The sequence below is a fragment of the Candoia aspera genome, chromosome 5 (genome assembly GCF_035149785.1).
Source record: "Candoia aspera isolate rCanAsp1 chromosome 5, rCanAsp1.hap2, whole genome shotgun sequence".
Taxonomy (NCBI): Eukaryota; Metazoa; Chordata; class Lepidosauria; order Squamata; family Boidae; genus Candoia; species Candoia aspera.
The window spans coordinates 98,902,179-99,046,357 of record NC_086157.1 but is presented as its reverse complement, the minus strand read 5'-3'; the positions used below and the strand labels follow the sequence as shown (position 1 = coordinate 99,046,357).

At 41.6% G+C, this 144,179-nt stretch overlaps 5 protein-coding genes across 5 annotated transcripts; all 5 read right to left on the bottom strand.

Annotated features, from left to right (window-relative positions):
• Nucleotides 1-11,213: 11,213 nt before the first annotated feature.
• LOC134498575 (vitelline membrane outer layer protein 1-like) lies at nt 11,214-16,106 on the bottom strand. Its single transcript, XM_063304731.1, has 3 exons — nt 15,936-16,106; nt 12,927-13,033; nt 11,214-11,517 (listed from the first exon to the last, which is right to left on the bottom strand). Exons 1-3 carry the CDS (start codon nt 16,104-16,106, stop codon nt 11,214-11,216), a joined length of 582 nt encoding a protein of 193 aa, XP_063160801.1.
• An 8,989-nt stretch (nt 16,107-25,095) lies between these two features.
• Nucleotides 25,096-47,147, bottom strand: LOC134498574 (vitelline membrane outer layer protein 1-like). The gene is made up of 3 exons (XM_063304730.1): nt 46,977-47,147; nt 46,152-46,249; nt 25,096-25,393 (listed from the first exon to the last, which is right to left on the bottom strand). The coding sequence occupies exons 1-3, from the start codon at nt 47,145-47,147 to the stop codon at nt 25,096-25,098; spliced, it is 567 nt and encodes a 188-aa protein (XP_063160800.1).
• Nucleotides 47,148-52,254: 5,107 nt separating this feature from the next.
• Nucleotides 52,255-60,335, bottom strand: LOC134498397 (vitelline membrane outer layer protein 1-like). Its single transcript, XM_063304474.1, has 3 exons — nt 60,165-60,335; nt 58,349-58,443; nt 52,255-52,558 (listed from the first exon to the last, which is right to left on the bottom strand). Exons 1-3 carry the CDS (start codon nt 60,333-60,335, stop codon nt 52,255-52,257), a joined length of 570 nt encoding a protein of 189 aa, XP_063160544.1.
• Nucleotides 60,336-65,733: 5,398 nt separating this feature from the next.
• LOC134498396 (vitelline membrane outer layer protein 1-like) lies at nt 65,734-70,660 on the bottom strand. Its single transcript, XM_063304473.1, has 3 exons — nt 70,280-70,660; nt 69,455-69,552; nt 65,734-66,130 (listed from the first exon to the last, which is right to left on the bottom strand). Exons 1-3 carry the CDS (start codon nt 70,448-70,450, stop codon nt 65,836-65,838), a joined length of 564 nt encoding a protein of 187 aa, XP_063160543.1. The 5' UTR covers nt 70,451-70,660; the 3' UTR covers nt 65,734-65,835.
• Nucleotides 70,661-115,194: 44,534 nt separating this feature from the next.
• LOC134499206 (vitelline membrane outer layer protein 1-like) lies at nt 115,195-121,964 on the bottom strand. Its single transcript, XM_063305830.1, has 3 exons — nt 121,720-121,964; nt 120,960-121,054; nt 115,195-119,130 (listed from the first exon to the last, which is right to left on the bottom strand). The coding sequence occupies exons 1-3, from the start codon at nt 121,888-121,890 to the stop codon at nt 118,839-118,841; spliced, it is 558 nt and encodes a 185-aa protein (XP_063161900.1). The 5' UTR covers nt 121,891-121,964; the 3' UTR covers nt 115,195-118,838.
• Between the last annotated feature and the right edge of the window lie 22,215 nt (nt 121,965-144,179).

The following is a 144,179-nucleotide window of genomic DNA, read 5'->3' as shown; positions in this document are numbered from 1 at the left end:
TAGAGAACAGGGAAATTGCAGAAAAAGTGAGTGAATTCTTTTTATCTTCCCTATGAAGAATGTAAAACCAATGGCCATGACTGAACTGGGGTTGTCAGAAGAGGAATCAGACAAACTGAGACAAGAAGAGATAACAAGAGATGAATATTTAAGGCTGTCAAATTAAACATGAAATTTTTTAAAACTGTTTCAAATAGTCTTTAGCTAAGGGATTTTCGTACATGCGTACACCCGTACATATATACTCAATAACATGCTATTCTCTTTTGGAGTAAGCAAGTGTATTCAGAAAAGGAGTAAGCCAAAGAATTAAAGCATGAGCTAAGAAAAAGGGAAGGAAATACAGCTAAATCGATTTACACCAAACAATTTGCTATACCTCTCCATTTCTGCCTTTGCACACCATCCTTGCTTTCACTGCTTCATAACTGATTTTGGTTTTTTAAATTTCTCCATCTCTCTCTTTGAGGATCTCATCAGCCCCATCCAACCACAACATTCTTAAGCCTTCCCCTTCACCTCAACCTAGTCACTCTTGCTTCATATATTTGTTTCCATTTTGATCGTCATTCAGTCTCTCTATATGACCAAACCACCTCAATGTACTTTTTTCATACTTCACTCACTTCTGTATTCTATCCACATTCATTTATCCATTCATTTTTGACCTTATCTCTTCTTTGTTACTGCACATACTGCATCCCAACTGCGTTCAACTTATTTTTACATTTATCCTGATATACCCAGTTCTCGCTTTCATATAATAAAGTGAGAAGCATATTCATATGCGCAGCAATTTTCATGTTGTATGTTTTGACAAATATTTTTTGTTTGCAATAGACCACATGCTACCCACTCTCTTTCCACCATCTTTTGCACATCCTAGCATTTTTCCATTAATTTTCCAGTTTTACACTTTACTAAGGTACACAAATTAGAAATAATGCGGTTTTATGCACACTGCATTGGTTCCCAATAGCCTTCCAAGTGCTGGTATTAGCTATAGAGGATTGGGGGATGGTAGTGGAGAAGGTGGAGGGGCTGCAACTCCAGAAAGCTCCAGAGGAACTAGGTTATCTGAATGCTTTTCAGTTGCATTTTAGGCTTGGGTATTATGCAGAGATGGCTGTTGGTATTTGTCTGTTCTGCTTGGCAGCAAGTCACAGAGATGCCAGGTATTCAGGTATCCATGGTAACAAATCGTTTTCTTAAGTGTTTGGCAGGGTGAAAAGGTCAGGCCTCAAGTGGTCAACAAGGTTTAAGTGTTCAATGATCTTATATGGGAAACTGAAACCATCCTCCACTTCCTTGCTTAATTTGTATTTAAATAAGCTAGCTCTGCCAGCTCCTTGCTTCTCTCTTGCTTGCCTTTTAAAAAACTTTGCAGCCTCTCTTTCTGCTCAGCACACTTGCCTGTGTGTGAGTGTACTTGTAAATATGCTCTTTTGTATTTAAGAAGCTTTTGAGCCCATCCAGAGCTCTGGATGAGGAAACTGTTTATGTTCTATGCTTTGTTTGAATACAATTATTTTTGTTGAAATGCCTGGTGTCTTCTTTCTGATCTCTTGGGCCAAATGCTTTCCAGCACTCTGCACAAACTCCAACAATGGCATTGTCATGCTTGTGGATCAATGGCAAGACCAGCATATAGTTGATGTCCTGATCCTGTTTTGTCTTTCAGTGCCTTTGATTATGGTATCCTTTTAGACCAATTCTTGAGAATTCATGTGTTGCAGTTGTTCTCCATCCTCTGAGATCACTTTCAGTTGGTGTTTGACGTGAGTGAAAAATTGAGCCTGAGGTCCCTGCTTTGCCTGTTCACACAGGACTCAACACTCTTATTTCACATCTGTATGAAGCCAATAGGTGAGGCCATCCATCAGCATGGTGTTAGATATCATTAATATGCATATAATACCCAGCTTTACATCTCAACCTCTGGCAATACAGGCAATTCCATGTAGGACCAGTGTCTAGAGGCTATGAAGGTCTGGATGAGGAGTAACAGGCTTAGGCCCTGCTCTAGCAGACTGGATTCAAGGATCTTCTGTTTCCAGGGACTTACCATTTTTACTTCTTGATATAACCTCCCAAGCAGAACCGCTGGCAATTTGGGATCCTCTTTGATTCTCAACTCCTACTTAAAGTTCTCTTTGGTGGTAGGCATCGCCAGGAAAGCCTTTGCACAGAACCCTTTTGTGTGTCAACTGCAGATTTTCCTGTCTTTGGAAGCCCTTCTCTTGGTAACTGACTTGACTATTTTCACTCTAGGGTTGTTTTTTCCCAGTTCTTTCATGCCCATTTTCCCCCAAGATCCACTAACAAATAATTACCTGTTCCATATGGTAAGACATGACTGCTAAGATGTGACCGGTAATGCTCTGTTAAATGTGAACATATGTTAGACAACAGATGCAGTATATTGTCCCTTAATATTTCCTTTAAATATCAGTGTGTGTTAGTTAATAGCCGTAGTATTATTTTCCTTCATTTTTTTCTTTCTTGATTGTATAGTATTAGTAAATAACATTATTACTTTACTATTGTTTATTTTTTCATGTTATGTAAATATATTGAGAGCTCTTGCACCGAAGTCAAATTCCTTGTATGTCTAATCATACTTGGCCAATAAAGTATTCTATTCTGTTCTGTTCTGTTCTGTTCTGTTCTGTTTTGTTCATATCACTGTTCTATCCTTCACTATTTCTCTTAAATTCAGATCCATCTTTTTTTATTCATTCCTTTTCTGAGTACATGTATGAATAGACTTATCCTTAAGCCACATATTTGAACAAACAGACCTTTCCTAAACAAACAGACGCTAAACAGCCACCATTTTCATTCATTCTTGAGTCTCTGAATGACCCAATCACTTCTTCCATGCCTTCTCTCATGTCATTTCTATTCATCCATTATGTCTCTCTCTCTTGCTCTATCTAACCTCTGGTTTGTTTTTATTCAGAATGTTGCTCAATTTTTCCCAATCTCTTTTCCTTTTTCTTCCATTTTCACTATTCATAAGAGCATAACATGAAACTATCACTGATTAATAAGGTGCAACATTTATACATGCATGCAAATCTATTGCATTTTCCCCTTTCTCTTAGCTTCATAATGCACACACAAAATGTATCTGTTTTTCTTCCATTTACCATTTATTCTTCTTACATTCCAAGATATCTGCCATACACCACAGTCATCATAGTAATCCCTTTGGTCAATCAAGTCTTTTTAGCAAGGTAGAGAAGGTGTAGTCTAGGTTATAGCTTTTGTAGCACTTGTGCACACACAGCATTCCCTGCTAATGGTAACAGCAGTACCATCCAATATGTCAATGGTGCAAGCAAAATTTCATTCTATTCTAAGAATTTTAAAGAATTAAAATGTGAAAAGGCTGAGCTGCTGATATGCACTTTCTCTTTAGGTTGGCATCTGATCCCAAAGAGTGGGAAATAACCAATGTAATTTTTAAGAATGGATTGAGGGAGGATACAGGAAATTATAGATATTCATTCTGAATCCATTCTGAGTAAATGACGGAATGTATTATTGAAACATATAGAAAAAACAAACCTTGCCTTAAAGGAATCAACTTGTTTCCGCAAGGCTATATCTTGTTTCATTAGCCTTCTGGATTTTATATATGTTTCAACAGGCATATAGGGTTAGGGTTAGGGATGATCCAACTGGCATTGTATATCTGGAGTTATCAAAGATTGATAACTGGCTAAAAACAAGAAACAAAAAAAAAAGAATAAATTGAGATTTTTTCAGATTGGAGATATATCCAAAATCCCACCCTCTCAGCCAGTTCTCCTCTCCCTTCAGATGCTTTTGAATTTGTTTATTTGTTTATATCCCTCTGGTATAAGGTTTCCCTTGACATTAAGTCCAGTCGTGTCCGACTCTAGTGGACGGTGCTCATCTCCGTTTCAAAGTCGAAGAGCTGGCGTTTGTCCGTAGACACTTCCATGGTCATGTGGCCAGCATGACTACACGGAACGCCGTTACCTGCCCGCCGAAGCGGTACCTATTAATCTACTCACATTTGCATGTTTTCGAACTGCTAGGTTGGCAGAAGCTGGGACTAGCAACAGGGGCTCACCCTATCACATGGATTCAAACCGCCGACCTTCCGATCGGCAAGCTCAGCAGCTCAGTGGTTTAACCTGCAGCGCCACCGCGTCCCTTATACTACGTCTGGTATAAAGGATGCACAAAAAAGGGAGCAATAGCATGTTGTTCAAAATAATAAAACTAAAAAAATGATGGCAAAGAACTCCCAAAAAAGCTCTCTAAGCAGGTTTAATGGATGTCAAAATGGCAAATGTAGTTCTGGTTAATATAGTACAAAGTGGTGCACATTTGCATAATCCTCCTACATTCTGTGTGTGTTTATATATATATATATATATACACACACACACACATACATACACACACATACACACACATACATACATGTACACACATACATACATACACTGCCATTAATTGCTCAGGAAAGGGATCATTGACATGGTTGACATGACAATTGAGATATTTCAGTGAAAATGTCAACACAGTATGGAGCTGCTGTAAAAAAAAAAACAAATTCTGTGCTTGGAATCATTAGGAAGTGAGCAGTAAATAATATAGGGGGAAAATGCCCTTATTTAAATCTATGATGAAACAACATTTGGAATGTGGTGCACCGTTCAGGTCATCACTTGAAAAAAGGACATTGTCGAGCTGGAAGGGGATCAAGAACCAACCTCTACAGAGGTAGAGCAGCCAATTTGTGGAGAAAGAGTACAGCTTCTACACTTTTCAGCTTGAAACAAATAACAAACAAACAAACAAACAAAAGGTGTAATCTAATGGTGAATCATAAAAACAGTCATGGTGTGCTTTTTCTCCCTCTTACAAGGTTAGAAATCCATTGATCGGGCTGTCAATGCTACTAGTCTTGTTGGCTATGTATTACTTCCTTGATCAGAGCCAACATATATTAACTAATCCTGTCCCTCTTTATGGAGCATTGAATACATCTGGTTGGCCACTGGCTGACCTCGAATACTGTATTCCATGAGTTTTGGCCTGATATTCTATCAGTTCTTATAGTGTCAAGCTGGCCTTGGATGTAATTGGAATAAAGTGCTTTCAAGGGGAGAGCAATGCTGTTTGGGCTATTTCTCATATTCACGGGAGGGGGGGATTCATTGGTAGGGATCAGTGTAATGAAATGGAATATTGCAAATTCACACTTGTCCATTAAAATCACTAGATGTCCTTGGGCAGCCCTTGTCATGAGTGCCGTTGAGCTGAAGACATCAGCACAACGGCACACATGACAATAACGAGGAAGCAGAGGAAGGGACTCAAGATAAGCATAGCACGCACAACAACAGACACAGACCCTGGCCGGAGGATGCAGCCATCAGAACACAAAAGAGAAAGAAGAAAAGACAAAGACTAGGCGGATCGCGAGGCACACCCAAGCTGTTAGCAAAAGCGCAACGGAGATCGCCCAGCTGACAGCAATCACCGGCTGAAAGAGGAAACCGATGATGGGCGATCCGGGGGCACCAGCTGGGGCCTCGCAACCCTTCACCTACCAGCACGACAGCATGCAGGACAAAGGGGGGTGACGTAACCCAGGGTAAGGGGGCGCTGACCGGCGCGGGGTATTTAAACCCCGCACCGGCGCGCTCCCCTCACTCTCAGCTTTTTTCACAACTGACACTACGTATGAAATAAACCGGAACCTGCTCTCCTTTGAATCAGCGTCTGTGTTTTACTCTGCGGTAGGCAGTGCATGACAGCCCTAGACTCTCCAGTTTTGTCATCACCATCCCCTGAAACCATTTTCTGGGCTCCAGAAGGTGGCTGTGAAGTATCATGGGAAGCTCCAAATGAGTGGGAGTTCCTAGAAAAGAAGACAGAAAAGGCAACTGGATCTGTGCACTGAGCAGAGAGGTGGATTTGATTACCTAAATGGCTCCTTCTGACTCTATAATTCTATGAGGATCTTATTGCACAGGGAGAGGAAGTAAAATTTAAAGATTATTGTTTCTTTAAGAGGCAAATTCTTGTTAGTTAGATATGAATCTCTTTGCCTCCTCTTATATTTTTACTCTTATTTTTTAGTCTGAGACCTCATAATTAATAAAGATATGTTGATTTATTTAAATAAAAATGTATAACAATAGTAACAACTGTTATTAACATTCTGGCTTGTATGATAGCCTTTGTTTTGAATTGTTCTTTGGGTTAATAACCTTGAGTTAATTTATTTAAGATTCTTTATTTATTGATGAATCATAATGAAATTCTTCCCCACAAATTAAATAGCTCTAGGAACACGTTGTTGTTATTGCCAAGGCCTTAGAGGAAATGACTACTATTTGTACCTGATTAATATCTGGAGATGCAAGAATCCCACAAGTAGGGACTGTTTGTTCCTTTCCTGCCCACTCAAATCTTATTTCAGGATCAATTTATTTTTAATTTCACATGATCATGTCCATTGTGCAGTCAGGCAAGAAGTAGGATTATAATATCTTTCAGGTTGTACCCAAGTTTACTTTGTGTAGTCTACTGAAAACTAAACTATAGGTGTCAGATCCCCCCGATCAAAGGTTTTACAAAAACCCTTACTGGAGCATCTACCATCATTTCCTTCTCCAAGGAATGCAGTCCGTGTCGCCAGATGGGAGGGGGTGTGAAGTTGGAGTGTGAAATGGTTTATTATGGCTATGGAGGACATCAAGGACATGGGGTTGAGATATGCCAGGAATACCACCTGGATGGGAGGTGGGGTGACATGGTTTCATGGGAAAGGGGACTAACTAAGGGAATGTAGTTTTTAAGTTAGGTTTGAGCAGGAAGTCTTTATTCACAGCTTGCCTTCTGTACCGTTCATTACACTTCATTAAAACAGTTAAAGGGATCCCAGCCTCCTGACTGTGATCGTGTGAATGCTCGAATGATCAGGTGCTGACAATAGGTGGAGAGCAGAATGTAAAAATAAAATCTTTTCTTGTTCACAAGTAGACCGTAACTGATCAAATAAACTCAGAACTCTAGAATGGGTTAGATCCAGATTCACTTAGAGATGATTCACAAGTGGTACTGTTATTCATCCTAACCAAAGTGAAAACAGACCACAAGATAACCACAATATTAGCTAAACATCTCTGTGCAATCCAGTTTCTAAATATGTCATTGACTCTAGGGTCCGCACCTAGATGTGTATTGCTGAGCACTTTCCACAGCTTGCAACCCAACAAGGATCCCCCTGCTACCCTCTTCTCCATTGCTTGGATTGCTACTTGCTATCTCCTAACATGAAAGCAGTCATAAAAACAAGGAGGAAACACAGCAAGCTCCATCTGTCTTCTACTTCAAGGCAGGGATGTATTTTGTTAACAATAGGCAAGTGAGTGGATATGGGGTAGTAGGTAGAGTGGATATTAGTGATAAGGTGGCAGATGTCAGCCCTTCAAGGTGGATTCAGTCAGGAAACAGATACCTCGTGAACTACTGGAACTCTATTTTTATAGGGTGTAATAACAGAATCTTGAAACCCTGACAGAGATTCTCTCTTCCTCTTCTTATATCAAAGAAAATGAAGGCGAGGGAATCACAAGTTTTTTCCTCTCCCCCACCACCACCTTCTGTCTATTCATGCCAAGCTGAAGTGTACACAGTGGTAGCTGAATTCTTTCTTCAAGGCCATCTACATAGACCTCTACAGCATGTCTGCTTAGGGAGAGTGGCCCAAGGATCACTCACATACCCAAATTTAGGAGCTGCAGCAGGTGGGATTCCAGCATGGGCAAAAAATTGAACCCAAAATAAGCCTCTGAAAATGAAGGGCTGGAACAATGTAGATAAAAGCAAGCTTTATTTTCATTTGATAAAGATGGAGACAGAAATATGGCATTGCATTTTGTTATATAAGCAAATGGTTACAATTTGCTCCTACAGGAAAAAGTAAGGGACTTGGGATCACTGTTTCGTTTCACCCTAAATTTGTCTAACCCCGGGACTGAGGGTCTGGGAGTTAACTGTCAGGAAACCTATATCCCAGCCTTTCCCAGTCTGGTAGCCTCAAATATATTGGAGTATAACTTTCAGACAGACACCATCTGGCTGGGAATTCTAATAGTGGCCAAAGATACCTGGCATCATATCCTATGATATCTGGAAGTTACCAGGTGGGCAAGGCTGGTACAGACTATATAAATTCCCAACTGTTGTACATACAGAGATATGGTATTAAATGTTGCCCTTGAAATACACAATTAATCAATAATATTATTATTTATCTGTTAGGTTGATTATTCTGCCTTCTTCTAGGAGCTCAAACATAGCACGTGTCCTTCCATTTCTCCCCACAACCATGACCCTGTGAGGTAGATCAGGCTGAGAAAGTGTGACTAGCCCAAATTCATGGAGTGAGCTTTGATAACTGAGGGTGAACTCGAATTTAGGTCTCCCTAGTCCTTCTTCAACAGATTAAAGATTACTAGATGTCCTGTAGCAATATGCACAAGTATACATATGTATACTGAGGACCCCATGGGAGAGAGGAATAAATATTGGAGACTGAATTCCCCCATCATTCTTACCTAAAAACCATCTCATTCATTTCAATGGCATATGTTCCCATGATGCTCGGCTTCTTTAGAATGGAGGTATAGATGTACATGTTAACAAATCCACAAAGCTAATCAAGGAATTAGCTGAATGAGATCCTTTTACTAATAAATCCTTTTAGTAATAAATGGGACTCTCTGAATCAAGGGTGGGAAAACTGCAGCTCATGGGCAAAATGTAGACCTCCAAGTGTGTGATCCATTTAGTGTATGTAAATTAACATATTTATTTATTTATCTGGCAAATTTATACTGGAAAGCTTATATTTGGAAAGTATGTGTGTGTGTGTATATATATCTATATATAATATTTACATTAAACAAGTAACTCTGGGTGGCTAACAAAAATGCAAAATATTATAAATAAGAAAAACCAATGTAAAGCAATGCAAAACCAATTTAAAATAATCATGGAACTATAACCAAGGCACCACAAAACAATTTACACACCAACAGGCATACCAGGTTCATTAATGTCCTGGCCTTAGCCCCTCAGTATTTTGGTTGTATCTGTGTCATCGGGCAAGACCCACATAACATGCCTTCCATGTTGCAGCCCCTGCCCTTTGGAACAGCATTAACCCCAAGAGTCAGATAGCTGCAACCCTGTTGGCCTTCTATAAGGCCTTGAAGACCTGGTATTCCCTTGTTGTCTGTAACAGCTGAAATGTTGAAAGATTGTTGGTTAGCCTCAGTTTATGCTACATTTTATTCTGTATTATTTTTATGTGGTTTTGGTTTTAATTCTATGTTAACCTCCCAGAGTTACAATTTTCAAGTTGGATGACAATATCAATCAACTAAGTAAATAAATAATTGCATGTTTCACTTATTGTCGTGTCCCAAAGCATCAAAAGGTTTAATTACAGTATTACATAGTAGCTTCCTTTTCATAATCCAATGTTCGCACAGTACACTAAGTTGCAGTTTGTTTAATCTTAGTTTACTAACTAAACGACAATAGACTGAATATGCCATAAAATGGCTTATAAACTACTATTTATTTATTTATTTGAATTTATTAGCCACCCAACTCGAATGGACTCCAATCAATAACTATGGTTATTTTATTTATTTATTTAATTTATTTTTCAAACTTCTATTACTGCCCATCTCCCCCAAAAAGGGGGACTCTTGGTGGTTTACAATAAAACCAGAATTAAAATCATAAAATATATTTAAAATAAATATACCAATAAATAAGAATAAGATAAATACCAAACCCAAGAGGGAACATTCTTATTCAGTGGGAAGGATCTATGGTGCTAGCCACTCCAAGATGAGCTATTACCTCTCCCACCCCAAGCGAGGCAGCAGAACCAGGTTTTCAAGTTCTTCTGGAAGGCCAGGAGTGTGGGAGCCTGCCTTACCCCTGGGGGCAGAATATTCCACAGGGTGGGTGCCACTGCAAAGAAGGTACGCCTCCTGGACCCCACCAGGTGGAATTCTCTAACCGGCAGGATTTGCAGCATGCCCTGTCTGCATGACCAGGTAGGACGGGTCGATGTTGAGGGGATGAGACGGTCCCTCAGGTAACCTGGCCCCATGCCATGTAGGGCTTTAAAGGTCATAACCAACACCTTGAATTGGACCCAGAAGCAAACTGGCACCCAGTGCAGCTCGTGCAGTAAAGGTATTATGTGTGCCGATCTTGGGGCACCAAGAATAAACTGCACGGCTGCATTCTGGACCAGCTGAAGCTTCCAGATACTCTTCAAGGGTAGCCCCATGTAGAGCGCATTGCAGTAGTCTATATGGGAGATGACCAGGGCATGAGTGACTGTTCATACAATATTTATATTTATATTTTCATACAATATGCTAAGTCAAAACCAAGCACATGACATTACAGCTTAATGTGCTGTATGAACACAGCCATTAAGTCAAAGTGTGGAAAGGACTGTGGGACTGTCTCCTCTGAACCTCTGGATGAAACATGAAAATATGCTTCCTGGCCCCAAAACTGAAGCCTAAACCTTCTCCTCTAGCTTTTCTTTTCTTGCTAGTCAAAGAATCTATTCTCCTTTGGAGAAAAAGGGAAAATACCCAGGCATCAACATTTGTATTATAAAATAGGTTCTCAAAATACAAAATGTGCATAACAGTGTGCAGATAGATGTGAAAATTGTATGAAGATAAAGCTTTGGGATCACTAACTACTAGTATATGATTACCTAAAAAGGAATATGGACCATAGAATGGAACATGTTTTCCATTTATGCCCTAGATGCTTGGAGAAGGAACTTAAAAATGATTAAGTTGTGGTCTATATACTGTATTTGTTCAATATCTACAGTATATAGTTAGAAAGCCAGTATGGTAAAATGTTTAAAGCATCAGACCAGAATCCATGTTCTCTCTGATTCAACTATAAATTTATTATCAGCCACAGAAGCTTTAAGTGAGAAACTTAACTTTGGACTAATTGCTATCTCAAACTAGCCCATCTCACAAAATTGTTATTGTGAGGAGAAATTGGAAGAAGGTGTGCTATGGACACCTTGAGCTCCTGAAGGACAAGTGGCATATACAGCTGCCTGACAAAGGTACATTATACTGGCATCTACCTTATCATTTACCACAGCAGAAAAACCTCACATCATTCAGTGCTGTGTCATCATCTAATCCTTGTGCGATATCCACCTTTGTCTGGAGTCCACATATAAAACTTTTAGAAGGGCAGGAGGAACTCCATGAACCAAATTCCCCCCACTCAAGGGAGTTGCCTACCAATATTTCTTCATTACTACACATGAACTGAATGTTGTTGGCTGCTGTATCATCTAATGGTCCCTGGGGTCTTTCAACTCTTAGAGAGAAAGCCACCAGTTTGGATTTGTCTCTGCAATACCTTATCTCAGACCAGGAGCCCCACCTGCCAAAGAAGACATTAGAATTAGCTTGAGCAGTTTATACAGTAGATGACAACAGAAACTTCAGAGGGGATTAATGAAGATAATGTATTTATTGCAGTGCTGGATCAAAACAAATGGTTCCATCAGCTGAGTATTGTTTTATTCTAAGACACAGGAGAGTTAAAGCTCAGGAACAGTAATAATCTATTCTTAATCTCAGGGTCCAATGGATGGAAGCAGTTTTTTTGAAAATGACTCTTGATGTTCAAGTCCACCAGCCACTGATAGGAGCAGAGCATTTATTACTATTTTTGCTTCTTTACAAGTTGTCTGTCTGTCTGTGGTGAGTGTGGATGTGAAATCCAAATGGATAATCAAAAAACACACATGTGAGGGTATTATAAATTGTTGAAGTTTTATTCAGAGCTGAGAATGAATGAATGATGAATGAATGAATGAATGAATGAATGAATGAATGAATGAATGAGAAAGCAAGCTGGGTTTTGAAATTCTCCACCAAATTTGTGGGCAGAGAAATTGGCCAGGCAGCTCTTTGAATTTCTCCATTTCTCTAGGGGAGGAGAATCAGCAGCCTTCCTTTGTTGGCAGTGAAGGCATGGGAAACTAGAGGAGCTGAGTCTACCAGAGACTGCCATATTCCATGAGAATTTCACTGAAATTCTTTTCTAAGAAATTTTAAAGAAAATTAATTGAATGAGAACTGACCAAAAAAAAGGTATTATTTCAGCAAGACAAGAGTTTGCTTGTGTGACAAAATAATCATCTTCTCTGCATTACAAGATTGAATTAATTCAATGTACCTCCTCAAAAAACAAAGGAGTCCCATTTTGCTTAAAATGACACTGTGTTCCAGATGAAATCTATACTGTTCTAATTCATTTGTTGATATGCTACCTTTCTGAATATTAAAATTTTAAGAGGAGCAAAACATTATTTTCATTCCAGTCCAAGATCTCAAATAGCTAGAGAAGATCTGACAGCAGTAACTCTTTACATGAAGATGACTGAGAGCAAGCCTACTTCCAGATGTTGTCTTTTGGTAAGACAATCCTCCCCAATTTGATATTTGCCAGATGTATCAGGATTCTAACTCCTCAAATCGTCAACCTGATGGCCACTGGCTAGTTGGATGGAATTCTGGGAGCTGTGATCTCCTACCATGAAGAAAGTACCTGTGGAATAGTTCTAGGGGCTGTAACTGTGGTTGTTAGTGGGCATATATAGTCAGAGCACTGCTTGGCCTGAATACATAACCCAGCTCAGTGATGTGGTTGACGTAATTGGGATTCCTTCTCAATTAGTTCAACCAACTCCTGATAAACATTGGTAATAGGACTGGCACAATGTACTGGATTGTACATAAGTTTAAACAGTGCTGGTGCTGGTTCTGAAACAAGACGCTACTCACTTCCCAACAGAAGATGAAATAAACGTATGATCAGTATCACAGAACAGGCGTATGCCATTCAGGGCTGTGTCATCTTCGTGGCGTCTGCCACCTTGATATGGCTCTACCTAATGCAGAAAAGAGAAAGTGTCTGGATTAAAATAACTAGCATTCTTTAAGATGCTTCTTTTAAAAAAAGATCATGATACTACCCATAGTACTGTAAAGCAGACTTCTACCATGCAGAGAAAATTATCCATTCCTCTAGGAAGGCAGGCTGGAACCAGACACCCACTCTACTTTGTTTTTAATTTTGCTTTTTCAGAATCCTACAAAGAAAGGGATTTTATGGGGCCCTCCGGCAGCAGGCAGCTCCCCAGTACTGATCTGTAGCCTTCGAAATACCCCCAAATCATGCCCCCAGTATTTGATAGCATACTTACTGATTTTCAGAGGCACAATTTTTTAATCTATTTTTCCCCTTAAAACATTGAAAACTATGTGTATAATATTCCATAAAACTTAATGGATAAAATTCATATTACTCCTAAATACCTTCAGTAAAAATTCTCCGGGCCATAGCCTCTATCTGCTGATCAAGAAGAACCTGTGAATCCAGGCTTCTGGTAGGAATGGTGGCTTGAACAGCATCGCAAGTAGACCTGGCAGTACAGTATTTTAGGCTCAGGCAGGATCCCCTGGAGCCCAAAAGTGTTCCTTGGATAAAGGACAACCCTAGGAATTACCCTGTGTCCTCCGGACGGCTGGACATAGCCAGATCATAAACGAGGTTTATAGATCAAGCGGTGAGTGATCAGCTGGGAGGTGCAGTGTCATCCTTTCCCAAGCCATGCTGCAGCCCTTTAAATGGACTCTAAAACTGACCACCCCATTTCTTAATGCACCAATTTACTTGCCTTTTCTTTGCTTAAAAGAGGCTTTTTCCAACATAGCAATGAGATTTCTCTTGGTAACCTCTACATTATTTTTGAAACACTTGAACTTGGTTTTGTACTTTATGTTTTGGGCAAAAAGAACCAAAAGCTGAACTGTGGATTTAATTGGATTAATTGGCGGTATTTTTATTGTTTCCTTTTGGGATTTAACAAATCTGTCCTGTTGGAATCAGAATTTTCATGGCTATTGGAAGCAACATGGGACTCTGTTCTTATATATGATAACAGCAGTAAGATTCTTATACGCTCAAAGATGGAAGGATGCACAAATTCCCTCAATAGAGGACTGTTAATGGAATTGGCACAAATGGCTAAACTGATAGCATTGATAATAGAAAATACTGTAATGGGATTTGTTTCTATTTGGAAGCCGCTTTTGGACTATTTGCTTGTAGCACAAAAAAATGAAGTTCTGATTCTGGGTTTTGATGATTAAATGGTTTGATTTTAGAGAAATAATGTTACTAAATGTTTAATTAATAGCAAGAGATTAACTGTTATGTACTTTTATATCTGTGTTGGAGAAGGTCAGAAGCTACCTGTCATATTTTTGTCTATTCTTGCACTGTTTTAGTTTCTTTTTTAGACTTGTATTCTATCTGTTCTATATTCTGTATTTTGTGTTTTAATTATATCTTGAAAATTAATAAAGCTCTATGAAAAAATAAGAATCTGTGAATCCAGAAATCCCCAGTTGTAGACCTATTCTTTCACAGAAGAGCCAATAAAGGGCCAAACCATTTCAATATCTTGCTAGTATATTGCCTGAGTGTTTTTTTTTATTTGTTTGGTTTGGTTTTTTGTCCCATCCAAACCCTCAGAGCTATCAAACATTGAGCAAGGGCCTTTATTGCATCTTTTGGGGTGGAAATATATAACTGGGTATCATCTACATATTAAAGATTCTTCTAGCTGAACCAATAGATAACCTTTCTCAGTGCTTTCATAAATATGTCAATCAACACTAAGTGGAAAAAAAGCCAGCCATGTGGCATCCCACACAGCAGTGGTAAACAAATTCATCATTAAATCCTCATCAACTGGAACCAATTTCTTAGGGAGTAATGGAACCACTATAAAATAGCACCACCCCATTTCCAACTTTTGTGGACAGTCCAGAAAGATGTCATGGTTGATGACAACAAATGCAACTGAAAGTTAATAGAACTAGCAGGCCACAGATTCTCCATCCAAGTCTAGATGAAGGTCATCCACAAGAATGATTAATGCAGTTTTCAACCTTCAGCCAGCTCTGAAACTCAACTCAGAGGGAATCAGATAATCTTCATCCAGGATTTTTTTCTACAGCTCTTGCTCTACTACCTTCTCCAAAAAAATTTTTCTGAAAAGGTAAGATTGGAGAACTGTATAAATTGTCCAGTAGTTAGGTTGAGAGATGGCTTCTTCAGGATAGCAGGAACTACCCACTCACTCAGAGAGGCATTAACCATCTCTTAGATCACTTCCTATGCTGTCATTGTCTCTGTGTTCGAAGACCAACAAGACATATGGCAAAACTGCCTGCCTGATGACTGGGAAAATTCCCAAGTGCCAGCTAGAAATTTATCAGATCAGTAGAGAATCTGGGGTGAACTCATTCTAATCAATCCCCAACCTATGCAAAGGATGCCAGCCATAGACTCAATCTGAATTTGCCTTCCTGTTAAAGCCATTATTCCATTTCCTTCACTCTGACACACTAGAGAATAGTACTTGACCTTCTTCTGCATAACATCCTTTCAATGTTTGAATAACGTTATCATATTCTCCCTCAGTTTTCTCTTCTCAGGACTAAACTTACCAGCTATATAGGGTTTGATTTAGAGACCCTAGTTACCCTAATTTCCCTCCTCTGAATCCTATATAATATTAGTGCATATTTCTCAAGTTCAAGCAAAACCTTTACCTTTACCTTTAAAACTATTTGAAAGCATTGGGTAATGTATAATTCTCTTAAACCATACAGAGTTTTGTGGGAAGAAATAATGTTGAAATTTCAGTGATAATAGGAGGAACTTGCTGTTCATCATAAAGCTGTCTGAGAAAAACATGGTAGAGTAAGGACAAGCTTTACCTTCAATACAAAACCAGAAGCATAACCATTTAGACAGAAATCTTTTCTTCCCCAATAGCCCCAAGGTCCTCCATTGTTCACAGAGATGACAGAGTTGTAAACTCGTTCGTCTTCATCCCTGAGACAGCAGGAGGGGATCAGGAAGACTACAATGCAGATGGAAAGCTCCATTATTAGGTAGTCCACTCTGTAACTGTGGGAAGAGCATTGAAGAATGCTATAAGAATAATAATAATTTTGGTTGTTCCTCTTTAGGTATCTAATGCCAACTACACAAGGCCAGCCCTTCCATGAGGTAGAGTTGATATTTTCACCTGCAGGTAACATTCTGCACCCCACCCTACCATGCCTCCCTCTGAGGAAGGAATCTCAGGTTGCCTCTATTTGCTCTGAAGTACTGTTGTGAGAGGTCATGCCAGGCCCAAATACCTCACTCCATGACATTCCACAGAGCAATGCTAGACCCAATCCCTCATTTTTTCTGGCCATTTCATCCAGTGAGACACCTAGTCTTTTTTACCACTGAACTGGCTGTAACAAACTTGGCCATCAAAACAACACTAAGGGCTCTTCCATGTTATGCCCAGTATCACTCTAGTGCCAAATAGTATGTCGTATTCAGTGAGTCTTTTGGTTTAGTGTGCAAATTTTTAAAAAATGAACAAAGTCAGTTTGGTGTCTTGTAATTATCAGGATTGCCATACAGGTGGAAAAGGAATATAAAATATTCCTCATATCTTGCAGTCCTGACAAAGGACTTTGAAAATATCATTTTCATTTGAAATCTTTATTTGTGAGAAGCACTGGCTGAACAGAATGTGACAGAGCTTTTCCATTGTCCCTTTAGAACAATATTCAATTTGCCATTATGTGCATGAAAACAGACTCTGTCTTAGTCATTCTGTTGCAACTTTCCAAGCATTGTTCCCCTGTGCAGTTTATTTTACAATCCTGTTCCTTGCCTCTGGAAAGACTTAGAATCCCAGTTCATTAAAAGTGTTAACATGAAATAATTAAAATGAAGTCCGCAATAGGGAACACAAGGTTCTGGTCTGCTTGATCAAAGAAGTAGGACCATTCTTGCTGTTCTTCCACTTGACAGTCTGAGAATGCACCTGTGGAATTGCGTATTTCCTTTAGAACAATTGTTTATTGCTTCTAGTAAGGGAAGGTTATCACACTAATTCTTAACCATGACAAGCATTATTTGAACTAGCAATTTGCAAACAAAGGAATGGGTGAAGGTCAACCAGAAAGTGAGGGGCAGGATGAGTGTAGAATTCAGATCCCTGTGGGGTACAATGTTCTATGGGCATGTAATGGGATCCATTTAAGATTTATTTGGACAGAATATCAACAAAGAAGTGCATCAATTTATGTTTAGTGCCCAGGAGAGTGGGCTAGCCAGCCAGGCTCCAGAAAGGCCCTTACCAGAACCAAACAATTGAACCAAGCTTTAGCAATCTAGATTTCTTTCCATCTAGAAGTACAGCTAATTAAAAAGAGAGAGAGATGTTGAGTTCTACCACACCATCATCCATTCCATTTGTCAATCAGTTCTAATGCATTTCAAAAGCAACTCATATTTTCCCTGTGGTCCTCACCTACTCAGATCAAAAAAGCATTTGGTGTGTGTTGCTTCGTGATGCTGGACCTTGCAGAAGGCAATTTTAGCCAATAACTACTCAGCCCAAGGCAGCCAAGGGTTGAGGACAGATCATGCCAGATAATCAGTGTGTGTGTGTTTTTAATTAAACTTGCCACTTGCTGAGTCTACTGCTCAAATCTTAAGTTTCCAGCACTCCATGAACTAAAAAAATGGCATCTTTTTTTGTTTTCCTTCGTAAAAAGGGGAATAAATAAGTTTTAGTTCCTTACAATAAATGCAGAGTGCATGCAATTGCATGCCTTTGGGAATTTGAAAGCATTCCTCCTGGGGTGGGGTGGGGCGGGGGGGGAGAGGGTGATGCCAAGGGAAGAACAATGTTTGAAACACCAGCAAATCACCAGGAAGCCTGAAGACTTTTCTTTCTTCAATGGTGTCAGATCAGTATTGCAGATGAGGTGTATTAGCATATGAAATGATGTAGCAATAAAACAAGAACAAGTCTGATGTTAGGAGAGTCTATTAGAGGTATTTTCCTAAGGTTGCCTGAGTGAAAGTGAGTGGGGCATTGAGAGGGGATGCATCATTGGCATCCTCAATCAAATGAGAAAGAAAACATCCACAGATGACCTTTCTGTACGGTGAGTTTTATCCATAGCAGAAGTGTGTGAGGAGGGGGGGAAAAACTAGTTGTGCAAGAATTGTGAGGAGCTGGGGTTTCTTTAAAGTCTGAAAAGGATCAGCTGTGATTTGCTGACAGCATCATGCTATTCTTAAGAGCCTGTTATGTTAGTAGGAGCATGGTAAAATCAGCATGAAGTCTCACTCAAAACCAGAAGTCTGCAAAATTTTTATTTCCTATCTCTATATTGTGATACTGTTTCACAGCCATCATAACAATTATTTTCTAAATAATTAAAACAATAAAAGGCGGTAGCAGGCTTGATTCTTACTAAAGATCTAAGCTGACTAATCTGCACTGTCTTGTGAAATATAAAAGAAAAGCTAGATATTTAGGACAGAAAACTCCCAAATGGTTTAAATGCTTCCACTTTGATAAAATCCCCACTAATCCAGCAACAAGGGGAATTTAGAAGGCTTTCAAAAATGCACTTAAAGTAACAATGGCAATATAATGCTCAAGCTGATTTATATGAAATGTACAATTAAATATTATTATTTGATCTGCAACCAATTTTAAAATATTTTCAGGCCTTAAAAGCAAGATGCATTAAAGAAAGGAATGGTGTCAGTGGAGGATTTCACATGAATAGTATTAATTATTTAATCATGTTTTACCCAGCTGAATTTCAGAGGCGCAACATGTCTTAAAATATGAAAACATTTTAAGTTCTAAATGGTATTCCATTACAGAAAACCCCTGCTTTCAGTTCTTTTCTGCCATAAATTTATCAGCTGGAGTTGTTCAACACGCTGCACAGAATAAAATGGGATTGGATTCTTTGTGGTTCAGTATGTTGTGTGATCTAATAATAAGCTTATACTGCTATTATGACCATGGACATTAAGCCATAATATAATCAATATTATGGCTTAAAAATAAGCCATAGTATGTTGTTTGCAAACAAGAGTTGTGTTTTGTTAACCCAGGTTTAGGTTTTAACATGCTGAGTGAGCCCAGTCATTACATGGTTTTTGGGAAGCCACTCTTTCATGCCTTCAGATAGGGGTGCACAATCTAGAGCTCCAGGGCTAATATAGCAACCTGATACTTAGAGGAGCCCAAGATATTTTCTAAAAGGTGCCTTTCAGTTTGAACTATTGAATATTAAATACAAAGGACCAGTCATATTAATTGATTTGATTTACATTAAGTTAAATGTAAATTTAAATTTAACATCTTGAGGTTGCTAGTACACTATATGTGCCTCCTGACTATAGGGGAATGGTATGTTGGTTTGCAAAGTAATCTATAGTGTCTAGCTTGCATAGAATAACACAAGCATGCTGGTGTAAAGTAGGGTCTGGTAACACATATAGATGGTCTTGTCCCTCTGCTGGCAGGGAATGCTGCTGGTGGCATGAGAATGACTAAGTCTAGGACATTACTCTAGGCCAGTGTTTCTTACAGTTTGGTCTGAGGACCCTGGGGGTCCCCCAAGGCCCTCTCAAGGGTCCACAAAATCAAAATTATTTGCCAGATATTGAAGATATTTGCAAAAATTTAGAACAATGTCACTCTTCACATTATTATTTTTATTTGTTAAAAAATATAGAGTTTTTCATGAAAAATATTTTATTTATGTTAATATCTAATGGATTTAATATGGTTATTTTTACATGATTCAATAAATAAGTATTCTATGAAGGTGTCAATTTTAATTTTTAATACAGTAAATATCGATAAATATAACCCATACAAAAGCTCTTTTGGGATCTTCCATAATTTTTAAAAGTGGGAAGGGGTCTTTAGAGCAAAAAAAAAGGTTTAAGTATCACTATTCTAGGCCTACTCTAGCTAAATAAAAAGAATTATGTGAAAGCTTTGATTGACCAAAGCCATGATGTGAAGATTGCAAATCATGTTGCCAACTCCTCTGATTTAAGCTGTCCTTCTTCATCCTTTATAATATTACAGCAGCCTTTCTCAACGTTTTGACCCTGGAGGAACCCTTGAAATATTTTTCAGGCCACAAGGAACCCTTGCACATTCAGGCTCAAATATAGGCTAGAAGTTACAAAAATAATACAGTATATTTGTTTCATGTATAGGTCTATATATATGCATTAACACTGTTCTTAGACTAAAAATAAAGAATGAAACTTACCTCTTTCATGTGAAGTTTCCCAAATTTGAAATAATATTTTAAATAAATTGTGATCTCCCAGGGAACCCCTAGTGACCTCTTGCAGAACCCTGGGGTTCCATGGAACCCTAGTTGAGAAACTCTGTATTAGGGGGTTGAAGAGAATTCCAGAAGCTGTGGTCTCCATGTTTTCTATACCTTGCTTAGCCCCCACTTAAGTGACCCATTTCTTTACCTGCTCCAGGGAATATTTATGCTGCAGCACATTGCTCTCCTATTGTCTTAGAACCTATTAAAGGAAAGGTAAACCCACAATCCTCCTAGCTTCAAAGAATAAGTTTGACTGCCAGGGTACCAGCCTGTAGAACACATGGCTGTGTGGATTTTTCCTAGATTAATAAGTTATCTAGAGACAACAGCAGGAGAAAAAAAGAAGGACATCTGAGAGTTTCCCAGAAAATCTGCCACAAGGAGTACGGAGATGCTGACACTGAATACGTGCATGTCACTCCTTTTCTCACACTTAATGGAACAACCAGGCCTAGCCCTCCTACTCTTTGACAAAGTTATCTCATGCTGCAAGCAGAGCAAGACAGGCAGGGAGTAGAAGGATATTGAAAGACGGAGCTGCCAGAAAGCCTGATATGCTGGTATCAGGGAAAGATCGTGTTCCATCTTTACTGCCTACATAATCACCTTTTCTATATGGAATCTTTTCTCAGGGAAAAAAAGTACCTTTGGACTACTTGTGCATCCTTTTGAAGTTGCTTCCCCCTGCTCTTGCCAAACAGAGGGATTATTTAAATACAGATGAGTCTCTTTGTTATAAGACGTTCCTTATGGAGCAATGGATATCAATTCTAAAAAAGGTAGATTCTGATTAAATGTTAGAAGAAACTTCTCAGCGCTATCAGCAGCTGAATATTGGAATGAAGATGGTGGGTACCCCTTCACGGAATGGATTCAAGCCGAGTTAGAAATAGCTTTGATTTGCATTCCTACACTAAGCAAAACAGATTATCCACTAAATTAGTGGATTTATTTAGCTAGAGTAGGCCTAGAGCAGTGTTTCTTAAACCTTTTGCTCTCAAGACCCCTTCCCACTTTTAAAAATTATGGAAGACCCCAAAAGAAGTTGGATACAGTGACCTAAATGGATTCTGGACTAGAAGACCTCCAAGGTCCCTTCTTGCCCTATGATTCTATGATTCTTCCAACTCAGATTTTAACTTTTTTTTTTTTTTTTTTACAAAAAGAGTTTTTTTTTTCCTCTAGCTTTCTTCATCTGAGTCAAGCTTTCTTAATTCCTCTTTTAACCAAACAGCACTGTGCAAACCCTACTTACAATCTCCCCAAATACCCTTCAGGCACTGCAAGATAAAAGGCAGTGCTACAAGCAGGAGCAGGGCAGAAAAATGGAACAGCACTCACTATGCTCTGCTCCTCTACCAACAAGGCAGAGTGGATACAAAGCTACCTAAATCCTACCATTCCTGGCTTTAATTAAAAGGGGTGGGGGGTGGGGGAGAGCACTTAATTTTGGAAAGGAATGAGTTGCAGGGGTGGAGGGATTTGAATTCAGAATATGGAAGATCTGGTTTTCATGAGGTTGTGCTGAGTTTCCAAGCTAAATGGCTGCTGTGTAGTTTTCCAATATCCTAATGTTGTGGCTGGCTTCGGGAAAGGGAACTGCTCCATAGTATACTTGTCACCAATTCACAGGTAAGTGAGCAAGGACTGACTGGGTTCTTGTATTTTTAACTGGGTAATCTGGATTCTGATTGATCTTTCCAGTTGAGCAGATCTCTCATTGGACCCTGTCACCAGAATCTGAGAAAGCTGGTTCCTGATTGGTTTTTTGTCCAGTTAAGCTTCCGATTGGTCTATTTTGAGGAAATTCTAAGAGAATTAGTTCCTGATTGACCTGTCTTTGAGACAGGCTGCTGGTTGGTTTTCTTTCAGGTGAAGCTGCTATAGATTTTTTTGTTGTCCATTAATTAAGGGTTGTATAGTGTAAAGCTATAAAGGGTTGGTATAGTGTAAAGCTGGGATCCAAGTTTTGTTGACTTTCAAATTCCCTTTCTTTTTGTTGAAGTTGTGGGAATGTAATATATCTCAATAGTTTCTATATGTTATCATATGTCATAGTCTGATGTAGTTGCCAACATTCATGTGTCTTTGAATTGGATCTTGTCTCCATTATGAAGCAGCATATGTTCCACTACTGCCAATTTTTCAGGCTGTCCTAAAAAGACAACGCCCTTTGTGTTCCTTTAATAGAATATTAATGCTGAATTTTGTGGTTCCAATATACACCTGTCCACAACTGCAGAGTTTGTGGTAAACTCCTGATAATTAAAATGGCTTTCTGCCATCCTTGTGTGATTGAATGATTTCTTAGATTTTCCTCATTGGCTTGAAGGTGGTTTTTAGTCTGTGTTTCTCTAATAGTTTTTCAATTTGGTCTGTAACCTTCACAATATAGGGAAGAAACAACTTTATCATTGGGGTTGCTTTGTCCTTGAATTTATATTTATTATTACTTTTATTTTGGATTGCATCATCCACCTGAAAACTAGACCGTGGCTATACAGCCCAGAAGCATATCATCACTTGATTGACACCAGCACATCTGCTCTGAATGATTTGTAAGAAGGGAGAACACACAGGAGCAGTGAAGTTGCCAACCAAAGTTTAGCTTCTGAATAATGGAGTAAGCAGCCAAATGGCCATCTGGAACCAACTTCCCAGTGATGTGATACATTTCTGTTTAAGTTTCAGTAATTATTTCTAAATGTGCATCTCAGCTAGGCAGCTCTTGGCCTGTACCTAGGCAGCTAGGAACAGATGGTTCCTGTGCCTCACTGATGCCTCCCACAGAGTCCCTAGAGAGAGCAATGCCAAAATTTGGACCCAGGTTTGGTTTTTGCACTTTTTTTGTAGGGATGGGATTGCTTTAAGGAGCAAAATGCAGAAACTCTAAGGTACATGTTTTGATCCTTAAAGCTCCCCCCAAATCAGAGAAATTTGTAGTTTTTGAGAGTCAAAATGAATGCCTTGAAATTCCCGGAAAAAAAAAAAGTAAAAACTTTTACCTCAGCTCAGTTTAATAACATAATCAGCGATAACCTCTTCAGCCTCTGGGACAGAGAGAGGGAGAGAAAAAGATTTCTAAATTGAAACTGCTTTGAATTATCCATTGGTATATCCTTTAAATTAGTTTTAATCCTTTAAGAAACCCTTTAAATGATCCTTCAGATTAGCCCATAGTCCTGTGTGAACAGGAATTCAAGTTCTTACAGAGAGAATAGAGAACCATCAGCCCCCATTATCAAAGTACAATTCCCAATTTATTATTGCATGTATTTATTTTTATAATGCTATTTTACCTAAGGAAGCCCAGAGCAATGTACAGAAGAACAATAAAACAGTCTTCAAGAAAACAATGATATCACCTATGCTAAATGTACAATAAAATACAAGGGCTCATTTTTAAAAAGCAGACTGGTCCTATTAAGTTCTTGTCCTACAACGCCATGAAGCATACATTGTTTCAAGTAAGGCAGCATGAGGCCAGCCATGTTGCTTTTGGGAGAAAGTTCCAAAATAATGATACTACCACTGAGAAGGCCCTCTTCACCACCCCAGTGATCTGCATCTACTACTAAAATCACAAGTAGGGTCTGTCCAACTGACTGAAGACATGAAATCAAAGCTATTAAAGAACTGGCATATGTTGATTCATTTATTAAAAGTATTCTTCATGTTTTACTGGTAGTACTAAACAACTTTGTAAAGTTTAAAATTGTGATCCTATCAATAACTACCTGGAAATATGCCCCCCTTGAACTCTATTATTTATTGCTATATCCTGATACAATTGCATTCTCAAGATCAACAAGCTGTTATTGTATAAGGCAGAAGAAGGCCATATGTTACCTCTGGCCATCAATGTACCCAATAGACAAGTTGCTTAGGAGCCAAGAAAATTTTTGACTACCTGACTTTAAAGAAAGAGACTGTACACCTTCAGCCAAGCAACATGCAAGCTACTCATACCATCCTTATCTACGAAAGTGTCTGTGATCTCCAGATAAGACCCACAGGCATTTTAAGAAAATGAAAATAATGGGTAACTGCAATTTAGTGCTTTCTTTAGAATTTTGACCATCTGCCCAGGAAAAAAATAACGCCCACTATAAGCTGAGAAGGCTTCCCTGGCAATGGAGGTTTAAAGATCCTCTTTGCCAGTCTGCACAGTGAATAAGCAAGGATGCCAAGGTTCCCTTTTCGTGAGAACACCCATAATATGGTCTCAACATTTCAAATGTGCCCTGAAGCTTCCCCTATTTTAGGTGCCAACTAAAAATCCCATGGCCACTTTCAGTGTGCACCGCAATCAAAAGGCACTTATTTTATGGAAGCAAAAAGGAGAAGCACAGCAGATCTTCACTGGAGAACTCTTGGCCCAGTCACCATTTACTGGACAAAGTAGGCTCTCACATAAAATGTAACTGGTTTTTCATGTTGGGGAGTAGGATGCGAGAGAAGGGAAGTCTTTAGTCTTACCCAGCTGAAAGCTTAACTTCTGAGCTCTAGCAACAAGAGTCATTTCCTTTTTGTATCCTTTTTTTTATTATTTATTTTTGCCCTCCAATCCAGAAATATGGCTCACACCATTTTTGGTTCCACATTTAATCATGATTAATCATAATTAAGATTATGATTAATCTTCAACAAACCATCCAAATGCTGGTCGCTCCTTGGAATGCAGCTCATTTCTAGTTCAATCACAGCAGAAGAACTTCACATCGTTCAATGCTGTCTTATCAGCGCCACCGTGCTTAGCTTCAGTCTTTGCCTGGATTCCACATATGGCACCAACAGAGCAGACTTCACTCCATTCTCCATAAAGACCATGTTCATATGCATTACCTATCAGAGTTGTCCCACTGTCACAGTAGAACTTGATATTGTTAGCTGCAGTGTCATCCAGAAAGAGCCCCCGGCTTCCTTGCACATTTAGAACAAAAGCAATCAGGTTACCTTTCGGGCAATAAGAAGTCTCTGTCCAGTATCCCCACCTGCCAAAGACAATAATGAGTGTAACAGACTGCAGAATTTGTGAGGAAGAGACATACAAAGGGAGTTGGAAGAATCCCTTCATATTGGAGGAGATTAATAGAAAGAAATACATAAATCATCCTATTTCTACACCCAGTGGCCAGTAGTACTAGTAGAAGTTAGCAATGTCCAAGATATTATTTCTCCCTTATATGTTAAGGGAAAAAGTCATATGGCTACTGTATATAAAATTTACCAACCTCAAACTTATATTTTAAAATTATATCTAAGGATTAGTACCTAAGATTTTTTTTACATTTCTCATTGTCATGGCCATGATGCCCAGAGGGGCAGTACGGCTGCATCAAATCTGTATCAGTGGGGCTTCAAAGATTCTCCTTGTTGCGACTGTGGTGCTGATATGCAAACTATTAAACATATTGTGCAAGACTGCCCACGACGTGCGTTTCCTGGGTCCTTAGAAGATCTGCATGAAGCAGCACCAGAAGCAATCGCCTGGATAGCTGAACTGGACATTCAGTTATGAGGCTACTGCTGTATCTCTGCAAAAGTTTTATATATAATTGTGTGGACTGTGTGTATACTGTATATTTGCCTTTTCTCTTGTCATATACTCATGATATGCTATATATAAGATGGCTTCCCCCTCTCTCCCAATCTGTAAAGGTATTAAAAAAAAAAACTGTGCCAGGTCAATCTAAAAGCCTGTTTAGCCCAACATTCCAATGGGAAATTTACAAGCAAGGAGACATGAATGGGATTGCACCCTGCAATTCATGTTCCTTTGTGTTTGCTTACACAAGATAAATTGCCTTCTTACATGTGGCTAGATATATCCAACTCAATTAGTATCACCAATAACTAATGTAGCCTCCCAGAGATTATATCTGACTAAAAAGTCCTTTCTTTTGTCAGTGATGTTCTATTCATTTTGTTTGCACTGGTCATTTCTTCTTTTAGCTAATAGACCTAGTTTCCAGTCTTCAAATAAAGCAAGTCCTGTATTAAAATCTATAACAAGCCTAGGTAAAAGAGGATAGTATTTTCACTGATTTGGTGAGGGACAGTGCAATGCCAGCACTAAAATATGTCTTTTAAATGGAAAGTTTCTAGGTGTAATACCTGAGTTAAGATAATGCTTTGGAATCGGGCCATGGAGATAGCACTTTTTGAGATTTTTTCGCTCAGTCGAGGTAAAGACACATGGGTTGATTTGTTAAATGTATTTGCTAGGCAACTAAGTCTGAGCAGTTTAGATTCCCGAGTTCAATAATAAAATTAACACAATATAGCAAACAATGAGAATATAATTTCCTCCTGCACTAAGGAACAACCAATTACTAATCAACAAACACATCAGACCACAAAGGTCACTGAAAACCCCAAGCTTTTATTGCTTTACAAAAACCCAAGAGAGTGGGGGCCAATATGATTTCAAAATAATGATGTTCCAGAGAAGGGCAGTGGTGAATCAGAAGGCTTTCTCCATGATCCCTGCAGAAGATGCTCCCAACCCTTCCCTTCTTGATCTTAGAAGTTGGGCAGAAGTCAGAAGATGGAAGACTCTAGGTACCCTGGTCTATAGACATGTAGACTTTAAAGGTGACAGGAACCATCTTGAATTTTTCCTGCAAGCCAACTAATAACCAGCACTCCTCTCAAAGTAGTGGTGTTACATGGGCAAGCAGATTGGTGCCCAAAACTATTCAAGTTGCTGCATTCTAGAGTAGCTTCCGGATAGTTTTCACAGAATAAGTTAGTTTCATATATTATTTTCCTGTTAGATCTAGATCTGCATTTTTAGTTTTACATAAGGGAAGACTTTGGATCAGTTGCCAAAGCTGTATAATAGTATATCTTAAAATGTTTTATTTTATTTAAGGCTGCCCAATATATGATAACTCTGGGCAGTAATTTTGTTGATGAGCATTCTAGTTTCAGGAAGAATTGGTCTCAGAGTAAAATGCAAAGCATCCCCTTTTGGTTATTATGAAATCAGTGATAGCTAATCCCCTGAACCTTCTTCCACTCTATGAAGAAGAAAGTTGCCAACAAGAGAAGTCAGGGATTTCCTGGAAGGACTTTTGTTAGCATTAATTCTGGTTAGCAGAGTTTATCTTCCAACAAATTCCTGGGAGGCTCTACTCACTGTCAGTCATGCCCTCATGACCTCCCATCTGGATTACTGCAATGTGCTCTACATGGGGCTGTCCTTGAAGAGCATTCGGAAGCTTCAGCTGGTGCAGACTGTGGCTACATGGGTAGTAAATGGAATCAGATATTTGACACACGTAACACCACTGCTACATGAGCTGCATTGGTTGCCGGTGTGCTTCCAGGTGCAATTCAAGGTGCTGGTTGTCACCTTTAAAGCCTTTCATGGCTTGGGACCAGGTTACCTAAGGGACCACCTTCTCCCAGTTGTTTCTGCCCATCCAATTCAATCTAGTAGGTTGGGTATGCTCCAGGTCCCATCAGCCAGGGAGTGTCGGCTGGCGGGAACTAGAAGGCGTGCCTTCTCCTCCTTAGCGCCTGCCCTCTGGAACATCCTCCCTCCAGAAATTAGGATGTCCCCGACCCTGTTGGCCTTTCGTAAGGCTGTGAAGACCTGGCTTTGTGCCCGGGCCTGGGGCCTCGAGCGTGTGGATGGTCCCGTCTCTTGGCTGTATTAACATCTATGCACTGCTTACTTGGTGGCCATGTATATTTATTCCGTAATGTAATTGTTTTAATTGAAATTGATTTAATTGTTTTATAGTTTCTATTGTTGTAAGCTGCTGTGAGTCACTTGCTGAGAAGGGTGGCTATAGAAATTGATAAATAAATAAATGTTAGAGCAATTAAATTCCCCATCACCATTCATGTGTCTCTGAAATTTCTGTAGTGAAAGATCTCCTTGGTTGAGCAGGCAATAGTAGATAGTATTATTTGTTCTTCCACTTATTTTAAATATGCCCATATCATATCACCAACATCCATATCATATCACCAAATATTTTGATTTTTTTAAACAGCTGTAATACTTTTATATAATACAACTCCTCCTTCCTCTCTGTTGCTTCTGATCCAAGGTATACATTCTAGCTTCTATTATTATGGGTCTAAGTATTTTCAAGGGTTTTCTAGAATATTTTAATATTTTGTCCATTTTCTATTTATTTTTTTACTAAAGTCATAGAGACAGTCAAATTTGACTGTTGCAGTCAAATAAATGTTACAATTTCTAGCACACTTGGAATATATCCAGGTTTGATTGTCACAGTAAAAGAAAGATGCTGAGGAACTGGAAAGAATGCAGAGAACAGCAACATAGACGGTGAGGGGCTTGAGAGCTAAATCCTATGAGGAATGTTTAAGGCAACTGAGTATGCTTTGCCTAAAGAAATAATGAGTGGAGACATCCAAACTTGAAATAAGGAGTCATTTCCTGACTGTGACAACCATTAAGTAGTGCCACAGCCTGTCTCCTGGTGTAGCGAGTGCTCCATAGTGGAGGTTTTCAAGCAAAGTTGGAAACATTTGTCTGGGATGGTCTGAGGATTCCTGCCCTAGGGAGAGGGTTGCATTAGAAGATCTCCAAAGTTCCATAGAGGAAATTCTATTATTTCCTCTAATAATAATAATTACCTTTGGGGTTTAATACAGTCACCCATTTTTGTAGAGGATTTTGCCCTTGAGTTTCTAGTTCGTTTGACAAAAGAATGATTCCATTCACATGTATGCCTTTACCACATCTATCCACACACTGATGAAGCCCAGTTTTACATCTCCACCTTGGGCAAACCAAGCAAGGCCATCAAAGTACAGTCCAGGTGCCTGGAAGCTGTTAGGATTTGGACTGGGAAGAGCAGGTTGACACTTAATCCCAGCACAAAATAGTAGCTCTGGGTTCATAAGCCATCTGATTCTGGGGAGATACCATTTTTAGTCCTAGGGAGGGTCATACTCCCCATACAGAACTCATAACTTAGGAGTTGAGGTGGCAGCTGTGACCAAGAGGGCCTTTTCACAATTCCACCTTGTGTACAGTTATGACACTTCTTGGAGTGGGAACCTTTACTCACAGTCACTCGTGTTTTAGTCACCTGTTAGTTGGATAATTCCTATATATGCTATATTGAAGAACATCTGGAAGCTACAGGTAATCCAGAATTTGGAAACTCAAATATTTATGAGTGTCCTGTTCTAGATCAAACAACCACATAGTAGAAACTTGCAACTGCTCCATTGAGCAGTCGCACCTAAGCTTCAGGAGAAGTTCAGGAGAGGTGAGACCTTGCCTAATAGCCAGGGCACAAGATATGGCAGTACCAATGTGGGTTGAGGCTGAGAGTTCAGGGATGCAGTAGCTGAGGTCCACAGAGTCCAGTCCAGAGTGATAAAAGGCAAGAGAGAGAGCTAGAATGTGGACAGCCAGTGACACACAGATCTGGCAAAATGGGACAAGGCAGCAGCAGACAAACAAGAATGGTCAGTGTCAGTCCAGGATTCAAACACCAGGGAGTTCTACAAGCTTAGTCTGAGGGCAAAGCAAGGATATAGGAATGAAGCTCTGAGAGCAAGCTCCTGGCAGCTGCTCCTATGTCAGCTATGGACATGGCTCAATTAGGGGTGATGTTGTCCTTGCTTCCTAAGTAGCTGAGTAGATTGCCTTTGGTCTGTCCTTCAGAGTTGCCAGTATATCCAGGGACTAGGTATCCTGCTAAGATTTGGCCCCACATTATCTGAGTCTGCCCTTACCTACTCAGGTTCATTGTCTCCCTGGTCTGCTTCAGGTTCATACACTGATGGCCTGCCAGCTCCCAAAGCTGACAACTTCTCAGATCAGGCCCTTTGGCCTCTGACTCATAAGAATCAGAGTAGACCATAACAAGAGCATTCCTATGCCCATGTAACGCCTTTACTTCAAGAGTTACACTAGCTATCAGTTGGTTTCAATTCAAAATGCTGATTGTCATCTTCAAAGCCCTTCATGGTTTAGGGCCTGGATATCTCCCTGTAACATCTGCCCACCTCATAAGATCAGGTAGTGTGAGGTCACTCCAGGTCCCTTCTCTCAGGGACTGCCATCTTCAGGGACCTTGGAAAAATGTCTTTTGACTTACAGCCCTCTTCATTGGAATAGCTTGTCCCCAGACATCAGAATGTCCCTTCCCTCCTGGCCTTCAGAATATCCATTAGAACATGGCAAAGTTTATGACTGCTTGTTTTAATTTCTGGTCCATTGTGTGTTGTATTTCTGGTTTTCTACATTTTTAATTTTTTTCCCTTTTTCTCCTATTGATTTGGCCTATGGTTATTACTTAGTTTTGTTTTTAAACTGAATTGACATAGATGAGGAATTATATACTGCTCAGCTTTGATTGGAAGGGTTCATAAGCCTTATAAATAAATAGATAAATAGATAAATAGATAAACTATATCTTACTGGTTATCTCTATTTCATCTGGTTTCTGTCATTTTTCTTTGGAACTAAGCATTTCAACTATCTTATTTTATCTTGTAGGCATCACATGGTGTTTCTCTCTAAATGTATATATTTTTTCCTGAGGCCCTTTGATCTTTTTTACTGGATTTATGTTTTATAAAATGGTTGTTTCAACTTTCCCCAGTGGGGCAATCAAAACAATTTCTCTGCCATTCTCTGAGAATTATTAAACTCATACAAAAGCTCATCATCCCTTTTCTTCATAGTTCATTTAAAATAGATCTCTTCTTGACATTAAGCACCCAAAGTGTAGTTCCATTCTAATTTAAACAGAGCCCCTCCAGCACACATTATTAATATTGGGTTTTTAAATATACCATCCTATAACTTTTTGTGAAATAACAGGATGAAATCCATATTACAATAACCGGTTCTGGAATGGTGGGTCCCATCAAACTGAAAATGGGAACAGGCAGAAAATCTGCCAAGTCCAGAGACAATGGGAAAACTAAGAAGTCAATCTTGATCCTTCTAAGAGACTAACAGGGTGACCAAAAGCATGTTTGAAGCTTTGCAACCAGTCTTCCTTCCACAAGTGAGAAGATGGATACTGCTGAAAGGGAAAAGTAGGTAGAAAGAAAAATAAAAAGGTAATCTGAGGAGTGAGTGGCCCAAAGGAGCAGTAATTTATTTTCACGGTCTTGGAACCAAGGAGTAGGGTGAAGATTTCAACTTTCCTTATCTATCAATACTGTCCAAACAACAAAGCCAAAGGAAGAAAGAACTCACGGTCCAGTTTTTGATATGGGCGTATCGCCATTTGAACAATGAAGACGGATACCATTTAGGGCCGTATCATCCACCAGCAATTCCTGACCATGAAAACCATGAACCTGAAGTAGGAAAGATATAAACAGTCACATTTAAGCACAAAGCACAGTTAAATTCTGCCACTGAATTCTGCCCTTCCCCTACCCAAAATAACATTTTTTTCAATATACTGCTCTGTTTATAATGGTAAGCTTTGTAGCTTATTCAAAGGTCATTGAAATTAGAATGCCTACCAACAGTTACATTATACAGCTGTAGTAATAGATCCAAACTTCTTTTAGATTGGAAGGAAAATACAGATCGAGTACGTCCAACAGAACAACATCAGGAACTATCTCATAGTGCATCAGATCACTTCACAAACCAATTCAGTTTGACTGAGAATAGTTCACTAAAGTCTCAAAATAGGACATCTCCTATGTTTGATACATAAAGATTGATGCATGATAATGGGATTGAACCTGGGAACTTTTCCTTTAAAGCATATACAGTACTTTGCTACTGGACAATGTACCATCCCTGGTGTCATGCTCACCAATCAACTGTCCCCAGAACACCTTATCGGAAGCACATCCATCTTTCGAAGACCTGTGTCAGCTTGCAAGTCACCAGGCAGGAGGGGGAGATGGATTGGAGTGTGAACTGAATTGTTTGGGCTAGAGACATTTGGCCCAAGGTCATAAAAGCAGGACTGTTCTGGCCATCTGTTGGCACGGCAGGAGGAATGCACTCCTCAGTGGGCAGTGGGGGGGAACTTGGGAAGTTTGTGATTTTAAACTGTAGAATGCGTAGGAACCGCCATTCGCAACTTTTACCTTGTACTAGATGCTTCGCTCATTAAACAGATTTATAAGAATCCTTATGAGTTGTAATTAATGAAGCTCGAGTGACTAAGTACTGACACCTGGCAAGATCTGTAAAATATTGCCCTCATTATTCTAGATTTTGAGGTAGAATCTCTTTTTCTACATAAAATGGGAATAATGGCTATCAGTTAATGAGGAGTCATTGCAAGAAAGAAGGGAAGGGAAGGAATTAATTTTTACCTGTCAAAATGTATTGTTAATAACCATGTTATTCCAATTTAAAAGCCACATTGATATAATAGAACCAAAATCTTATACACTGTCATATAAAACAATATTTTGCATACTCCAGTACAGTACAAAAATATTCAATGAATACTCTTGGCACTGCTGCAAATAAAACCATATGGATGGGCCAATATCCATCTAGACTTTCTCCTCAGACCACTTATCAATAATTCCTTCTACTAAGAATAGTATGCATCTCTCCCTGAAGCCCTTATAAAAATCACAGTGAATAAGTATGGGAAACATGGCTTTTCATATAGTAAAAATAAAGATTCCTTTGAAGAGCTCAAATCCTGATGTCTATATGAACGTGTCCATTTAGTTTTCTTGGTTGCTTAGTTTGCCACTGCTAGAAGAAGAAGGAGGAGGAGGAGGAGGAGAAGGAGGAGGAGGAGGAGAAGAAGAAGATCCCTCAGTCTGTTCTAAAGCCCTGGGATTTTCTACTGGGTTCCCATACAACTGCCTGTTGTACCCCTTCATACAGTATATAACTATGCTACAACTCTCAACTGCCTAGCCAGCATGGCCATTGGAAGAGGATGCTAAGAGTTGTAATTAAGCAACATTTTAAGCAACACAGGAGATGAGAGATCCGACCCTCGACCCTTGCTGTGCGGGGTGCCGCAGGGTTTGGTTCTCTCCCCTCTCCTATTTAACATCTACATGAAACCGCTGGGTGAGATCATCCGGCACCACGGAATGAGGTACCATCAGTATGCTGATGATACTCAGATATATATCTCCATCCCAGATGAAATAAGTGATGTGGTGGCTGCCCCTCTCAGTGCCTGGGAGCTGTGGGGGCCTGGATGGGGAGCAACAGGCTTCAGCTGAACCCTGGTAAGACGGAGTGGCTGTGGATTGATGGCTCCTCGGTATCCAGGAAGTTGTCATCTTTAGTTTTGGATGAGCTTGTCCTGCCCCATTCAGAACCGGTGCGTAACTTGGGGGTCCTCCTGGACTCACGACTCCTGCTCAAAGAGCAGGTGGCAGTCATGGCCAGGAGGGCCTTTGCACAACTTCAGGTTGTGTGCCAGTTATGCCCTTTCCTGGATCGAGATGCCCTCCAGACAGTCACTCATGCCCTGGTCATCTCCCATATAGACTACTGCAATGCACTTTACATGGGGCTACCCTTGAAGAGTATCCAGAAGCTTCAGTTGGGCCAAAATGTGGCTGCATGAACAGTGATGAGTGCTCCAAGATCAGCACACGTAACACCTTTACTGTATGAGCTGCATTGGGTTCCAGTTTTCTTCCTAGTCCAATTCAAGGTGTTGGTTATCACCTTTAAAGCCCTACATGGCATGGGGCCAGGTTACCTGAGGGACCGTCTCATCCCCATAACATTGACTCACCCCACCTGGTCATGCAGAGAGGGCATGTTGCGGACCCCGTCTGTAAGAGAATTTCATCTGGCGGGGTCCAGGAGGCGGGCCTTCTCTGCAGTGGCACCCGCCCTGTGGAACATTCTACCCCCCGAGGTGAGGCAGGCCCCTTCGCTCCCGACCTTCCGGAAGGGTTTGAAGACCTGGTTCTGCTGCCTCACTTGGGATGGGAAGGGCGATAGCTCTTCCTGGGGGTGGCTGGTGATGTAGAGTTCTCCCTACCAAATGGAAATTTCCCACTTGGATTCCATATTAATATTTATTTATTATTTTAGCATTGTAGCTGTTGACCTGGTGATTTTATGATGTTGAGGTTTTAAGGTGAATTTTATTGTAAACCACCCAGAGTCCCCCTTTTGGGGTGAGATGGGCGGTGATAGAAATGTTAATAAGAAATAAATAACATTTATCAGGCCATTGGCTGCATTAATCAAGGATCCATTTATATGTTCTTAATGTTTTTGGAAATACTACAATATTTATTTTGACTTTTAAGTGTCCCATTTTACATCTAGCCAGTGTGGTACCCTTGCATACCAATAACCCTGAGGGCACATCCGTTAGTGTACAGTGGGTTCTCTGTCTTCCCTTTTTAATTTGGTTTTCTTCCTGGCACAAGCTTATTGCATTACAGTGCCTCTTCATCAGAGGAGGAGGAAGTGGGTCAAAGAAAGTGTAAGTCCCTTCCAGAAATACAGTAGGCACTCAACTGCATTTCCCAGGCCTGATGAAGCTGAGTTATAAGGAACAGTTAAGTTAGGCTTAAAGAAATCCTATTGGAAGGAAACCACATTTCATTTTGGGGTATGGTATGCAGTATAGCCAAATCCAGAAATGAAGTGTTTGCCTAAAAAAAACAGGGATTCTAGGAGTAAGAATTCCAGCAGTGTGGTTGGATGAAGTTCTAGGAGCTCGTTCACTTCCATTCCTGCAGATTTGAGAATGATAGAGGGCTGCACAAGCTTTCTCTGAATGGTTGCATTTTGTTTCTTAATTGCTATGCCTGAAAGATTCCCCGCCTTCCCTTTTCTATTTGAGCTACTTGGTATGGTGAAAAGGAGGGCTCAAGGAGAATCTTACCTTCAAAGCAAACCCATTTGCATATCCTGTGGAACAGAATTCTGGCATCCCCCATTCACCCCATTTTCCTCCATTTGTCACATAGATAGTAGAAGAATAGTTTCGGGCTTCTACATTCCAGAAACAGCAAGTGAAGGTCATGAGAAGCACAGCACTGACACAGAAGTCCATGGTAGGTGGCCCACTCTAGATCTATGAACAAAAACACCGAGGGGCAAAAACAGCTGTGAGAATTTATAAATCTGGAATTTTGATGGGATTTTTTTTTCCTTTGGTCAAAATAACCCTGAATTCTGTTTTTGAGAATTGCAGCTGGAGGGAAATATGATTACTTTTGGTTGTTGCAGTGAGTTCACCAATTCACCAAGGTCCCTTCTCTTAAATGTATGGGGACCTAGGAAGTGAGCCTTCCCCATAGCTGCTCCTGCCCTGTGGAACACACTTTCCCAAAGATCCAGCAGGCCCCCACCTTCCTTTCCTTCTGAAAGGCCTTGAAGAGCTGCCTGTTCCCACAAACGTTGAGATAGGGAGCCCAGTAAGTGTAGAGAGCAGAGGGAATGGCCTTGAGGGACAGGAGGAAGAGATAATGGTCAGACAACTGAGTCCAGGGCAGGAATGTGACCTGAGTAAACGTTTTAGACAAGATCCCACCCCACCCTAGTTATCACAAAGATAAAAGGATGGAGGGAGGAAGCACATTCCATCTTGCATGATTCTGTTACTACAGCTTTACAATAAAAGTAGTACTATATAGAAGTCTTTTAAAATGAATAAATAAATAATTTTTATTTATTCCACCCTTTTTGGCTATAAATTTTTTCTTAGCTCTTCTTAGGAATAGGCCTTGACTAGATATTTTTCATCATTGAAGGATAAATAAGCAAACATTTTGTGGCAGACGGTTATATTTAGCCTTTGAATGTTCTGCCAGGAGCCCCAATCCAAAATTGTAGAGGAATGTGGAGATACTTATTGAAGGAATGCAGGAAACATTAAGGGAGGAGAAATGGTAACTTAGCCCTAGGAAAGGGGAACGCGGGAGAAAAAAATCAAAACACCACCAGCTTGATCCAATTGGGTATAAGGGCAAGGGTTATACTGTACAACAGTCAGTAGCATTCCTGCAATCCTTGTAGTATCTGTCTTTGGACATGCCCTACCTTGAAGAGCTGACAGAAATGTAAACGGCAGCAGGACATATACATGGACAAGGCCACTCATTTCATATTTACCCCCTCATATACTATGAAAAATTGTAATTTGGTAGTGACTCCTTGGGAGTACCTGGGCCCTTATATGATGCTCTCTTAGTCTAGGACAAAGCACATCAGGCAAGCAGAGTGTGTTTTTTGAGGAAAAAATGCTGGAATAAAGAATGGACAATTCTCCCTCATCCCAAATAAAAATGGCATTTGGGTAGACCTTAAGCAGACCAACAAAACTATTTTGATTAACGGACAAGACTGGTTGGGAATTTGTGACAGCAGCCTCCACAGCTGGCAGATATTGACCTTTCCTGTGTGTTAGCAGCTGGACTATCATATATTATGATAGCACAGTATTTTCTTTGCCAGTTTTGGAATTGCTACACTGAGGCTGGGTTTACCCACAAAACTTGGGTTAACACAGCACAATTACTGTGTTTACATAATGTGCTATGCCTAAACAAATAAGCTGTATTAAACTGAATCAAATCACTGTACTTTGATTCAATGACCAGCTTATCTGTGACATTAAGAAGAAACAACCTATTTGATGATAACATTTTGAAAGATTCTGGATAATAACACCCAGGACTTTTGGGCATCCATGTGCAGTCCCGGGGCTTCAGAATGTGCACATATGCCATAAAGCCAAAAGCTACTTAGAACACAAGGATGTTGGGAATGAATCAATTCATTTTATGCCATCAGGAAGCAATATATTTTTATGTTTGAGGATGTTTGATCCAGTTCATTAGGCATGACCAATGCATCCAAATAAAAAAGATTATTTTTTCCCCATTGGAACTTAATAATTTTTTTTGCTGGACACAAAACACACATGGCCAGAATCTATGGCTACCTAGTTTCATCTAAATAAGGAGGTAAATGCTCTGGCTGGGCTGCCCCAGTCATGCCCATTAGGATTTTTCTCAAAACAAGCTTGTATTTCAGGCCTCTTCAAGAAACTGAAGATGTTTGACCTCCATTCTCAATCTTTTGGCTCTCACAACCATGACCTGGTTCTCTGTGACCGGTTTTGTTCTCCCCCTGCTCCTAATGAAAGAAAGCTCTACCATGGTCCTCAGTAAACTACGAAAGCAGAGGTTTAAAGACCAATCAGTTCTGAAATTATCAAATTGGACAATACTTTGCCACAGGGAGCATTTCAGTGACATTTCCTAGGTTTCCTTTCCCCTCTATTTTGGTATAAATGATTGTAATAATTAAAAGCAGCCATCTCCTAAATGCACTGGTCCATTAGGTTGAATGTGATGGGCTAGAAAAAGTGGGAGAAATAGGCCTGCAAGGCTAGTGGAGATCTTTTGCTTACCGAAAGGAACAAAAAAAAAAAAAGACATCTTGAATCAGGACTTCCAATCGTTCTCTGGAGTGTATTCCCCCACAAGACCATCTAAAATATTTAGAGGGAAATACTTTTCAACATTGCTGAATATTTTCCTCCAAATCCCACCCACTCTGATTTTTGTTGACAAATACTTCTAGGAAGAATAGCCCAGCTGGACATGATTCATTTGTTTCTTCTCTTGAATTACCTTATTGATGTCTGGCCAGCCTCGTAATGCTTCTTCTCCTTTCTCTTCTGCCCAAACTGTGCTCTGCCCTGGCCCTCACACCCTCTCAGCAGTGAATTTCCCTCCTGTCATGTTAAGAGAGACCTGGCATTGTATACTGAAGGACAACACAGGCAAAGAAACAAGTAGGAACAGGGAAATGAACTAGAGGAGTTCCTTTTCTAGATCAGCCCCTAACACACCCCATGGTCAACGATTCAATACAGCAGGCAAAAGACCATGGAGCCCTTCACTAGAACTACTGTGAAACTTTGTTTTTAGGGGTATCCATTATGCCCCAAATTCTGCTTGACCAATCACCAATTTGGGCCACTAGTCCCCTCCTGAGTGCAGGAACATCCTCCTCCTCCCATGATAAATTCACACTGCACCCATGTTTTCCAACTTCAGTTCAAAACTGCTGTTTTCCAACTCAAGCCATCATACAGGTAGTCCTCACTTAATGACCATTTGTTTAGTGATGGTTCAGACTTATGATGGTGCTGGAAAAACCAACTTACAATGGTGCTCACACTTATGACCGTCGCAGAATCACCATGGTCACATAATCACAATTTGGGCACTTGGCAACCGGTTTGCATTTATGACCTTTGCAGCATCCTGTGGTCATGTGTTTCTGCTTTCAACCTTCCCAGATGGCTTCTGGCAAGCAAAATCAATGGGAAACCCTGTGATTCGCTTAACTACCACAGTGATTCACTTAATGAGTGCCACAGAAAAGGTCATACAATCAGGTTGGATGTGATGGTTGCCTTATTCCCAAAGAGACACAGACTCACTTAGTCAGGGCTAAGGATTTCTGGTTTATTAGGAATAGAATGCATACACAGAAAAAGACGGGAATGAGCACATGGCGTGCGAGGTAGCCGGTAAATACCCGCAGTGCAGACCTGGTCCTTCTCCACCCCCCATTGTCCCAAAGTCCTGATCCGGAGTCTTGATGGGCGATCAGGGGGCGATTCCGGAGTCTCAATGGGCGATCAGGGGGATTAGCGCCGATCACCTCTGTCCTCTTCCTGTGTCCGGCACAGGTGTGTCCCCCGGGGTAATGCAGAGATGTCAGGGAGATAGGATGATGGCTTCTCGGGTCAGGGCAAAGGTATGGCTCCTTTGTCCTTTATTGGTATTTGTCTTTTAGTGCTTAAAGGATTATCACTAATTCCTTCTTCTTTCCTTCCCTTCTCCGGAAAGGCATGTTCCCCGTTGTGATGCATGTATGCATTGCAACGGGGGACATGACATTGGATTCACTTAATGACCACTTCGCTTAGCAACTGAAATTCGGGTCTCAATTGTGGTCATTAAGCGAGGACTATCTGTAAGCCTATCAGAGTGGATGGCTTCCAGAACTCTGTTCTGTTCTAGTAGCAGCCTTGACACATCGCCTTCCCTACAACAGCTGGTTGCTGCCTCATGCTCTCTGCTGATCAGCATTTACTGTTTCCTTTATAATCTTGCAGTTGATCCAATGATGGCCTGTTAAGCCAATGAAGTAACCTCAATTCTAGCAATGAAAATACTATAAGAGAAAAAAGAAAGGGTCCGTGTTAGTGTCACAGGAGATGGGTGGGGGGTGTTAAAGGCTATGGAAGGCCTTCATGTGTTACACAAAAGGTATAGGGACTAGCAGGGAACAATTCTGCAAAGGAAAAGGCAGGCACTGACACAGGAAGCAGGCTACCAAGGCTCATCTTCCCTGTATGGATAGGAAGTGCAAGAAACAGGGGAATGACCAATCAAGTTCTGCAGTCCCCATAAACCAGGCTGAGCACCTACTTGGTCCAACCACAAGAATCCAGATTTCTGAAGCTGGAAAATCAAGGAGCAGGGTTTTATCTGAACAGCATTGCAAAGGTCTGAATTTGCACAATATAATGACTATCAGTTTTATTTTCATGGCTTACAGCTCATTTCATTAGATGCAAGTAGTAGTATTCTGGGGGAGGAATTCATTCATTCAGTCAGTCATTTTTAACATTTCTAGGCCCCCTAGATGGACATATAAAAACAGTAAGAAATGAAGCCCTAAAAGACACTGTCATCTGGAGGGTCAACAGCTGACTCTCTCCCCAACCCATTGAGATAAAAACAGACATTCCCCTCCTCCCATCACCCTAATCCAAGGTCTGGGGAAATAGACATGCTTTTAATGCTCTTTTAAAGGTCAGTAAGTTGGGGGTCAAGCTATTCTAGAGGGTAAGTGTTGCAGCAGAGGAGCACAGGATCACACACATCCATGATTGGGGGTGCAATGTAACTACACATAGGACTCAGAGGGACCTCAGAGGTCCCCCTATACTAACCATGACAAAGTCAGTGGGTTTCTGTGTGTGTGTTTGTGTGTGTGTGTGTGTGTGTGAGTGAGTGATACTGACTGATAAAACTTGTGTAATATAACCAGAGTCCTTTGTTTTTAATCCATGGATTAATAAACTAAAAAATGCTGAATTAGTCTCACCATAGTCATAAAAAACATTAACCATTGATTTGACAATATGCAATATGGACAGTGTTAATATGTTAGAAAGCTTACTTACAGATATGTTAGAATTTGCTTACTTATAGAAAGGAGCAAAAACTTAACAGCCACATAAAGAAGAGGAACAGTAAGCTAAAAGAAAATATGCTGAAGGATTCTTTTATACAGGAAACTGCTAGCAATGCTACTGCAGATGAAAGAAAAAATAAATGGTTGATGGAGAAAATAAATTCAATATTGGAGAACATTAAAAATATGGAATAATATGGACTTATAATATGGAAAAAAGGCCCTTTGCACAACTTCATGTTGTTCACCAGTTATGCCCTTTCCTGGACTGGGAGGCCCTTCGCCCAGTCATTCATGCCCTGGTCATCTCCCATATAAACTACTGTAGTGCGGTCTACATGGGGCTACCCTTGAAGAGTATCTGGAAGCTACAGCTGGTCCAAAATGCAGCCATGAGACCAATTATTGGTGCTCCTAGATCAGCACATATTACACCACTGCTTCGCGAGCTGCATTGGATGCCAGTTTGCTTCTGGGTTCAATTCAAGATGTTGGTTATTACCTTTAAAGCCCTACATGGCATGGGGCCAGGTTACCTGAGGGACCGCCTCATCCCCATTACATCCACCAGTCCCACCTGATCATGCAGAAAGGGCATGTTGCAGACCCTGTCTGTAAGAGAGTTCCATCTGGTGGGGTCCAGGAAGCGGGCCTTCTCTGCAGTGGCTCCCACCCTTTGGAACATCCTTCCCCCAGAGATAAGGCAGATTCCATCTCTTGTGGCTTTTTGTAAACAACTAAAAACCTGGTTTTGCCACTTCAGTTGGGGCGGGAGGGGGAGTAATCACTCCTGGAGATGGTTAGTGCCCTAAATGGCCTCTTAGACATATGTGAGCGATTTTCCAACTCGCATCATCATCTGGATTTCATACTGTATTTATTTTAATTTTATATTTGTATTTATACTTTTTATGGTATTTGAATGTTTTATCCTTGTTGTAAACCACCCAGAGTCCCCCCTTTGGGGAGAGATGGGCGGTGGCAAAATTTGATGATAGATGATAGAGATAGAGAGATAGAGAGATAGAGAGATAGAGAGATAAATGTTTTGTTCTCTTAGAGTCAAAGAGATAGGTAAGACGTAGATCAAAAGATTGAAAGAGAGAGTGATCATGGCCAGTAAAGACATCATAGATGTTTGAGGCAAAAGTCCATAAAATAATCTTCTATCTTCACAACGTGATGTTCTCTTTGAACAGCTTCTGTTAATACTACTTTTGTTGTTCCTTTTGTTCATTTCCTATGTCCTAATATCAGGTTACAAGATTAACACTGGTAAGTATGAAATCATTTTCTTAATGTGTCCCCATCTGAACAAACTCAGATATTGAATCAATTAGATTTTAAAAGCATTAACCAGCATGAAAGCTTCTAAAGCATAAAATTAGCAGCCGGCTCACATCAAATTGTTAAAGCAAATTACGATTCCTTAATGACTAGTATTCAAGTAGATATGTGAATGCAACTAAAATTGTCATGATAAGCTAGAATTGCTGTTAGTAAAGTAGCTACTTTTCTGAAACCCCACCCCACCCCCACCCCCAATATCGTGCCTTACTGGCAGATTCTAGAAAGGTAAAGATCTGGAAGAAAATTGCATTATGCTTCATATGACAGAATAAATTCTGCTGTAATAAAAGCTTTCACATTGCCTGCATGGTTCTTATGAGTCACCACAAATTTTAAAAGTACTGTATAGTCCAGGGTTTCTCAACCTTGGCAACTTTAAGGTGTGTGGACTTCAGCTTCCAGAATTCCCCAGCCAGCAAGTCCACACACCTTAAAGTTGCCAAGTTGAGAAACCCTGGTATAGTTTTACAAGAACCCAACAGGTACTTCTTGAGCAATACTTCATCATTGATTTTTTATCATTTCACTTGTCCTGCACTCTGGAGCAGTAAAGGCAGGAACTTGACCCTCTATGAGGTATTATTTATTTTAAGGATATCATATCCTGACCCTCAGCCTTCTCAAATTAAGTTCTCAAACTACAGGGTTCAGAATCCATTGAAGGAAGCCAGATTGTGAAAACTGGTATAGGTATTATACAATTCTATGACGTAGATTTAACCAAAGAGCAGGATTTTTTTTAAAATACTCACTTCATGTCCAGGCAGCTATGGCAACATTCTTGTGGTACCATTAAAAAACCTTCCCATTAGATAAAATCCATCATATGTGTGATTGATCATATCTTAAATAGTATACCAAATTCAACAACCTTAAAACAGCTGAAGTGGAACAGTTTCCCTCCTGTTGTTTTGAAAAATAGGGGGAAGAATATATGCCATGAAAATTAAGACAATTTGTTTAGCCAAAGTGTTATATTACAGAGTTCTCTATAGCTTAGAAAACCCTGGCAAGTTTGAGCTGTTGTTGGTTTGTAATATCTGAGCCTCCAGAAACATTGGTTCTAGAGCTCTAGATGGCGTTGCACTTCACCTAAAGGAGCAGGTCTGTGAGGTAGTGGGGTGGGGTCCACCTGGACTTGTAACTCCTGCTTGAGTAGCACATAGGGCTCACTTTAATTTACAGCCTCACCTGTGTTGGCATTTCTTTGTTTTTGCCCGGACCAAGCCATAGGTTACCGTGGTAATTGAGTACTTCCTTAAGTATCGGCAGGGTGAAGAGGTCGAACTTAATTGTCCTCAGTTTGGGTGTTAAAAGCTGCATTGCCTGGGGGAGGAACCTGCCTGGACTTGTTTAGTTTCACTTTTGTAGCCTTGCAGCCCAGTTCTTCCCCATCCTCTCTGAGTGCGTTTGAATGCACAGCTTGTAAAATATGTTTTTGTGCTTTCTGTAAATACATTTATTTTTATAGAAATGCCTGGTGTGTGATTTTTCTGATCTCTTGGGCCAAACGCTTTCCAGCACTCTGACAACCTGGACTAGGAGGCATCAGTGACAGTGACTCACACCCTTAACATCACTCAATATCCTCTGTGTAGGACACTGGGTGTTCCCTGGGAGATCACAATTTATTTTAAAAAATTATTTCAAATTCGGGGAACTTCACATTAAAAAGGTAAGTTTCATTCTTTATTTTTAGTTTAAGAACACTGTTCATGCAGATAGACAGGCATACCCATGAAACAAATATGATACTTTTGTAACTTCTGGCCGATATTTGAGCCTGAATGAGCAGGGGGTCCCCGAGGCCTGAAAAAATATTTCGAGGGTTCCTCCAGGGTCAAAAAGTTGAGAAAGGCTGGTCCAGACACAAGGACTGTCTTATTTTAAATATATTTATCTCTCTCCTAGAATTTTTTCTTTCAGCTGAAAACAGAGATGGGGTAGGAAACGCTTTTCAAAAGTGAGTAAGTAAGTATTCTCTATTAGAGGAAATTGTTCCCCAGTTCTCATTCAGCACTCTATTCCTCCACACAATTCACATTCTCATGTACTCCTTGCCATTCCAGGACAAAGTAGAAAACAAATTGCTAACTTTAGGGGAACACAACAGGTTGATATGTCTAGTTTTTTATTCCAAGTATGATTGTTCCCCCACATTATCGTTGTCCAACCACTGCATAACACGTTGACGCATCTGAATTGTACTGATTATTTTATGGCTTTCAACCAAGCCTTTAGCTGGGATATGGTACTGAAACAACTTTGATAGCCTTGGTGGATGACCTACAATGCAGGGAGAATGACCATGGCTAAGTCTGTTGGATCTCTCTGCAAGACTGAGCTAATGTTTGCAGTGACCTGGGAGAAGAGAGAGGGATTCGTGCAGGAAGTTCTGCACCGATCGCCCACTTAGTTTCCAGGAATAATACTGAATGTTAGTACTAGCCTTAAGAGTTTTGGCTATCTAAGGGACATGACTTGGCAACTTGTCCAGCCGTTAACATCCGTGGGACGCCTGTATTTTGGCATGAGGGAGAGAGCTCCTCCTGCATTGTTCTCAAGCGATGGGATTCAGGCATCTCACTGTAAAGTTGTATTTCTTTCTTAGGCTTTTAATGGTTGATTGATTTTAGGATTACATTTACAAATTGACTGTTCTTTCATATTTCTACCTTTCTATTGTACACTGTGTTGTGCTCTTTAATTTTTATTAGGTACTTGGAGTACTCACCAACAAAATAAGGCAAAGCAGAAAGCAAACAAATAAATGTGCCAACCAATAAATAAGTAGCTTTTGAACTTTGGTTGAGCCTCTTTATGGTTCTTCAGGCATGTGCAAAAAAAATATACGTCTGTATGTGTGTGTGTGTGTGTGTGTGTGTGTGTGTCTGTGTGTGTGTGAGTGAGTGATGAAAGCAAGAGGCATGCTCAGTCTTGCCTCTATATCTCCTAACCTTCTTAAGTGGATAAGAAAGATCCGTGACAAACTTGTCATTCCTGATATCTAGCTTGCACAAAACACCTCACCATGGTGGGTTGTAATCTTATTCAGCCCCATATTTATACAGGGAGGATAGGTGTTAGGGGAAATATTGTGGTTCCGTTGCAAATAAATGGGGTGGCAGGAAAAGAAAAATAGCTGGAACCCATTATTGGAATCAGCTGTTGCCAAATGCAGATGACATTCCTGAACAGAAAATGTGTCTGCTTAGCTTGCAGAAAAGATTGAGAGGAGATATGACAGCAACCTTCAAAAATCTAAAACAGTGGCATTTAGGGACTAGATTTGTTATCTGCAACCCAGGAGGGCAGGAGCAGAACCAGTGGATTTAAAGTATCAGAAAGTAAATTCAGGTAAGATATTAGGAGAAACGTCCTGATGGCAAGAGCTATCAGCCAGTGGAAAAGCCTGACTCCTGAAGTGGTAAGTTCTCTCTCGCTGGAGGTCCTTGAAACAGAAGCTAGATAGCCATCTGTCCAAAATCCATTCTCAGATCCTGTACCAAACATGAAATTAAGACTGTGGAGTCTCTTCCAACTCTATGCTTCGGTGATATTTCCTTGGAATTATTAGAAGGCCAACAGACATGTATAAATATCTGAACCATTTAAATAGGGAGGAAGGGTATCAACTGTCATCTGTGTGGCAGTTAACTATTGGTTGTGAGCATTTGTGTCCTAACAGCCAGGAACCACGCTGAGACGAGGAATAGGTCTCTAGTGTTTTATTACTGCCACATTAGCAGAAAATCCTAACAAACTGAAAAAGCGTGAGAAGACCCATTCAGATAAACCCCAAAAGTCAAGATGGGTCTGTTCTGTGTCTCTCTGAATGACTACTCAACTCCTCCCTACTATGCATGCGTTTTCCCCCCTGGATAGGGGCCCCCTCCTGCTCACCATCAGTGCTCATGACCATCTGTCTCCATTGCTCACAGGCAGTAGGATAAGAATGTGACTTCTGTGGCCAAGTTCAGTTTCAGTTATGCTTTGAACATCAGCACATATTCATTTTCTTACATTACTCAGAAGTCATTTCACCAATGAACAGCAGCCGTGAATACCTACACTCTAAAACCATCATCGTCGGACTCCAGGAATTCAAAAGCAATCAGAAAGAACTGGAACTAGTATCATTTGTTTTTCAATCATCAAAGCTGCTTTCCCTCTAACCTACTCTCACTATCGATTTCCAAGAAACAAACTCAACAAAAGAAATGAAAGCAAATCCAATTCACCGTCCACTCTTAGATTCAATGGTTGTCCCATCAGTACATTCGAGACGAATACCGTTCATACCCGTATCGTCAACCCACACTGATTGGGGTGGTTGCACCTGGTGGAAAATAGGAAATGTGGTCAATGGAAATTTCTTACATGCCTGATTCTGATGGTAGTACCATAGCCAGGCTACATCAAGAATGAACCATGAGTTTTTGAATCATATATACATAATTATGCAGATAACTCTGGACACAAATGTGAATTTGTACCTACATCAAAAGGAGCACAACTATTCTGCAACAGTATATTCAACACTCCAAAAATTCATGAATACGGAAACTCCTCCTCCAAATCCTCCTCCTCCCTTTGTTCCCCACATAACTTTTTTTTCAATTAGCTACCCTACTGTATATAGGGACGCGGTGGCACTGCGGGTTAAACCACTGAGCTGCTGAGTTTGCCGATCGGAAGATCGGAGGTTCGAATCCCCGTGACAGGATGAGCTCCCGTTGCTAGGCCCAGCTCCTGCCCACCTAGCAGTTCAAAAACATGCAAATGTGAGTAGATTAATAGGTACCGCTTCGGCGGGCAGGTAACGGCGTTCCGTGTAGTCATGCCAGCCACATGAAAATGGAAGGGTCTACAGACAAACGCCAGCTCTTCGGCTTTGAAACGGAGATGAGCACCGCCCCCTAGAGTCGGACACGACTGGACTTAATGTCAAGGGAAACCTTTACCTTTACCTACCCTACTGTATGCCTATACCCTATACCCTATTCTGTATTTGGAGGAATATGCCTGTAAACTAGAAAAGCAGTAGGGTGGCAGAAGCAAAATACCTTCAGTGCAAAGCCAGTAGCATGTCCCATGGGACAAAATTCTCTCTGTCCCCAGGTGCCCCATCGTCCTCCATTTGGCACAGAGAGGATAGCTTCATATTTTCGGGCTTCTGAATCACAGAGGCAGTAGGAGAGGATCCAGAAGACCCAAATGCTAATGGTGAGGTCCATGAATCTCTTCTGGACCTAGCAGCAGGAATCTTAGGAAAGAAGAGCATTGTTTAAGAATGGTCTGAACACCTTGCTCCATCCCCCTTTCCCCACCCCCCACCCCGACATTTTGGCTGAGTCTCCTCTGCTTTAGTGAAAATCCTGCTTTTCAGATTTTGGCATTAGAGGGACATGCTGTTATTTTTGGTTGATGGAGTAAGGTAATTCAAAAGCTTTTCTTATCACCATAGGAAGTTTCTAAGGAACTGAGAGTGACTGGAAAACTGAATCAGAATAATTCCAGCTTTTTTTTTAAAGTACTTTAGAGCAATGGTGGTGGGTGGGTCTTCCATTTTTTTAAAAGATTGCATTCTTTAGACATCAATGCAAGTCAGAGTAGCTAGGAAATGGAGGTGAGCTCTTTTCAGAATTTAGAACTGATCCACACATAGCAAGAACTGCATGAGTTGGTGACTTGGCTTGTAATTCATTTGCCCATCATCTAAATCCTATTGTAGTTTTTCTACAATACTACTGTTAGAATGTTAAGAACAGAAATGAAATAGAAGAGGAACTATGTGAAGAGAATAAGATGTACAACCCTATACATCTAAAATGTGTTTATTTTGAAATATTTACCCTAGATCTCTTACAGGGAATATCCTCAGATGGCATCTTCAGGAACCCTAAATTATATTTTTCAAAATTAAAAATTAGCCAGTTCATGTCTCTGGAGAACAGAGACATCTGACAGTACTTTGAGTAAAAATGCAAACGTATTTCACTTCAAACAGTTCCTGGCGCAGGGAGCTCTGTCTGAGTCGTTTCCTTCCCTAAGTGGTAGAGCAATAGGCAGTTTTAATTTCTGGGTTCAGCCCTCATGCAGGACTCTCCTCTTTAGGCAGCAACATATATTACAGCACCTGCAAAATATAGAAAGCCTGCTTTGTTGCATCTGAGAACCTTTCTGCTTTTTCTGTTGGAAGAATGGAAATGGGAAAGGGGGTATATTTGGATGCAATTGAAAAAAGTAGAAAGCTTTTTTAAAGCTGTATTTTAATTTTCATTGTATTTTTATACTCCCTTTAACATTAGTTGAGCATCCCATCAACAAACCCTGACATGTATACAGCAGTGTTGTGGAACATTTGTTGTTCAGCTGCAGCAGAAAGACTTCACATCGTTAAGACCTGTGTTGTCAGCAAATACATTCAGAGTCATCTCCATCTTAGTTTGAATTCCACATATGGCACCAGCTTTGCAGCGATTGCTCCATGGACCAAAACCACCCCAATCAGTTGAGAAGCCCTCTATCACAGAGCCATCTTGACAGGAGAAGTGAATATTATTGGCTGCTGTATCATCACCTGCTCCTTGAGGGGCTTCCACCCTGAGAGTAAAGGAGACCAAATTTCCTTTGGGACACTTCTCAGGTATTACCCAATATCCAAACCTGCCAAAGAACACAATATCCAGAAAGGTAGATACAGATAGCCGTTGACTGTATATAGGCACATAATCTGCTTTTCAGAGGTCTTCAAGTATATACATGGAGATGGATGCAATCCTCTGTACATGGACAAGTCCTTTGAGATTTTTGCACATTTAATTAAAGTCCAGCAAGGGCTTATAAAATGTATTTAGCTTAATGAGGATCCATTCCAGATAAAAAGAAACACATTGCTTTTCATTTTGAACACAGCAGTTGCCTTTTATAAGAAAGAATGGCCTTTTGTGAAAGATGTAGCAACATTATTGGGCCTGCAAAGTCACGGAGAGTTTTTTCTTTTCTTTCCTTTTTTTAAAATCATGGACATCCCTAACGGTCTATCAAGGGCTTGATACTTCCCATTCTCATTCTGTTTTTTAAGAAAATACCATTCACTTTGATAAACTGAATTTATTGGTAATCAGATCTAAAGGAATAAAAAGAAGCAACTAATTTTTTAAAAGTGGTTTTTATGTTACAAAATACCACAAACACACACATACACTATTGGTGAAGTCAATCAGTTTCATAATATAATTGTCTAATTATATTAACACCAAACAATTAAGCCACTGTCTTTTTTTAGAAGAAATATTGCAGGAATACATAGAAATAAAGGAAAAGAAAGGTGTAAGAAAAGGAAAAAGAAAAGGAAAGGAAAGAGGAAAAGGAAAAGGACTAAAACATATCACACAAATAGAAATCAATTCTGTTTTTAAACACAACATCACACCTTGACTGTATGAAGTAATACTAGTTTTTCCATTACTTATTTAGATAACCAGTATAAAGGCACAGGGTAAGTACTTTTCATCAGTCCAATATTACAAATCTGGGGTAACATTGTCTTTTTTGCTATGCCTCAGCCTTGATAAATCCGTATTTCTTTGTATAATGATGAATATCAATTTTTTTGGTATGTAATTCAGAATCATCTTTAAACCATTTACATTCATAAAGTTTTAAAAGCTGCCTCTTCCAGCAGGCTGTAAAGTAGAGTGAAGTATTATTGTGATTTCTTATTTTTTCCTTATCCCTGATGTGTTATTGGGGATATTCTTGTTTCTTTTGGTTGTTCATTTGTTTATTCTTATTGTTTTGTTGGCTGGGAAATTCTGAGAGTTGATGTCCCTGCATCTTAAAGTTGCCAAGGTTGAGAAAGGTGGAGAAACACTGTTATAGATGGTCAACAGTCTCATTTTCTCTTTGCATAGTCTACGTTTGCAGTTCTTTCCAGTTTTTTAAATTTTCATTTGTATGGCATTTATTGCTAAAGCTTGTCCTTGTCCTGTAAATATTTATCCTTCTGTTTAATTCTTGATGGATCCAATCTGAAGCTGTTTTCAAGTTTTGTTATTCTTCACCTTGTCTTCAATTTTTTTTAGGTGTTGACCATGCAGAGGTTTCTTCCCAATTTTTCATTCACTGAAAAATTCTGTATGCTGTTTTGTTGTCCTGACAGACTTTTATATTTTTGCTTGCTTTTATATAATCATTTTATGTAATCATTTGGACCTCTGATTTTACCCTCCACTGTTTGCTTCACTTGCACCAACTTGCACCACAACCACCCATTTTTTTTAATAAATACAAAAAACCTATTGGGCTTTTTGACTGTAGTACGTGATACATGACCTCATAAATTTTCAGGTCTCTAGATAATTTTGTGTATAATTTCAAATCATCTGTGTAAAGCAAATATGAATTTTTTGTTGCTTGCTTGGATAACTCATAGGTTGATCGCGTTTAATTTTAGTCCATGTGAAAAAAAATTCCTCTTCTAATTTTCATTTCTTTAAATTCTTCTCTGATTGCCAGCAGTGGTGCATTTTCAATGCAATAATTAAAGCACTACAATTTTCTTATTAATACCAACAATTTCCAAACATTTTTAATCTAAATATTGGGTACTGAGTTAACTCCTTTTTTTTTTTTGGTAACCAATTCAAACAATGTAAAGGTTTATTTTATGCCTTTTAGAGTTTTTAAATATTGTTTTATCTATTAAAATTGGTCTTTTGTATCTCTAGAAGTTTAGAAAATTCCTTTTCTCTCTCTATATATATATGGTATAATGAATATGAGGTCAGGTATTTATAAATGTCAGTGGCAAAGATTCTTGCTACCAGCTTGAATGTTATGCAGAGGTGTTTAAAAGTTTGTGAACCCTTTTGATTTTTCAATATTTCTGCATAAATGTGACCTAAAACGTGATCTGTTCACCACACAAATCCTAAAACTAGATAAAGATAACACAAAGAAATCAGTTAATATGTTTTACCTATAAAGCCCAGTATGGCTTGGCGCCAGATTCCCTTAGGCGGAATGATTCTGCTCATACTGCTTGGTCATCCAAAAATTATTGCTTAAAATCCAAGCTACATAGGAGATGAAGGGGACATGGCTACACTATGAAATGCACTATCCACAGGCAGATGCTTGGCCCCTTTGCTCCTTGCCTTCAGGAAACTTTTTAAAACATTTGTTTTTAGATGGCCTTTTGAAGATTTTTAATGTCCAGTGGCAATGGAGGGTGGTCATCTGATTTTATTTTACTCCTTATTGCTATTTATTGTCATAATTATTCTGTTGGGGTGATTGCTGTTTGGGATTCTTCTGTTCACTCCAAGAATCATTTTTTCAGGATAGTATAAAAATGTTAATACATAGATACAGGTTTTCCTCACATTGCCCAAATTCATTTTTTGCTCATTTGCTTTCTGCAAATTTGCTCCTATGAGATTTGGGGGATCACTTCATGGGGGAAAAAAAATCACTTTTATGTAACTTGTGCTTAGAGAGTCATTTGCACCAAAGATCTTGAAACATTCCCACCAAAGCCACTTGATTATTTTCCTGACAAAGCCCTTTTCTGCCCTCACTCATGCATTTTCCATTCTGTTGAGTGGTTGTTCTAGTTGTGAATCCTGTCTCCCACTTACTTCCATACCTGCAATAGCTACTACTGTTACTATAGGATCAAAATGGCCATCAACATCTTGTCCAACCCACTTACCCAACATAGAAAGGACCTCAAGTTGGACATATTATGGTACACTGAAGATGGTGAAGGATCCTCAGCCCTTCAGAAGATCCTCAGGATGCGTTTCTAAGCCGGGCAAATCTAATGTGTGCAACTAACTAAGAATGCCAATGAATTTCCGTAGTGCCATGATGCATTTTACCTCTTTGTCTGCCATGATAACCACATACGTTAGAAATCCAGCTGGAAAAAAGATCGAGGAAATGCTTTTATTGTACACAGAACATGAGACAAGAAACAAAAAAAAGTAACATTGCTTAATAATAAGGCTCAACAAATGTATGAGCACATAAAAGCATTTTGCTTACAAATATGACACCATGCCCTTTTTTTCCACTGGGTCAGGGTCTCATTTTAAATGAATTTACTATAGGTGAGGTTCCCAGGGAACACAACCCTAGCATAATGCAAGGGAAGTCTGTTAATCCCAGGAGGCTTCAGGAAATGTGATTTAAAAAAAAAACATGCAACTTTTCTTTAAGATTCAACTGTTCGTTTTTAATTTTTTTGTATACTTTTATATTATCCACGTATAGTTCAGTCACATATCAAGAAACATTAGAATTCAGATAGCTGGATGATAAAACACCTAGGTTTCAATCACAGCAGAAAAACTTCGCATCATTAAGTCCTGTGTTATCATAAAATATTTTAGCCACATTAGGCTCAACCTTTGTCTGGATACCACATATGGCACCAGGATCGCAGAGACTGCTCCATGAACCAAAATTACCCCAACTGTTTGAAGAACCTGTCAGCACAATCTCCTCTTCACAAGTGAACTTAATATTATTGGCTGCTGTATCATCTCGTATTATTCCTTGAGGGGCTTCCACCCGGAGAGAAAAGGACGTTAAACTGCCACTGGGACATTTCTTAACCTCCGTCCATGTTCCAGACCTGTCAGGGAATACAATGTCAAGAAGGGGAGATATAGCTAGCTTATCATCTGAATTTCTGTTTCTGTTTGCTACAGAAGCCCAGTCCAATTGTTAGATTTTTAAAATCTACAGTACAATACAAAGTCATTTTATAAGTTTACCTTGGCAAGTGGGATCTTTGGGACAGAATGAAAATAACACAATTATTTTTCCGCAAACTTCAGAAATGAAAATAAAGCACATTTGGTAGTAAAACAAAAGGGAATTATTATTTTTTTCCGTTTCCAGAGATGTTTTGTTGAGATTAATCTAATGACATATGGACAGACTTAACCATACTTTCAACTGGAAAACTGTTGAGTTCCTTTAATGAAGAAAAACAACTTAAAATTTTAACTGTCTTAAAAGGACACCCAAGGACTTTTATGTTCAAGACACTACTAAGTAGCTATAAATTGAAAACTGCACATTAAAAACCTGTAGGTCAAGGAGAAAAAAAAGCATTTTCATTTCATGACTTAGCCTTCTGATAAACTAAAAAAAAAAAGAAAGAAAGAGCAAGTAAAACTACAAATAATTTTAAAAAATTAAAACATCAAATAGAAAAACATAATAAAGAACTTTAAAAATAGATTTTAAAATATAAGGCAAAAATGTAAAAAAGAAACTTAAAAAAACTTAGAGTACGTAGTTCTGGAAGAGATGTAGTGAAATAAAGTACAGGGACTTTTCCCCAAGTCAACCCATCTCCCTCCAAAAAAATGTTTCTTAAAAAGAGATATTTAAAAAGACTACTAGCCCTTTATATCAGACCTATAAAGTTTTCTGCAAACTCTGTGTTGTTTATTCGTTTAGTCATTTCCGACTCTTCGTGACTTCATGAACCAGCCCATGCCAGAGCTTCCTGTCGGTCGTCAACACCCCCAGCTCCCCCAGGGACGAGTCTGTCACCTCTAGAATATCATCCTTGCCCTTGGTCAGCCCCTCTTCCTTTTGCCCTCCACTCTCCCTAGCATCAGCATCTTCTCCAGGGTGTCCTGTCTTCTCATTATGTGGCCAAAGTATTGCAGTTTTGCCTTTCATATCATTCCCTCAAGTGAGCAGTCTGGCTTTATTTCCTGGAGGATGGACTGGTTTGATCTTCTTGCAGTCCAAGGCACTCTCAGAATTTTCCTCCAACACCACAGTTCCAAAGCATCGATCTTCCTTCTCTCAGCCTTCCTTATGGTCCAGCTCTCGCAGCCATATGTTACTATGGGGAAAACCATTGCTTTAACTATGCAGACCTTTGTTGTCAGTGTGATGTCTCTGCTCTTAACTATTTTATCGAGATTTGTCATTGCTCTTCTCCCAAGGATTAAGCGTCTTCTGATTTCCTGACTGCAGTCAGCATCCGCAATAATCTTCGCACCTAGGAATACAAAGTCTTTCACTGCTTCTACATTTTGTCCCTCTATTTGCCAGTTATCAATCAAGCTGGTTGCCATCATCTTGGTGTTTTTGAGGTTTAGCTGCAAGCCAGCTTTTGCACTTTCTTCTTTCACCTTCATCATAAGGCTCCTCAGTTCTTCTTCGCTTTCAGCCATCAAAGTGGTATCATCTGCATATCTGAGATTGTCAATGTTTTTTCCAGCAATTTTAACTCCAGCCTTGGATTCCTCAAGCCCAGCATGTCGCATGATGTGTTCTGCGTACAAGTTGAATAGGTAGGGTGAGAGTAGACAGCCCTGCCGTACTCCTTTCCCAATCTTAAACCAGTCTGTTGTTCCGTGGTCTGTCCTTCCTGTTGCTACTTGGTCGTTATACAGATTCTTCAGGAGGCATACAAGATGACTTGGTATCCCCATACCGCTAAGAACTTGCCACAATTTGTTATGGTCCACACAGTCAAAGGCTTTAGAATAGTCAATAAAACAGAAATAGATGTTTTTCTGAAACTCCCTGGCTTTTTCCATTATCCAGTGGATATTGGCAATTTGGTCCCTAGTTCCTCTGCCTTTTCTAAACCCAGCTTGTACATCTGGCAATTCTCGCTCCATGAATTGCTGAAGTCTACCTTGCAGGATCTTGAGCATTACCTTACTGGCATGTGAAATGAGTGCCACTGTTCGATAGTTTGAACATTCTTTAGTGTTCCCCTTTTTTGGTATGGGGATATAAGTTGATTTTTTCCAATCTGATGGCCATTCTTGTGTTTTCCAAATTTGCTGGCATATAGCATGCATTACCTTGACAGCATCATCCCTCAAGATTTTGAACAGTTCAGCTGGGATGCCATCGTCTCCTGCTGCCTTGTTATTAGAAATGCTTCTTAAGGCCCACTCAACCTCACTCTTCAGGATGTCTGGCTCTAGCTCACTGACCACACCATCAAAGCTATCCCCGATATTGTTATCCTTCCTATACAGGTCTTCTGTATATTCTTGCCACCTTTTCTTGATCTCTTCTTCTTCTGTTAGGTCCTTGCCATCTTTGTTTTTGATCATACCCATTTTGGCCTGGAATTTACTTCCAATGTTTCTAATTCTCTGGAAGAGGTCTCTTGGCCTTCCTATTCTATTGTCTTCTTCCACTTCCACACATTGCTTGTTTAAAAATAATTCCTGATCTCTTCTGGCTAACCTCTGGAATTTTGCATTTAATTGGGCATATCTCCCCCTATCACTGTTGCCTTTTGCTTTCCTTCTTTCTTGGGCTACTTCTAGTGTCTCAGCAGACAGCCATTTTGCCTTCTTGGTTTTCTCTTTCTTGGGGATGTATTTTGTTGCCGCCTCCTGAACAATGTTGTGAACTTCTGTCCATAGTTCTTCCGGGACCCTATCTACTAAGTCCAGTCCCTTAAATCTATTCTTCACCTCCACTGCATATTCCTTAGGAATATTAGTGAGCTCATATCTAGCTGATCTGTGGGTCTTCCCTAATCTCTTTAGTCTGATCCTAAATTGTGCAATAAGAAGTTCATGATCAGAACTACAGTCAGCTCCAGGTCTTGTTTTTACCGACTGTATAGATTCCGCCACCTTTGGCTGCAAAGGATGTAATCAATCTGATTTCGGTGTTGTCCATCTGGTGAAGTCCATGTATAAAGCCGTCTCTTAGGTTGCTGGAAGAGGGTGTTTGTTATGCACATTGAGTTGTCTTGGCAAAATTCTATCAGCCTGTGTCCTGCTTCGTTTTGTTCTCCCAGGCCATGCTTACCTGTAATTCCAGGTGTCATTTGACTGCCCACCTTAGCATTCCAGTCTCCCGTGATGAAAATAACATCTCTTTTAGGCGTGTTGTCCAGTAGGTGCTGCAGATCCTCATAGAACTGCTCTACTTCAGCTTCTTCAGCATCTGTGGTTGGGGCGTATATATTTGGATCAGTGTGATGTTAGATGGCTTGCCCTGAATTCGAACTGAGATCATTCTATCATTTTTTGGGTTGTATCCAAGCACTGCTTTAGCCACTTGACTATTAATTATGAAGGCTACTCCATTTCTTCTGTGGTCCTCTTGTCCACAGTAGTAGATCTGGTGGTCATTTGATGTGAAGTGGCCCATTCCAGTCCATTTCAGTTCACTGACACCCAAAATGTCTATCTTTAATCTTGACATCTCACCAATAACCACATCCAATTTGCCCTGGCTCATAGATCTTACATTCCAGGTTCCAATGGTGTGTTGATCCTTAGAACATCGGATTCGCCGTTCACCACCAGCACCGTCGGCCGCTAGCCGTCCTTTCGGCTTTGAGCTAGCTGCGTCGTCATGTCTGGGGCTAGTTGAGCTCATCCTCTGTTCCTCCCCAGTAGCATTTTGACCATCTTCTGACCTGGGGGTCTCATCTTCTGATGGTATACCGACATCTCTCTGGTTGTACTGATCCATTTAGTTTTCAGGGCACGAATACTGGGGTGGGTTGCCATTACCTTCCCCAGGGATCGCATTTAGTCTGACCTCTCTGTCATGAGCTTCCCGTCTTGGGTGGCCCTTCACAGTTTAGCTCATGGCATCATTGAGGTGCTCAAGCTCCAGCACCATGACAAGGTAACGATCCTTTGCTGAAGCTGCAAACTCTAGATCAATAAAATTCTTCATTTCAGAATCCAAGGATAAACAAAACATCTCTGGAAAAGGAAAAAAAAATATTTAATTCCCTTTTGTTTTACTACCAAATGTGCTTTATTTTCATTTCTGAAATTTGCAGAAAAATAATTGTCTTATTTTCATTCCGTCCCAAAGATCCCACTTGCCAAGGTAAACTTATAAAATGACTTTGTATTGTACTGTTAAAAATCTAACAATTGGACTGGGCTTCTGTAGCAAATAAAAACAGAAATTCACATGATAAGCAGTTTCAATTTCCAGCTTTTAATCTTATTGCTGTAAAAAAAAAACGAATTTCTCCATGAATACTGCTAAAAGTGACCTTGTTCAGCATTGTATGTAATCTTTAGGAATTATAAATTATTTCTGTGAATCAGATCCTGAAAACAGGTAACTTCATCTTGAACACCTTTATTAACTTTTTAATACTATTTCAATATCTATGGTAAATTATTCAGCAGAATTTTCAAGCTGAATTATTCTTTCTTCGTGTGAATCAATGACTAAAGCTTTTAACTCTACCATTTTTTTCTTATTTAGAAAATTAAATACCTGCTTCTTCTCCACAAAGCTATGTTTTACTTTCTCCACTGAAGTTTTTATCTGTATAAATTTACATCATGAGTGAGAGCTCATGATTTGTCATAAACAAACGTTTCTGTGTGACCAGCTGTTCTTGTGGGTCAGGAATAACTTCAGCTCCAGCTCTGAGAAGCAGTTTAACACCGGAAGGTGAAGAAGACAGTGATTCTTGCTTTCTCTATTTTATTTACTTTGGACTCATCAAATCATCCCAGACCAGAAAATGCCATGAATAAAAAGTATCCTATTTTCTCACATCAGTTCATGTTTAATTTGATGAAATATATTACATATTTCATCAAAATATATTGTTTTAGGTCTCAGCAGGTAGCAGCTCCTAGTCAACCTTGGCTAACCACAGAAACTGAGCAGGATTAGTGATAATTAGTAGTTGGATGGGAACTCTGGAAATCCATGATTAAGGATTTGGGCTATGCCAAGAGGCCAAAGAAACATTTTGGAAGAAGCTAATGGCAAACAACTTCCATCATGCTGCTGATAAAACTTCATAAATGCAAGTACTAGCAGTCAAGCTTTGCTCGAGAGTGTCTATATCTTTAAAAAAAAATTAAGAATTCTTTTTCAAAGAAAAAAGATATTTGGAGAAATTCTTATAGTTGACAGGTGATATCTTTGCTCTTATTCAGTGATGAGGCGGTCAAGAATATCTTATATTTACTGTATAATCAATGTATAATCAACTTGTCTGCAATATCTCTGGCTTTCTGCCCTTCCATTAAACCCTAAGGAAAAAACACCATAAAATCATCCTCTTACTGGGCTTTCTCAGATTAGAAACTATGAACAGCCAGGGAAAGTTACGTAACAGAAAATAATATCAGCAGTGTCACTGTCCACCACTTTCAGTAGTAAAGAAAGCTCAAAAATATTTCCAAGAGAAATTCAAAATAACCCTCAAGCACCCTCAGAAAAGGTAGAAAACTGAAAGCCTCTTCGGGAAAAAATTGCAAGGTAGACTTTGGCACACCATTATCTTGAATTGTTTGAATTGTTCTTGGATTCTGAGAGACAGCTAGAATTTGACATTTTTCTTTCTCAGACCTGGTTTCATGTAGCATAACATATTCCTGCCAACTATAGAAAGTCAAACAGGGAGAGAAATCCAAAGGATACTCACGGCCCACAAGCAGACTCAGCTACTTCACCATTTGTGCAGTGAATACGGATGCCATTCAGAGATGAATCATCTTCCAGACCTTGAGGTGGCTGAACCTAATGCAAAAGAAAAAACAGGACTATGATGAAGCTGATTCTGTGATCTCAAATTCAGTAGGACCCTTGTAAGCAAACTCAGTAGGAAGAATTCAACCTTCTAATGCCCTGTCAAGACACACCCAACCTCACACTGTTTCTTTGTACTCTGCAGGAAGTTGGAGGCCCAAAAATTGCAATGAAACATCATATCTGAGTTGGATTACTTCATGCTTCAGTGTAATCAGGAACTGAGATCTCTTTTGTAGGGAGGGGGAGGTGAGGAAATTGCAAGGCATTTCTACTGCCCTTTCCCACCTGGCTAACACCAAGTCCTGATCGGTGGTGATTTTCTTTTGTTTAAAGTACTGTGAAGTGTAATGCTGTCCTTTAGGGATTGACAAAAAAGGATCAAGATTTTTCAGAATGGTTGTGTCTTTAATCAAATATATCTCACTTGAAGTTTCCATGTTTATTTTCTCCACTTAAACATGCTATTTTAAAATCAACTAAAACAGTGGAAATACATTATTAAATTTCCTTCCTCTGCCATAAAATGATAATCTGATGTGAAGCAATGAAAAGGGTAATTAAGAGGCTATTACTCAGTAATCTTAATGTTATGCTCAGAAATAGTGCCTCTGCAATTTCATAGTATGCCACCAAATGTTGACGGTTCTGATCTCTGGAGGATGCAAAAAAAATAAAGCTCAGGATCATGAGTAGCCTATGGATCACAAGTTTTCCATCCTGCTCATATAAATAAATGAATAAATAAAGAGAGCAAAATCTCCTTGAGCATAAAGTTACTAATTAAGACTGCAGAGAATCTTGGCTAAAGTGAACTGACTAAACATAACAGAATAATATTGGCCAAGTGAATGGGCATTATAGTATAAAATATTGAGAGCTACTTTTTAATATTGCTTCCAGAGAACAGTGAAAAAAGCAACATTAATGAGGAAGCAATGACTAGTATTCAATAAATTAGAACATCTTGAATAGTCTGTAGACCTACTGCAGCATTAGGTCTGAATTAGGTACAAAGAATGAATAAATGAAACAGAACTGCATACATCAGGCCAACTTCCAATATCCCCTACCTCCTTATGTTGGGCAAGGAAGTCTGGAGGGGCTTCTCTTCATGGTTATTTAAATGCACATAGAATAGACAGGCTGATTTGGCTAATGCATGATAGGTGCTCTCTCTCTCTCTCTCTCTCTCTCTCTCTCTTCCCCCCCCCCCCTCATGGCCCAATGGAAGTAGATGTTCTGATCAGGTGTCTAGATGCTGTCAAGGCCTGGATGATTAGAAACAAACTCAGACTCAACACATATGAAAGGGCTGTTAATTCTGAAGCCCACTGATGGGGTTGTGTTCCTCCAGATAAAGATGGCTTGCAATCTGTGTGTCCTGGACAAGTCCTGCTTGAAGAGCAGGTGGACGTGATGGTCAGGAGGGCCTTTGTCCAGTTTTGGTTGGTGTTTAGTTGTAGCTTTTTCTGATCTAGATATTTGTAGCAAGATATTCCATGTGACTTTCAATCAAAAGCTGTTACCTTTTCTTTTACCTCTCTCCTTTTTTATTACTATCACCTCAAGTTCCATGGTTTGGTTTTCCTAAGCCTGTTTGGGAAGGGAAGTTAAAGCAGCCCTCAAAATGGGGGGTCCTTTAGAGAGAGGATTGTGAGAGTGCCTTAGCACCATGAGGTCTGAACAGGATAAGAACAGGAGACTTTTACCTTCAGGGAGAATCCATTTGCATAGCCTTCTGAACAGAAAGCCATGTCCCCCCAGGTTCCCCACTTTCCTCCATTTGGCACAGTGAGGACTGAGTTATATTTTCGGCATTCTGCATTCCAGAGCCAGCAGGAGAGGATCAGGAACACCGCAGAGCTGAGAGGGAAGTCCATTGTCAGACAATTCTGCGTAGATCAATGTAAGAGAAACTTAATAAAAGAATCAGAGCCTTAAAAATGTATAGCCCAGACATTTTAGCTGTTCTAGATTATTTTGTAAATTCAGCCAGCCTTCCTCCAACCCACATTTATTCTTCCCTTCCCAGACAATGGTTTCCCCTTTCCCCTCCATCCAATTATCAATGTTGCTCTTCCTTCATTCTTACTTTTCTTTGTTTTCCCTCTTAACCTTGCTTGTTTCCCCCTCTTTCTTCCAAACGTTGACTTTGGTCTGTAACCCTTTATCACAGTCTTGTTCTCAGCCTCTGCCTCATTGTTTCCCTTCTGCACCTATAATCCAGGGACAAGTAACATGATACCCTAGAAAAAATGGGATCTGCAGACCCTTCTCTGTCTCAGAAGATCACTTGGAACACTGGCAACCTGCAAACCCCATGCTTCTTTCACTGATTTATTGACAACATTGCCTTTGGGCCCTATGACAATGCCTAGAAGGCCAGTTTGCCTTCTGGCAAATGGCTGTTTTGGGATTGGCCATGCACACATGGCCATCACTTTGTACATAGGGAAGACTCCCAGACTGGCCTTCTAGGCATTGTGATAGGGCCCAAAGGCAATGTTGTCAATAAATCAGTGAAAGAAGCATGGGGTTTGCAGGTTGCCAGTCTCAACATTCCAAATCGGTCCACCCCAAAAGATTGCCTGTCTTTTTCTCCTTTCTCCTTTTCTCTTTTCTTACTCCGTAGCCTTGCTATTTCACACTCTAGATACCCTTTATCCTTGCTCTTTATCCCTGTCTTTTTCTTTGCCTCAATTTCTCAGCCTCTCCTTCCTTCTGAATCATGGAAGGCATCTCTCCCTTTTCAGTTCACCCTAATATTTAAAGCAGAAATTGTTATCCAGATTCCACTCTGAGCCAGGTTCTTCAAAACAACTAGGGGGGTATAATTGAGACTCAATCGCAACCCCTGGTCTCCTGACAGCTCCACTTACTATCTCAACAAGGTGAATTTTCCTACAGCCAGAGTGGGAAAGACTTTATATTGAGAACTGACTGTAGGCAGGACAGCAAGTAGGGGCAGGATCATGAAACCTGAGCACCTTCTGTTGCCTTCATTGGATTGATCCAGGAAGTAAAATAGGACCTTGGCTGCTATCTGAAAACAAGATATCAGGTCTAGTTTTCTGCATGTTGCTTTAGACCACAATACAAGCTGATGCTTTGGTTTCACTGTGGTATATTAAAGATGCTGACCTATACAAACTGGTATGGACAGTCTTTCAGTAGCCATGGGCCACATTCAACATCTGGCAGTGGGAGGGGGAGAGTAAGCCACATATTAAGCCTGATGATGATGCAAAGTGAGTAGGACTTAGTTTTGTATATTCTAGATGTTTCTTGTTCAACATATTGTGAGAACCCATACTATGAATGTCACAGTGGGCAGTATTAGGACCATGTCCTAATCTCTTGTGTTTGGACTGCATGGACTTCTGCAGAAAACAGCCTAGCAATTATGTTAGTCTAGAAGAGCAGACAATCACTAGAACATCTTACAGACAGGTGAGGAGGGTGCAAAGTATGTGGGACCAGGACTATGTGCTGCTAATTTGTTATCAAGGGGATGGGAAGGGTTGAGAAGCATTTTCTTCACGATCCAGAAAAACCAAGGCATTCTGCTTCTAGTGCTTTCCTTTATTTCCTACTGTTTGTTTGGAAACTACTTGAGTAAATAAGAGTAATTAATGCTGTCAAACAGCAGTGTGCAAACCAAGCCTCTTGGATCTTCCTCAAGCACTTTCTCTTTCTGCATCCTTTATCTTGGATCACGCTCAGTCATTGTAGTACCTGCCTGAACTCCTACACTCCTGTGGACATCACCAGGTGGTTTCCTCAGCACTCCTCTCTGTATTATCTCCTGGTTCTCCAAGGTCACAATGCCAAATCTGATCAAACTATTTTTTTTAACAATGGACCCCAATAATCCACCCCCAAATTTTAAAAAGTGATCCTCTAAAACCTCCTCAATATACCTCTGGCAGGAATGTGGGAGGGTGAGGGTTATTTTTTTTAAAAATGGAGTTAGCAGTTTTCCTTCCCTCCTCCCCTCCTGCTTTTTTCCTTTCTTTGGGGTCATGGTTTATATTATACTTTTCAGGTGATTTTGTTCACAAAATGGCAGGATGTATTACCTCTGATTTTCTGTAGTTGTAGATGGAATTCCCAAAAGTTGCTCCCAGATCACAAATGTGGTTTCAAAATAAATTCTAAGACTATTAACAAGTTCTAGATGATCTGACTTTATTATGCCAGTGCTTTATAATCTGTTTGTAGGCCCAGCTGAAAGTGTTCCTCCTGACATTTACACAAGAAGATCTTGAGACCCAAGTGTTTACATTAGGAGCCTAGAATCACATGGCAAGGCATTCTTCAGATGGTCCTAAGTGAATTACGATATATAATGGTGTAATAACCATGAATTGTTAATCACGAGGAAGAGCAACAACAGTGTTATATAGGTTGCAAATATGTTAATTGAGCAGCCAAAGCAGAATCCTCAATTTTCACCACTGAAACAGCAGAGAAAATGTTTATGTAACTGCTACAATCAGTGTTTTGTCTTTGTGTCAAGCATAGAGATGTCAGTTGCCTTAGTAGTGACAGGCCTTACCAGCTCTGTGGTTACCTCTACTGACATCACAAAAAAACTGGATATCTGTCTGGCTTTAGTCTACAACTTGGTCACCCCTAGACCAAAGTCTACTGAAAAAAAGAAAAGAAAAGAAAAACACTTTAGGGATCTTCACCATGGTGTTTGTTCAACTTCCAAAGTAGACATTTAAATAGGCAGTGTCCACTATAGGTAACAACTTAAAATCAAATAAAGCCACGGTTGGCCATTTTGTCCCCTTGTATTGTAAGCTCAGGTATAGCATACAAATGTCATTTTAAATAAATAAACACACACACACACACACGTGTGTGTGTGTATGTGTCTGTGTGTAATTTATTTGTTTAATATTTTGTTTTTTACTCAGATGAATATTGTTATACTTCTGTGTTTGCTTTTTGGTTTGTTTTCATATCTTGCCTGTATACCCGAAGGATACCTGAGCTGCTAATAAGCATTTAAAAGATAGTTAAGAGCCTTTATACTATTAGTAAATGGATTAATTCCCACTGAAAAGTCCTGGCTGAATGGAAAGTCCAGCCTTCTTTCCTGAAAGCAGCAAAGGTGGGAGCTATGAGCAACTGCTGAGGATTCTTTCCACAGCTTAGGAATGACTCAGGAGACAGTCCTCTCCTCTGTGTTGACAAATAGACCTTGGAAATGTAAGCCATATTTAAGAGTACCAAGGCTATATAAACTCTTAGAAGGGTCCCTGGAGGGTATCTAGTTCAGTTCCCTGCCTGGATTACTATAGCATCCCTGAAGAATGGCCATCCAGCCGCTGTTTAAAACCCTCCGGTGAAAGAGGAGCTACAATCGCTCAAGGCAAAGTGTTCCATTACTGTTTCATTTTTCATTAGGAAATTCTTCCTGATATACCAAAAATCTTCTTCTTAATTTGAACTCATTATGCCCAGTATCATCTTCCACAATGACACCAACAAGCTCTCCCCATCTCCTGCATATCAGTCCTTAAAATACTTGAGGGCAACAACCATGTTGTCCCATAATTCTCTCTTCTGTAGGTTAAACATATTCAGTGACTCCAATCATTCCTCATATCTATTTGCTTCCAGTCCCTTAACATCTTAATTGCTTTCTTCTGTACATCCAGTTCCTCAATGGCCTTCCTAAAATGCAGTGCCCAGAACTGAATGCAATGTTCCAGGAGTGGCTAGACCAGCAGAGAATAGAGAAGGGATTATGACTTCTTCTGATCTTGACACAGCCCAGGACTTTTACATTCTTTTGCAATTGGATCACTCTGTGGGCTCATTTTCAGCTTCACCAAGGGACTCAAATCATTGCTGCCCAGCATGGTTTCCTCCATTCTATACCATACTTTGATTTTTCCTACCAAAGTGAAGGACTTTCAAGTTTCCCAGCTGAAATTCATCTTGCTGGTTTCTACACATCATTGCTTTTCAAGATCTTACTTGAATGTTGATTGAGTCCTCAAAGATGTTTGCTGTTTGATGATCATATTATCTAAGCTGTCATCCATTATGTTGAGGAGTACTGGACCCAGAATAAATCCCCACAGCATGCCACTTGACACTCCTTCTAGCTCAATGTGAAGCCATTGAGCCACTGACATACACAGGTTGGATGTGATTGTTTAACCAGCTTTGTATCCATGTGGTGGTAGTATAATCCATCCAAATTATTTTGGCATGTCACCCATCCTTCATGATTTCTCAAAGATCACCAAAAGGGGCTCTGAGATTATATCTGCAAGCTCTTTCAAGGCTTTTAGATCTCTTTCTTTCTTTCTTTCTTTCTTTCTTTCTTTCTTTCTTTCTTTCTTTCTTTCCTACTGAATTTATATGGCTGCCCATCTCACTTGCATATGACTCTGGGTGGCATATACAATTAAAACACAACTTAACAATCACAAAATTCAACCACCAAAGCCAATTAAAAACAGTTCAGAACTACAATAGCAGAAAGACAGGGGAGACCGCAGTCTAAACTTATACACAGAGCGACCATTTTGTGGGCTCCACACTTCCATGGGATCCCCAAGCCTGATGGTACATCCAAATTTGGAGGGCATTCCAAAGGCTAGCAGGGTTGGGGCCAATCTTCCCTCAGGAGGAATGATGTTCCAAAGAGCGGGTGTCATGGCAGAAAGGGCTCCCTTCTTGGGTCCCTCCAGACAAAGTCATTTACACCCTACTAGTATCAGTTGTTATGCTTAGTTCATTTCAACTCATTTCATTTCAACATTTGCAGAAAAGACAGAAGCAAAGCAGGAGCTCTGCCTGTCCCCCTCACCTGTTACTATCCTGCCATCTTCTGAAAGCATCAGAACCACTCTTCTTTTCTCTTCTTTTCTCTTCTTTTCCTCATGGTATAGTCAAAAATGCCCTTTTTGTTGTTTCTTTAGCTTCCCTTGACCATCTAAGTATTTTTGTGCTTTAGCCTATTATGCTACCTTGGTGATTACACCCATCCTCCATTTTCTATATAAGTCCCTTTTAGGCCAATTCCCATGGTCACATGGACAATCTATCAAGAATAGACCTGTGTAATTTAGAATAATGATTGTGGAATAATTATTAAAACTACATGGCTTTGAAAATAAATCCCAGATGCATAATGAGTTTAAGATATATACTCTTTAACATTTTCCATATTCATATGTTACAGATAAAAACTAAACAAATCATTTTTAAGGTAATTTACCATGCTATTAACAATTAACTATTGAAAACCACATAAAATTCCTAGTTTAAGATTTAATTGTGTTAAGATTCATATTTTAAAAAATCCAGTAGAACACAGAGAGATGTGTTTCAGTAGGGCCAAATGCTTTTGGTTCAAGCACAGCAGAAGAACTTTACATCACTGAAAGATGTATCATCTCCAAAGCCCTGGTCTTCCTCAACCTTTGTCTGCATTCCACATATGGAGCCAGCAGCACAAAGTTTGCTCCACGGGCCATATCTACCCCAGATATGTGCCCGGCCCATTAGTGCAGTCCCATCTCCACAGCTGAATTGGATGTTATTAACTGCTGTATCATCAAGTAGTCCTTGACGTTCTTCCATATTCAGAGAGAAGGAAACCAAGTTGCCTTTGGGGCATTTCTGAAATTCTGTCCAATTTCCCCATCTGTTAAAGAAAGACATTGCTCATTTCAGAGTGGGTTAAGATCAAGAATCTGTGAATCATCAAGACACATAAATGGTAAAGGAACATGTGGTTCAGCTCTTCCTAATCTCTAGAGCTTAACAATGGACAACATACTCTTTCTGAAAGTCAGTTTCAAAGATTTGGCTGAAAATATGGAAAATATGAAAATATGGAACAAGGCTGCATCCAAGAGTTTCACTCCCAATGTAACCATCAGAAAGTGCGTAGGCATTTCTGGGTATAGCTGCATGTGTGAAGGCAAGAGGCCTATATCTGAGGGAGTGCAGCATCAGAGGATGGGGAGACAATTCTGGGGGTTGGGTGGCCTCTGTGCTTGTTTGCTGACTTTCCACCTTCTCTGAGCAGGCCTGAAAAGAATGCACTTTTCACTGTTATGACAAGTTTCTCTTCACCTTAATCATGCCTTAGTATGTAACTCTCAGTAGTGAAATAAAAATGAAAATTTTAATAGTATATCTAGTGTTATATTATATTTGGTAGTAAATATAAATGAAAATGAAGCACAAACCAAGATCAGGGTATTAATATTCAGAACTAGTGACTAGTTGTTACGTTTTCCCTCCTATTCCATTTTGTATTATGTGTTTTTCTTCATTATACATCTAGAGCAGGGATTCTCAGCCAGGGTTCTGTGGAACCCTAGGGTTCCACAAGAGGTCACTGGGGGTTCCCTGGGAGATCACAATTTATTTTAAAAAATTATTTCAAATTCGGGGAACTTCACATTAAAAAGGTAAGTTTCATTCTTTATTTTTAGTTTAAGAACACTGTTCATGCAGATAGACAGGCATACCCATGAAACAAATATGATACTTTTGTAACTTCTGGCCGATATTTGAGCCTGAATGAGCAGGGGGTCCCCGAGGCCTGAAAAAATATTTCGAGGGTTCCTCCAGGGTCAAAAAGTTGAGAAAGGCTGGTCCAGACACAAGGACTGTCTTATTTTAAATATATTTATCTCTATCCTAGAATTTTTTCTTTCAGCTGAAAACAGAGATGGGGTAGGAAACGCTTTTCAAAAGTGAGTAAGTAAGTATTCTCTATTAGAGGAAATTGTTCCCCAGTTCTCATTCAGCACTCTATTCATCCACACAATTCACATTTTCATGTACTCTTTGCCATTCCAGGACAAAGTAGAAAACAAATTGCATAACTTTGATATGTCTAGTTTTTTATTCCAAGTATGATTGTTCCCCCACATTATCGTTGTCCAACCACTGCATAACACGTTGACGCATCTGAATTATACTGATTATTTTATGGCTTTCAACCAAGCCTTTAGCTGGGATATGGTACTGAAACGACTTTGATAGCCTTGGTGGATGACCTACAACAATGCAGGGAGAATGACCACGGCTAAGTCTGTTGGATCTCTCTGCAAGACTGAGCTAATGTTTGCAGTGACCTGGGAGAAGAGAGAGGGATTCGTGCAGGAAGATCTGCACCGATCGCCCACTTAGTTTCCAGGAATAATACTGAATGTTAGTACTAGCCTTAAGAGTTTTGGCTATCTAAGGGACATGACTTGGCAACTTGTCCAGCCATTAACATCCGTGGGACGCCTGTATTTTGGCATGAGGGAGAGAGCTCCTCCTGCATTGTTCTCAAGCGATGGGATTCAGGTATCTCACTGTAAAGTTGTATTTCTTTCTTAGGCTTTTAATGGTTGATTGGTTTTAGGATTACATTTACAAATTGACTGTTCTTTCATATTTCTACCTTTCTATTGTACACTGTGTTGTGCTCTTTAATTTTTATTAGGTACTTGGAGTACTCACCAACAAAATAAGGCAAAGCAGAAAGCAAACAAATAAATGTGCCAACCAATAAATAAGTAGCTTTTGAACTTTGGTTGAGCCTCTTTATGGTTCTTCAGGCATGTGCAAAAAAAATATACGTCTGTGTGTGTGTGTGTGTGTCTGTGTGTGTGTCTGTGTGTGTGTGAGTGAGTGATGAAAGCAAGAGGCATGCTCAGTCTTGCCTCTATATCTCCTAACCTTCTTAAGTGGATAAGAAAGATCCGTGACAAACTTGTCATACCTGATATCTAGCTTGCACAAAACACCTCACCATGGTGGGTTGTAATCTTATTCAGCCCCATATTTATACAGGGAGGATAGGTGTTAGGGGAAATATTGTGGTTCTGTTGCAAATAAATGGGGTGGCAGGAGAAGAAAAATAGCTGGAACCCATTATTGGAATCAGCTGTTGCCAAATGCAGATGACATTCCTGAACAGAAAATGTGTCTGCTTAGCTTGCAGAAAAGATTGAGAGGAGATATGACAGCAACCTTCAAAAATCTAAAACAGTGGCATTTAGGGACTAGATTTGTTCTCTGCAACCCAGGAGGGCAGGAGCAGAACCAGTGGATTTAAAGTATCAGAAAGTAAATTCAGGTAAGATATTAGGAGAAACGTCCTGATGGCAAGAGCTATCAGCCAGTGGAAAAGCCTGACTCCTGAAGTGGTAAGTTCTCTCTCGCTGGAGGTCTTTGAAACAGAAGCTAGATAGCCATCTGTCCAAAATCCATTCTCAGATCCTGTACCAAACATGAAATTAAGACTGTGGAGTCTCTTCCAACTCTATGCTTCGGTGATATTTCCTTGGAATTATTAGAAGGCCAACAGACATGTATAAATATCTGAACCATTTAAATAGGGAGGAAGGGTATCAACTGTCATCTGTGTGGCAGTTAACTATTGGTTGTGAGCATTTGTGTCCTAACAGTCAGGAACCACGCTGAGACGAGGAATAGGCCTCTAGTGTTTTATTACTGCTACATTAGACAGAAAATCCTAACAAACTGAAAAAGCGTGAGAAGACCCATTCAGATAAACCCCAAAAGTCAAGATGGGTCTGTTCTGTGTCTCTTTGAATGACTACTCAACTCCTCCCTACTATGCATGCGTTTTCCCCCCTGGATAGGGGCCCCCTCCTGCTCACCATCAGTGCTCATGACCATCTGTCTCCATTGCTCACAGGCAGTAGGATAAGAATGTGACTTCTGTGGCCAAGTTCAGTTTCAGTTATGCTTTGAACATCAGCACATATTCATTTTCTTACATTACTCAGAAGTCATTTCACCAATGAACAGCAGCCGTGAATACCTACACTCTAAAACCATCATCGTCGGACTCCAGGAATTCAAAAGCAATCAGAAAGAACTGGAACTAGTATCATTTGTTTTTCAATCATCAAAGCTGCTTTCCCTCTAACCTACTCTCACTATCGATTTCCAAGAAACAAACTCAACAAAAGAAATGAAAGCAAATCCAATTCACCGTCCACTCTTAGATTCAATGGTTGTCCCATCAGTACATTTGAGACGAATACCGTTCATACCCGTATCGTCAACCCACACTGATTGGGGTGGTTGCACCTGGTGGAAAATAGGAAATGTGGTCAATGGAAATTTCTTACATGCCTGATTCTGATGGTAGTACCATAGCCAGGCTACATCAAGAATGAACCATGAGTTTTTGAATCATATATACATAATTATGCAGATAACTCTGGACACAAATGTGAATTTGTACCTACATCAAAAGGAGCACAACTATTCTGCAACAGTATATTCAACACTCCAAAAATTCATGAATACGGAAACTCCTCCTCCAAATCCTCCTCCTCCCTTTGTTCCCCACATAACTTTTTTTTCAATTAGCTACCCTACTGTATATAGGGACGCGGTGGCACTGCGGGTTAAACCACTGAGCTGCTGAGCTTGCCGATCGGAAGATCGGAGGTTCGAATCCCCGTGACAGGGTGAGCTCCCGTTGCTAGGCCCAGCTCCTGCCCACCTAGCAGTTCAAAAACATGCAAATGTGAGTAGATTAATAGGTACTGCTTCGGCGGGCAGGTAACGGCGTTCCGTGTAGTCATGCCAGCCACATAAAAATGGAAGGGTCTACAGACAAACGCCGGCTCTTCGGCTTTGAAACGGAGATGAGCACCGCCCCCTAGAGTCGGACACGACTGGACTTAATGTCAAGGGAAACCTTTACCTTTACCTACCCTACTGTATGCCTATACCCTATACCCTATTCTGTATTTGGAGGAATATGCCTGTAAACTAGAAAAGCAGTAGGGTGGCAGAAGCAAAATACCTTCAGTGCAAAGCCAGTAGCATGTCCCATGGGACAAAATTCTCTCTGTCCCCAGGTGCCCCATCGTCCTCCATTTGGCACAGAGAGGATAGCTTCATATTTTCGGGCTTCTGAATCACAGAGGCAGTAGGAGAGGATCAAGAAGACCCAAATGCTAATGGTGAGGTCCATGAATCTCTTCTGGATCTAGCAGCAGGAATCTTAGGAAAGAAGAGCATTGTTTAAGAATGGTCTGAACACCTTGCTCCATCCCCCTTTCCCCACCCCCCACCCCGACATTTTGGCTGAGTCTCCTCTGCTTTAGTGAAAATCCTGCTTTTCAGATTTTGGCATTAGAGGGACATGCTGTTATTTTTGGTTGATGGAGTAAGGTAATTCAGAAGCTTTTCTTATCACCATAGGAAGTTTCTAAGGAACTGAGAGTGACTGGAAAACTGAATCAGAATAATTCCAGCTTTTTTTTTAAAGTACTTTAGAGCAATGGTGGTGGGTGGGTCTTCCATTTTTTAAAAAGATTGCATTCTTTAGACATCAATGCAAGTCAGAGTAGCTAGGAAATGGAGGTGAGCTCTTTTCAGAATTTAGAACTGATCCACACATAGCAAGAACTGCATGAGTTGGTGACTTGGCTTCTAATTCATTTGCCCATCACCTAAATCCTATTGTAGTTTTTCTACAATACTACTGTTAGAATGTTAAGAACAGAAATGAAATAGAAGAGGAACTATGTGAAGAGAATAAGATGTACAACCCTATACATCTAAAATGTATTTATTTTGAAATATTTACCCTAGATCTCTTACAGGGAATATCCTCAGATGGCATCTTCAGGAACCCTAAATTATATTTTTCAAAATTAAAAATTAGCCAGTTCATGTCTCTGGAGAACAGAGACATCTGACAGTACTTTGAGTAAAAATGCAAACGTATTTCACTTCAAACAGTTCCTGGCGCAGGGAGCTCTGTCTGAGTCGTTTCCTTCCCTAAGTGGTAGAGCAATAGGCAGTTTTAATTTCTGGGTTCAGCCCTCATGCAGGACTCTCCTCTTTAGGCAGCAACATATATTACAGCACCTGCAAAATATAGAAAGCCTGCTTTGTTGCATCTGAGAACCTTTCTGCTTTTTCTGTTGGAAGAATGGAAATGGGAAAGGGGGTATATTTAGATGCAATTGAAAAAAAGTAGAAAGCTTCCCTTCCTACCCCCTTATATGAACCCCAAATAGTTCCAGAAAGAGCAGTTCCCTTGGAGATCACTCCCCCCCCCCCCAACTTTCCTGAATTCAGTCTGGACAACTGATTAAGCCTGTATAATTCTGTTCAGTTTGTGATCCTTGCCCGTCCTGCCTCCCTTATTCTTGTCTTTTTAGCAGACTGCTGACAATAAAACAGATAAGTTCTACTTACTCTTACACAGAACTCAATACAGCTACAGTAGAATGAGGGGGAAATTGGGTTGAGCAGGGAAATATGAAGGTGGGCAGGTGGGCATGGCACTGCAGAGGAACAGTTAGGTTGATTGGTATTTATTATGAGCAGCACCTCCTGCCTGAGGGGGAAGGTCCAAGAGGTGGAATGAAGGCCATGCAGAGTGAAATCTATTAAATAGGACAATATTTAAGGAGATTAACCCTTCCAATACTAAACTCTCAACTTTCAAACACCATCTAGAGTAATAATACTGTGCTGCCTGGAATGCCCACATCCCAGTAGACAAAGCAACCAAATTCACATTCCACAACCAGTGCCAGGCAAAAATCTGTATCTCCTGAAATCAGTCTGGACTGACCTCTTACCAAGCAACGTTACCAATTCAATTCATCTGTTACATATGTACTTAGAATACTGTGATGGAAGAATGATCCAATGCTTTCATAGACACCTTGCTGCATTACCCATTATGAGCAAAATTCCATGTACCCTTAAAAGTCCTAGAAAATTCAGTTCCTGATCATGCTATTTTTGGAATGAAAAGCAGATCTCTGTGCATTACAGCCTTTTGGTCCAATGGGATTGCTGAGTTGGGTTTGTTTGTTTGTTTGTTTGTTTAGCTACAAAGTGGTGTTCTGGGTCAAGTGTACTGTTCTGATGGCGCAATATCAGCTTGAATTCAACGGATCTCATGAATCTATTTAATCAGAATAGATCTTCAGTAGCTTGGATTGAATTTAGTGTTAATTTTATTTTATGATTGTATTGACTACTACTATTGAGATTTATGTATGTCTAAATTTTAACAATGACCTGTAGTTTTCAAAACTATAATATAATGCATTAAATTACTTTAAAATAATTAATGAAATATTGGAAATTTTAACTTATTTGTTAACCCGATGCTTATAAATTCAGTTTGTTTGTTTTTGTTTTAATTTCCTTTTTCCTTCTCCTTTTTTCTTTTGTTTGCCTACCTTTTTTCTTTTCTTTTTTCAAAAATGCTTAATAGATATAATAAATAAAATTAAAATAAAATAAATTTTAAAAACTTGAATTCAACAGGCTTGAATACAACTTAAAATATATGTGGTCAAACCCAGTCTATGGGCCACCATGAGCCTCTTAAAAGCTATTTCTCCCAGTATTGTGTTAAATAAGATAAGCTTTCCTTTCACTTCTTCATTCAACTCAATATTAAAAGTATTGAACAGTGAACAGCCCAGGGCAGATCCTTGTGGTGTCCCACTCAGGGCGTAGTTGAAGTGCCTCACAGGAATCTCTTGTTACATTTTGTTTGTTTGTGTGTTTGTTTGTTGTAAGTTCAGCCTAGTGGAGATCCAGGCATGAGCTGCTATCCCCGAGACAGTATCTAAGGTGGGCTTCCTGTGGTTCAAGAGTTGGCATGCCGCAGTAGCAGCTAGTCTTCTTCAAAATCAGCTAACTTGGCAGCCACCACCACATCTAATCTCAATGTATTCCACAATGTAATGTGTTGGGGTTGTTTTTAAAGAAAATATTTGTTTAGTTTCAATAGATTACTTGTGAAAGTGGAAGAAAAGCTTCTGTCTGTACTTATTTTTCAGCCATACACGATATTATATACTTTTCTTCTGTTCTTCTGTACCCCACCCCCTTGGTTTAAGATAAAACCACCTGATGATCCAGGCTTTCCTTGTATGGGAGCTTCTGTAACTCCCTAGTCGTTCTGGTTGCTCTTTTCTGAAGAGAAGAAAAATGTAACAGGGTAAGGTTAAATGGAAATGAAATGGAAAGACTATGACAATCGAATCAAAAATCTTAAAGTATGTCAAATGAATGGAGTCATCATTTGCAACAGCAGGGATTGGTATCATCTTATCACTTATCTATCACTATCACTTATAGGAGAACAAAAAGCCATTTTGACTGACTGTCATTTAAAATATGACAAAAATGTAAGAGCCAAAATATTTCAGCATCCAAGTTAACCAGATCCTTTGTCTTTCAGGACAGTAACCCTGGTCAGTGAATAATCACAAAACCAGTTGGAATATTTCAGTATTTCATGCATCCTATAGCCTATTTTCAGGACCATTGACTTCAGTGGAAAAACATGTTCTTATTGTCTAGTCTGTCAATCAAGATGTCATCATTATCCCCATATCTCTCAGGAAGAGCAGTAACTTAGCTAATAGCTTAACTGGTGGGTAGACAATAAAGTCTTTACTCCAGACATCAGTTTGTTATTACTTGATGGAATCTGAAAAGAGCATTTCTTAAGATGACACCAAATCAAGATTCCTCCAATGGATTGGCTTTGGTAGTATTCTCCTTTTCTCCATATTTGAGACATAATATCTTATCCATGATTACTTTACATTAAAAAAAGAAATGTTTCTGAAAAGGCTATAAACATATATAAAGGGTGTATAAGGGAAAGAGGAATAAAATGTGTGTTTCAATTAAGGGGGAAACTACTATTAGTGAGATAGAAGGGATAGGACCAGGCTGGATCTTTTGAAAATACTGAGGCAGGGCCACAACTAGGTCTGTGTCACCCGGGGCAAACATAGATTCCATGCCCATTTTGGCACACACCCCCCCCCAGAGCAGCACCAGGGGCACACACCCTGCTCCCCCCGCCCCGGTTGCGGCCCTGTACTGAGGCATCAGAAAGCAAAATGTTCATTTGACACCCCCCCACACACACTCACATACTGTAGTGGCAATGTGGAAGACCACTGTATTTCAAGGAGTTTAAGTAACATATTTTGATTACTCCTTCATATTAAGAAGATTATAGAAGTTTAGAGTTCATTCTGAACTGTTTAACCTGCTTGTTTTTCACTCTTGCTTGAAAGTGGGGGAGAAGAGGAAACCCCAAGATTGTTTATGTTAACACTAGCTTATCTATATAGCTTCCCAGGCTCTTGGATTATGTCATAATCAGGTTCTCCAGATCCTGAGAACTATCTAGTCAAGGTCACCACCACCACCACCACCAGAATTACTAGAACTCTAGTTTATTGATATACAGGTAGTCCTTGCTTACCGACCACAATTGGGACCGGAATTTTGGTTGCTAAGTGAACTGGTCATTAAGTGAATCTGACCTGATTCTACCACCTTTTTTGCAGTGGTTGTTAAGTGAATCACAATGAGCATTAAGTGAACCATGTGGTCATTAAGCAAATCACAGTTCCCCATTGATTTTGCTTGCCAGAAACCAGCCAGAAAGGTCAAAAATGGTAATCATAAGACCATGATGCGATGGTCATAAATGTGAACCAGTTGCCTAGCACCCAAATCATGATCACATGACTGTAGGGACACTGCAACGGTCGTAAGTGTGAGAACTGGTCATATGTCATTTTTTTCAACACCATTGTAAGTCTGAACTGTCACTAAATGAATGATTGTTAAGTGAGGACTACCTGTAGGCTACAGTAACAGAATCTTGAGAGCTTAACAGCATTTTCCCTCCTCTGCCTCTTAAACCAAGAGAATTAAAGCTGGGTAATTTTTAGCTTCTTTCTTGTGCTTTCTTGCTTTCCCAGACTGAGCTCATATTTTTCTAAAAGTCATCATATGTTCTCTCCAAGGTCATCTCTGTGCTCCTCTACAAGTGGGTACAATATTTCTATTTATTTTGCATTAAAAGGTGTTTGGAAGTATATGACTGCAAAGGGCCCTTTGGAGTAGAGAAGTGAAAGGGTTAGGATTAGGATTAATGTCCTCCCATTGGACAATTCCCGTAGTGCTGTGCTCTCCCACCTGATATGACTTTACAGCCATGGCAGGAGGATCATCTGGGAATACCTGTAAGAAGGGAATTAATACTGCTTGCATTAGAGAATAGTGAAAGAGAGGACAAGATCTACAGCCAGTTAGTCACAAAGCTCACTTTGAACCAGGCACTGGCAGTTTTCACAGTTGGTGTTTAGCCATGGCTTGATTTAACAGTTTGTTGAGTAAGGCAGATTTGGCTAGGTTCATTTTAATTAAGTCTTAAAGCATGATTTTTTAAACCACAGTGGCCTGCTTCACATATCACTCTAGGGCTTAAGACAGAATGCATAATGGGAGAAAAAGAACTGAAATGATGGTATAATTAAATCTGTGCAATGCACAGCCCATTCATGAAAACAGGCTTCACTCTCCAGGGTCTTTTCCTTGGAAAGTTCAGAAATGATGTCTGTAATCAGCTTGTCAGATTATCAAATCCAGTTACATCAGTCTGGGAGGAAAAGGAATGAGAACATTGGAATTTCCAATCTGATAAATTTTAAGTGGCAACTTCTGAGCCAGCGCTTTGTCTATTCCCAGGTGTCTCCTTGTTTGTCTGAGGCTAGAATTGGAAAGAGAGATTAGCTACATAAACTTACCATGAATGAAGTTGCATATACATTTAGGGTTGCCCTGTCAAACTCTGACATTTGAGGATGCCAATTTAATCTCATCCTATCACCATGATAAGATCAAAACCAAAAAGGAAGGGAAGTCAAGGTGCTACCAACACTTTAAATTAAGATTCAGCTACAATATCATTGCCACTCAAAAATAGACGCTGTTTAGAAATGTGCCCTATCACAAAACAAAAACATGGATTTAATTTATCTAATGGAGAATATTGAAAGCCAGTTTGGTATAATGGCTACAAAACAAAGTAGAGATTGCAGCAAAGGTCCTGATACTCATAGTTGAAATACTACACATCTAACATTAGGAATGGATAAATGCTTTCAGTACAAATGATCAAGGCTAAATTATTGGGAGTGCTTCTACAGTCATGGTTGTTATTGGAGGCCCAAGTGACCTCCACTGTAATAGGAGTACCTATTGCTAATTTTGGTTGGACCAATGATGCCCTCTCTTGGACAGGTATAGGATAACGACAATTTTTCATGCACACTGAGATTAGTATAATGAGTCCTCTGTGGTGGTATCAATCTGCTTGCTGTGCAAGCAGCTCCAGCATAGGAAATGGTATATTAAATGCATATATATATTCATACAGGATGAAGCTAATAAGCTTCTAGTTCAGCCTTTCTCAACCTTTTGACCCTGGAGGAAACCTTGAAATATCTTTCAGGCCTCAGGGAACCCCTGCACATTCAGGCTCAAATATAGGCCAGAAGTTACCAAATTATTATATTCATTTCATGTGGAGGCCTGTATATATGCATTAACAGTGTTCTTAAACTAAAAATAAAGAATGGACCTTACCTCTTTAATGTGAAGTCGCCTGAATTTGAAATAGTTTTTTAAATAAATTGTGATATCCCAGGGAAGCCCTAGCGACCTCTTGCGGAACCCCAGGTTTCCACGGAACCCTGGCTGAGAATCCCTGCTCTAGTGATGTAGTGTTTGGCCTTAAAACTTCCAATTGATAGATCTATGCTAGTGAGGTTTCTTGAGATTGGAGAAGGAATTAGCAATTAGAGGGAGAGCAGAGATCACTAAGAACCTGGTACTCGCATCATGAGGAGTCAGGGCTTTCTTGCCTATTTGTGAAATAAGCCACAGTTAGTTGGGTTCATACAATACACTAAGACAATAATCAAGCAACACATTATGACTTAGCAGAGTGTGTGGAAAACTGAAAAGCTATGGATGAGCACTCCAAAGAAGACCCCAAGAGTATTATTATTTATTTATTTATTTATTTATTCAATTTATATTGCCACCCATCTCAAACTAGTGACTCTTTATTGCCTAATAAAGAAGTAATAAAGAATAACAATAACAGCAACACAACAAAAAGTTTAAGTGACTCATTGCATTCACTTTTACTGAAGAACGCACTGAGCAGATACCTGTCCTAAATTCAACAGCTGTTTTTTTCCTAACAAGATTAACCAGATCAACTAAAGATCTAGCAGGTAGATTTGAACACTACTGTAATTTGGGTATTAAATTTAGTTAGGGGTTTTTTTTTTTTGCTTACCATTTTGTGAAAACACAGCTGATCTATGGAAAGATTGTGTGAGCCTAGAAAACAAGATAATTAAAGAAAGGGTTACAATACAACAATGGGAAGAACTATGAACTAAAACTATAAACTTACACCAAATTATAACATAAAGGAAAATTGGTATAAAATCTTTTATAGATGGTACATAACTCCATCAAAAATACCTAAGATGGACAAATCATACAATAATAAATGTTGGAAATGCCATGATATAGAAAGAACATCTTATCACATGTGGTGGACATGTAAAAGAACTCAAAGGTATTGGAAAGACATACATAGTATAAAGGAGAAAAATTTGGAATTTAAATTTGAAATGATACCACAACTGTCCTTACTAGGTATAATCTCAGAAAAAAAGTAACAAGAAATATCATAATTTAATGAGATATAGGCCTACAGCAGTGAAAATTTTGCTTAACATTGGAAGAATAACAAAATCTGGCATCAGCCACGACCTCAGGGCAGGGGAGGAGGGGTGGCTGTTGTCATCCGCAAATCCCTAGTGGCCGTCAGGGGCCCTGCTCCACAAGTGGCCAGGTATGAGACCCTGTTCTTCAAGCTGGGTTCCCGAGAAGAGTTGGGAGTGTTGCTACTGTACCAGCCTCCCTGCTGCTTAGCAACCTCCCTGCCTGAGCTGCTGGAGGCCATCTCAGATCTGGCAGTAGAGTTCCCCAGGCTTATGGCTTTGGGGGACTTGTCAGGGTTTCAGAGGGAGCTGGGGGTTATACCTGAGTCTCTCCTGCACAGTCCAGCGGAGGCCCTAGCTGCCACCTGGAATAGGGAGGCAGCCGGGGCCTTGGACAGGATTGCACCTGTGTGGCCTCTCTTGCCCACCTAAACCTGGCACTCCCCGTGACTTACAGAGGAGTTGAGGGTCTTAAAGAGGGTTAAGAGATGCCTAGAGCACCACTGGAGGAAGACTAAAACTGAACCCGACCGAACACAAGCTAGAGCCATGATTAAGGCCTACCTTGTGGCGATAAGAGCGGCGAAGCATCAATACTTCTCTGCTCTTATTGCATCCACAGAATGCTGCCCAGCGGCCCTGTTTAAGATTACCCAATCGCTTTTGGGGAAAGGGGAGTCAGATATCCATCTACAGGGCTATGCTGAGGAATTTTCAGGGCACCTGCAGGATAAAATCGCTCGGATCCGGTCCAAGTTGGATTCTGAGTGTGAGACAGAGTCAGAGGAGATACCCAGGGAATGTACTTACCAGGTTATCTGGGTCCAGTTCAATCCTGTTGAACCCGAGGAAGTGGACAGGATCCTCCGGACTATAAATGCTATCACTTGCCAATTAGATCCATGTCCCTCCTGGCTGGTGAAAGCAGCCCAGAAGGTGACCTGTGGCTGGGTCCAGGCGATAGTAAATACATCCTTGAGAGAGGGGGTGTTTAAGGAAGTGCTGGTGCACCCTCTCCTCAAGAAACCATTGCTGGACCCTACTATACTGGACAATTTTCACCCAGTCTCCCACCTTCCCTTTTTGGTTGAGAAAGTGGTGGCTTTGCAGCTCCAGAGGATCCTGGAGGAAACGGATTACCTAGACCCCTTTCAGTCATGTTTCAGGCCCAGTTATGGGACAGAAACAGCATTGGTCGCGCTTATGGATGACCTCTGGCAGGAGCGGAATGGAGGCAGTGCATCCATCCTTGCTGTTCTTGACCTCTCAGAGGCTTTCGATACCATCAACCATGGTATCCTTCTGGACCAACTTAAGGAGTTGGGGGTGGGCAGCGTGGTTCTATGCTGGTTCACCTCCTTCCTCCAGGGTCAGTCCCAGTTGGTGTTGATAGGGAGCAAGAGATCCGGCCCGTGGCCCCTACTTTGTGGGGTGCCACAGGGTTCAGTACTCTCTCCGCTCCCTTTTAACATCTACATGAACCACTGGGTGAGATCATCCATCACTATGGGGTGAGGTTTCATCAATATGCAGATGATACTCCATTATACATCTCCATCCTGGGTGAAGTGATGCTGTGACCATCCTTTCTGAGTGCCTGGGGACTGTGGGGACCTGGATGGGGGACAACAGGTTGCGGCTGAACCCGGGGAAGATGGAGTGGCTGTGGATTAATGGCTTCTTGATTTCTGGGAAATTGTCATCTTTAGTTATGGATGGGGTTGCACTGCCCCAGACAGGCCTGGTGTGTAACTTGGGGGTCCTCCTGGATTCACAGCTCCTGCTCAAAGAGCAGGTGGCAGCCATGGCTAGGAGGGCCTTTGCACAACTTCGTGTTGTGTGCCAGTTATGCCCCTTCCTGGAGCGAGAGGCCCTTTGAACAGTCACTCATGCTCTGGTTATCTCCCATATAGACTACTGCAATGAGCTCTACATGGGGCTACTCTTGAAGAGTATCTGGAAGCTACAGCTGGTGCAAAATGCAGCCGTGAGGGCAATTTTAGGCACTTCAAAATCAGTACATGTTACTCCTTTGCTCCACGAGCTGCATTGGTTGCCAGTATGCTTCCGGGTCCAATTCAAGGTGTTGGTTATTGCCTTCAAAGCCCTACATGGCATGGTCCAGGCTACCTAAGGGACTGTCTCATCCCTATCACATCAACCCATCCCACCCGGTCATGCAGAGAGGGCATGCTACGGACTCTGTCTCTAAGAGAACTCCATCTGGCGGGGTCCAGGAGGCAGGCCTTCTCAGCAACAGCTCCCACCCTTTAGAATATCCTTCCCCCAGAAGTGAGACTGGCTCCCTCCCTCCTGGACTTTAGGAAATGGCTGAAGACCTGGTTCTGTCATCATGCCTGGGGCTGGAGGGAAAATAGGCATTTCTGGGGATGGCTAGTCTCTAAGAAGGACCCTGCTCTGTTTGCGAATTATAGAGAACTTTTAGCCATCTGGTTCCCACCATATTTATTTTTATTATGCATTATATTATTTTATAGGTTTATATTCTTATTTATGTTTTATTGTAAACCACCCAAAGTCTCTTTTGGGGGAGATGGGCAGTGATAAATTTGATTAATAAAATAAATAAAAAATAAAAATAAAATCCCGACAATATCTGAGAACTTAAATTTGGAGAATTTGCAGGGTTGGCAAAACTAACAGCATATATATACACAATAGAAATTTAACAATTTAAGCAAGAATGGTTCCCATACATACAACACATCACGCAGTATGTTAAATATAACCGCCTACAGTCTGGCTTTTAAGGGGGCCTGCATACTAACACATATCACAAGTTAGCAAATGAATAAAAAGTGAGGAGACAGAAATCAATAGTCTTTTTTCTTCCTTTCTTTTTTCTTTCATTATTATTATGACCTTCTCTCTTTTTTTCCTAATTTTTAGGCTGATAATTACAGTGGTGAGAATAGACAATAAGAAATATTATCACATTTCTCCAGGACAGAAAGGGTCCAGAGGTTAGTATTCTTTGAACAAAGAGCCAAGAGCATTGTAATGAACTTCTCATCAAATAATGAATAATAATAATAATACTCTATCCTGGAGTGTGAAGTATCAGCCCTAAGCTAAATTGCAAAGAAAGTCAAACAAATTCAGTTTTAATTCACTCCTCACCAACCTATCAACCCCTGAAGAAGCTGTGGCTCCAGAAGGACTCAGCGAAAGCAAATCTGATAGAAATTCTTGCCATCATGACAATTTTTAATACCTGAAACATTATTAAACTTTATCAGTTGCATTACAAGCTGGAATGACTAAAAACAACAGTGAAAATTGCTTGTGGAATATTACCCAAAAAACAGATGGGTCATGGCTGTAATGAATTTGCACCACAGGAAGCCCAGACTATTACTTTTCAACTAAGATTCCCAGTGAGACATCAGTAAGTGCTTGTTTTAAGCATAATAAAAACACTCGCAGCCTACAAACTAACTAAAATCACTCTTTGTGTAGAATACATTTTTCTGAACTGTAATTGCTGGAGCAATTTTTTAAAATAATAAAATTATTATCCAGTCTTTAAGCAAGCTGCTATGTCAAAAAATATTCTTTTGGAATGTACAAACTCTGTGTCGGCTCTGGGATGTAAACTTGGTCATAAATGATTGGTCATGACCTTCTTCCAGAAAGAAATCCCATCACAACTTTTTTGTATTCATAAGCATTTGATGTCATATCAAATTTATACTACAGGAGTTTTCAGAAAGAGTGTCAGTCTCCCTCTGTGTAAGAAAAGAGGTAAGCAGAAATTTGACAGAGGAACTACAGCAAAGACTGGCCTTGAACACATAATACTGAACATAATTATGAAGTCTTGGTAATCATGTTATGTTATCAGGGATTGTTAGACAGAAACAGCTGGCTCTAAGGTTACCAGAATAGATTCCTCTTCAACACAGAGGAATAATTTTTAATAACTTTATTGAAGATTATATTAAACAAATAAAACTAATACAACTACATAATACAAAAATACATTAATTTAAAAAAATTGAAAAAGTGCAGAGAAAAAAACAAAAGGAAAGAAGAAGATAGAAGAAGCTACTTCCCCCTTCATCCCCAGCAAATATAATCAACATTAACAGCTTATCACTGTCTCTTAAAATACATTTCTTCAATTCCATACCTCACCCCTTTCTCTATAAGATCATCTCTAGATCTTCATGTCTCCATATTAATCAGCAAAAGTCCAGTAAGGGTTATCAGAAGTAACAACATAAGTACTACAAATTATATCTATTACACCTAATTTGAATACTTCCTTTTATATTTATATCTCAATTTCAATTTAAACAAATGCCTCCTAATTCCTCTCTTCAAATAGTCAAAGTCCAATACCAGTAAAACAAAACAATTAAACATTACCAAAAATAACCATCATCATCCAGTCCCAATCAAAAGAAACCATTAAACATCACCAGAAATAGCAACCCATTATTTGTACATCAAAAATAACAATATAACTATTGCAAATTATATCCATTTTACCGAACTGGAATAATTTCTTTTATATTTATATGTCCATTTCTATTTAAACAAATCTCCTCTTTCTCTTCAAACAGTCCAAGTCCAATCCCAATCAAAAAAACAAACAAACAATTAGACATTACCAAAACTAACCAACATCATCCAGTCCCAATCAAGAAAACCATTAGATGCTACCAAAAATAACAACCCATTATTTTAACCATGATCAAATAAACCAATTTCTGTAATTTTCTTCTTTCTCCCAGCAATCTTTAAAATCCACAAAGAAAGTTCTAACAGCTGCTTTCTCACTCTCTTTTTCTCTTCTCTCAAAGTTTTTGTCATCTTTGTTGTCAGACTCCACAATCAAAGGATTGTTGAATCTTTTGATCGTGTTCATCTGCAATGATGGATCAATGTGTGTCAAGAAGGAAGATGGGAAGGGGGAATTGCAAGGTGTGTGAATCACTGTCATTTGGGCTGGAAAAGGGTGAGTCAAGGTTGTACTGCCAGAGACATCTGTGGCTGGTATGGCTGACTGTTAGAGGTTGGGTGAGAAAGACAGGAGGGGGGAGGGGGGCATTAGAAAGTTTTAATGAGTGAGTTTAGGCAGGAATTTTTTAATTGCAGCTTCCTTTTGTTCTGTACACTTGTCAATAAACCTGAATTCTGCATATTTCAATTGTGCATGAGTTGGGTCAATATTGGGACTAATGGTGTCAGTTGTCTGGATCCTTCTGTAATTCCAGTGTACCAACTCCAGTAAATCCCTTTGGTAAATCCAATATAGGAGAATAATCCACATAGCTCTTTTGATTTATTGTTTGTATATCTTTTTTTAATTTTTAAACCATCTTCCAATTCCATTTGTAAATCCATTATTTCCATCTCTTTCATGTAGGCTCTAATTTTAAATCCACCTATAAGTCCATTTCATTTTTATGGGACTTATAAAAAGTAACAGTGGGATTTGTTACTCTTCAATAACACCTTCTGATTCCACTATAGATTTAAATAGGTTGAAAACTTCTTGGACCCAGATGTCAAACATTTCTTATAAGGTAGCCATCTGGTGCCCTCTAGTGTCCAACCTTCAAATTCATCTTATCAGCTCAAAATATAAACAAAAGGAATTTCCCCATGAGAAAGGATCCTTTTAGTCTTTCAAAGTCTTTCTTTAATTCCAATCCATCTGAACACTTAATCTATTTAAAACTTTCTAAGATGAACACTGTAGTCACCATTTTGCTGTATAATCCAAAAGGAAGATTCTTATAAAACTTTAAACACATAATTTTCTTTCTGAACAAATTGAAGAACTCACCTAGTGAATATAAACAGACCTGCAGTTCTGAAGATTTTCAATCTTTTAAAAAAATAAATCTTTAAAAAAATAAACTCCAAAGTGATTAAAAATATGAGGTTTTGTCAAAATTGAATCCATAAAAGGCTACATTAACAGCTCTGAGCTCAACTGAATCCCATGACTCCCAACTGATTGCAAGAGACCGCAAAAACATCTGTTTCTGGCATCTGCTCACACACACAGACATGCACAAAACAGCTGTCCAAAGTACATATGGTTGATCTCAAGATCTCTCATTGGTCTGGAGAGAATTTTCAGCAGTCCAGATCCAGCATCCAGCTGCCTTTTCAGCCATAATGCCTCCCACATCCACGGAATGCCAGTTCACCATTCATCACCGGAAACTTCCCTGACAAACAAAAATAATTTAACCATAAAGAACATAAAGACTTTGCAAGAGTTTGCCCAATATTTTAAAGAAAACCCATCCCCAGAGGCTAAACATTATGATGTAATAAAGGTGACCCTGAAGTTGGTCCATTACACTGAAAGCACAACTGTTAACCTGATTGATATGGAATCCTCTTCAGAGAAAGACAGTGAGCAGAGTGACATCTGCTTGTGGGGGATGGGAGTGGGTAAAACAATTTCACTGACACATGTACAAAAGGAATGGGACTTTGACTGCACTGCTGTGACCACCATCTTGAGGACGTTTTGTTTGCTTGTTTTCTGTTGAGTCTGCTTGCCTTCTTGGTCCTTATATTGCTGCTTCACAAGCATTTTTTCCAGGCTCACAGAATTTATGGAAGGTATCAGTAGATCCAGAGTTAAGGAAAATGAAAGCATACAATAGCAACTGGCAATATAGGGAAGCTAGCTTGTCACAGGGTCTCTCAGTTGTGCTCAAGATCTGACAGACAAAACCACAGCACACAAGGACCATCTTGTGAACCAGTTCAATATGTCTCTTTATTCATGACATAGCAAGATAGAAAAACTTCACAGTGTTTCCGATAGTTTAACTTTTGCAGATAAAGAAAAAGACAGATTTTCAATTCCACCCTCCCTTCTCCTGACTTCTTCCATTAAAAGTTTAGAATACAGTACAAACAGTAAATCACCCCATGCTAATTGCTCTGCATTACAGCAATTAATCATTTCCCTTCCTGCAAAGTAGTGCTTCTGCTACTATATCACTATGTATGCAAGTTGTTTTAAAATCTAACTATATTAAGTTCCCCTTAGAGTTAATCAAAAGCTTCTTCTCTCTCTGGAAGAAGAAGATTGATCCCTCAGAGTCTGGCTCTTCTCCATCTTTGGTGATCTTCCCTTCACTCAGGAACCTGAAGACCTTCTGTGATCTTCACTCCATTCTGGAACATACAATTTTTCAGCAAGGATAAGTCTACCCTGAACAGATGTTGAAAGAAAGATCTAAAGTTAAACATTTTGCTAGACATGAGAAGTTACCAGCTATGTTTATGTTAAGCCTTTGATAGGAGATCCAGGAATTACAGGCTCATAATATTAATTACAGGTTGATTATTTTATTATTCTAGGAAAACTGATAAAAACATTAATAATTATCAAGCATGTAAAAGGACTAGTCTTGCTGCAGAAGAGACAGAATTGCATTTGCAAATGTAAAATTTCTCTTCTTTAACGTATTCTTTTTATATATTCCGTATTCTCTGAAATGTAAACACATTCAGATCAATATATGTGTGCACAAACAAGTATACACACTGCTCTTAAGTCACTTTTCAATTCTTTGTAAAGGCATAGGAAAACATTCATAGGAAAAGAACCTGATATCAACTACCAACAGCAGAGAAACCATTGTTAAGTACTGTCATCACCACTGCCCTGGGAACTTTCCACATGTGGGATCCCACAGGTGCTGCTAGAGTAGCATTGATGGCTCTACATGCCAAAATCACCCCACTTCTGACCATAATCCACCAATGAAGATCCAACATTACAGGTGAATTGGCTGCTGGCTGCTGTATCATCACCATTTCTTTGGTATGACTCCACTTTCAGAGAAGAAGAAATCACTGAGTGGCAAAATTAATCATCTGTCCAAGTTCCCCATCTGCAACAAAAGACAATGATGGATGAGCATCTCTCTGGACTCTGGCAAGAGGTTAAGCTCTTGCCAGCATTCCGATCCATTCAAATGTGTCTAGTTGTTAAAGCCCTGAACTAGGGGAAAACCAGGTTCAACTTCACTCCCAATCATGCAAACACACTAGGTGACTTTGGACCAGTCACTCTCCCTCAACCTACTGGGGTTTTATTGTGGGAAAAAAATGGAGGAAAGTGGTACCATGTGTGCTAACTTGAGCTTCTGGAGAAGGATGAGATATATATCAAATAAACACAATTTTTAAATAGCACTGTTTATAAAGCCTCCAAACATTCTCTTTCCTTCTTTCTCAAGCCTTCCCCTAACATACTGTCATGATCACCGTTGCGATGCTTGTGACATTGCAATGGCTCGCATGACAATGCAGGGAAATGGGTCCCTGGTGGATTAAGGGAAAAGGCAACTAGGTAACAAAAGAGAGCAACAGGTGCTGGCAACAAAGTATCAACTCTAGCCGGCGGCACGGAAGAGAAAGATACAATGTTGCAAAGAAAGCAATTGACAAGACCAGACCAAGAGGCGCGCCGGAGCTGTCAAAGAGATTACGAACCTGATCGCCCGGCAATGAACCATCACCAGCCAGGGAAGCAATCGAGGAAACGCCCGGAGCACAGGACGGGCTCCACAACCCCTCACCTACCGACGACGGAACCGGCGGGGCTCGGGGGCGCACCCGGAGTAAGGAGGGGTGGAGCGCTGACCAGCGCAGGCTATTTAAATCCCGTTCTGGTGCTCTCCACTCACTCTCAGCTTTCTTAAAGGGCACGCATACTGTTACTCAAATAAATCCAGAACCTAAGCCTATGCTAGCGTCTGTGTTTTTACTGGGTAGCAGGCAGAGCCTGACATAAAGTTGAGAGTCACCAAACCAAATTCGCCAAGCTCCACCAGATGAAAATTTTCCGCGGGAGAGATCCACTGGTGATAACGGAACTGGGGATGGCCATGGAGTCAGCACTTCGCACCAGAGGCGTGAAGGACAGCCCGCAGGAGGGAGAGATGACCCGACAGCTGCTGGAGGCGGCACACCTGAGATGGGACACGGGCACCCTCCCTGCCCACATCGCACCCCAGTTCCAGACCTGGAGCTCTAGCCCAGATGGGAGAGCCCCAACGGAAGACGAAGTCGGGGGCCAACAAATCCTCACATGGGCCAGCGGAGCAGGACCCTGGACGGGAACACCCTACTCCACCTGGAGGCTCCACTACCCCCAAACACCCGAGCAGGAAGGCGCAAGACTACAGACCGGATAGCATCTGGCAGCACCAACGTCGGACGACCAGGGCACGCCAGACAGGGTCATGGCCCTGGAAGCCAAGGTACGAGACCTGGAACATATGCTCCAGTCCCTGGCATCGATAGTAGGTGAGCGCTCAAAGACTGAGGCGGCACAGGGGGCAAGAGGGGATTGGGGCACCCTACCCACCCCGTCAACAACCCTGAATGGAAGGGGCCAAGCACAAGACTCTGTTGCAGGGCTTCGTGGCCCCAGGCCAGTGGGAGCCATCCCTCACCACCCACAGGTAGGGGTCCCGCAAATTGGGGGGTTCGCCAAAGACTTTCCCGTAAAATTTGACAGAGACCCCATGAACCTGTCCTTCTTTCTTATGAATGTGAGGAACTACATGGCCCAATACAGCCATTCCTTCAGCACAGAAGCAGCCAAAATCTCGGCAGTGGCCACCAAGCTCAAAGGCAGGGCTGCAGACTGGTATGTGCAGATGTCCGAGTCCGGAGCCCCAGCCTTGGCCAATTTCCATGACTTCCTAGCCGAGCTGAAGCATTACTTCGAGGACCCCCTGGCAAAGGAAAGGGCCAAGAGCACACTTAAAATGCTTGGCCAAGGAAGAAAAGCGGTGGCTGACTACGCCCTTGAGTTCAAGGTCCTCGCAGGCAAAATCCTGGAATGGTCTGAGGCCACCTTGATCGACATGTTCAAGGGTGGCCTCAACCGGGAGGTGCTACAATGGGCACTCTACAGGGATGACCCAGCCTCCCTTCACGGGTGGATTTGCCTAGCTGGAAAAGCGGAGCACGCTCAGCTCACGTTCCTGCTCACGACCGCAAATGACAAAATCCCTCCCAGCACAAGAGGACCAGTCCCACAGTCAGGCCCAACCTGGGATGCAGACCAACAACGGAGGCTTGCCCGTGGGCAATGTACCAGGTGTGGGAAGACAGGCCACCAAGCGGCGGACTGTTTCAAAGACAGGACAATGGATCGCCCGCCCAGACCAACACTGAAGACACCGCACAAGCCATCCAACCCCCCCAGACGTCTGACAGGAGCGCTAGCAACCCTGGACAAGGAAGCGGATGCCTACCTCACAGGGGACATGATCGATGCCCAAGAACAGCCAGCAGAAAATGCCCCCCACCTGCTCTAAGCAGCGCCGCTGGGCAGGTGGTGAAGAAGGGGCACAACAACCCCAGGGTGAGTGACGATTGCTCCATCCTGGCAGGGACAATTGAACTCTTGTATGGCCCTAGAGCCATCGCGGTTGAGGCTCTGGTGGACTCGGTGCTCCAGAAATCTGATCCACCCAGACATTGTCGCTGCACTAAAACTGCCCTGCTCCCCCCTCCCTAAACTGCTGGTGTTCCAACAACTCAACGGCTCTACAGCGGGGGGGGGGGGGGACCGGCCACCCAGGGGACCAGAAAGGTTACCCTGACAATGGGCACCCACAAGGAATCCATAGACTTTGTGGTAACCCAGGTAGGGAAACCCATAGCAGTGCTGGGGATCCCCTAGCTAGCACGCCACAACCTACACATAGATTGGAGGACACGCTCCATCACGTTCAAAGACGGGGTCTACCAGGCACCGACGCCAGACAAATCATCTGCTCTGACGGTGGGGAGGGCAGAGGTCGTCAACCAAAACCCACGACCCCCCCCCCGAAGGACTGCCGGAGCAATACATGGACTTTGCAGATGTCTTTGGAGAAGAGGAGGTGGACCAATTACCCCCCCCCACCGCAAGACAGACTGTACAATTGAACTGCTCCGAGACATCCCATTACCCAAGCCCAAGATCTACCCCATGACCCAGAGACAATTAGCGGCACTGCGGGAATTCTTGGACAAAAACCTCTCCAGGGGCTTCATAGAACCAGCAAACTCACCGGTTGGAGCACCTGTCCTATTTCGTGAACAGAAGGACGGCACCCTGAGACTATGCACTGATTACCGCGGATTATATTCCGCTTCCCTATCCAACAAATACCCCCTACCCCTCGTAAAGGACATGCTGGCACACTTGTCAAAGGGAAGGGTGTTTTCCAAACTCGACCTCCGCGAGGCATATTACAGAATCTGCATCAGGGAGGGGGATGAGTGGAAAACGGCGTTCAACTGCCCCTTGGGCTCCTTCCAATACAAGGTACTGCCTTTCGGTCTGGCGGGGGCCCCGGGGGTCTTCATGCAACTCATCAATGAGGTACTGCATGAACATCTGTTCAAGGGCATACTAGTATACCTGGATGATGTCCTCATCTACACGAGGACGCAGAGGGAACTCGAGAGGTTAGTGAGGCACTAAACTCACTAAACTCCGGAAAGCTAAACTTTACGCCAAGCTGTCCAAGTGCGAGTTCCACAAGTCGCGCTTGGACTACTTAGGCTACAGAATCTCTGACAAGGGCATAGAGATGGACCCAGTGAAGGTTCAGGCAGTTTTGAGCTGGGAGCGCCCACACAGCAGGTGCCAGCTTCAAAGCTTCCTTGGGTTCGCAAACTTCTATAGGTCCTTCACGAGGGGGTTCGCGGAAATTGCCCTGCCCTTAACTGATTTACTGAAAACCAAAGGTGTCGGGGAGACACGCAAGGTAAAAAACCCAGGGGCCGCGCTTAATTGGACTCCCGCCTGTCAAACCACATTTGACAGGTTAAAAGCGCTCTTTACAGCGGAGCCAATTCTATCCCACCCGGACCCCGAACGGCCTTTTGTAGTGCAGGTGGATGCTTCCGACTTCTCCATAGGGGCCATCCTGCTGCAAAAGGATTCCGCTGGAATCCTGAAGCCATATGCCTATCTCTCCAGAAAATTTTCAGAGACAGAGAGGCGCTGGCATGTGTGGGAAAAGGAAGCCTTTGCAGTTAAAGCAGCACTGGAAGCTTGGCGCCACCTGTTGGAAGGGGCAACCTGCCTGTTTGAGGTCTGGACAGACCACCACAACCTCGAGGCGCTCCGCATGCCCCGACGCCTCAGCCCCAAACAAATCTGCTGGGCTCAGTTCTTCAGCCGGTTCAACTTCCAGCTGAAGTTCATCCCAGGGAAAAATAATTTCCTGGCAGATGCACCCTCCCAACTGCCACAGGATGCGGAGCCTATCTCCGACATCGTGGGGATGGTGCTCTCTGATTCCCATCTGGGTCTGGCGGCGGTCACCCGGGGGCGCGCTCTGGGACAGCCTGGCCCCCCCTCACAAGCAACCCTGGCACAACCCACCCCTAGAAGCAGGCAACCGCAAATGCCAGGTGGGTTACGGTCCAATTTTGCAATGGTGTTAAAATCAGACCCCTGGCTCCTTGCCAACCCCAACAAGGTCACCATGGACCAGGACCTCACGTGGGCGGAAGGAAGGTTATACGTACCCGACTCTCAATGACAGGCAATCCTCAACAGATCGCACGACAGCAAACAGGCTGGTCACTTTGGGTTCTTGAAAACCCTACATCTAACTCGGAGGCAGTTTTGGTGGCCCTTGCTGAGGAAGGACATCAAGCAGTATGTGGCGTCCTGCCCAGTGTGCACAATGGCCAAGCGGCTGACTGGCAAACCCCAGGGGCTGCTGCAACCCGTGGCTGAACCCTCCCACCCGTGGGATGAAATCTCAGTGGATTTCATTGTGGACTTACCGCCTAGCCAAAAGAAAACGGTCATATGGGTAGTAAAAGACTACTTCTCAAAACAAGCCCACTTCATCCCCTGCGCCTCAATCCCATCAGCACAACAGCTGGCGAAACTGTTCCTAGTCCACGTGTACCGCCTACATGGCTGCCCCTCCCACTTGGTGACCGATAGGGGCACACAATTTACCTCGAGGTTCTGGCGGGCTTTTTTAAAACTGATAGGTACCCAGCAAGCCCTGTCAACCTCCTGGCATCCCCAGATGGACGGATCTACCGAGATCCTTAATGCCACACTGGAACAATTCCTCTGCTCCTATATCAATTACCACCAGGATGATTGGGTGGACTTACTCCCATTTGCAGAGGACGCATACAATAACGCGATACATCAAAGCACGGGACAAACCCCCTTTGGGGTGGTGTCGGGTCGGGAGTTTGTCCCCATCCCTGAGTTACCCCAACCCCCATCCCCAGCAGTAGCTGCCTGTGAGTGGGGTACGAAACTTGCAGATTCCTGGCCAATCATCAAAGATGCGCTTAAAGAGGCACAAACCGCCTACAAAATACAAGCGGACAAACACTGGCGCCAACAACCAACATTTTGGGTGGGGGACATGGTCTACCTATCCACCAGATTCATAAAATCACCGCAACCATCCAAAAAACTGGCCCCCAAGTTTATTGGGCCATTCCAGGTGACACAGGTCATGAACCCAGTCACGGTGCGCTTGGACCTGCCCCATAATTTAAAGAGACTGCACCCGGTGTTCCACTGCAGCTTACTCAAGCCAGCAAGTGACCCCTCCCAGTGGCACCCACGCACGCCCCCCCCACCAGTGATGATAGACAGGCAGCAACACTTCGAAGTAAAGGAGGTACTTGACTCCTGCAAGCTACAGGGCTCCCTCCAATACTTAATCAAATGGAAACAATTCCCGCACCCTGAGTGGGTCGCTGCCCATGACATCCAGGCTCCAGACCTGATCCGCACCTTCCATACCGCCTATCCCTCCAAACCTGCAGCTTAACCTTCTCAAAGGGGGGCAGCATGTCATGATCACCATTGCAATGCTTGTGACATCGCAACAGCTCGCATGACAATGCAGGGAAATGGGTCCCTGGCGGATTAAGGGAAAAGGCAACTAGGTAACAAAAGAGAGCAACAGGTTCTGGCAACAAAGTATCAACTCTAGCCGGCAGCATGGAAGAGAAAGATACAATGTTGCAAAGAAAGCAATTGACAAGACCAGACCAAGAGGCGCGCCGGAGCTGTCAAAGAGATTATAAACCTGATCGCCTGGCAATGAACCATCACCGGCCAGGGAAGCAATCGAGGAAACGCCCGGAGCACAGGAGGGGCTCCATGACCCCTCACCTACCGATGACGGAACCGGCGGGGCTCAGGGGCGCACCCGGAGTAAGGAGGGGTGGAGCGCTGACCGGCGTGGGCTATTTAAATCCTGTTCCAGCGCGCTCCACTCACTCTCAGCTTTCTTAAAGGGCACGCATACTATTACTCAAATAAATCCAGAACCTAAGCCTATGCTAGCATCTGTGTTTTTACTGGGTAGCAGGCAGAGCCTGACACATACATACACTCAGAGTTGGTGGAACAGGAGCTCCAGGGCAATCATGTTGTATTTTTGTGTGCACCATTTCCGCTGAAAATACCTCCCAGTCCAACCAATCCTATAATAATAAAGCATTGGGTCATTTTCTAAGTAGTAAATCAGTCGTGATATGGTCTATGTGATTGGCACTGGTTACCAGTTTGCTTCCATGTGCATTTCAAGGTGCTGATTATTTTTATAATTAATCCCAATCCTACCCTAATCCAACTCAGAAGCATTTCCTTTGCAATGTGTTTGCAAATAACGTGATTAAATATTTGCATCTTTAAATAATTGTTTAGCCTTCAGGAGAATCTTGACGAGGGCTTATATATGCATGAGCCACACAGTGGAAGAAATGTGAGAGAGACTGGAACACTTAAGGGATGTTCTTGGAAAGAATGAATATGTGGGAGGGAGGTAAGGAGGGAGGTATATTTGCTGTGGCCCCAAAATTAGAAACAGATAGGGAAGTGCTCTCCCCTTCTGATTCACTGCTTGGATCTGCAGTGAAGGGGATCCTCCTTGAAGTTCTCCTTGAAGCCAAGAAAAGTGAAGCAGTGATTTTCTTTCAAGGCTCATAATTGTCTGAAGTAGTATCTTGAGTTGGCACTGACTGAACAAAGCACCAACTGTTTCTCCTCCCATTCTTGGAAACAATAAAGTGAAAGTCAGTTTACTCATAGTCCAACTGCAGACTCAATTCTTGCACCATTGCTACAGTATAGGCAGATACATTCAGAGCTGTATCATCACCTTGGTGTTGTTCTGCCTCTACCTGGTATTACAAGAGACTTTCTCAGTTTGGTAGCCTTTAGATTTCAGTTCTAGAATTTTCAACCAGCTTTCATTTATACATAAGTAAAGGATGCTGAGTTGAATCAAAACCAGTGGCTGTGTTTATACAACCTACTTAATCTGGTTAACTATTCTCTGTGTTTGCAGAATACAAGAAACAAACAAGAAACAAATCAAACAGGCTGAGTTCACAATACACATTAAGCCACACACACACAACCTATCACCACTACCAATTTTCGCCAGTCCAAGTGCAGCCATCAGGTCCATCAACCACTTGGTTAAGCAAGTTGTATGGTCACAGCAATATGCGACAACGTGATTGTAAAGTTTAACTGACAATGTCTTCCCATATTCCATACCAAATCTAATGCCCTTCTTTGATTAGAATAAAAAGGGTTAAACACCATCTTTATCATTTCCATACTGTTAATAATAATCATAATAATTTATTAAACCTGTATGCTGCCCAATTCTCAATGAATCTGGGCGGCGATGTCAGTATGTCAATACCAGTCTTAAATACACAATATTTCTCAGTCCTGGAAAAAAATAATTCCTGTAAAATCACACTGAGTTGCTGGGTACAACTGACCAAGGTGTATTAATGTTAACAATTATGTGTGTTTGTTTTGTTTTGTGTTTAATGTATTGAACATAGATGAGTATTATATCCTTATATTACTGGATATTTCTACTTATCTCTCTAACATTGTCTACAGTGTAAATTTTAAAAATTGAAAGAAAAGATAAACTATCTTTTAACAACTAAGAACTGCATGTGTGACCTTTAGATCCAAAAGCAAATTTGGAAGCAGAGATTAAAGCAGTCTGGTCTTGAAGGAGAGGATACCACTGACTGAATTATTTATTTTATTGATTTATTTTATTGTTACTAATTAAGAGCTTCCATCTTGTTTCAATCAGAAAACAACTGAGTTTTATACTCTGTGATGACAGTAGTCAGATCAAAAACACATGTGTCCTGTTTACCACATTCAAAGGGATTGAAGCCCATGGTTATCAGAGCTTCCCAGCAAGGTGTGTGTGTGTGTCCTCATCCCCCTGGTGTGAGGATCTTTGTGATGATTTAATTTTAAAAAATTATATGCAGCTGATTTAAAACATCTCAGATTGGGTTGGGATAAGGTTTTCTTTGGAGAAATGCAATGTGTATATGTTTGTACCTCCCTGCACAGAAGCCAAATATGAGTCATATGAGGCTATACAGATATGATGTACGATTTCTAAATTTTCCTAATTTAAAATCACAGGGTACAGCAGCTCAAGAATTATGTAGTTAAAGGTACATCACCCCCAGCTCTGCATGTACAGACCAAAGATATTGTTCTCCTCTTCATGACCAGGGAAAAGCTTCTTTGATTCATCAGGATATTGACAGCTAATAAGTTAGGATTTGCAGCTTAAAGTCAGAGTCCTGCAGTAGTGATGCACATTTTAAAAGCATCTTTTTTTATATAAGAACATTATTAATTTTCGAAGTATAGTTAAAATACAAAATATAGAATATAGAAAAGCTGGAGTATAGAACTAAAGAAAAAAGAGAAAGCTATAAAAGTGCAAAACAGAAGCAGAAAACAGAAACAGAAAATGACTTCCGACTTTCTCCAATACAGATATGAGTAAATTTACAAATATAATCTCTTACCATTAGTTAAACCTTAGTAACATTATCTCTACCAAAACAAACCATTTAATCACTAAAACCCAAAATCAAAGCTTCATTTTTTCTGAGACAAGCAAGTAGTCTAAAAGTGGTTGCCAAGTAAAAATAAATCCAGAAAGAGTATTTTCTCTTCTTTACACTGTTAACTTAGCCATTTGGGCCAACTCCATCAGTTTAATAATCCAATCTTCTACTGTAGGTATTTGTGAATCTTTCCATCGTTGTGCATATAAGAGTGTTGCTTCTGTAATCATATATAAAAGCAAAGTCCATATTGTTTCTCAAGCTGCTTCTCCATCAAACCCAAAAGGAACATTTCTGGGGTTTTTTGTAAGTCCACTTTAAAATTCTGTGAATAATAGCACATATTTGATCCCAAACATTTTATGGCCTTCTCACAAGTCCACCAAAGATGATAAAAAGTTCCTTCACCAAGAGGACATTTCCAACAAACATTCATTACTCCATTATACATTTTTGACAACTTATCAAGAGTTAAATACCAACAATACATCATTTTATAAAAATTCTCTTTTAAATTATAATTCAAAGTAAATTTCAAATCTTTGTTCCACATGTTTTCCCATTGCTCCAACATAATATTATATCCAAAATTCTTAGCCCATTTAATCATACATTCTTTAACATGTTCATCTTCTAAATTCATCTGTAACAACAGTTTATACATATTTGTAATGACATGTTCATCATTTGTAGAGTTCCATTTTAAACTGAGTTGTTTCATTAACAGTTTTAAAATTCTTTTTATCCACTTTAGAACATTCTAACAGTTGCACATACTATATGTGAACCAATGACATGTAAAACCTTCCAAGTCTAACATTTCCCTTGTTTTAAGCATCAGTTCACCCTCTTCAAAATTTAACAAATCTTTATAATTTAACCAACGTGTTACTCCCACATTTTCTCTTCTAACAAATGCTTCATGAGGTGACAAGCATAATGGTACATTAGGAGACAATCATGCTTTATATTAATTCCAAACTCTCATTACGGCACTCCTAACAAAATGATTTTTAAAATCTTTCTTAACTTTAACTTTGCCAGACCACAAATAGGCATGCCACCCAAATCTCAGTTCATGTCCTTCAAGTTGTAGTAGCTTCCTGTTCTTCAAAGTTATCCATTCCTTCATCCAAAGCAAACAATAGACATCAAAATACAATTTTAAATCAGGTAAACCCAAATCTCTCATTCTTTGGCATCTTGTAACAATTTATATTTAATTTTGGTTTCTTGCCTTGCCAAATGAACTTAGAAATATCTCTCTGCCATCGTTTAAATGGTGAATCTGTCATCAAAATTGGTATAGTCTGAAAAAGAAACAACATCCTAGGCAAAACATTCATCTTAATCACAGATATTCTCCCCATGAGAGACAATTGTAATTTTTCCCATCTTAACAGATCTTTTTTCACATCATTCCAAATTCTAACATAATTATTCTGAAACAACATACTATTCTTAGTTGATAAAATCACCCCAAAACATCTAACCTTTTTTTCAATCTTGAAACCAGTCTTACCCATCAACAGTTCTTGATCGGACTAGGTCATATTTTCGGTTAACATTTTTGTTTTTTGTTTATTTACTTTAAGACCTGCCAATGACCCAAATTCTTTCAGTTTCTTCATCGGATGTTCCACAGTGTCCAAAGGGTCCTGTAATATCAAAACTAAATCATCAGCAAAGGCCCTCAGTTTAAAGACCTCTTTTTTAATCTTTAAGCCCTTTATTTGTTTGTGTCCTCTAATGTCTCTATTAAAAACTTCCAACACCAAAATAAAGAGCAAAGGTGACAAAGGGCATCCTTCTCTTGTTCCTTTTTGTATGTGACATGGTTCAGTTAATGCATTGTTCTCAGTGATGCTTGCCTTTTGAGGTCTATAAATTGACTTAATTCCCTGGATAAAATATTCTCCAAAGTCCATAGTTTCCAAGACTTTAAACGTAAAACTCCAGTTCAAATTATCAAAGGCTTTCGCTGCATCTAAGAAGATAAGAGCTGCCTGACACACATTAAGATATTTTATAATGTCCAGAACAATTCTTACATTGTCTTTTAACTGTATTTTGAGTAAGAACCCACACTGATCATGATGAATAAATTCCTGTAGAATTTTCTTCATTCTTTCAGCCAGTATTGAAGCAAGTATTTTATACTCATTATTCAGCAATGAAATTTGTCTATAATTCTTAATTAAAGAGGGTCTTGTCCTTCCTTTTGTAAGAGTGCAATGTTAGCTTCTTTCCATGAATCTGGCATTGCAGAACCTAACAAAATAGAGTTCATCCATCTTTTAAAAGGTTGAAGAATCTGATCTTCAAAACATCTATAATATAATGCAGATAAACCAATGGGTCCTGGTGCTTTTCCCAATTTAGTTCTTTTTATGGCTTCAACTATTTCAGGAGTAGTTATAGGATTACTCAATATTACTTTCTGTGACTGTGATGTTGTTGTTGTTGTTTATTCGTTTAGTCGCTTCCGACTCTTCGTGACTTCATGGACCAGCCCACGCCAGAGCTTCCTGTCGGTCGTCAACACCCCCAGCTCCCCCAGGGACGAGTCCGTCACCTCTAGAATATCATCCATCCATCTTGCCCTTGGTCGGCCCCTCTTCCTTTTGCCTTCCACTCTCCCTAGCATCAGCATCTTCTCCAGGGTGTCCTGTCTTCTCATTATGTGGCCAAAGTATTTCAGTTTTGCCTTTAATATCATTCCCTCAAGTGAGCAGTCTGGCTTTATTTCCTGGAGGATGGACTGGTTGGATCTTCTTGCAGTCCAGGGCACTCTCAGAATTTTCCTCCAACACCACAGTTCAAAAGCATCGATCTTCCTTCGCTCAGCCTTCCTTATGGTCCAGCTCTCGCAGCCATATGTTACTACAGGGAACACCATTGCTTTAACTATGCGGGCCTTTGTTGTCAGTGTGATGTCTCTGCTCTTAACTATTTTATCGAGATTTGTCATTGCTCTTCTTCCAAGGATTAAGCGTCTTCTGATTTCCTGACTGCAGTCAGCATCTGCAGTAATCTTTGCACCTAGGAATACAAAGTCTTTCACTGCTTCTACATTTTCTCCCTCTATTTGCCAGTTATCAATCAAGCTGGTTGCCATAATCTTGGTTTTTTTGAGGTTTAGCTGCAAGCCAGCTTTTGCACTTTCTTCTTTCACCTTCATCATAAGGCTCCTCAGTTCCTCTTCACTTTCAGCCATCAGTGATAGTTTTGGTAAATCTTGTTTATTCAGATATTCATCTATCTTCTCCAAGGAGACTTGTTTTTTATACAAGTTAGAGAAAAAAACCGTAAAATGCCTTCTTAATCTTCTCATTATCCAATAATTCCACATTTCGTTCTTGAATCTTTAATATCATTTTCTTCTCTCTTTTCTCAATTTATATGCTAGCTATCTTCCTGGTTTATTAGCAAATTCAAAATGTCTCTGTTTAGCATATTTTAACTTTGTTTCTATTTCTTTCACAATCAGCATTGACATTTGCTGATGTAATAACTTAAGTTGGTACACAATATTGTTATCTGATGGTTTTTTTCTGTAACTCAGTTTCTTTCAGCTTAATCTGGTCCAAAACCGTTTGTAACTTTTGTTGAGATTTCTTCTTAAGACTACGGTTATGATAGATAGAATGCCCCCTCACAACCATTTTACTGGTATACCACACAGTTTTTAAATCTATTTCATTATCCAAGTTAATATTTAAAAAATCATTTAATTTCCTCTTACAGTCCTCCACAACCTTTTCTTTTTGTAAAATAGATTTGTTCAGTCTCCATCTATATGGCCTAAAAATTTTCTTTATTGTCATACTTGCAGGATTATGATCAGAAAAAGGGTTTGGTAAAATATCTGCTTTAGAAACTTCATTCACCAAGTCCCTTGAAATCCATATCATATCAATTCTTGAAAAAGATTTATGTCTCTCTGAATAAAAAATATAATACTTTGCCAGTCCATTTTATATCTCCAAGGGTCCACCAATGCCAAATTATTCATCAGATCAAAAAAGAATTTTGGTAATTTCCCTTGTTTAATTTTAATTTGTTTCTCAGATATTCTGTCAATCAATGGGGAAATAACTCCATTCCAATCCCCCATTAGACACCAACTTTGATATGAAAAAGATGACAATTCATTCAAGCGTTGCATAACAAATTTACTTTTATCTTCAATTGGTATATATACTCCCGCAATAATAGATTTAAGTCCATAAAGTTCCACTTCAACTGCTACGTATCTACCATGCTCATCAGCTAATAATAAATGTGATTTCAAATATGGTTTAACATATATTACAAGGCCATTAATTTTCTTCAAACCTGCTGAAATAAATCCTTGTCCCAGATTATTTATTAAATATTTTGTATCTTTTTCTTTATATGAGTTTCTTATAAGCATATCACATCATGTTTCAATTTTTTCAAATAGTGAAAACTTTTTCTTCTCTTCTGTGGAGCATTTGTCCCATTTATATTCCATGTAAGACAGTTCAAGGCCATTTTTATGAAAGCATAAGTATTTGGATGTAGCACCCATCTCTTCTTGTATTGTGGAATCCATTTGTTAGTTCCAAATGCATCCTGTTCAGTTGCATCCTGTTCCAACTTAGTTCCATGCTTGACAAGGAAATCTTTGGCTTTAAGGATTGAAGTTAGTCTACACTTTTGTTGTAGGTAAGTAAAACTTACCCCTTCCCATTTTTTATATTCTTTTTATATTCTTTTTATATTCTTTTCTCTTTCTTAAAATTCTCACAGGAATTTCTTTCAGTACAATTATATCCACTTTGTCAATATTAAGTTTAGAATTAAAATGAGCTTGTAAGACCAATTATCTTGTTTTCCTCCTACCAGACTGGACCAGAACATCTCTTGGCTAGTTTATAGTTGCATACCTTGAGTTAATGTGAAAGACTTTCTCTATTTCCTTCATCATTCTGTCATCCTCCCATTCAACTGAAACTGCCAAAGCTTGTGAAATCTCATCTCTGAGATTTTCCTCCTTGGTGTCAGGAATCCTCCTGAGCCTTAAGCAAAATTCTTTATCCCTTAATTCAAGCAGTGCAATTCTGTCAAGCTCTTTCTCCCTTTCACTTTCCAATACATCAACTCTGCTGGTTATTTGTTTCACATCTCCTTGCATTTTCTCTAATTTTTGCTCTAATCTTTTTTCAAAGTCAGTAAATCTTGTATCCACCTTTTTCTCAAGAACCTCAAAAGATTGGGCAACAGACTGGGCAATAGACTGTGTATATTTAGCTGTGAACTCATCAAACATGCACTTTGACCCCTCAAATTCACCAGAGCCTTGCCTTTGTAGTCTTCTAGTGGCCATAATTTCTATTTCTCCCCCCCCTTTTTGATAGATAGATAGATAGATAGATAGATGATAGATAGATAGATAGATAGATAGATGATAGATAGATAGATAGATAGATAGATATATTTAAAACTTCAATACTTCAGTGCTTTAGATTTTAATATATTAGCTCCCTCTAGTGTCCAACAAGGGACGCGGTGGCGCTGCGGATTAAACCGCTGAGCTGCCGATTGGAAGGTCGGCGGTTCGAAACCGCGCGGCGGGGTGAGCTCCTGTTGCTCGTCCCAGCTCCTGCTTACCTAGCAGTTCGAAAACATGCAAATGTGAGTAGATCAATAGGTACCGCTTCGGCGGGAAAGTAACGGCGTTCCGAGTCGTCATGCTGGCCACATGACCCGGAAGTGTCTATGACAACGCCGGCTCTAAGGCTTAGAAACGGAGATGAGCACCGCCCCCTAGAGTCGGACACGACTGGACTTTACGTCAAGGGAAACCTTTACCTTTACCTTAGTGTCCAACAATAGTATTTATGATGAAAGATGACTCCAGTAAAAGTGATTGAGGGGGGTAAGTTTCCAATGTATGTATGTATGTATGTATGTATGTATGTATTTGATTTCTATAGCCGCCCATCTCAGTGAGTGACTCTGAGTGGTTTACAACAATAAAACTGTAAAACAATTAAAACAATTACAATTAAAACAGTTAAAATATAAAATAAATACAAAATAAATATACATGGCTGCCAAGCGAGCAATGCATGAATGTTAATACAGCCAAGAGACAGGACCATCCACATGCCCAAGGCCCCAGGCCCGAGCACAAAGCCAGTTCTTCACAGTCTTATGAAAGGCCAACAGGGTCGGGGACATCCTAATTTCTGGAGGGAGGATGTTCCAGAGGGCAGGCACTATGGAAGAGAAGGCACGCCTTCTAGTTCCTGCCAACCGACACTCCCTGGCTGATGGGACCCACAGCATACCCAACCTACTAGATTGAATTGGAAGGCAGAAACAACTGGGAGAAGGCGGTCCCTTAGGTAACCCAGCCCCAAGCCATGAAGGGCTTTAAAGGTGACAACCAGCACCTTGAATTGCACCCAGAAGCACACCGGCAACCAATGCAGCTCATGTAGTAGTGGTGTTACATGTGTCGAGTACCTGACACCATTTACTATCCATGCATCTGCATTCTGCACCAGTTGAAGCTTCTGAATGCTCTTCAAGGGCAGCCCCATGTAGAACACATTACAGTAGTCCAGACAGGAGGTCACGAGGGCATGAGTGACTGTGAGCAAAGCCTCTCGGTTTAGGAATGGGCGCAGCTGGCGCACAACCCGAAGGTGTGCAAAGGCCCTCCTAGCCACAGTTGCCACCTGCTCTTTGAGCAGGAGCCGTGAGTCTACGAGGACCCCCAGATTGTGCACCGGGTCTGTCTGGGGCAGTGCAACCCCATCCAAGACCAAAGGTGGGAAAACCTTAGCACCAGGAGGCCCACAAACCCAAAGCCACTCCGTCTTGCTTGGGTTAAGTCAAAGCCATCCAGGCCCTTACAGCCTCCAGGCACTGGGTCAGGACATCCACGGCATCATTCAGGCAGTCTGGGGTAGAGATATAAAGCTGAGTATCAGCAGCATATTGATGGTATCTTACCCCAAACCATAAACTGACCACATTGGCTGGATTCCTATTGCCTAGCTAACCACACAGGAGCCTAGTGTAAGGATTGCTATGCTCAGGTCCCAAACATAGTAACTTCACAGATTTCCATTGTAGAAAAGGAAAGCTTTTTATTTGAAGATTGAAGCAAGCAGTCCAAGAAAAAGCTGTAACTGTCAAAATTGGCACGCAAATCCTAATTAAAACATTCCCCTCTCAGTGAGTTCATCTTCCCCCTCCTGCACCTGGCTCAAGCCATTGCAGTGACCTTGGTTCCCAGAGCTTTGGCTACTGCTGGAATTCCCCCTACCCTTCAGCTCCCATAAACAATCCTGACATGCATCAAGGCTTCTCGGTCTAACTGACAATGGCAGGATTCATCAATCAAATGCACTGAGTCCATTTGATTGTACGATCCTGACACCTAGTGTCCTGTGCAGATGGGGTCACTCCCTAGGTAAAGGGTTCAGTACACTCTGCTTCCTTTTCTGTTGGCCTCAAGGCACTGCTTATGGGCAGAAAAGGTCACCAAGCCTGATTTTGCCATCAGTGGTTTCTCATTCTTGATTTTTGTTATTTATTTATTTTAGAATCTTATATAGCTGCCCATATTGTAACCACAACCCTGGGCATCTCACAAGAGAATAAAAACAGCAAAAAGCCCAAACAATCCCAATAAAAATTCATGGTGCCTGGCTACTTTCCAAAGAATAGGTGAAATTGTCAGTTTATGGGAAAAGCCGATGATCGCCATGACCCAGAGTAAACTGTTTGCTGATGGGGCCAGCCATTATTTAAGCAAAGTCTTTACTTAAGATAAGCATTATGCATCTACTGTTTTTCCTTCTTCGCTGTTAACATTTTTTAAGTTCTGCCAGAATTTTTTTCTGCAAGAGATCCAAGGGAAAGTCCTAAAAAAAAAAACAAATAAAAAACCCACCATGTTTTGATCTCCTATTTTATAGAAGAATTCGCTTCTAGGAACTCATGTGAATGCTTTATGTCATAGCATAATTTGAATGTGGTGGATCGATACCTGCTATGTTGACATCTAACAATATCACCTAAACTAACTTTGTAAACAATTCAGAGATCATGGATTCAATCCAGAGTTCGTCACGCTTAGAGGAATGGTTTTGAAATCCAAAATGGTTAGCTTGGGAAGGCTAATGTGAAAGTTGACATTATTACTCCTTCAGACATCCTGTCCCAGAAACCCATTTTTTGTCCCTCCTGGACCCCCTGGAATTGTTTTCCTGCTAATAAATGTACCTACCAGTATTGCTTTGTTGAATTTGATTTCACTTCAACATATACAAGAAAAGTTAAGCTAATCTTGTACTTGGTTTTCAACTGACTTGTTAAATGGGACAGAAGTGCAACATTTAATAGTAACCAGAAGCTTTTTTTGTGATGGGGGGACACTGCCTTTTTCACCCATTGTGCATATGGCTTGACTGGCTTTTTTTGCAAGTGGCGTAATGCTAGATAGCTGTGCTTGAATCAATAAACTGTGATGAAGTAAACAACAGTGTTCCTGCTGGGAAAATGAGTTTTATTCATCTCATGGTTGTCACACCTTTCACTAAGACTCCTACATTAGGACCTTTCCCAAATGTGAATCATTTACATTTATTTATATATCAAATTGAGTCACCGCCCATCTCACTCAGAGAGCGACTCTGGGGCGGTTTACAATAAAACAGGAATAAAATATTAGTTAAAATACAACAAAACAATAAAACAATACAATTAAAATAGTCTTCTTAAATAAAGAATATATCCCAAGAGGTAGATGGTAAAAAGTTCTTAATTAAATTTCCAGGGTGTGTCTTCAGGGTGCTAACCACCCTCAGGGTTGGTTACCCCTCCTCACACCCTATGCAAGATGGCAGAGCCAGGTCTTCACCCCTTTCTGGAAGGCTGAGGGGGGCTGCCTCACCTCTGGGGGAAGAGTGTTCCATAGGATGGGGGCAACAGCAGAGAAGGCTCTCTTCCTGGGCCCTGCCAATCAACAGTCTTTCATAGACAGGACCCACAACATGCCCTCTCTGAATCATATCCTCTCTAGAATTTCCTCACCACTGGCTGATGGAATGCAAGGTCCCCAGAACTGAAGTGGTTTCACATGAAGGTTCTCCGGCAGCTTATCCACCTTTTTCTCTTAAGAGATCTCTTTCTCTTATTCTTTCATTAGCAGGATGTCTCTGTATACGTTTCTACATAAAGATAACGTGTCTCCTTCTGTCTCATCATCACTTATTCATGCTCATTCTCTCTTTGCTCTCATGCTTTCCTCTGATCCCTGTTCACGGGCCTGGCACTGTCACATATCTGTTCCTCTGTTAGATTCACAGGCTATTTTCCCTCTCTGAATGCAAGGCAACTTGCAGAGGGATCTCCCTTGGTTTTTTTCCCACACCCATGACCCTCTTCCCATAACCAGAGCCAAATCACCAAGTTCCAAGGGCTGAGGATGGACTAACATCTGTTCTTCATAGTCCTGACCCAACACTGTAACTATTAGACTAAGCTGGCACTCCTGGATCCATAACATCTGACTGCTGGTAAGAAGAAAACTGGGCTGGGAAATGCCAGGAATAAACAAGCTGTTTAACATCTCATATTCCAGTTAGTAGGGCCAATTTAAAAAGGACATACCTGTAATGGTATGTGGGAATGACCTTGGGAGACGGGGAAAAAGCTGGAGCCAGTACAACAGTCAAATGAAAGGCAGCTGAGCCTTCAGCAGGAATGTGGGTTTGGCAAACGTCTCAGAAGGGACCCTCCCTAGTTTCTTAGGCTGTGAAGGCAACTGGGGAGAGATGTACTTTCAGACTTGCCAGATTCTGTTAATGTAGCCTTACAATAAAGTAGATCTACTTCTTCTGTGTGTGCTTTTTGTTTGGACTACCTCACAAGGATGACAATACTCCAGAAAACCTGAAGGTTAACAAGTGTTCTATGTAGCCATAAAGAGTCTTTTTGTAATTGTAGCAGGGTAGAAATATGTTGAATAAAATAAATAAATAAACAATTGCCTATTTTTTTCTCAGTCTGCAGTTGATTAGTATGGCCCACAACTGGAATTTACATTCAATATATGATAATATGGTGGCTTACTGATTAGATAGCTGGTATTGAGTTACGATGTGTATGTATGGTGTATGGGTGAGTGGGTGGGCATGTTTGTGCCAGTCTGCCTGTCTGCTTGGGTGTTGGAAGCCTGGTTGAAGATTGTAGATATGTTGAGCCATAGGTTGGTTATTTAGTCTCACAAGAACTCCAAGCCGTCACTGGATACAATTTGTGGTCCTGCATGACATGATGATACAGGAACTTGATATGTATTCAATCGCTGGAATTTCCATATGGATCCACCTATATATTCACCTGTACACTTAAGGCTTAGGACTCTTCCTCTCAGCTGCATTAATGCTCATTTCTCCAGTCCCTAGGTTGGCAGGAGAGTATGGTACAATAACTTCTACAGCCTCTGTGACCAAGCTGAAGGATGACAGGTGATACACACTTTGATGCTGAACAGGTTAAGCACAGTGATTGGTGAATTTGCCTGGTTCCATCTCCCCTCCCACAATATCACAAGCTGGTGGAAAAAAAACAACTTTAACAAGTCATGGGGCAGAGTTGGGCTGGAATGGAGTCATCTTTCAAGTTACCTGAGTGAAAGTTGCTGACGTGAAGGTGCTCCATAGTGGCAGCACTCAGACTGTTCCGAATATGTGTCTAACTCTCTTTTAAACAAGCACTAAACTCAGACTGTAGTTAACAGAAAATTTGATACTAGGCTCCCCCCAACAAACTTCAGTTTTAATCAAGAAACTCTGATCATCATTCTAACTTCCATAACAACCCCCTTCTTGCAGAGGACTGCATGTCTATTTCTATTTCTATGTATTGCACCCCAGAATAATTCAGAAGATAACATTATTGTACTGTGACATGGCAGGACATGTGAGAGGGTTACTTGGATTCAGAGCCCCCCTCCCCACTAAATAAACCTACAACTTCTTAATTGCTCTACACATGATGATCATTCTTCAGTAACTGATTACATTGATGTTGCTTGGAATTTGGCACCATATTTGCAAAATGTTGCTATAGAACATGGCCCAGAAAGGGACCATCTTCCAGGTGTGTTTGCTTTATTTACTAAGTTAGTTATTTAGTTATTGGCTCATGTCTACATGCTGCAATCCAAAGACTCTTAGCAGATTTCATGATATGAAAAATTATTTAAAACATCCATTGCACATGGAACATAAAAAATTAAATCTAAATCATAAACAAATAAGTCGTCTCAACAACAATCCAGAAATAAAATAAAGACAAAGAATCAAAGGAAGAATAACATATGTTTGAAGGTACCTGGCTCAATCCATTTGTTACTCAGCCTTATTCCTGTTTGGAATAATACTCCTTGTCCTACCCATATAAAACAGTCAACCCCACAGAAAGCTGCAGTAGCCAAAATATATGCATCAGGTTCAGCCAAAATGTTTTATCTGGGAATCACAAGTGTTGCTTCAGATAAAGCTTGGATATCAATCAAATCTTTATTTCAGTCACAGACCACCATAAAATACAATCAGGAAATATTACATCCATTTCAATAATGTCACTGAAACTTATAAAAGATAACTAAAAGCTAAGATTACTAACACAATACTATAATATTAAAACACTAAAATCTCTCTGTAAAAAATCTTAATTTTAATAGTTAAGACTGTGAAATAAAGTGGAGAGGGCCTGGAGGTCCATAAAAAGGATACGAAACAAATAAAGATTAAAAAATAAAAATAAAAGAAGAATTCGCAACTTTAACCATGCTCAATACCCTTAATTATCCATTTGCAAATTTTAATTACTGCCAGACAAAATCTGTCCACATTGTATGTATTAACCACCTTCTTGTCTGACAGAAGAAAATCAACTTTTATTATTACCTTTAACATGTGTCAATAAAGGAAGAATGAAAGTTTCTCAACTACATTGGTAATGGGGCAGTGTAAAAGCCCATATGAGATGGTCTCAATGGCATTTCTGCTCCATGGACAGGTTCTCATAGACGTGGGGACTTTGAGAAATCTCCCATTAAGAAATGTGAAGGGTAAACCTTTGAGCTTGCCTACGAGAGTGGCACTTTGCCATGCAGGGGAGGCTAAAGTATCTGCCCAGTTCCCATCTGGAATAAGTTGTGAGAGCTTGAATGTGGCTGGACCATAGCTGACCTCATTCTGGAATCCTGTATTTAGGACCTTTTCTCTAACCATTCTTTGGGCCTAAGTATACTCCAGAAGGAGTAGTTGAGTGGCAAGCCATAATTGCTTGTTGTCATGAAGACTGAAATTGCTCTGTTAGGACTAATGGAATCTGTCCTGATGGGGGAAAGTGGCATTTTAACCAATAAGTATGTTCTCACCTCTACTTTTTGTTGCCCTGCTTCCCTTCAGAGCACTGCAGTGGAAACACATCTAGGCACTTGAAAAATGTTTCACAAAAACTTTATGAGCATAGCTACAAATGATTTATAGTCCCAGCTGAGTGCCATACAAGGGTTTTGCTGCAAAACATTTCGGAGCTGCTTCTATGCATTCCCTACCCTTTGTCTGAAAAAAGATCATAAAGTGTTCATGAAGCAGCATGGTCAATGTGCATGTTCCAGGCACCTGTAGACCAGAACACTACCCTGAAATATTTGAGGTGTTTAACTTGTTCCATTTCCTTCCCTTCAGTGGCCCAATTAAATCTTTTGGGTCTTTTAGCCAAAACCACCACTTTGGTTTTCTGGACATGAATTATCAGTAAGTGCTTTTGGCAGAAATGGGTGAAAGCTTTGAGTGGGGCAGTTTGGGGGCTGGTATAATCATCATATACAGTAAAATTGATGACATCCAGCTTTATTTCATGAGCCCAGGCCACCCTGGAATTACTCTCAAAGACATGTCTCATGCCTGGAGGTTGTGAGGGTCTAGGTAGGAGAAATCAGGCAGAAACTGAACAAGGTGGAGTTGGGGTTTATACATTGGGATTCTCTTTTGGTTCCAGTGGTGACATTGGATGGGGAGGCACTACCCCTAAAAGAGCACGTCCATGATTTGGGGGCCTCCCAAGCTCCTTGCAGCTGTTGCTGGAGCAGAACGTAGAGCAGAACGTAGAGCTAGGGGTTCCTTTGCCAGATTTGGCTAATATGTCAGCTGCAGCCTTATCTGGGATGAGAGAACCTTGCTACAATGACTCATGCCCTTATCATATACATACATATATAGTATATACATATATCCATTAGATTTAAAGGCCGCCCAACTGTATAGCAACTCCTGAAGAGCAGGTAGCACAGCTCCATCTAGTGTGCCAGTTGTGCCAGGAAAAGCCTGCCTGAGCCTGAAAAAAATTGCCACATTATCAGTTCTGTCCGTGTGGCCTGTGGGCACAGCTGTGCAGTCCACCATGTCCCTACCAGAAGTCACTGTGCAATGACACTTGAAGAGCAGGTGGAACAGCTCCATCTAGTGTGTCAGTTGTGCCCTCTCCTGGATCAGGCAGCCCTCCAGATTCTCACTTATGTCCTAGTCACCTCATGGTTACAATGTGCTGTCCGTGGGGCTGCTGTCATGTTCACCGTTCCAATGTTGCCGGTACATCGTAACATTTTGCATGTCATTTGGGTGATGCGTGTTTCATCTGGGAGGGGAGGAGGATTCTATCTCGTGGGATTGTTATATGTTAGTAGCTGGATTGGAATGCGTTTGGGTTATCTCGTGTGTTCAAGGTTCCTTTCCCAGGACATCAGCAGAAACGGTTACCAGCACCTGGGGGGGGGGGGAGTTTGCAATGGCAGGGCGAGGGGAGGGATTACGTTTGAGCCGAGGGTTTTTAGTTTGTATTTGGTGCACTTTTGCTCATTCTCAGCTTTCTCTGTATTTGCATACTATTCTTTAATAAATCAGATATCATTAAGTTCCTTAATGATTATCATTAAGTCTGAGTCTATTAGAGTAGGCAATCATTACATAAAGCTGAGAATCCAAAAACATTTCCGTTAGCCCCTTTCCAGATTTATTTTGTGAGGGAGAAGTGCTTTGTTGTTGTTGTTGTTTATTCGTTTAGTCGCTTCCAACTCTTCGTGACTTCATGGACCAGCCCACGCCAGAGCTTCCTGTTGGTCGTCAACACCCCCAGCTCCCCCAGGGAAGAGTCCGTCACCTCTAGAATATCATCCATCCACCTTGCCCTTGGTCGGCCCCTCTTCCTTTTGCCTTCCACTCTCCCTAGCATCAACATCTTCTCCAGGGTGTCCAATCCCCAAACCACGGAAAGCGAGGAATCAAGCGAGGGGGAACCCGACTCCACAGTGATAAGAACGGAGAGAGCCCCTCCTCGAGAGCTGTCAGAAGTGCAAGAGGGGTCGAGCTCCAGCCTAGGAGAAGAGGAGGTTGGAGGTAAAAGAGCCCCTGAACCAACCGGTGAGTCGCCAGGCGAGCTGATCACCTGGGATGAAACACAGGGATCCCTACCAGGGACGTCCAAAACATCTTGGAAGCAGCGATACCCGATGTCCCCAACGGTGGTGAGGCAGGACGGAAAGGAGGATTCCCAAACCCCTGATCATATAAAACTGGTGGAGGCCAAATTGGAGTCACTAGAATTTATGTTTTGGAAAATGTCCATGGACTGGGGTCCCCAGGAGAGGAGGAGAGAGGAGTCTAGTAATAGGCATTCGACTCCTTCTTTGCCCCCACCTTCCCTGGAGGAAAGGAGTAGGACCCGGCACAGAGAGGAAGCAAGGGCACCAAGGGTGAGAATTTCAAGGTCCCCTCCTCCAGAGCGGAGATCCCTGGGAGCTAAAAGGAAGTTCGACTGCCCAGCTGTGGTAAAGGGACCGCCCAGAGTGGGGGTTAAGGACTTTACCGTTAAATTTGATGGAGATCCAACTAAGCTATCGTTCTTCCTTACCAATGCAAGGAGTTATATGGATGAATGGGAGCAGTATTTTTGTTCAGAAAGAGCCAAGATTAATGCCATTGCCACTAAGCTCAAGGGGCGGGCTGCCGATTGGTATGTGCAGTTATGTCAATCGGATGCCCCTGAGCTGGAGGAGTTCAAAGAATTCCTGTGGGCGTTGAAACTACATTTTGAAGACCTGTTAGCTAAAGAAAGAGCAAAATGGGCGCTGAGGGAGCTGTGCCAGGGGCCACGATCGGTGGCAGACTACACTTTGGAATTTAAGGCTCTGGCTGGGAAGGTTGAGGATTGGTCCCAATCTACATTAAAAGAACTTTTTAAGGATGGTCTGAATACGGAGGTCCTGAGGTGGTCGCTCGGCAGGGATGACCCAGATACCCTGTTTGAATGGATACAGCTGGCAGGGAAGGCTGAGCATGCCCATGAGACCTTCGTTCACAGGAAGGTGATGAGATATGCTGGGTTCAGCAAGGGTTCTCGCACTGCTGAGCACACTGAAAAGTCCGGTCAACATGCCTGGGAAGAGGAGAGGGAGCACTGCTATGCGAAAGGGCAATGCCTCCGATGTGGGAAGGAAGGTCACCGAGCGGCGGCGTGCCCGAAGGGAAAGACTGATGATCATTCGGGGAAGCCGTCGGGGAAATCTCCCTCTCTACCCAGGAAAATGAAGGCAGCCATGGCTGAAACTGAAGTGGAGGAGATTTCTTACTTCAGGGGCAAGGGGGAGCCCGATCTACTCCAGCCGGCAGGAAACGCCAGCCACCTGCTTTAAAGAGCACCTGTGGGCAGGTGGTGGAGGATGGGCGCGAACATATCTCGGTGAGTGCCAACTATCCCACACTGACCGTTAAAGTGAAGTTAGGCTCCCGCACAAGAACCATTGAAGTTTGGGCATTGATCGATTCAGGGTGTTCGCGTTGCTTGATGCACCCTGATGTGGTAGCTGCTTTGGAGTTACCCAGCTTTCCACTGCAACGTCCCATGATTTTCACCCAGCTGGATGGTTCTATGGCGGGGGGGAAACCAGTCACCCATTTCACGGGCATGGTGGCGTTGCAAATGGGCAGCCACTGTGAGGGGCTGCCATTTGTGGTGGCGCCTGTGGGGGGTCCCTTAGTCATTCTGGGGATTCCTTGGTTGGTCCAACAAAACCCATATATAAATTGGGTGCACAGGACTTTGACTTTTGGGGATGGTTTCTATCAAGCCCCTGGGGAGGACGACGCTCCAGAGGCTGCAGTGGGGAGGGCGGTGGCAGCAACCCCGCATTTTGCTGTCACACCACTGGAGGGCTTGCCAGAGCAATACCAAAGCTTTGCGGATGTATTTGGTGAGAAGGAAGCGGACCAACTTCCACCCCATCGAAAAACTGACTGTGTGATAGAGTTGGTCCCCGACGCTCAACTGCCCAAACCAAAAATCTATGCCATGACGCAAAAGGAACTGGCGGCATTGAAGGAGTTTGTGGACAAAAACTTGGCCAGGGGTTTTATTGAACCAGCAAATTCGCCAGTGGGCGCCCCCGTCTTGTTTTGAGTGAAGAAGGATGGGACATTGAGACTTTGTACAGATTACCGCGGATTAAATGCGGTCTCGATATTAAACAAATATCCTCTGCCATTAATAAAAGACATGTTAGCACATCTGGCTAAGGGGAAAATCTTCTCTAAGCTGGATTTGCAGGAAGCCTATTTCCATATCCGCATACGGGAGGGGGATGAATGGAAGACTGCTTTCAATTGTCCTCTGGGTTCTTTTCAGTACAAAGTTTTGCCTTTTGGCGGGGGCACCAGGGGTGTTCATGCAATTGATCAATGAAGTGTTACATGAACATTTGTTCAAGGGTGTACTGGTCTATTTGGATGATGTTTTGATTTATACTGAAACTGAGGAGGAACATGAGCGCTTGGTGAAACAGGTGCTTAGCAAACTGAGAAAGGCTGAGCTTTATGCTAAACTTTCTAAGTGTGAATTTCATCAGACTCAGCTTGACTACCTGGGGTACAGGATCTCTGACAAGGGCATTGAAATGGATCCTGCGAAGATTCAAGCTATTTTGGGGTGGGAGCACCCGCGTACCCGCAGGCAGCTCCAAAGTTTTCTTGGATTTTCCAACTATTACCGTCAATTCATCCAGGGGTTCGCAGAAATTGTGTTGCCTCTCACTGATTTGTTACATACGAAGGGGTTGGGGGACACACGCAAAGTGAAGAACCTGGGGGCATTGCTCAGTTGGACACCTGAATGCCAGTTGGCTTTCAACAAACTCAAAAGCCTGTTCACTGCTGAACCCATTCTTCAACACCCTGATCCCACTAGACCCTTTGTGGTTCAAGTGGATGCTTCCGATTTTTCAATTGGAGCGCTCTTGCTGCAAGCGGATGCTGATGACCGCCTGAAGCCCTGTGCGTATCTGTCCCAGAAATTTTCCGAGACGGAAAGGCGATGGCATGTTTGGGAGAAAGAAGCTTTTGCAGTCAAGGCTGCTTTGGAGGCATGGCGCCACCTCTTAGAGGGGGCTAAATGTCCTTTTGAAATTTGGACTGACCATAAAAATTTGGAAGCACTCAGCACGCCCCGTAAGCTCAGTCCTAAGCAGATCCACTGGGCTCAATTTTTCAGTCGCTTTGACTTTAAGTTGAACTTTATTCCGGGTAGGAAAAACTTCCTGGCTGATGCACTTTCCTGCCTGCCCCAGGATTCGGTCCAGGCACCTGACGTTGTGGGTACAGTGTGGACAGCATCCCAATTGGGGTTGCAAGCTGTCACACGCAGTCAGACTCGTGCACAGCTGCCCCCAGCTTTGGTTTCACCGGCTGGGGGAAGGACGCCAATTTCCTCGCAATTGCAACAGTTTCTGCTAGAGCTGAAATCTGGCACTTGGTTGCAAGCGAATAGAGACAATGTTGCATTTGACAGAGGCTTCGCTTGGAAGCAAAACCACCTCTGTCCCTGACAGTTTGCGAAGGGAAATTTTGATTAGGTCTCATGATGATAAAGTGGCTGGTCATTTTGGGTTTGTCAAAACCTTGCATCTGGTATGCCACCAATTTTGGTGGCCCACTTTAAGACATGATGTAAAAAGTTATGTTGCTTCTTGTCCTGTCTGTGCCATGTCAAAACGGAAGGGGGGTAAACCGCAAGGGCTACTGCAGCCAGTGGCCAGCCCCTCCCGTCCTTGGGAGGAGGTTTCTATGGACTTCATTGTGAATTTGCCTCCTAGTCAGAGAAAGACTGTGATTTGGGTGGTAAAGGACTACTTTTCCAAGCAAGCCCATTTCATTCCATGTGCTTCTATTCCGTCTGCTCAGCAATTGGTCCGCCTTTTTCTAATCCACATCTACCGAATCCACGGTAGCCCCTCCCGCTTGGTCACGGACCACGGGACACAGTTCACTTCCCAATTTTGGAGGGCATTTCTAAAGCTGGTGGGTACCAAGCAGGCGTTGTCCACTGCGTCGCATCTGGAGACTGACGGATCTACAGAGGCTCTTAATTCGACCCTGGAGCAATTTTTGCGGGCATTTGTCAACTATCAGCAGGACAATTGGGTTGATCTGCTACCTTTTGCTGAGGTGGCTTATAACAACGCCGTCCATCAGAGTACGGGGCACACCCCTTTCCATACTGTGTTTGGCCGGGACTTTGTTCCCATTCCTGAGTTGCCTCAACCCTCCACACAGCCCTGCTCCACTTCTGATTGGGCTGCTCAACTGGCTGATTTGTGGCCAGTGATTCAAAAGGCATTGGCTGATGCCCAATCTGCCTATAAACTGCACGCCGATAAGCGACGAGCCCTTCAACCTGCTTTTAAAATTGGTGATAAGGTCTACCTTTCCACTAAGTTCATTAAGTCCCCTCAGCCCTCAAAGAAGTTGGCTCCTAAGTTTGTTGGACCTTTTCCCATTGTGGGAGTTGTTAACCCTGTCATGTTTCGACTGATTTGCCACACAATCTGAAACGTTTACATCCTGTTTTTCATTGCAGCTTACTCAAGCCTGTCAACCACTCAGATCACTGGCATCCACAACCCCCACCTCCTGCTCCAATCATGATTGATGGACAACAACATTTTGAGGTGAAGGAGGTCCTTGATTCTTGCCGCCTACATGGCACTCTACAGTACCTTATTCGCTGGAAGCACTTTCCCCACCCTGAATGGGTGTCTGCCTGTGATGTATAATCTCCTCTTTTGGTTTGCTGCTTTCATCTAGCTTATCCTCTAAAACCTGCTCCTTAATGTTTTTTGGGGGGCAGTATGTCATGTTCACCATTCCAATGTTGCCGGTACATCGTAACGTTTTGCATGTCATTTGGCTGATGAATGTTTCATCTGGGAGGGGAGGAGGATTCTATCTCGTGGGATTGTTATATGTTAGTAGCTGGATTGGAATGTGTTTGGGTTATCTCATGTGTTCAAGGTTCCTTCCCCAGGACATCAGCAGAAACGGTTACCAGCACCTGGGGGGGGGGGGGGAGTTTGCAACGGCAGGGCAAGGGGAGGGATTACGTTTGAGCCGAAGGTTTTTAGTTTGTATTTGGCGCGCTTTTGCTCATTCTCAGCTTTCTCTGTATTTGCATACTATTCTTTAATAAATCAGATATCATTAAGTTCCTGCTTGTGAGTCTGAGTCTATTAGAGTAGGCAATCATTACAGCTGCCCTTGAAGACCATGGGTTTAGACTTTAAAAGCAATCCAGAAGCTTCAGTTTGTACAAAAGGCACAGCCTAGATGCTCACCAGCAGCTGCTGTTGGAAACAAGTGAAACTGGCCTTGCATTGGTTGACACTCAGCTTCCAGGCACAATTTAAGTGCTTGCTTTAATCTCTCGAGGCCTCTGCAGCTTGGCTCCAGGTTATCGGTAGGACCACACCTCCCCATTGGTGTCAGCCTGTCCCTTGCAGCAGCGTTGGGATAAGCAGCTGATGGTTCCCCATTTTCAGAAGGTCAAGGGGGCTGACACTCAGAGGCATTGCTGTTCAGTGCCAGCCCCCTGGAATGGCCTTCTGCTTGAGATCAGATCAGCTCCCACCTTGGATCCTTCCAGAAGAAGCTGAGGACAGACCATTTCTGGAGGGTGTTTGGGTCATGACAGCAGATGGTTTTGTTCCTTATGTTTATGGTTTTGGTTACATTTTTTCTTTTGGTTTTCATGATAAAAGACAAATAGTGTTTTATCCTATTTGTAAGCAACCCAGAGCCTGATCAGTTGTGTAGAGTAGAAATTTAATAAATTGATTAATTAATAATTCACATGAAGTGCAAAGCCATGGGATTGGAGGAAAAAAGCTTTTATGTAACTCTTTAAAGAAAGGTGATCATGGAAATTCATGGTCAGTTGGAGGTTTTGTTCAAGAAACAAACCTCTCATGAACCTCATCTTCCACTTACCAGGGCTGCCATAAAAGACTCAAAATATTTTTAGCAGCAACTTTCTTTGATTCTTAACCAAAACTGGCATAATTTTTTTCCCTTAATAGTTCTATATTCTCCAAAGTAAAAGATGCCCAGTAAGAGAGTAAATAACTTCAGACCAATATATACATGAGAAAACACCCTGTACTCAAGTTAACATTCAATAATATTTAGGGTTAGGTAAGAAAACATCTCTTCAGCAAAGGATCATTACCTTATCGTGGTGCTGGAGCTTGAGCACCTCAATGATGCCATGAGCTAAACTGTGAAGGGCCACCCAAGTCGGGAAGGTCATGACAGAGAGGTCAGACTAAATGCGATCCCTGGGGAAGGTAATGGCAACCCATCCCAGTATTCTTGCCCTGAAAACTAAATGGATCAGTACAACCAGAGATATGTCGGTATACCATCGGAAGATGAGACCCCCAGGTCGGAAGGTGGTCAAAATGCTACTGGGGAGGAACAGAGGATGAGCTCAACTAGCCCCAGACGTGATGACGCAGCTAGCTCAAAGCCGAAAGGACGGCTAGCGGCCGACGGTGCTGGTGGTGAACGGCGAATCCGATGTTCTAAGGATCAACACACCATTGGAACCTGGAATGTAAGATCTATGAGCCAGGGCAAATTGGATGTGGTTATTGGTGAGATGTCATGATTAAAGATAGACATTCTGGGCGTCAGTGAACTGAAATGGACTGGAATGGGCCACTTCACATCAAATGACCACCAGATCTACTACTGTGGACAAGAGGACCACAGAAGAAATGGAGTAGCCTTCATAATTAATAGTCAAGTGGCTAAAGCAGTGCTTGGATACAATCCAAAAAACGATAGAATGATCTCAATTCGAATTCAGGGCAAGCCATCTAACATCACAGTGATCCAAATATACGCCCCAACCACAAATGCTGAAGAAGCTGAAGTAGAGCAGTTCTATGAGGATCTGCAGCACCTACTGGACAACACGCCTAAAAGAGACGTTATTTTCATCACAGGATACTGGAATGCTAAGGTGGGCAGTCAAATGACACCTGGAATTACAGGTAAGCATGGCCTGGGAGAACAAAACGAAGCAGGACATAGGCTGATAGAATTTTGCCAAGACAACTCACTCTGCATAACAAACACTCTCTTCCAACAACCTAAGAGACGGCTTTATACATGGACTTCCCCAGTTGGACAACACTGAAATCAGATTGACTACATCCTTTGCAGACAAAGGTGGCGGACATCTATATAGTCGGTAAAAACAAGACCTGGAGCTGACTGTAGTTCAGATCACGAACTTCTTCTTGCACAATTTAGGATCAGACTAAAGAGATTAGGGAAGACCCACAGATCAGCTAGATATGAACTCACTAATATTCCTAAGGAATATGCAGTGGAGGTGAAGAATAGATTTAAGGGACTGGACTTAGTAGATAGGGTCCCGGAAGAACTCTGGACAGAAGCTCGCAGCATTGTTCAGGAGGCGGCAACAAAATACATCCCCAAGAAAGAGAAAACCAAGAAGGCAAAATGGCTGTCTGCTGAGACACTAGAAGTAGCCCAAGAAAGAAGGAAAGCAAAAGGCAACAGTGATAGGGGGAGATATGCCCAATTAAGTGCAAAATTCCAGAGGTTAGCCAGAAGAGATAAGGAATTATTTTTAAACAAGCAATGGGCGGAAGTGGAAGAAGAGAATAGAATAGGAAGGACAAGAGACCTCTTCCAGAAAATTAGAAACATTGGCGGTAAATTCCAGGCAAAAATGGGTATGATCAAAAACAAAGATGGCAAGAACCTAACAGAAGAAGAAGAGATCAAGAAAAGGTGGCAAGAATATACAGAAGACCTGTATAGGAAGGATAACAATATCAGGGATAGCTTTGACGGTGTGGTCAGTGAGCTAGAGCCAGACATCCTGAAGAGTGAGGTTGAGTGGGCCTTAAGAAGCATTGCTAATAACAAGGCAGCAGGAGATGACGGCATCCCAGCTGAACTGTTCAAAATCTTGCAAGATGATGCTGTCAAGGTAATGCATGCTATATGCCAGCAAATTTGGAAAACACAGGAATGGCCATCAGATTGGAAAAAATCAACTTATATCCCCATATCAAAAAAGGGGAACACTAAAGAATGTTAAAACTATCAAACAGTGGCACTCATTTCACATGCCAGTAAGGTAATGCTCAAGATCCTGCAAGGTAGACTTCAGCAGTTCATGGAGCAAAAATTGCCAGATGTACAAGCTGGGTTTAGAAAAGGCAGAGGAACTAGAGACCAAATTGCCAATATCTGCTGGATAATGGAAAAAGCCAGGGAGTTTCAGAAAAACATCTATTTCTGTTTGATTGACTATTCTAAAGCCTTTGACTGTGTGGACCATAACAAATTGTGGCAAGTTCTTAGTGGTATGGGGATACCAAGTCATCTTGTCTGCCTCCTGAAGAATCTGTATAACGACCAAGTAGCAACAGTACGAACAGACCACGGAACAACGGACTGGTTTAAGATTGGGAAAGGAGTACGGCAGGGCTGTATACTCTCACCCTACCTATTCAACTTGTATGCAGAACACATCATGCGACAAGCTGGGCTTGAGGAATCCAAGGCTGGAGTTAAAATCGCTGGAAGAAACATTAACAATCTCAGATATGCAGATGATACCACTTTGATGGCTGAAAGCGAAGAGGAACTGAGGAGCCTTATGATGAAGGTGAAAGAAGAAAGTGCAAAAGCTGGCTTGCAGCTAAACCTCAAAAAAACCAAGATGATGGCAACCAGCTTGATTGATAACTGGCAAATAGAGGGAGAAAATGTAGAAGCAGTGAAAGACTTTGTATTCCTAGGTGCAAAGATTACTGCAGATGCTGACTGCAGTCAGGAAATCAGAAGACACTTAATCCTTGGGAGAAGAGCAATGACCAATCTCGATAAAATAGTTAAGAGCAGAGACATCACACTGACAACAAAGGTCCGCAAAGTTAAAGCAATGGTGTTCCCCGTAGTAACATATGGCTGTGAGAGCTGGACCATAAGGAAGGCTGAGAGAAGGAAGATCGATGCTTTGGAACTGTGGTGTTGGAGGAAAATTCTGAGAGTGCCTTGGACTGCAAGAAGATCAAACCAGTCCATCCTCCAGGAAATAAAGCCAGACTGCTCACTTGAGGGAATGATATTAAAGGCAAAACTGAAATACTTTGGCCACATAATGAGAAGACAGGACAGCCTGGAGAAGGTGCTGATGCTAGGGAGAGTGGAGGGCAAAAGGAAGAGGGGCCGACCAAGGGCAAGGTGGATGGATGATATTCTAGGGGTGACGGACCCATCCCTGGGGGAGCTGGGGGTGTTGACGACCGACAGGAGGCTCTGGCATGGGCTGGTCCATGAAGTCACAAAAAGTCGGAAGCGACTAAACGAATAAACAACAACAAAAGAAAACATCTATCAACCATTAACAGCAGAAGAACTTCACATCATTGAGTGATGTGTCATCACCATGGCCCTGGTAACCCTCCACCTTTGTCTGGATCCCACATATGGCGGACGAGGGGCAGCGAAGGCTCCATGCAGCAAAATTACCCCAGCTCAGCCCATAGCCTAGTAGGGCAAAACCATCACTGCAGGTGAATTGGATGTTGTTGGCTGATGTATCATCACCCTGTCCTTGAGGTCGCTCCACTCGCAGAGAAAAAGAAACCAGGTAGCCCGACGGGCAATATTTGATCTCAGTCCAGGTTCCCCATCTGCCAAAAAAAAGACAATGATGGAGGAGCATCTTTTTGGTGTCTAGATCAAGCACTTTTCAGCAGTCCAAGAGATTCAGGTCTGATGGTTAAGGTTTTTTATTTTATCATATGGCATAGCATTTCGGTGTTCATGCTGCTTTTCTTGCTGGAAAATCCTTGTGAGGTCCAGCAGCCAGATGTGTAGACTATTTAGCCGTGACAAGTCACGTTGCCCGGGGTGCATCATGAGGAGGCTACCCTACAGTACATTGCATGGAGTTGGGCTGAGACAAAGTGACTGATTGTTAAGGTCTTGGGCTAAGACTAGGGATCCAGGCTGAACTCTACTTCTGGCTATCAAAACTCACTAAGAAGACTGTGTCAATAGCTGAGTCTCACCCAATCTGCCTCATTGGGTGGTGATTCTAGGAAAAAAATTGGAGGTGTTGTTTTGGGAGAGGGGCCTTTGCAATAAAGGAAGTTGGAACAGATATCTCATATGCCCCAGTCCTGCCCTAATACTGCCTCGAGACATTTTGCTTGCAGAGGCCCTGTTTTCCAATCTCATCAATAGGTATGTATGCAAATAATACATATTTTCCAACAATGCAATCCCATGTTTAATACAGAAATCAAACTATTCCCTGCCAGTTCTCTGACTGAATTGACTGGGATTTGATTTGGAAGAGATTTGCCCGGAATTCCAGTGTATGACATTCAGAACAACCAGACAGCTGTCCTTCAGTTGAACGTGTAGCTCAGCAGGGCAGTCTTTGTCTCGCCACAAGGAGAGTTATAGGAATGCCAGATCAATACCTGAGCTGCACAATGAGGGAAGTGTGTGGGAGACTAAAGTCCATGAGGGGTGCTGTTGGAGTGAATGCATGTAGGGAAAGAGACGAGGGGGGTGTCAAAAGGATGGAGATACGTTTGCTATGGCACCCTGTCACAGTGTGACGGGCTTCATTTTTGGACTGGAGCTGTATTATGAAGCAAAGGTAGCAGTGGACACAGAGCCACAAAACATTGGAGGCTTTCTTACTATATACAGAATGTACCTACAACCAGGTGAATAATGGAGTGCTGGGGTCAGGTTACTTCCCACATCAGCCTATCAGCAACTTTCCTCCTCTTGATAAGAGAGAGGAAAAAAAGGGAAGGCAAGCCAAGCCAAGCCAAGCCAAGGGCTTGGATTATTGGAGCATACTCAGCTTTAGTTGACTTCTTCCCAGCTCAGCCAAAACACCATCCACTTCTGTGTTACGGGAAGAACCTCTTTCCAGGTCTTCTGCCCACTTTTCCCCCCCAAACCAGGGCTTTCTTCTGGCAGCCAATTGTCCCCTCTCTCCTCTCCAGGACCTTGGGTGAAGCTGCTACCTGGAACCAGCCAGATCCCTTCTAGCCCTCCAGGGTCTTGGGGCTTGGGTGCAGTTTGTCCCTCTGGGTCTTCTCCTCACCCCAAACAGGAACTGTCACTTGCCCTGAACAGCTCTCCTCATTCTCCTGCAGCGTTTTCTCTCCAAATTCTCCTTCCCCTTCTGCAACAAACTTTTACTCTCCACTCCTCCTGTCTCTCCCCCCAATTTTGGCTCCCTCTGGCAGCATGTCCTACAGCAACTGAGGAGGTGGGTGCACCCTCATTGCCGTGTTCCCCAATGCCTATATGCCTCCCTCTACCAATGGGACTGCTCACTCCAAATTCTCCCCACACAAGGCCTGCTCTCCCCTTCTGAAATCAGTAAAGCTGACTTTCAGGGTTGGATCAGCAGTGAACTAAGCAACAATCATCTCCGCCCCTGCTCTGGATGACAAGAAAATGAAATATGACAAGAAAGTCAGGTACTCACAGTCCAACTGTAGACTCAATTGTTCTGCCATCGCTACAGTACAAGCGGATTCCATTCAGAGCTGTATCATCGCCATCTCCTTGGACTCCCTCTACCTGAGAAAATGAGACTTTGATAAAGCTGTAGATCAGTCTTTCTGCCCCTGGTGTCCTTCAGACTTCAATTCTCAGAATGTCCAACGCGGACCCATAAATATGGGACCATGACTTGGATCAAGACTAGATCTGCCACACACACTAGTTATGTTCAAACAACCAGCTTAACATGGTCATTGAACTAATTCATTTCTGTGGATAATCTCAGAAAGAAGTCTTGCAGGCAGAATTCTCAAGGCACATTAAGCTACAGAAAAACCCATAAGCCAACTTTGCCTGTGATGGGATTTTCACAGCTTGGCTAAGCATATTGTATGGATACAGCTAATGGGCTTCTAAAGGAAGAGATACCTTTATCTTTAACTTGCCTGGAATTCAGTCATTAACACCTAATGGTAAAACCTTCTCAAACGATTACTATCGTGCTAACGATTACTCACTCCCCATATTACACAGCAAACTTGATGCCTTTCTTTGATTATAGAATCAAAAGGGTTAAATATCATGGGAATCACTTCCTGATGGCCTTTCTTGAAAGACAAAGTGAAAAGTAGCAGAAGAGGGCTATAAGGCCCTTGCCCCCTCAAACATTTCCTTTTTGAATTTTAGAACTAATTTCAAAGGAATATTCAGAAATAAAGGAGCATCTGAAAATACGCTTTTACCTTCAGGGAGAAGCCGTGAGCATAGCCCTGGGTGCATAAATCACTGGAGCCCCAGGAACCCCAGGGCCCCCCATTTGGCACAGTGAGCACATATTTGTAACTTCGGGCTTCTGTATTCCACAGGCAGCAGGAGATCGTCAAGAGGAGGGTGGTGCTGACAGAGAGATCCATGGAAACCAAAGCACTCTGCCTCTTGAAACAGCAGTGTCTTCAGAAAATACAGCTTCCAAAACCCAGGAATCATTTATAAAATGTCCACAGCACCACCCTCAACAAACCATGTTTTGCAATCCCAGTAAAGTAAAATCAGTTTGCATAATATCACATTGAGTTGTTTCATCAACTAGACAGGTGGTACTATGTTAATATTTGTTTTAAATGTTGTAACTCACTGACATCAGAAATTACAGCCTCTGGGATTTATAGCTTAGAACAGGGTCTCTCAACCCGGATTCTGTGGCATCCTAGGGTTCAGCAAGAGGTCACTAGGGGGTCCCTGGGAACACAAAGTTAATTCACAAAGTTTCTGAATCCAGCAAAAAACATTAATTCCTGTAAAATCAGTCTATGTTGCCAAGCTGCTGCTGGGAAAGGTATGTTGAGAAACAATTTGCATGCTTTATATGTGTTTTAACCCACATACCTATTGCAATCCTATCTTACTGGACGCATTCCTGTTTATCTCCCTTACACTTGCCTGTAGCGCAAATTTCAGATACTGAAATTTAAATTATAAAACTATAATTAAACAGGTCCCAATGATATGTTTGGCCTTCCAATGCCAAAATCAAATCAAGCAGCAGAGATTAAAGCTGTCTAATCTTGAAGGAGCGGAGACCATTGATTGAAATCTTCATTTTATCATGCTATTTACTATTTACTATTTGCCTTGTAGGCAGCACAAATAGAGTTGAAGTCGTTCCTGTTGTAATCGTTTACACATCCAAACGCCATTAGATATGTTTGATGTCCACTTATATGACTGCAGAGTAACTGTATAAGCCACCTATGCACAGCTGGAATTCTCTTATGCATCTAGAATAGTTGGCCTCTCAATTAAACGTGCAGGCCACAGAATTCTTTCTGCCTTATTCTGCAAGGAGACACCACAGTTCCTGGGTGCCAGTAAGGGAGGGAAAGAGGGCCAGTAATTCCCTGAAAAAGCCAAAGTCCCCCAATTCCCAGTGGTTGTTAAAAATATTAGTCTCTAGTTCTTCCAGAAACAAAGATATCAGGCAAAAGAGCCATGCTCCTACTTTTCAGTGCTGTCAGCCAATTAGTGAACTCTCCTAGTATGGGACGCGGTGGCGCTGCGGGTTAAACCGCTGAGCTGTCGATCGGAAGGTCGGCGGTTTGAAACCGCGTGGCGGGGTGAGCTCCCGTTGTTAATCCCAGCTCCTGCTCACCTAGCAGTTCGAAAACATACAAATGTGAGTAGATCAATAGGTACCGCTTCGGCGGGAAGGTAACGGCATTCCGTGTCGTCATGCTGGCCACATGACCCGGAAGTGTCCTATGTACAACGCCGGCTCCAAGGCTTAGAAACGGAGATGAGCACCGCCCCCTAGAGTCGGACTCGACTGGACTTTACGTCAAGGGAAACCTTTACCTTTACCTTACCTAGTAAGCATTGATGAAGACGCCCTGCTTGAAATACTCAGTAGACCAGGATAACGCTGGGCCGTTAACAATGTGTTCTGAAATGGGAAAGAGCAGTAGTGTCTTCTGCCAGCCATAAGACATAGAAGTAAAGGCAAGAGTTTGCATGACTTTTAAAGCAGATCTTCTTTTTCAAAATTGACCATTTTGATGAGTTTCCAAATTCCAACCTCTTTAAAGTTACTCTATTAATGCAAGCAACATGTATATGTGTTTGTATCTCCCTGCACAGAAGCCAAATGTGAGTCATATGAGGCTATACAGATATGATGTCTGATTTTTAAATTTTCCTAATTTAAAATCACAGGGTACAGCAGTTCAAGAATTATATAGTTAAAGGTAAGTCATCCCCAGCTCTGTATGTACAGACCAAAGATATTGTTGTCATCTTCATGACCAGGGAAAAGCTTCTTTGATTCATCAGGATATTGACAGCTAATAAGTTAGGATTTGCAGCTTAAAGTCAGAGTCCTGCAGAAATGATGCACATTTTAAAAGAATCTGAGTCGAGATTCCTCCATCCCGTGGAGCTAGGAATGTGTCCTGTTTACCACATTCAAGGGGATATCAGAGCTTCCCAGCAAGGTATACCAATATTTTCAACTTCTCTTGAACAACACCTCCACCCTTTGGGGACTAAGCCTCATGGGGGTCACTTGTAGGTGGGAGGGGTTGAAGCCACTGGGCTTGGCCTACAAAAATCCAGATGACCACTACATGGCAGTAGAGAGATTCAGAAAATGCTAAATGCAGCCCACATCTGGAAGCTCCAGTTTTCTGGACTTGCCCAACTTAATCATAAACTGACCACATTGGCTGGATTCCCATTTCCTACCTAACCACACAGGAGCCTAATGCCTGTGCAAATGGTGCCACTCCCTCAATAATGTGGCCCTCCTCTTCCTTCTCTGCTAGCTTCAAGGTGCCGTTTATGAGCACACAACAACACCCAGCCTGATTTTGCCATACAGTTGCAATCAAAATTATTCAACCCCCATTGCAAATCAGGTTGATTGCCAAAATGTATAGACTTTCAGCTGTTTCCAATGAACAAATAAAACAAAAGCAATTGAAATAGCTCAACACAATGAATGCTTCAAGTGGGGTCCCCAAATTCAACTGAAAATGCAACTTATCATGACTTCTCCAGTCTCAAAATTATTCAACCCCTTCATGGCAAGCATCTTCAGTACTTAGTAGAGCACCCTTTTGCTGTGATGACCTGCTGCAAACGAGATGCATAGCCAGACACCAGCTTCTGGCAGTGTTCCTGAGGAATCTTAGCCCATTCCTCATGAGCAATGGCCTCCAGGTCAGTAATATTCTTGGGTTTGTGTGCTGCAACAACCTTCTTCAAATCCCACCAGAGATTTTCTATGGGGTTCCAGTCAGGTGACTGTGATGACCACTGAAGAATCTTCCAGGACTACTTCTGCATTGAAGCCTTAGTGGAATTTGAGGTATGCCTGGGATCATTGTCCTGTGGGAAGGACCGCTGACGCCCAAGCTTCAGCTTCCTTACAGATGGCATAACGTTTTCTCCTAGGGTTTCCTGATCCTTCAATGAATCCATCTTGCTGTCCACACGCTGCAGGTTTCCATTACCAGAGTATGCAAAGCAGCCCCAGAGCATCACCAAGCGACCACCATGCTTAACTGTAGACAGAGTGTTCTTTTCAGCGTATGCTGAATATTTAAGAGTCTTTACTTAAGATAAGGATTATTCCAGCAATTAATGGATTTCTCTGGTTTCCTTCCCTAACCCAGAATGTCACCAGCTAGTGGAAAAAACAGCTTTATCATGTGGTGGGAGAGGGTTGGGCTACTGCAAACCTGGAGTGGAGGGTTTAATCATCTTCCAAGTCATCTGTACAACAGGGTGCTTTCATGGAGATGGTCCATAGCAATGACCAGTCATTCAGACTGTTCCTGAACACACATTTGTCTTTTGAACTGAACTCAGAGCACAGGTAACAGAATACCTTTATACTACATCCCAAGGAACTTCACTTTGATCAAGGAACTTCAATCATCATTTTTAACCTCCATAACAATGCTGTTCCTGCAGAGGATGGTGGGAATCTATTTCACCCAAGAATAATATAAAAGATACAGTGCAAAAGCTTCAAGTTACTCCCAAGGGTAAACCTGAGGGCACCCTTGTTCTTCCAGCTGGGATAGAAGTTCAAGTCTTTTCATAAAGCATCGAGAGTACACATATTTTTAGTATTTGCACCCTTCTCCACTGGTAGTCCAAAAACATGGCAGGAAAATGTCCTACTTAGGAACTACCAAGGAGAAAACTGCACCCTCACCAACACTGGCAGGTCAAGCTACTGTACATAAACAGGGAGCAAACCCACACTCACTAGCACTGAAGATGTTACCTACTCGGATAATGAAATGTCTGCAAGGAAACAACCAAGCCCAGAGAGCGCCAAGGACTCCACAGTTCAACTCTGAGCTACAGATTTTCTCTGTATTGGAGATGACTTCGTTGTGTGAAGTCCTCTGGGATCACTTTGAGTGAAAAGAAGTGAGTGAAATAAATAAGGCTCTCTATAGAGTGAGGTCTGCTATTTTTCTTGATCAGTGGTTCTTGAGGTGAGGAGTAGTCTTCATCTCCTCTGCACCACCTGCTCAAGAAGCCATCACTTAATCCAACTCTTTTGGACAACTCTAGACCAGTTTCCAACCTCCTTTTTGGTGGAAGGTGGTACAGAAAGTGGTGGTGTTGAAACTTCAATGGACCCTAGAAGAAGTGGATTATCTGGATTTGTAGCAAGCAGGTATCAGACCAGAGTTCAGCATCAAAACTAAACTAATCTTTGGAGAGATAAACCCCAGAGGAAAACAACTCTCTGGTTGTCCTTGACCTCTCAGCAGCTTTTGATATCATTGACCATAGTATCTGTCTGAAATGGCTCTGAGGAATTGGGGTGGGCATTCTCTTCTTTCCTAAGGAGTTAAATACTGGTATAATCAACATATTAAATTGATGACATCCAGCTTTATATCATGAGCCCAGGCCATGCTGGAGTTGGTCTCAAAAACCTGTCTCATGCCTGCAGGTTGTGAGGGTCTAGGTGGGAGAAATCAGGCCGGAATTCAACAAGGTGGAGTCGGGGTTTATACATTGGGGTTCTCTTTTGGTTCCAGTGGTGACATTGGATAGGGAAGCACTACTTCTAAAAGAGCACGTCCATGATTTGGGGGCCTCCTAGACTTGTGGCTTTGCTGGAGCAGTAGGTGGAAGCTGCAGCTAGGGGTGCCTTTGCCCAGATTTGGCTAATATGCTATCTGTGGCCTTATCTGGGATGAGAGAACCTTGCTACAATGACTCATGCCCCCGTCTTTTTATATATATATAAATCTATTAGATTTAAAGGCTGCCCAACTGTGCAGTGACTCTGTTTTTAATAAAATTTTTATTAAGTTTCAAACAAAGATAAAAACTAGAGAAAAGCAAAAAACTACAAAGAAAAAGAAAAAACTAAAAAAGTGTGGAAACACAAGAATTTTTTTTTTAAAAAATGACAAAAAGAGGTGGGAGGTGTTCCAAGATGGCGATGAAGCTGCTGCCTTTGTAATGAGCTCCCTAAATGATAATCCAATGTGCTAACAAGCATCCTCCACTATCTTATTTGAAAAACAAAAAACAAATTACAGCTATTATCACTGCCTACATGGGGAAAAGAAAGAAGTGACAGAAGAAACTGTCTACAACTCAACCATCATCCAAGCCATTGAGACAGCAGAAGGTTGACAGAGTTGTCACAAGCAAGCAGGCCTCCCCTGTAAGTAATGCTCCTCTGCTTCATCTATCTGATACTTATGACCCTCTCGAGTGGGATCTACAGACTGAGATTGAAACCAGCAACTTTTAGAGCTTTCCTCATCTCTGATAGGGACTGTCCCCTCCCCCGAGGCAGTTGCTGCCAGCTCGGCCACTGAATGACCAATGCAGGAGGAAGACATGAACTTTAATTCCAAATCCCTGAAAGAACAAAATGCACTAGACTTTATAACTAGGCACAGCCTATTGACTGCATAGAATGTCCTTTTTAATTTTTGAGCTGCTGACTACGGTTAAAAACAAAGTTGACTCCCTAAAAGAACCCTTCATGACATTTATTGAGAGCCAGCCAAATCACACTGCCCACCCTACCCGATTAAATGAGTTGTACTCAAATTGTGATTTACAAACAGGTGACAGAGGAAAGGAAGATTCCTCTTCTAAATTTAAACCTTTAACAGGAGGTGTCAGCGAGGAAAAGGAAAAGATAAGCAGTTTTACAGAGAAAGGAGCAAAGGATGAAAAGCTTTCAATGGGTAAATGTCTCCTACAAACTAATAAGGTAACCTTGCAAATTTTAAACAAGAGAATAAACAGAGGCAGATGGGGATCAAAAAAAGCCATTATTCAGTCCTTAAGCTAGCTATTACGCTTTGAGAGACAATTCATAGACTTAAAAGGCAGAATGGCTTCCACCTAGAGGCAATTATAGTCAAGTCTTGTTGACATTGGACAGTCTGTGGTACCCAGCATGCTCTTTAAAATGAAACCTTTCTTGAGCACCTTTTCAATCTTTACAGTTCATGCTTTTCACTCTGAAGAAGTTAGTTCACTTATGGCTCAGTGCAGCCAAGAGGGTACAGGCACTTTAATATACAACAGCAAAACTTCTTCAGATAATCCCAAGGACTTTTTATCAACAGAGCCTCCACTAGGGAAAAATGTAAGTAAACAACTTGTTCAAGCCATATCAACACAGCTGCCAAATGTTTCACTAGAAGAAAGTTTGATTAACTCCTTCAGTGCCTTGTTGGACACAAGACAGGCTGATAAGAGACTAGATGATCTAAGAGAGTCCCTAATGACAACCTGTCAAACAGCCAAGGCATTAAGAAATTTTACTTACAAAATACACAGGATGATAATTCCCATCACAAGCAGCAATGTGAGTGCACTCCTGGACAGGAGCAACCCTCTTGCACTCTCAGAGTTGACATGAAAAATCAAGATCTACAAAATTTTAAGGTAGCGCCTGATATGGAGGACTTCTCCATGCTTAACTCACATCCTAATAGTCCTCTGAAACTATTAGAAGCTTCAAAACCAAAAATTCTTGTAGTTGTGCAGGTTCATGAGCAGCCCCCTGAAAATCTCAAGCCCAAATCTCAAGATAAGTGTATTGGTGGGATCCAAATCTCAAGAAGATAAGTGTATTGGTGGGATCCAAATCTCAAGAAGATAATGTCATGTCCCCAGTTGCGATGTATACATACATCACAACAGGGAACATGCCTTTCCGGTGAAGGGAAGGGGGTAGGAAAGAATCAGTGCTAATCCCATAAACACTGAAGGACAATACAGATAAAGGACAAAGGAGCCATTCCTTTGCCCTGACCCGGGAAACCATCATCCTATCTCCCTGACATCTCTGCATTACCATGGGGGACACACCTGCTCCGGACACAGGAAAAGGACAGAGGTAATCAGCGCTAATCCCCCTGATCGCTCATCGAGACTCCGGAATCACCCCCTGATCGCCCATTGAGACTCCGGGTTCGCCGTCGATCAGGACTTTGGGACAATGGGGGGTGGGGAAGGATCAGGTCCGCACCACGGGTATTTACCAGCTACCTCGCACGCCATGTGCTCATTCCCGTCTTTCTCCATGTCTGCATTCTATTCTTAATAAACCAAATATCGTTAGCCCTGGCTGGTGAGTCTGTGTTTTTTCTGAATAAGGCAACCATCACAGATAAGTGTATTGGTGGGATCCAAATCTCAAGAAGATAAGTGTATTGGTGGGGTCCAGCAGGATCATAAGGAGGACAATGGTAGTCCAGGGCCTATAACACAGAAGTTATGACATTATGAGGACCAATGCAAGGCAGATGCCCTAAAAATCCTAACATGGAACATAGGTGGTTGGTATTGCAATAGAGATCTCAATCACTTCAACCCCTTGTATGATGGGGATATAGTGTTGTTGCAGGAAACATGGACAGCTGATGACCTCCTATTAAATGGATATCATTCATATAAACTTGAAGCAATTCTGGGCAGACGACCAGGGCTGATGAAAGGTGGTTTGGGTGTTCTCATTTCTACCTCTTTAAGGTCAGTACCCAGATCTATGCCCCCACTAAGACAAATAGCTTTGGTCTTACTGCTTGACTTGGGCAACACCTTATTGTTAATCATTAACATCTATCTCCTGCTGCTACAAAGAAGAGCTGAGGTCAGCACATCTTGGGTGGAGCTAGAGTAGTATATCAGTGATCTTCCTTTGGAGCATCCCAAGGCAGTGCTAATTCTTGGGGGTGATTTCAATGCTAGGATGGGTCCTGATGTTTTTACATTATACACTAAATTCCAGCAGTATCCACCAGCTTTGGAGAATAACTCAGTCTGCACCCCTTTCCAGCGTTTGTTCAAAGACAATAGTTCTAACTACGCAGGTCTTTGCCTTGCAAAATTGGTGAACAAATTCAATCTACTCACACTAAATGGATCCACTGAAGGAGATTACCCTGGTGAACTTACATTTATGGCAGGGGTTAGGACAAGCACTATCAACCACATGATAATTACCATGAATTTATTATACTATGTGGAGAATTTCAAAGTATTACTCCATTTAGATAGCAATCATCTCCCACTCTTTTTTGAAGCCTCTTACCCAACAAGTACAGTACATCTTGAGGCTTATTTTACTTCTGCAATTTCCCCAGCAGAACAAGCAAGATGCCATGCTAAATGGACCTTGCAGCTTGACCAAAAGATGAAGAAGGTGTTGGCAGAGAATAAATTGCAGATATGTCAAATGACTTTCATATCAACTAATTTCACTCAAGATCCTCTGAATCTGTATAAAACCTTAGTGTAAAAACTACAACCCTTGTTAGCTTGTGACCCCAATTTCTCGATTAAAAGATCCTCAACTGCATCAAAGCCATAGTTTGATAAAGACTGCCTAGAAGCTAAGAAAGCTCTCATCACTGCTTACCATTTGTATAAATCAGAGTCAGGGGACAACAATATAAACACTGAGACCCTTGAACATCTGCTTACTCTCAAAAAACAGTATAAGCATCTAGTGACTGATAAGAAGAAAGACATAATAGCTACCTGAAAATGACTTTCTGAAGCAGCAAAATCAAAAAAACTCCTCTCTTTTCTGGCATTTAATATCCCACCAGGTGTCTAGAACTTCTACCACAATAGACACACCACAATAGACACATACATACTGCGTGAAGCCTGGGAATTACATTTTAAGAGGATGTATGAAGAGTCCTGCAACCAGACAGCAATGTGAAAGAAGGAAGCTCTGCCTGAGTGGCCTCCTGTATCAGCAGCTGAAATTAAGCCACTTATTGGCCAACTCAGAAAGGGGAAGGCCCCAGGGGCTGATTTTATTCCTCCAGAATGATTAAAGAATAACATAGAGTGGTGGACTCCAATCTTGGCATCACTCTTCACCCATATTGACAATACTGGGTGTGTCCCCAAGGACTGGGGCCTGGCAATTATAGTCCCAATCTTCAAGAAGGGTAAGAGAGACGATCCTACAAATTATAGGCCAATCAGTCTGTTAAATATAATTAGTAAACTTTACGCCAGACATCTTCATGAAAAACTTAAGGATTGGATGGATCAGGGAAACCTGATAGCAGAAGAGCAAGCTGGTTTTAGAGAAGGTAGAGGTACTATTGATCAATGTCTGGTCCTACAGCATTTGATTGAAAAATATTCAACCAATAAAACAACATCATTGTATGCTGCCTTTATAGATCTTAAGGCAGCTTTTGACTCAATATCTAGGACCACACTGTGGGAGAAGCTGGAAGCTACATCAATTGACTGCAGGCTTTGCCCTATATACCAATATGACCCTTAAGATCAGGTATAATAGGCAAGGGGCGCTCTCAAAGCTGATTAAAGTTCAAAAGTGGGTGAAACAGGGATGTATTCTGCCCCCCCTACTTTTCAATTTTTATATCAACAAAATGGTGAACTGCTTAAAAAATCCAGACTTTCATCCCCCTAAACTAGTGGATCATAGCATTGCCCTTTTACTCTATGCAGATGACACTGTAGTTCTTTCTAGAACTCCCATAGGCCTTAAAAGAGCTTTTAAAACTTTGGCCCAGCACTGTGACAACGATAAACTGGAAATAAACTACCAGAAAACTAAGATAATGGCTTTTGCCAATAGACCGAAACTCTGTTCATGGAGTATCTGTGACCATAGAATAGAGCAAGTGACCAGTTTCAAGTACTTAGGTGTAGTCATCCATGCCACAGGCTCAAGGAAAGCTCACTGTGAATATGCTGCAGCCTCTGGACAAAGATCTGCCAACACTATTTTAAAATTCTTCCATTGTAAGGGAAGACCTTATGTTCCAGCCACACTCAAACTCTTTCAGGCCAAGTCATTAGTGCAGTTTCTCTATGGGATTCTAGTTGGATCTCCATCCTCATGTTTCACACCTCTGGAAAGAATACAATTTAAATTTATTAGAGCAGTACTCCAGATGCCTCGAGGTGTTTCAGATGCACATCTACGACTTGAAACTGGGATGCCAAAAATTGAGTCAAGAGTGTGTTTAGCCTGGCTAAAGCTTTGGCTAAAGCTCAATTTCTACCCCAAGGACCTAGCATTCTTCAGCATAATTTTCAGTCCACATGGATTAAGGCCATTGTCTCTAATCTTTTAAAGCTAGGCTATTCTCCATCTTCAGTTCTTGAGATGGAATTCAACCAGGCAAAACAAGAGCTGAAACAAAAGATAAAGGATATAGAGAGGCAAGAAGATTTAGGGAAGGTTCCATCCTTCCTGTCTCCAACACACAATAATTACATAGTTACTGCCACTAGATACCTCACACAGCTCAAAATACCCAGCCATCAGAGAGCTTTTTCTTTCTCTCAATGTCATACTCTCCCCTCTGTGGTATTGGAGGGCAAATATAAAAAAATACCACCGACCGCAAGGCTTTGTCCTTGTGACTCTGGAGAGGAGGAAACTATAGACCACGTTCTTCTTCACTGCATCTTTTACAGAGATATCCGAGCCAAACTTATTTTGCCTCTGATTAGTAAACATCCTGGTCGCACAAATTCTGATTATACCCAAATGCTGCTTATAGATGAAAAGTCTATCGTCACAGCGCAGGTAGCTAGGTTTTGTGCTGCAGCAGTGAAGATTTGTCCGACCCTGTTTATAAACATTTAGATGAATTACTATTATATAAAATACATTACAAAATCAGCCCATCAGGGTCGGACAAATCTTCATTGCTGCAGCAATTTTAGATACTTATATATTTTACATATTATATGTTATATAATCTGAATGTCCATATTTTCATCCATTACAGGCTGCATCTTAGATTGCATCCATAGAGTTCAGTTAGATAGCCTTCAAATGTATTTTAATAACAAGGATACAATTATTTATTCTCAATCCTCCTTAATATTTACATGGAAAACAAGCCAAAACGTAAAAATATTTTTTTTAAAAGAAAATGAATCCCAAAAATAACAATAAGCACCAGGAGAACTCTCTTCTCCTTGCTGTAGAAAGCCTCACTTCAGGTACATATGCCTTTAAAAAAATATAAATTGGGTGATTTAGAAATAGGGTGGCTGGTCTTAATGTCTCTTTAAGGCTATGGTGTGGCTTGGACAATGGTGATGTCCCAGCCTCCCGGCTATTCCTACCAGTCAAGCATGAATGCTGTTTGCGATCTTCTGGCTACAAGCCGCCATCCAGAAGACAGATGGGGTGATTCCAAGCATTTTCCTTTCTCTGGAAAAATGCTCCTGGGCTTCAGGAAAAACATGCCTGAGCCTGAAAAAAATTACCGCATTGTCAGTTCTGTCCATGGAGCCTGTGAGCACAGCTGTGCAGTCCACCATGTCCCCACCAGAAGTCACGGTGCAATGACACTTGAAGAGCAGGTGGAACAGCTCCATCTAGTGTGCCAGATTCCAAAACCAGGGAATCATTTATAAAGTGTCCACAGCAACACTCTCAACAAAATATGTTTCACAATTCCAGTAAAGTAAAATCAATTTCTGTGACATCACACTGAGTTCCTTCATCAACTGACCAGGTGGTACTATGTTAATATTTGTTTTAAATGCTGAAACTCACTGGCATCAGAAATTACAGCCTCTGGGATTTATAGCTTAGAACAGGGTCTCTCAACCCGGATTCTGTGGCATCCTAGGGTTCAGCAAGAGGTCACTAGGGGTCCCCACGGAGATCACAATTTATTTTAAAAATTATTTCATATTCAGGCAACTTCACACTAAAGAGGTGAGTTTCATTCTTTATTTTTAGTTTAAGAACACAGTTAATGCATATATACAGGCCTACACAGGAAACAAATATAATTATTTGGTAACTTCTGGCCTATATTTGAGCCTGAATGTGCAAGTGTTCTCTGGGGCTTGCAAAATATTAAAATATTTCAAGAGTTCCTCTAGGATCAAAAAGTTGAGAAAGGCTGGCTTAGAGGGTTCCTGGGTGATACCTAGAAACCAGAAACTGAGATTAATAGTAACTTTAATACACAAAGTTTCTCAATCCAGCAAAAAACTTCAATTCCTGTAAAATCAGTCTATGTTGCCGAGCTGCTGCTGGGAAAGGTATGCTGAGAAACAATTTGTATACTTTATATGTGTTTTGACCCACATACCTATTGCAATCCTATCTTACTGGACACGTTTCTGTTTGTCTCCCTTACACTTGCTTATAGTGCAAATTTCAGATACTGAAATTTAAATTATAAAACTATAATTTAACTAGAGATTTTGCATTGCTCTAGTCAAAGAGCAACTCCTTGGTAATGGTATTTGGATTAAAATATAACATCAGTCATACAAACAAGCCCCCCAGTCTCCTTAGCAATCCACTTCTAGGATCTGCCTTGTAGGCAGCACAAATAGAGTTGAAGTCGTTCCTGTTGTAATCATTTACACATCCAAACGCCATTAGATATGTTTGATGTCCACTTATATGACTGCAGAGTAACTGTATAAGCCACCTATGCACAGCTGGAATTCTCTTATGCATCTAGAATAGTTGGCCTCTCAATTAAACGTGCAGGCCACAGAATTCTTTCTGCCTTATTCTGCAAGGAGACACCACAGTTCCTGGGTGCCAGTACAGGAGGGAAAGAGGGCCAGTAATTCCCTGAAAAAGCCAAAGTCCCCCAATTCCCAATGGTTGTTAAAAATACTAGTCTCTAGTTCTTCTAGAAACAAAGATATCAGGCAAAAGAGCCATGCTTTTCATGTGCTTTTCAGTGCTGTCAGCCAATTAGTGAACTCTCCTAGTAATCACTGATGAAGATGCCCTGCTTGAAATACTCAGTAGACCAGGCTAACGCTGGGCCATTACAATGTGTTCCAAAATGGGAAAGAGCAGCAGTATTTATTTATTTATTTGTTTGTTTATTTATTTATTTATTACATTTTCTCACTGCTAATCTCACCAAGTTACTCTGGGCAGTTTACAATTCAATTAAAATAACAAGAGATTAAAATCATAGAAACAAGTGTATCATAAAAATATAAATATAAAATATAAAATCCTGGATGGACAAAGAAACAATCTCGATAAAATTCCTCAGAGCTGCATCATGTCGCTGACCACCCCCATGATTGTCTATCCCCCCTCCCACCCCAAGCGAGGTGGCAAAGCCAGATTTTCACTCCGTTTCAGAAGGCTGGGAGAATGGGGGCCTGCCTCACTTCTGAGGGTAACGTGTTCCACAGTGCAGGGGCCACAGCAGAGAAGTTCCTCTTCCTGGATCGTGCCATTCAACAATCTCTCATGGACAGGGTATGTAGCATACCCTCAGGTAACCTGGACCCATGCTGTGTAGGGCTTTAAAGATGATAACTAGGGCGAGGATTTCTATGACATGTCATATTTTTTCTGGAACCTTTATTTGAATTTATAAGTAAGTTAAAAATATTTTAGAGTAATCTGGTGAGAATTAGATGCTTTTTATTTTGCCTGAAAAGTCATACTTTGACTTTTTAAAGGTGTTATGTCATATTTCTGCTTAATTTTGAAGCAAATGTCATATTTTGGTCATATTTTGGTCATTGGCAACCCTTCTGATAAGCCAGCAAGTTTGAGCCAGCAAAGAAAGTGAGAATTTGCCTGTTTTATTTCTTTTTCTTATTCGCTCCCCAACTTAGGGAGGGGTGTGTGTCTGTGTATGTGTGGAGAGAGAGAGAGAGAGAGGTGGGAACAAAGGCTTCTCCCCTGACCAGACCTGAAAAAAATGGTTTTTGCCTGTTTTGTTTTCTTTTTCTTATTTGCTCCCAAATTCAGGGATGTGTGTGTGGGAGGGAGGGAGGGAAGGGGAAAAGGCTTGTCCCCTGAGCAGGCCTGAAAAAAAGGTGATAATTTGCCTGTTTTTCCTTTTTCTTATTCAATCCTCAACTCAGGGCTCTGTGTGTGTGTGTGTGAGAGAGAGAGAGAGAGGGAGAGCAACCTTTTTTTTAAATGACGTCAGCAGGCAGAGGCCTCTCCCCTGACCAGGCCTGAAAAAAAGAGTGAGAATTTGCCCCCCAATTCAGGTGTGTGTGTGTTCAAGGTGGTGGAGTCACATGAGAGCTGCAATCTGATTTCAACATGCCTAAAAGTAGATGTTCAATGAGTGTGAAATTACAGCATCTTTTTCAAGAATTTGGGGAGCAGATTTTCAGTAGCAATGGTGATATTTTGTTTTGTAAATTGTGTGAAGTTAAGGTATCGGCCCAAAAGCATTTTAATATTCAAAAACATTGTGACACCATGAAACACAAGAGTTGTTTAGCAAGATTTACCTTCACTGAGAACAGGCAATGTCTCCTTTTCAAGAGAGCTTCTTCAACTGCAGGTTCATCAAATATCCAGTCAGAATTTTGTAAGGATCTCTGTACAATGATGGTTACTTCAAATATTCCATTAAAGAAGTTAGGTAGTGGTAGCCTCAGGCATTTTTTGGAGAAGTACACCAGTCAGTTGATTCCAAATGAATCACTGTAAGGAAAAATTACATCTCTGCCTGCTATGAAGATGTGTTAGAAAAGATAAGATCTGCTGTTGACAACAAGAAGATATGGGTTTCAATAGATGAAACAAGTGATATAAACAGAAGATATGTAGCCAGTGTTATTATTGGCACTCTCAAATGTGACAAGCCTGGTGAAGTATTTCTTCTAACATGTGAAACTCTACAAAAAGTAAACAATTCCACTATTGCTATGCTCTTTGACGATTCTATGAAACTACTCTGGCCAGATGGTGTAAAAAGGACAAATATCCTGATCTTTGTAACAGATGCTACTCCATACATGACTAAAGCATCCAAGGAACTTAAACTTCTTTATCCAAAAATGATCCATATCACATGCCTTGCACATGGTTTACACAGTGGCTGAAGAGATTTGAAGCAACTACAGAGGTGTTGCTTCAAAATGGTATTCACACATTCCGTGGCCCCATCTGATTCTAGATGGTAAGTGGACAACAAACGGCCCTGAACACCTAGGTTCTTTAACAGTGCCATCCAGAACTGGGCAGTGAACTGAGTTCCCCAATCAGACACCATACTTTTCTCTAAGCTGTGGGGCCTGAAATTGTTGTGAAAGTATAGACAGGCTGTTTCTTGAATGGTTGGCAGCCCTGCACAGGGGACAAAGTGATCCATCTTCATCAAGGAGTCCACCACAGTCAGGATGGTTGTGGCACCCCAAGAATTTGGGAGATGGTGGTTGGCCCTGTGGCATCTTTAGCAGGACATTACATAGTGCTTGACATCATTCTGGATGCAGGGCTATCAGAATTCTCTGGACACCAAATTCAAGGTTTTGAAAAACCCAAAGTGGCCAGCCACTGGGTTATCCTGACAAAGTTGCAAGGTCATCTCCCACAGTCTTCCTGGAGGGACATAGTAGCAACCCTGAAAACACAAGGCATTGTGGGTCCAAGTCCATGGGGTTGTTTGATCTGCTGAAGTCCATAATAGCTTTTGTCTTTGTGCAATTACAAATGGATCCTACCATTGGTTCTCTTTCATCTGGTGGAGCAGATCCCAAGGCTCACTGGTAGCTGCAAAGCGCTCAAGTGGAATGACAGGCTGAGGTGACAAGGTTTCTCCTGGTTTGTCATACTCCGGTTTCCTTGATAGAGTGTCTGCTCTTTGGTTCTGCCCTCTAGGGATGCAGGTCACTCTAAAGTTGAACCATGAAAAGAACAAGGACCAATGACACTGTCATTGATTCAGGTTCCTTGTGGTCTTCAGGACCTCTAGATTTTGGACTTTGATCTGGTGGTGAGCCCTCTCTAAGTGGTGCTTCCAAACTTCAAATGCAGCCTTAATGGCTAAGAGTTCTTTATCCCAGATGGTATAGGACTTCTCAGCAGGCACCAACTTCTGCGAATAATACACATACGGACACAGAGTCCCCATCTCAGGGTCCACTTGCAGCAGAACGGCCCTGATGGCCATGTTCACAGATGGGTGATTTGGGTACGGATGTCTGAGGATCGGTTCAGACATGAAGGTGTCTCTTAGCTGCTTGAAAGCTTGTTGCTCGAGATCTCCCCAGCTGAATTTAGCTCTCTTTCACTGTAGATTAGACAACAAGGTGGTGATTTCAGTGAAACATGGGATAAGGTTGCAGTAATAATTAGGAGTCATTGCATGTCCTTGGCCTGATGCAGTGGTTGCCATGATTGCAAGGCCTCCACCTTGTATGGTTCCATGGCTGTGCCAGTAATAGAAATTTGATGTCCCAGGAAGTCGATGGACAACTGAGCAAAATGGCACTTTTCCAGCTTGGCGAACAAACAGTGGCTCTGCAGCCATTGCAGGAATGTGTGAACATGATGAATGTGCTCACTCTTAGAGGTGGAAAATATCAAAATGTCATCAAAATACACAATCAAATACTGATCCAACAGATCCCAGAATACATCATGCATAAAATGCATAAATACCCTGGGCACATTGGATAGTCCGAAGGGCATCATAGTATATTTGAAATGACTGCAGCAGGTACAAAATGCCATATTCCATTCATCACCCTCCCAGATGCATACAAGGTTGTAAGCCCCCTGCAGGTCCAGCTTGGTGAAAACTCCGGCTCCACAAAGATGCTCCAGCAACTCAGAGATTAGAGGAATGGGGTAGTGATTCTTAATGGTGATCTCGTTCAGTCTCTGATAGTCACAACATAGTTGTAATTCTCCTGACTTCTTCACAAAAAGTACAGGAGTGGCTAGGGGTGAGGTAGGAGGCTGGATAAAACCCTTCTTTAAATGAGTGTCCAGAAAGTCTTGGAGAGCTGTCTGCTCTGACTCTGTCAAAGAATAGAGGTGCCCCACCGGAAGCTTAGCACCAGGCACCAGATCGATAGGGCAGTCATAGGCCCTGTGTGGTGGTAGTTATTCCACTTCCTTTTCACTTGAAATGGCAGAGGAATTTGTGGTGTGGCTCTGAGGAGCTGACCAGAAGCAAGGTTTTTCGGCCCATGCTGAGCACATAACAGGCCTGGAAAGGTTATTTGTCCCATGGTCCATTCAATCTGTGGGCCATGCAACATGAGCCATTCAAGCCCTAACACCACAGGGAAGTGGGGCATGGCAGCCACATAGAACTTGATCTACTCCAAATGGGTTCCTATACACATAATTAAGCATTGGGTGGCAGACGCCACAGGGCCAGATCAGAGTGGTCAACCATCGATGGTCTCTATGATCAGTGGAGGGTTCACCTCCTGCTGAGGGATGTTCCATTTTTGTACAAAGCCAGCATTTATAAAGTTGGTTGTGGCCCCAGAGTTGACCATAGCTTGAGCCTCAATAGTGTGATCTGCGATCTGCAGGTGTGTCCTGATCAGACTTAGAGGTAGCCAGGCAGATTAAATATCAAAAATACTCTTTATTAAATAACTATTTACAATAAATAAGTCATTAGAATGAAGAAAGAACTGGTTTCAATCAAGACCAACTGGGCAGCAACAAGGAAACCAGCAACATTGCAGGAGGAGACCGCAGCAATGCGGCAGAGCAGGACTCTCTAATGGAGGCTAGAAGGCTGAGAGAAGTTGGAGCATGAGACGCTATTGGAACTGAAGTTGAATGACCTCAAACTGGAATCCTACTCAAACTAGGCTGGCACTGGAATGCTGAGCGAGGCTGGACTGAGCTCCCTGGATACGTCTGAGTTCTAGTGACTGGACTGGATTGGACTTGATGACTCGGGCTCTACTGGAGACTCAGAACTGGAGACTCGGAACAAGGCTGAGAACTCAAAGCAAGACCAGACTTGGCTGGAGGCACTGGACTAAGCTGAATACTCTGGACTAGAAACTCGGAGCAAGGCTGAGAACTTGGGGCGAGGCTAGACTTGGCTGGAGGCTCTGGACTAAGCTGCAAGCTCAGTACAAGACAAGACTGGACTGGAAGTTCTGGACTAGCAAGAAACTCAAGGAACAGTAGGACTGAATCACAAATTCTAAACAAGTTTGCAAATCTGGTTCATAACGAGATAGGTGTGAAACTCCTGAACAATGTCAAGCACCCAAAGCACATCTAAACTGGACCAGAGATCCACAGCGAGACTGGAGATCAAGGGCACCCTGAATTCGTACTGGAGACCTGGAACTAAGCTGTGAGCTAGAAATGTTGCAAGGCTGCACCAAAGGCTCAGGACAAGGCTGTGGACTTGAGGCACAACAAGACTGGACTGGAGACTCTGGACACAGCTGGAGCCTCAAAATGGGATGGGAAGCACACCTGGAACACATACAAGGTGACCGCGGAGGTCCGAGACTGGATGCGAAACTGGGATTGCTGAGCTTGGTGAGGAGAAGATCCTCGAGCAGCAGATGCAGGATTCAAGTCCTCTTCGGTGGAGAACACTGGCGCTGATCCTCTTCAGTAACAGACACTGTCTCCAATGCTGGTAAGGACTCTATGGCAGAAGCTGCAGACTTGTAGGATCAGTTGTCTCTGGCAATTTGCTCCTTGCACATCTGCCTCTTATGCCAATCCTTCATGCACCTATTCCCTTGGCTACCTTCTCCTTCACGCCCTTTTCTGCCTGTCGTTGGCGCGTGTCCTAACAGTCAGGAACCACGCTGAGATGAGGAATAAGTCTCTAGTGTTTTATTACTGCTACATTAGACAGAAAATCCTAACAAACTGAAGAAGTGTGAGAAAACCCATACAGATAAACCCCAAAAGTCAAGGCGGGTCTGTTCTGTGTCTCTTTGAATGACTGCTCAACTCTTCACTACTACGTATGCATTTTCCCCCCTGGATAGGGCCCCCCTCCTGCTCACCATCAGTGCTCATGACATTGCGTGCTGATTGGAGGATTCAAATCCTCCTCCGAATACTGGCCAATCAGCACCTGTGACTCTTCCCACACTGCTGACTCATCTCTGGGTTTCACTTTCCTGGTTTCAGCCCGGTAAGTTTCTATTTCCTCCTCTGACTCAGAAAGAGTTTCGTTTTCTGAGTCAGAGGCTGGCTGGATTCTCACAAGGTGAACCAGCACCGCCAGATATCCAAGGAGTGTGGGACAAGGCAAGTGGACTTGGCTTGCAGCCAAACTAACCCAGCCTAGTTGCCCGTTTAGGCTGGGCACAGACCGTTTCCTGATGGCAATGCCACCTTCTTGGCAGGGCAGTTGACAGCCATGTGTCCCGAGTCAGCACAATACAGACATAGGCCCTCCCATCTGCAGTGTTCCTTTTCAGCTAGAGTGAGACAAGGCCATGCCCCTCCAATCTGCATGGGTTCCTCTACAAAGGCTCGGGGTGTCAAGGTGTGCATGGTGATAGGTTGGGACACTGTGGCTCAGTGTTGGGCCCTCCTCTGCTGGAATCATCCATCAATCTTCAGGCAGAGGTGCATCAGCCCCTGGGAGGGTCTGTGGGCAATCAGTGCACACCAGCTCGTTCAAAATCTTGGCTGACAGTCCTACCTGGAACTGGTCCAGGAGGGCTTCCTCGTTCCACTTGAGATCTTGCATGATCAGCTGGAAGCCACTGATGTACTCCGCCACTGGCCTACAGCCTTGCTGTAGTTCTCGCAATCGTAGACTGGCAAATTGGGTCTTTCCTGGGTCCTCATACATGGACAGGAGTTGCTGGCAGAATTCATTGAAATTGTCTAGTAACAGGCTCTGCTTGTTGATCAGAGGGGAGGCCCACCTATCAGCAGTCCCTGGCAACAGGCTGATGATGAAGCCCACCTTATGTCGATCCATTGGGAATTCTTCCTCGCAGGTTCAGGTACAGTGAGCATTGTGAAAAGAAGGCAGGAAATTGGGTTAGGGTTCCATCGAATCTCTCTGGAACCTGTACAGGACACTTGTGTCTTGGAGTGGCCACCACAGGAGCCACTGCTTGTTGTGCTTGAAATTGCGCCAGTTGCTGAATCAGGAGGGCTATCTGATGGTTGAGTTGCATGTTCTCCTGTGCCAGTTGTTCCATGACTTTAGCACAGTTGTGACCTCTTCCTTTTCTCCTCTGGTGGAGAGTTTTGTGGTCAGAGACAATCTGTTCTGGCCAACTAGACTGGACATGGAAGAGGTGCAGACAAGTTCTGTTTATTGCAAATGTTAAACACAACAATTGCAATGGCTAATCAGGAACAAGCAATTTTCAAGACAGCAAGGCTGCTGTCAAGAACAGGAGTTGTCTGGTACGTGGCAGAGAGCAAGGCTGGACTGGAAGGCTGGGGTCACACAGCAGCAAGGCAAGCAGAGCAGGGCTGGACTGGAATCTGGGATCACACAGCAGCAAGGCAAGGTGGAGCAAGGCTGGACTGAACAGCTGGTATCAAACCACAGCAAGGTGAGTAGAACAAGGCTGGACTGGAAGGCTGGGATCAAGAGAAGCAAGGCAAGGTACAGCAAGACTTGATTGGAAGGCTGAGATCACACAGCAGCAAGGCTAGCTGGCAGTGGATTCAGCTCTGAGGTGAGCAGCAATGCAGCAGCAAGGCAGGAAACAGAAGCAAGCAACCCTTCTGAAAGCGAAGGCTCTGTTGCGAGTGATGGTGTGGTGGCAAGGCAGGAGGCAGAGGCAAGCAACTTGACAGGAAGCAAATGCTCCATTGCAAGCAGCAGCACGGCAGCAAGGCAGGAAGTGGAGACAGGAGACCTGGCATTGTGGAGATCCAGCTTGGAGGAATTGGCAGACAAGGTAAGGAGGCTGGCTGAGAAGGCATGGTTCAAGGGCAAGGCAGGGAGAAGAGAACAGTTGTCTCTGACAACCAGCTCTGGTCCTGGGAGACTTTTATTGCTTTGAATCTCCCACTGCTTGTGGACGGGAGCCAATCGCCTCTCATGCTGTAGGGGTCTTTTTGCCGCCCTCCATTCTCACACACTGATAGGCTGCTGTGTCTCCTCTTCTGAGTCTTCCCCAGTTGGCAGCTCTGGCTCCTGTTCAACCTTCATGCCCTCTGCAACTGTCAGCTCAACTGCTGTGTCCACCATTGACTCCCCCTCCTCCATGTCAGACTCCAACTCAACCCTGACAATAAGATAATTTTGAATGGGAAAAAAAAATGTTCATTAAAGCTCCACTTCAAGTACAAAAATTCAAAGAAATTGCTCCTACGTTGGCTCTCCCTCCCTAACCTGTCGTGACACGTTGGGGGACTTGGCTGGATGCGGCTATGTATTATTTCACAAATTATGCTTCCTTGCAGCGGATAGTTAAAGAATTTGACTGTTGTGAATTTTCCTCCATCAAGATTGTGCAAAATTCATTTTCTGAAACCTTGGCTGGAAACAGCATATATAGGATCTAACTTCAGTGGATTATCAAGAGCAATCACCCACCTTGAAATTGTAGGAATGGAACTTAGGGATGCACTGAACATTGTGAAACAAACTGAGAGTGATTTAAAGCAAGCAAAGGGGAAAGTGGCTGAAAAAAATAGTGATAAATTGCCAAGAGTGCTGCAATCTAATCTGGGTTATTCAACACTTTGCAAAATATGTAATATTCTAAATGGACTCGAAGCAAAATTTGAAGACTTCAAGCCAGAATTTTCTCCAGATGAGTCTGCTTTTTTCAAATTTGTTCCTATAACCTCTTGTGATGTCGAACAGAGTTTCTCCAGATACAAGAACATACTGGTGGACAACAGAAGGAGTTTTGAGTTTGATAACTGTTAAAGAAAACTAATCCAGGGATGACCATTTTACTCTCAAAATGTGGAAGTGAAGAAGAATAAACCCCTTAATTTGTGTGTGTGTGTGTGTAAGCACAGATTTTTTAAAATTGGGTGCTAATTTCAGAAAATTGTGTGAGGTTCCAGCCAACCTCTGACTCAGAAAATGAAACTCTTTCTGAGTCAGAGGGGGAAACAGAAACTTACCAGACAGAAACCAGGAAAGCGAAACTCAGAGATGACTCAGCAACGTGAGAGAATTCACAGATGCTGATTGGTCAGTCTTTGGAGGAAGATTTGAATCCTCCAATCCACATGCACGAAAGACATACAGAAAAGCACATGAAGGAGAAGGCAGCCCGATTGGCTGCAGGAGGGAATAGGCACGCAAAGGATTGGCATAAAAGGCAGATGTGCAAAGAGCAAGCTGCCAGAGACAACCGATCCTTCAAGCTCACGGTTCCAGCAGAAGAATCCTTACCCACATCGGAAACATAGTCTGAAGCCAGAAGGAAATCAGCAGCAGTGTTTCCTATCAGAGAGGAATTGGATCCTGCAACCACTGCCACAGAAGATCTT

What these genes read in the sequence shown, in the direction of transcription:
- LOC134498574 (XM_063304730.1), bottom strand. Translation starts at nt 47,147, where the DNA reads ATGGACCTCACCATTAGCATTTGGGTCTTCTGGATCCTCTCCTACTGC. An exon ending in CTACTGGCTTTGCACTGAAG is followed by an intron (nt 46,250 to 46,976) that starts GTATTTTGCTTC and finishes ATTTTCCACCAG; the next exon opens with GTGCAACCACCCCAATCAGT. An exon ending in ATTGAATCTAAGAGTGGACG is followed by an intron (nt 25,394 to 46,151) that starts GTGAATTGGATT and finishes TGTCTTTGGCAG; the next exon opens with GTGGGGATACTGGACAGAGA.
- LOC134499206 (XM_063305830.1), bottom strand. Translation starts at nt 121,890, where the DNA reads ATGGATCTCTCTGTCAGCACCACCCTCCTCTTGACGATCTCCTGCTGC. An exon ending in CTCACGGCTTCTCCCTGAAG is followed by an intron (nt 121,055 to 121,719) that starts GTAAAAGCGTAT and finishes TCATTTTCTCAG; the next exon opens with GTAGAGGGAGTCCAAGGAGA. An exon ending in ATTGAGTCTACAGTTGGACT is followed by an intron (nt 119,131 to 120,959) that starts GTGAGTACCTGA and finishes TTTTTTTGGCAG; the next exon opens with ATGGGGAACCTGGACTGAGA.
- LOC134498397 (XM_063304474.1), bottom strand. Translation starts at nt 60,335, where the DNA reads ATGGACTTCCCTCTCAGCTCTGCGGTGTTCCTGATCCTCTCCTGCTGG. An exon ending in CAAATGGATTCTCCCTGAAG is followed by an intron (nt 58,444 to 60,164) that starts GTAAAAGTCTCC and finishes CTTTTGCATTAG; the next exon opens with GTTCAGCCACCTCAAGGTCT. An exon ending in GCTGAGTCTGCTTGTGGGCC is followed by an intron (nt 52,559 to 58,348) that starts GTGAGTATCCTT and finishes ATTCCCTGACAG; the next exon opens with GTCTGGAACATGGACGGAGG.
- LOC134498575 (XM_063304731.1), bottom strand. Translation starts at nt 16,106, where the DNA reads ATGGAGCTTTCCATCTGCATTGTAGTCTTCCTGATCCCCTCCTGCTGT. An exon ending in CTTCTGGTTTTGTATTGAAG is followed by an intron (nt 13,034 to 15,935) that starts GTAAAGCTTGTC and finishes TTTCTGCATTAG; the next exon opens with GTAGAGCCATATCAAGGTGG. An exon ending in ATTTCATCTTCTGTTGGGAA is followed by an intron (nt 11,518 to 12,926) that starts GTGAGTAGCGTC and finishes CTTCTTTGGCAG; the next exon opens with GTGGGGCTCCTGGTCTGAGA.
- LOC134498396 (XM_063304473.1), bottom strand. Translation starts at nt 70,450, where the DNA reads ATGGACCTCACCATTAGCATTTGGGTCTTCTTGATCCTCTCCTACTGC. An exon ending in CTACTGGCTTTGCACTGAAG is followed by an intron (nt 69,553 to 70,279) that starts GTATTTTGCTTC and finishes ATTTTCCACCAG; the next exon opens with GTGCAACCACCCCAATCAGT. An exon ending in ATTGAATCTAAGAGTGGACG is followed by an intron (nt 66,131 to 69,454) that starts GTGAATTGGATT and finishes TTTCTTTAACAG; the next exon opens with ATGGGGAAATTGGACAGAAT.